General features: G+C 41.4%; 1 protein-coding gene and 1 pseudogene across 2 annotated transcripts; both read left to right on the top strand.

Annotated features, from left to right (window-relative positions):
* The first annotated feature begins 51,803 nt into the window (after window positions 1-51,803).
* prdm2b (PR domain containing 2, with ZNF domain b) lies at window positions 51,804-141,776 on the top strand. Of its 2 annotated transcripts, XM_078239035.1 has the most exons (8): window positions 51,804-51,826; window positions 53,094-53,211; window positions 53,710-53,813; window positions 89,658-89,810; window positions 102,907-103,033; window positions 124,801-124,911; window positions 133,043-136,980; window positions 140,411-141,776. In XM_078239035.1, the coding sequence occupies exons 1-8, from the start codon at window positions 51,818-51,820 to the stop codon at window positions 140,435-140,437; spliced, it is 4,587 nt and encodes a 1,528-aa protein (XP_078095161.1). In that variant the 5' UTR covers window positions 51,804-51,817; the 3' UTR covers window positions 140,438-141,776. The 2 variants fall into 2 exon arrangements, with proteins under 2 accessions (XP_078095161.1, XP_078095160.1); XM_078239034.1 differs by lacking the exons at window positions 51,804-51,826; window positions 53,094-53,211; window positions 53,710-53,813; window positions 89,658-89,810 and having other exon boundaries at window positions 102,745-103,033; window positions 140,459-141,770.
* On the top strand, window positions 121,610-121,922 carry LOC144509971 (large ribosomal subunit protein eL38 pseudogene; annotated as a pseudogene).
* Window positions 141,777-144,179: the final 2,403 nt, after the last annotated feature.

Here is a 144,179-nt window from a genome sequence, read left to right as displayed (position 1 = left end):
CATAACACCCTTGAGTATGACAACACAAGGCATACGTTGCGATATATTTTGACTTAAACAACTTTCACGGGTGCAAAGCTACTTGGTTCTGAAACAGTACATGCTATTGTATGGGAAAATTTTACAATTTGTCCAGGATCGCTGTTCCTGATCAGTCTGTAGTAAGTTTGGGTGTAAAGACCTCCAGTGGAGAAGATGTGGTTCAGTTGTAATGCCTCTTGATGTCAAAGCATGCTGTTGCTGGAGTAAAGTGCCTAGCCATACATAGACATAAGACAAAGACTATATGCCTATAGGGGATTAAAACAAAAAATTGCAAAACAGTACATTAACCATGCAGAGCATCACAGCCAATGTTCAATGTGATTTTATTTTTCTTTACAAAGGATTAGCTGTTCTAATTGCTATAGTTTTACTGGAAATTAATTAAATAGAAGTAGCCAAATACATTTTTGCAATTGCGTAGAAATAGAAGGATGCTCCTGGAGCAGTGCTTCAGTTGAAAATTAAACCATTACCAAGAATTACATGTTCTCATTCTCATTATTTGTTGACTTGCTGTATTTGCAAGTGTGGTACTCCTGAAGAGTAGCTGAGTCTATTTGTGCTAGTTTAATCTAGTGGTCACCTCTGAAGGCTTGAGATTTCCCATGTCTCGTAGGCACCACCCGACCTGCTAATCGTTGCATACCTAATATCCACATTTCCTCTGACTTCCACTAGCATAACCTTTAAAAGTTCTAGGTTTCGTTTAGAAATCACCTGCATGGCCTCATTCCACTCTACTCTACTTCTGTCATCTTCTCCAGCTTTATATACAGCATCCAACCGCCATTCTTCCAACCTGAATCTACTGTATGTGTCTGGCTGTGCACTTCCCCTTTTTGCTGCACTATCAATGACTAACCATTGTGCCCTGTTGTGTGAAAAGTCCTTAGTCAAAGGATGATTTAAAATTCACCTGTTCAACCATGCTTTCAGTCAAATTATGTAACTTTTTTCTTCCACTTCTTCAAATCTCCAGTATGTGAATATATCATAAAGACAAAAGAAACAAGAACAGGAAAAGGCCATACAATACAACCCCTTGATCTTTCTCTGCCATTCAATAAGATCATGGCTAATCTGATCGTGACCCTTGGCTCCACTTTCCTGCCTGTTGCCCATAACCATTCACTCCCATCTATTTCAAAAAGGCTTGAATATTGTAGGAAATAGAGGGAAAGTGTTACAGAAACAAACTGACAGAAAGGGAAACCAAAAAGTAGGAGAGTGAAGATTGAGGTAGAGAGATGGACTTTTTTTTCACATACTTGCGGTTACATAGTGAGATTGATTTGGGGACTTGTGGTGGGCGCAAGCCTGAGTTTGAGAACCATTCAACCAAAAAATGAGAGCTGGCTTCAGCGAAGTATGACTCTTGAGAGCTAACCTACAATCATTTTGCTGTTGTCGCCTATCTACCAATGTTAATTTCACTTGTCTGAGCTGAAGGATGTTGGTATAATTCAAAGATGCAATATCAACTCAAGAATTGAATTTACTGATGCTCCCCTTGACTGGTCTTGATAAACAATCTAAATAAATTCTAACACATCCGTCCTGCCCCTACTCCTACTTGGGGTCAGCAGCTACAAACCAATTTGTCCAATGATGATATCCACATTTACTATTATAGTTTATTTTAGTAACAGTATTAAAAGTTTAAAACATACCTAAATGGAATTAGTTTTAAATTAAGTACTGATATTTTCTTTGTTTGCTAACAGCCTCCACAAGAAATGGTTCTTAAGATTTGTGGTTAATTGGTTCAAATTTCTACCATAAACTTCTGCTTTTGTTTTTAATTTTTAAATCAAAACGTTTGCCCATAGCAAAGAAAAAACTGCAAATGTGGGAAATTCACAGTCGATTTCTTGGCATCTAAAGGAGGTCGATAGGGTGGGGACCATTCATCGGAACAATTCTGATTTTAAAAAGTCCCCACACACTTTTGTGTTGACTTTTAGATGCCCATTGGCTGTATTTTTTTGTCCTAACTGCTGATGATGAAGACAGCAGTATTGAGCAGAAATTAAGCAGTACAGGTCTTGGCAGACTCTGGAAACAGTTTATTCCTTGATTAACTTTACTAAGCCTTGCCTATATTTCCTACTTGAAAAAAATACTTTCGTCAGCAACAATATTTTTTTTAATGTTCACCACTTCTCCCCTGAACTCCTGGTGAGCTATGAATGGCACAGGTGCTGACAGACCTTTGCTATCTCATCCTTCTGCAAGGCTACATAGTGAATATTTGTCAGCCGCTTGAATCATCAGGGTTTCGTAATTGAGTAAGCTTGACCTTGACCTCCCCAACTTCCACAAAGGTGCACTTTGAAGCAGGGGTCATGGAACTGTTCTGATGAAGGGTCACAGACCTGAAACATTAACTCTGTTTCTCTCTCCATAAATGCTGCCAGACTTAGCGAGTATTTCCAGCATTTTCTGTCTTTACTTCAGATTTTCAGCATCTGGAAACATTACTATTATACCAACTGGTGCTCAGACTCAGCATTTTTTTGTTTATTTGAATCCAGTTATCAAGAGCTTTTTCTGTTATTTGGATTGGATTTACTCCTTGTATGTATTACAAGGGTACAGTATTTCTGTCCTCCATTGTATGTGCCCAAAGTTGAAAATTAATTTTCAGTCCTTGCATTTAGTAGTTTACAGTATCACTTTCTAATGTGCAGCATTTAAAAACATAATGTGTGCATATACTGGTATGGGTCTATGAGGAGGAGAAAGTACAGCCATTATACTATGCAATGGTGCTGAGATTCAACTGAATCATACGTTTTAATATCTTATTTTTGGCAAGTAATTTAAAACATCACTTGTACGCATGGTAAAAATGTAATGAAATAACTTCTTGTATCCATACAGTAATCAGTTTTTTGGTACTGCTCCAATGAAGAACTTGTTGTCCTTGGATCTAAAAGAAGTTGGTGCTACAGTGTGAAGCCTTGTTATTATCTGTAAATATTGCAAATAACATAATGTCTGGTATGTGTTTAATCTAAGCCCGTTGGCTAAGAAGGGGAATAAAGGCATTCAGTTTGATCTGCTTGAACACTGTGAACAAAAATTTGTCTTTATATAGTGAAGTGTTTCATGCCACTTCACAGGAGCATTCTCAGTCAAAATACAAAGTTTTAGCACTTAAAGCCAAATTTTTTAAACTCGTTTGCTGATGGAGGGAATGTGGAGGTCTTGTGCCACAGTAGTAGTGTCCCTGTCTCTAGGCAGAAACTCTTTTCAAGTCCCACTTCTGGACTTGATGTCCATAAGTTCATAAGATACAGGAGCAGAATTAGGCCATTTGGTCCATCGAGTCTGCTCCGCCATGGAAGGGGCACTCATAATGTAGTTAAATCCTTCCAATACATCTGAAAGCCGTAAGAGCAGGAGAATTTCCTGGTCAGCCATGCTGCAGAAGGCAGTGGCATATCACTGCAGTACTTTGCTAAGCTTAATCATGGGCCAATCCAATTGGAGTGTGTGGTTGCCAATGTCCTCTTAGGGTACTGTACCAAGAGAAGGAGAATTGGAAGGAACAATCGTTCTTGTGGTATTGGAATCAGTTATGGAGAATAGAAATCTGTAGTGATGGCCTATATCAAAGCAGAACTGTGATCACTATTCTGGCAGGGAGATTATCTGCAATTATGGAGAGGTTTAAAAATGGAAAGGTGGGAAAAATAGAGTGGAAACAGGTAGCTTGCAAGGTAATCTTTGTATATATAGAAGATAGGTTGTAGAAATGTTTTTAAAATTAAACAAGATTCAATAGGAGAAAATAGTTTAAAAGCAATCTACGTTGGAAAGCAAAATGATGAGAACATACCATACTGAATGAATCCAAAATATATTCATGCACAGGACAATTAAATATTTAGGGGAGATGGTGGCATAGTGGTAATATCACTGAACTTGAAGAGGCCCAGAGACCACCTGGCATTGACCAAGACACTGGAAACTGCACCCAACCCTGTTGACTTAACAAAATCCTCTTCACTAACATCGGGGGCTTATGCTAAGATTGCTGTCCCATAGACAAGTCAAGCAACAGCCTGGCATCATCCCCGAATCGTAATGTACAAGGTTCCAGATACCGCCATCGCCGTTCCCGTGTCTGTGCCTGTTCCACCAGCAGGATAGACTGACCAAAGCTGGCGGCATAGTGGTATCTGTTGTCAGGCAGTTGCCCTGGAATTTCTCAACATTGATTCCAGGCCCCATGAAGTCTCATGGCATCCGGCCAAATATGGACAGAGAAACCTCCTGCTGATTGCCACTGCCACCCCTGTCCCCTCAGCTAATGAATCAGTACTTCTCCATATTGAACATCAATTGCAAGAAATATTGAGGTGGACAATTTGTGGAGAGCAAGCTTCACAAACATCTCTATCTTCCATGATGGGTTGGCTGAACATTGCAAAAGGTAAGGCTAAAGCATTTGATACCATTATCAGTCAGAAGCACTGTGTGGGTGGTCCATCTTGGCCTTCTCCAGAGTGCCCAGCATCAGAGATGTCAGTCTTCAGCCAATTCAGTTCACCCAACTTGATACCATTGGATATCCACTGGACACTGCAAAGGCTATGGGCACTGGCTACATTCCAGCAATAGTACTATTGGAGTTCTGGTGCTCCAGAACTAGCCGTGCCCTTAACCAAGCTGCTCCAGCGCAGCTATGGCACTGGCATCTACCCAGCAATGTGGAAAATTGGATCTAAGTCTACTGTCAATGATTAGTAAAGTGATGGAAGATGTTGTTGATGGTGCTATCATGTGGCACTTGCTCAGCAATAACCTGCTCACTGGTGCTTTTTGTAGGTTCTGCACTCAGCTCCTTACTTGATTATAGCCTTGGTCCAAACATGGGCACAAGAGCTGAACTCAAGATGAGGGGAGAGTGACTACACATGAAACCTAGGCAGCATGGCTGGGTGTGGCATCAAGGAGTACTAGCAAAACCGGAGTTAATGGGAATCGGGGAGAAAACTCTGCATTGGTTGGAATCATACCTAGTGCAAAGAATTGTGGTTGTTGGAGGCCATTCATCTCAGCATCAGTATATTACTGCAGGAGTCATCTCCGTTCCAGGACTTCACTGCTGAGCTTCCTCAGGGTAGTGTCCTAGGCCCAACTATCTTCAGCTGCTTCATCAATGACCTTCCCTCCATCATAAGGTCACAAGTGGAGATGATTGCACAAATGTTCAGCACTATTCGTGATCCCTCAGATACTGAAGCTATCCAAAGTCCATATGCTACAAGACCTGGGCAACATTCAGTCTTGGGCTGATAAGTCATGGAGTCATAGAGGTTTACAGCATGGAAACAGGCCCTTCGGCCCATCTTGTCCATGCCACCCTTTTTTTAAACCCCTAAGCTAGTCCCAGTTGCCCGCATTTGGCCCATATCCCTCCATACCCCTCTTACCCATGTAACTGTCTAAACGCTTTTTAAAAGACAAAATTGTACCCGCCTCTACTACTACCTCTGGCAGCTTGTTCTAGACACTCCCCACCCTGTGTGTGAAAAAATTGCCCCTCTGGACCCTTTTGCATCTCTCCCCACTCACCTTAAACCTATGCCCTCTAGTTTTAGACTCCCCTACCTTTGGGAAAAGATATTGACTGTCTAGCTGATCTATGATCTATCTGGAACAAGGTAGATGAACTTGGGGCGTGGATTGGTACTTGGGACTACGATGTTGTGGCCATTACGGAGACGTGGGTAGAACAAGGACAGGAATGGTTGTTGGACGTTTCGGGGTATAGATGTTTCAGTAAGTGTAGGGAAGCTGGTAAAAGAGGTGGAGGAGTAGCATTGTTAATCAAGAATAGTTTAACGGCTGCGGAAAGGCACTTCGAGGGGGATCTGCACACTGAGGTAATATGGGCTGAGGTTAGAAATAGGAAAGGAGCGGTCACGTTGTTATGAGTTTACTATAGGCCCCCAAATAGTAATAGAGATGTGGAGGAAGAAATTGCTAAGCAGATTATAGATATGTGTGGGGTACATTGGGGAAACTATGCAGACGCTGCGACAACGGATGAATGAACACCGCTCGACAATCACCAGGCAAGACTGTTCTCTTCCTGTTGGGGAGCACTTCAGCGGTCACGGGCATTCGGCCTCTGATATTCGGGTAAGTGTTCTCCAAGGCGGCCTTCGCGACACACGACGGCGCAGAGTCGCTGAGCAGAAACTGATAGCCAAGTTCCGCACACACAAGGACGGCCTCAACCGGGATATTGGGTTCATGTCCCACTAATTGTAACCCCCACAGAGTTTCACTGGCTGTCTTGTCTGGAGACAATACACATCTTTTTAGCCTGTCTTGATGCTCTCTCCACTCATGCTGTTTTGTTTCTTAAAGACTTGATTAGTTGTAAGTATTCGCATTCCAACCATTATTCATGTAAATTGAGTTTGTGTCTTTATATGCTCTGTTTGTGAACAGAATTCCCACTCACCTGAAGAAGGGGCTTGCAGCTCCGAAAGCTTGTGTGGCTTTTGCTACCAAATAAACCTGTTGGACTTTAACCTGGTGATGTTAAACTTCTTAATGTGTGGGGGTCACAGGGTAGTTGTCATGGGGACTTTAACTTTCCAAACATTGATTGGAACCTTTGTAGGTCAAATAGTTCGGATGGGGCAGTTTTTGGCAGTGTGTGCAAGAGGGTTTCCTGACACAATATGTGGATAGGCCGACAAGAGGTGAGGCCACATTGGATTTGGTACTGGGAAATGAACCGGGCCAAGTGTTAGATTTGGTTGTGGGAGAGCACTTTGGAGATAGTGACCACAATTCGTTGTCTTTTGTTATTGCAATGGAGAGGGATAGGGCCGTACGGCAGGGCAATGTTTACAATTGGGGGAGAGGTAATTGTGATGCGATTAGGCAAGAATTAGGGGGCATAAGGTTGGATCTCATGGGATAAAGGGGGAGGTGGCTAGATGGGTGGAGAACTGGCTTGGTCACAGAAGACAGAGGGTGGTAGTGGAAGGGTCTTTTTCTGGCTGGAGGCCTGTGACTAGTGTTCCGCAGGGCTCTGTATTGGGACCTCTGCTGTTTGTGATTTATATAAATGATCTGGAAGAAGGTGTAACTGGGGTGATCAGTAAGTTTGCGGACGACACAAAATTGGCAGGACTTGCAGATAGTGAGGAGCATTGTCAGAAGCTACAGAAGGAGATAGATAGGCTGGAAATTTGGGCAAAGAAATGGCAGATGGAGTTCAATCCTGATAAATGCGAAGTGATGCATTTTGGTAGAAATAATGTAGGGAGGAGCTATACGATAAATGGCAGAACCATAAAGGGTGTAGATACGCAGAGGGACCTGGGTGTGCAAGTCCACAGATCCTTGAAAGTGACGTCACAGGTGGAGAAGGCGGTGAAGAAGGCATATGGCATGCTTGCCTTTATAGGACGGGGCATAGAGTATAAAAGTTGGGGTCTGATGTTGCAGATGTATAGAACGTTGGTTCGGCCGCATTTGGAATACTGCGTCCAGTTCTGGTCGCCACACTACCAGAAGGACGTGGAGGCTTTGGAGAGAGTACAGAGGAGGTTTACCAGGATGTTGCCTGGTATGGAGGGGCTTAGTTATGAGGAGAGATTGGGTAAACTGGGGTTGTTCTCCCTGGAAAGACGGAGGATGAGGGGAGACTTAATAGAGGTGTATAAAATTATGAAAGGCATAGATAGGGTGAACGGTGGGAAGCTTTTCCCCAGGTCGGTGGTGACGTTCACGAGGGGTCATAGGTTCAAGGTGAAGGGGGGGAGGTTTAACACAGATATCAGACGGACATATTTTACACAGAGGGTGGTGGGGGCCTGGAATGCGCTGCCAGGCAAGGTGGTGGAGGCGGACACACTGGGAACATTTAAGACTTATCTCGACAGCCATATGAACGGAGTGGGAATAGAGGGATACAAAAGAATGGTCTAGTTTGGACCAGGGAGCGGCGCGGGCTTGGAGGGCCGAAGGGCCTGTTCCTGTGCTGTATTGTTCTTTGTTCTTTGTTCTTTGTTTGTTCTTTGTCGGCTTATGATGAAAGTAAGGAGGTGTGGGATAGAGGGAAAGTTGGCCGATTGGATAGGTAACTGGCTATCTGATCGAAGACAGAGGGTGGTGGTGGATGGAAAATTTTCGGATTGGAGGCAGGTTGCTAGCGGAGTGCCACAGGGATCAGTGCTTGGTCCTCTGCTCTTTGTGATTTTTTATTAAAGACTTGGAGGGGGGGGGCTGAAGGGTGGATCAGTAAATTTGCTGATGACACCAAGATTGGTGGAGTAGTGGATGAGGTGGAGGGGTGTTGTAGGCTGCAAAGAGACATAGATAGGATGCAAAGCTGGGCTGAAAAATGGCAAATGGAGTTTAACCCTGATAAATGTGAGGTGATTCATTTTGGTAGGACTAATTTAAATGTGGATTACAGGGTCAAAGGTAGGGTTCTGAAGACTGTGGAGGAACAGAGAGGTCTTGGGGTCCATATCCACAGATCTCTAAAGGTTGCCACTCAAGTGGATAGAGCTATGAAGAAGGCCTATAGTGTGTTAGCTTTTATTAACAGGGGGTTTGAGTTTAAGAGCCGTGGGGTTATGCTGCAACTGTACAGGACCTTGGTGAGACCACATTTGGAATATTGTGTGCAGTTCTGGTCACCTCACTATAAGAAGGGTGTGGAAGCGCTGGAAAGAGTGCAGAGGAGATTTACCAGGATGCTGCCTGGTTTGGAGGGTAGGTTTTATGAGGAAAGGTTGAGGGAGCTAGGGCTGTTCTCTCTGGAGCGGAGGAGGTTGAGGGGAGACTTAATAGAGGTTTATAAAATGATGAAGGGGATAGATAGAGTGAACGTTCAAAGACTCTTTCCTCGGGTGGATGGAGCTATTACAAGGGGGTATAACTATAGGGTTCGTGGTGGGAGATATAGGAAGGATTTCAGAGGTAGGTTCTTTACGCAGAGAGTGGTTGGGGTGTGGAATGGACTGCCTGCCGTGATAGTGGAGTCAGACACTTTAGGAACATTTAAGCGGTTATTGGATAGGCACATGGAGCACACCAGGATGATAGGGAGCGGGATAGCTTGATCTTGGTTTCAGATAAAGCGCGGCACAACATCGTGGGCCGAAGGGCCTGTGCTGTACTGTTCTATGTTTTATGTCCCTCATTATTTTATAGACCTCTATAAGATCACCCCTCAGCCTCCTACGCACCAGAGAAAAAAGTCCCAGTCTATCAAGCCTCTCCTTATAACTCAAACCATCAAGTCCCAGTAGCATCCTAGTAAATCTCTTCTGCAGTCTTTCTAGTTTAAAATCCTTTCTAGTTTAAAATCCTTTCTAGCTTAAAATCCTTTCTAGTTTAAAATCCTTTCTAGCTTAAAATCCTTTCTAGTTTAAAATCCTTTCTAGTTTAAAATCCTTTCTAGTTTAAAATCCTTTCTAGTTTAAAATCCTTTCTAGTTTAAAATCCTTTCTAGTTTAAAATCCTTTCTAGTTTAAAATCCTTTCTAGTTTAATATCCTTTCTAGTTTAATATCCTTTCTAGTTTAATATCCTTTCTATAATAGGGTGACCAGAACTGTACATAGTATTCCAAGTGTGGCCTTACCAATGTCTTGTACAACTTCAACAAGATGTCCCAACTCCTGTATTTAATGTTCTGACCAATGACCAAAGTGACAGGTAATATTTGCATCATATGAGTGCCAAGTAATGAATATCTCCAACATGAGAGTCTAACCATCACTCCTTGACATTTTGTGGTATTACAATTGCTGAACCTCCCATTATCAACATCCTGTGGTTACCATTACCAGCCAAATAAATACTATGGTTAAAAGAGCAGGTCAGAGACTCCACTTCCCAATGCCTGTCCACAATCTACAAAGCAGAAGTTGGGAGTATGATGGAATATCCTCCACTTGCCTGCTTGAGTGCATTCGAGAATTTTGACATGCAAGACAAAGTAGCCTGTTTGATTCAACCTTCAACATTCACTCGCTCCACCACTAACGCAGAGTAGCAGCAGTGCATACCATCTGCAAAATGCACTGCAGAAACTCAGAGGCTCCTTTGACATCACTTCCCAAACCAACAATTACTACCACTTAAAAGGGCAAGGACAGCAAATGTATGGGAACACCCCATCTGTAAGTTCCCCTCCAAGCCACACATTGTAAACTAAAGAGTTGGCACACAAGTTGATACAAAAATAGGTGGAATTGTGAGTGTTGAGAAGGAAGTAAAGAGGTCATTGGGCAATTTGAGCAAGTACGTGACAGATGGAGTTTAACGTGGATAAATGTGAAGTTACCCACTGCAGTTGGAAAAAGGACAGTATTATTTAAATGATAAATGAAATTGAAAAATGTTGATGTACAAAGGGACCTGGGTGGTGTAGTACGCCAGTCATTGAAAGGAGGCATGCAGGTGCAGCAAGCAGTTAAAAAGGCAAGAGAATTTGAGCACCGAAACAAAGATGTCATACTGCAGCTGTACAGGACCTTGGTGAAACCACATTTGTATTGTGTGCAGTTTTGGTCTCCTTAGTTAAGAAAGGATGTACTTGCCGTGGGTGGGGTGTAGCAAAGGTTCATCAGACTGATTCCTGGGATGGCAGGATTATTGCATGAGGAGAGATTGGATTGGGTCTTGTGTTCACTGAAGTTTAGAAGAATAAGAGGGGATCTTACTGAAACGTAGGGCTGGGTAGACGCAATATAGGGATAATGTTCCCCTTGGATGGTAGTCTAGAACAAGGTCACAGTGTCAGGATATGGGGTATGCAATTTAGGACTGAGATTAGGAGGAACTTCTTCATGTGAAAATGTGGAATTCTCTACTACAGAAGGCTATGGAGGAAAGTCACTGAATATATTTAAGAAAGAAATAGGTTGATTTCTAGACACACAGGCATCAAGACAGTGAGAGTATGCTATTAGATAGCAGATCAGCCATGATCACATTGAATGGCAGAGCAGACTTGATGGGCCAAATGGCCTACTCCTATTTTCTATGTTTCTATGATAGCTACTGAGCATGTGAGTAAGGTGCGATGTCACAATGATATCATTCACTGAGAGGAGATGAGTGTGAAGCAATTCCGAGTTGCTCCAGTTGTGTTTTGGTCTCATTTTACCTTTGTAAATAGTTAGCATGTAAATGTTTTTGAACAAAAGACTTGCCTTCAACAAGATCTCTTCTAAAGTAAGAAGCCAATGAATACTGAGATAAACCCAGAATGACACATGCACCATCCTGACTTGGGACTATATTGGTGTTCCTTCATTTGTTGGTGAGTCAAAATCTTGGAGCTCCCTTTTGTTTTAATTCTTTCATAGGACATGGGCGTCACTGGCTAGATGTTTTATGGCCCATCCCCAATTGCTTATAAGAAGATGGTGATGAGCTGCCTTCTTGAAACATCGCAGTCCATGTGGTGTAGGTTCACCCATGGTGTTGTAAGGCAGGGGGTTCAAGGATGATGTCACAGTGAAGAAGCAGTGATGTAGTTCCAGGTCAGGATGGTGTGTGGCTTGGAGAATTTGTAGGTGTTTCCATGCACCTGCTGCCCTTGTCCTTCAAGATGGTAGAGGTCAGGGATTTGTTTAAGCTTTAAGTTTATTAGTGCCACAAGTAGGCTTCTATTAACACTTCAATGAAGTTACTGTGAAAATCCCTGAGTTGCCACAGTGTTCGGGGACACTGATGGAGAATTTAGCATGGCCAATGCACTTAACAGCACGTCTTTCAGACTGTAAGAGGAAGCCAGAGGACCCAAAGGAAACCCACGTAGACATGGGGAGAACATGCAGACTCTGCACAGACAGTGACCCAAGCTGGGAATCGAACCTGGGTCCCTGGTTCTGTAATGCAGCAGTGCTAACTATTGTGCCACCATGCTGCCTAGGTTTGGAGGGTGCTGTTGAAGGAGTCTTGGTAAATTCCTGCAATGTATCTTGTACGCATTAAAGCAGTGGTGGAGTGAGTGAATCTTGAAGGTGGTGACAGTGCTATTAGTATATCTGCACAGCATGGATTGCAACAGTTCCAGAAGATAGCTCACTATCACACTGTTGAGGGCAGTTGATGTGCAGTAAATGCTGACTGAGCCAGCCCCGCACACACCCAGTGAATGAATTGTAGAACTAGTGATTAAATTAGAAAATAATTACTGTAGTAATACTAAAATGAGTCAGGATTGGCAATTTAAATATCACGTCAAAAACATTCTGGAGAGAGAGGGAAGAAGAAAGCAGGAGTGACAACGGTATTAATAAGTGATATCATCGTAATCATAGAGTGCATGAACTTAAAAAAGAAGTTATCCAAAAAGCAAACCTTTTTGGATTGAGTTGAAGAACAGGATGGAATTGAAATTACTCATTTCCGGAACAGTTATGATGTTATGGATGAAGTTTGTATGCAAATTCCAGGAATATGTTAATAATGGTATCAATTGTGTAGGAGATTTTAATTATTGAAAAATAGGTTGTGGTAAGTGGTTTGAAAAAGAAAAATCCTTTGCGGTGTGTTCAGTGCTCTCTCTCCCCCTCAGTCGATATATTTCAACTAAAACAGGGGAGAAATAACCTGAAGTTAGTCCTGGAATGAAATGGAGTAAACAGGCTACATAAAGTCGAAGAATAATATGCACAAATATAACTAACAAAGAACGAAGAAAATTACAGCACAGGAACAGGCCCTTCAGCCCTCCAAGCCTGCACCGACCATGCTGCCCGACTGATCTAAAACCCCCTACACTTCCGGGGACCATACCCCTCTATTCCCATCTCATTCATGTACTTGTCAAGGCACCCCTTAAAAGTCACTACCGTATCCGCTTCCACTACCTCCCCCGGCAACGCGTTCCAGGCACCCACCATTCTCCGTGTAAAAAAACTGCCTCGTACATCTCTTCTAAAACTTGCCCCTCGCACCTTAAACCTATGCCCCCTAGTAATTGACTCTTCCACCCTGGGAAAAAGCTTCTGACTATCCACTCTGTCCATGCCTCTCATAATCTTGTAGACTTCTATCAGGTCTCCCCTCCGTTGCTCCAGTGAGAACAAACCAAGTTTCTGCAATCTCTCCTCATAGCTAATGCCCTCCATACCAGGCAACATCCTGGTAAATCTTTTCTGTATCCTCTCCAAAGCCCCCACATCCTTCTGGTAGTGTGAGGACCAGACTTGAACACTATATTCCAAGTGCGGCCTAACTAAGATTCTATAAAGCGTCAATATGACTTGCCAATTTTTTAACTCAATACCCCGGCCAATGAAGGAAAGCATGCCGTATGCCTTCTTGACTACCTTCTCCACCTGCATTGCCACTTTCAGTGACCTGTGTACCTGTACACCCAGACCCCTTTGCCTATCAATACTCCTAAGGGTTCGGCCATTTACTGTATATTTCCTATCTGTATTAGACCTTCCAAAATGCATTACCTCACATTTGTCCGGATTAAGCTCCATCTGCCATCTCTCCGCCCAAGTCTCCAACTGATCCATATCCTGCTGTATCCTCTGATGGTCCTCGTGCTATCCGCAAATCCACCAACCTTTGTGTCGTCCGCAAACTTACTAATCAATCCAGTTACATTTTCCTCCAAATCATTTACACAACAAAGGTCCCAGCACTGATCCCTGAGGAACACCACTTGTCACAGCCCTCCATTCAGAAATGCACCCTTCCACTGCTACCCTCTGTCTTCTTTGACCGAGCCAGTTTTGTATCCACCTTGCCAGCTCACCTCTGATCCCATGCGACTTCACCTTCTGCACCAGATATCTGTGGGAGGATAAGTTTAGTATAAGAATGTGAAAAGAAAAATTGAGGTCAGATGTACTTGACTGAAAGGAAAAAAATGGCATAAACTTTGATGGGCTCTATTTTACCATTTTGATTCTAAGTGCTGGGCGGACTAAAAACTGGGAGTGTTTTAGATCTGACTTTTAGACCCGTTCTCAGGCGCCCCCATACGCACTCAGCCCGCAGAAATATCAGCGTTTCCGAATCGTGCTGCACAAGCCTGCGGGTGGGGCTTAATGTGCCGGAAATGCTGCAGCTCCTATCGGCGCCTCTAACTGCACATGCGCAGAAAAAAAATGATAGAATGCTGCTCCCCTGCCACATCGCTCCCGGGCCGGATAATGCCTCCCCTTGGCCCCCACAGACATCACCCCACACCCACAACATTATTGACCCCCTTATCCCCCTCCCCCCCGCCACCCAGACTGATCGCAGGCCCCTACCCCTTCCTTCCCCGCATTGATCTCAGGCAGCATGGCAGCAGACCCCTCTTCTCTCCACCCCCCCCCCCCCCCCCCCGACCTCCGGCAACATGGCAGCAGAACCCCCCACTTATCTTAGGCAGAGTGTTTGTGGACCACCCCCCCCCTCCCCCAACTGATCTCAGGCAGAGTGGCAGCAGGACCCCCCCCGCCCCCACACACCCCAACCGATCTCAAGCAGAGAGCCGTCGGACGCTCAGCACCTATCTCCTCACTAACTGGAGCACCCGAATCAGACTTTGTAGAGCATGTTTGCTTCGCTCTGATTCTGGATGGGCGAGCGTGGTGGTAAAGGGGGAATTGCCGGTAAAGTTGGGCGCGCTGCCTATTAAGTCAATTTAAATACAGGCAAATGCATTTAAATGGTCGTTGCCTGTTTCGGACGCGGTCCTGATTATGGCCATTTTCAGGCCTTGGTAAAGGGGGAACCAGCGCGGAGGCGGACACGGATCGCACTACTCTCCTCATGCCCGACTTTACCAAGTTTTCGCGCCCGCAAACGGGCGCAACACAATGGTAAAATTGGGCCCGATGTGTCCTGTTATGACAACCACGAAGGTCATGGGGGATCATCAATATATATAACCGTGGGCTTCATGGAGTCGGTGATTGAGCAGAGGCTTGCCCAATGAGAAGCAGCCAGCAGGGATTTTTAAGCCTGTAACTTTACCTGTGGATCTCGAGGTGAAGGCTACATGACTTTAAACCGCGGGAGCAGCCTTTTCCTTTGGTTCACAATAAAGGCTGTTGGTGATGGGAAATTAGTGTTTGGCTGAATTACTACATGCCGAATGCCCTTTTTTCTCTTATGACACTAAATTGAAGAGTAGGAAACCTTTGGCAAATAGCATTGATCAAAAATGAGAAATATTTACACGAACACATGGAATAGGAGCAGAAGGTAGGCCATTTGCCCCCTTGAACTTGCTCTGCCATTCAATAAGATCATGACTGATCAGGCAGCACAGTGGCAGGGTGGTTAACATTCAGCACATTCATGAGGTTACTCCTATTGAGAAAAGCACTGACGCAGACTGTCGCAGTCTGATTCTGTAAAGTGTTAGAGTAATTAAACGTTCGAAGGGACCAGAAGTAGTTATGGTACTTAGTACCTTTAACAGAGAAAATAAATGCAAGTTGCTGTTGTCACCTATTAAATGCATAATCAAACTTTGTTGAAGCTGCGTTTAAACTATTGCTGCCCCACAGCGGCAGTGATCTAGGTTTGATTCCCGGCTTGGGTCACTGTGTGGAGTCTGTACATTCTCCCCATGTCCCCGTGAGTTTTCTCCCACAGCCTGCTGGTTAGGCGCATTGGCCATGCTAAATTCCCCCTCAGTTTATCCGAATAGGTGCCGGAGTGTGGGGGACTAGAGGATTTTCACAGTAACTTCATTGCAGTGTTAATGTAAGCCTACTTATGACTAATTAAATAAATATTTTTTTTGTGTTTAGAATTCTACCTTCCCATCTTTCCCTGATAACCAGGCAAGGGACTCGATCTACTTCTGCCTTAAAAATATTTAATGATCCCGCTTTTACTGCCTTCTGTTTCAAAGTTCTAAAGTCACACAACACTCGAGGAAAAGTTTCTCCCCACTTCTGTCCGAAAAGGACGACCCCTAATTTTTATAATGGGCCCATCTAGTTCTGGACTTACCCACAAGCGGAAACATCCTTTCCATGTCCATCTTGTAAGAACATTCAGGATCTTTTATTCTGTGATCAAGTTGCTCCTTACTCTTCTAAACTCCAGTGAAAATGAGCTCAGTCCAACTTTTCCCAATACAACAACTTGCTCATTCCAGTAATGAATCTAGTAAACCACTTCCAATCCATTAATATCCTTGCTTAAATGAGGAGACCAAAGCTGCACCAGTATTCAAGACGTGTCTCACAAATGCCTTGTATAACTAAAGCATAACATCCTTTTATGTTCAATTCCTCTTGTATTAAAGGATAGCTTTCCATTAGTTGCCTTAATTACTTGCTGTACCTACATATTAACTTCTCGTGACTCATGCACCTCAATGCAGGAAATGGGTAATGTTAAAATCAAATTATTCACAGTGAGGAGAAGGCAGAGTATTAGAGGAAAATAAAATCAAATTTGTAACTAGACAGCATTTTGTAATCACAGAGCAGATGATCAAAATGAAAGCTATGGCAAATATAAAGATTATATTTGGCAATAAGGCAACATAAAAAAAATGAACAAAAGGTTGTAATTAACAACTGTGGTCACTTGGGGGGGCGGGGGGGGGGAATATGGTTAGTCTCCCTATTAACACAAGGGAGGGCTACAAAGATATGGAGGGTGAGAGAATATCATGGGTATTATTTGAAAATTATGTCTCAATTTTCAAAAAGGAAGATGATATTGCTATTATGAACCTGTCAGAAATGGGTGTAGAACTGTAACTGGAGATTATTTTTCCAAAGAGAAATTATTCAAACAGTTATTAAAATTTAAGCTAGACAAAATAGCGGAACCTGAAGATTTACATCCGGACCTTGAGGGAATCTAAGGAGAAAGCAACAAATCCTCGGACTATAATTTTCCAAATTATACCAAAGGACTGGAAGATGACAAATTATATGACACCTTTCAGAAAGGATGTTTGAACTAACTAAGAAATCATGGGTTAATTACCCTTATTTCAATTCTTGCTTAATAAAAGTACATGAAATTTTTAAATTATGAAATTATGAGCACTTTTATTTGGAATTGAGTATATCTGAGCTAAATTGACAAGATTAATGTTGGACCTTAGGACTGCAGTTGAAGAATTGTGTGCAGTTGTGGACACCTCATTACATTTAAGTTATATAAGCAATGGAAAAGATGTACTGTAGGCTTAAGACCTCACAGACTACAGTTTTAAAGGGAGACTTGAGAATTTAGGACGAAGGGTTATGGTAGGGTAAATAGTGACATTGTTTTCATTGTTGGCAAGATTGTAATGAACTTAAATTTGTTTTAGAAAAAAAAATCTTTGTACAGAGGGTCATTACAATATGGAATTCTTTGCCACTTGGGCAGCACGGTGGCACAGTGGTTAGCACTGCTGCCTCACAGCACCAGGGACCTGGATTTGATTCCCGGCTTGGGTCTCTCTGTGTGGAGTCTGCACGTTCTCCCCGTCTGCATGGGTTTCCTCTGGGTGCTCTGGTTTCCTCCCACAGTTAGATGTGCTGGTTAGATGCATTGGCCATGTTAAAATTCTGCCTCTGTGTACCCGAACAGGCGCCAATGTGGCGACCAGGGGATTTTTACAGTAACTTCACTGCAGCGTTATTGTAAGCCTACTTGTGACAATAAATAAACTTTCTTTAAAAAAAAGGTTGTTGAAGCAGATTCTTAAGAGAATTCAGTATAGCTTGAGAAGGGAAAAAAGAATGTAGAAAGCAAACTGGATTCAGCACATTCACGAGGTTACTCCTGTAGAGAAAAGCACTGACGCAGACTGTCGCAGTCTGATTTTGTGAAATATTAGAATAATTGAATGTTCGAAGGGACCAGAAGTAGTTATGGTACTTAGTACCTTTAACAGAGAAAATAAATGCAAGTTGCTGTTGTCACCTATTAAATGCATAATCAATCTTTGTTGAAGCTGTGTTTAAACTATTGACCAATTCCATCTCCAATGTGTGGAATAGGCATCCCGGTGGCCCATGTAAAGAATACAGCTTATTAGTGTGGTACATGTTCAATCGAGGTATTCAAGAGGGTGTTAGATGATTACTTGAGTAGAAACAATGTGCCAGCGTATGGGGAAAAGGCAGGAGAGTGGCATTGCGTCATAATGCTCATTTGGAGAGCTAGTGCAGTCACATTGGGCCAAATGGCCACCACCTGCGCCGTAACAATTCTGTGATTTTCTGATGTTCGTGGCCCCATTTAATCAAGACGTACATGCAAAGAAATAACACTCGTGTTGCAGTTATTCCAGGGACCTAAAGTTCATAATTCAACCTTTTCAGAAGTATGTCCCAATAAGCCATTCAAGGGTCACATTCAAACAGGATAGGTAGATGGTTGATGGAGAAAAAACCTTCAGAGTGGAACTATGCAGGTGTCCTGCTCGATGTTTTCGTGTGGTTTCATGATGAAATCATGGGATGCTATTAATACATAAACTGTTATCAGTGCATTATCTAATTCAGTGGATGGAGAGGAAGATGATTGTTGTGAAGGGATGATTCTGAAACTATAAGCCCCAAATCTGCTCCTGAATGGGATCCTTACAATGATATCATAGCCAGAGTAATTTGGAATGAATTTGGTTAACTGTTGGTGTTGGATGCTGGAGGTAATGTATTCGGTGATTTTTGCTGCAAAGATGTATTTCTTTATGTTTTAGTATGTAACTTTCAGTTTTGGGAATTAAAGTTCTAATTTTAGATAAATGGGGCCATTTGATTGTGAAACTGATCAGCAACTCTGATGTAAATACAACTCAAAGAAGCCTGTATTTATTGCATTTAAAAAATAGATTGTGATGGTGAAAATGCATGGACAATGAATGATCTATCTCTAAGCTTGTAATGGAGCCTGGGAATCTGGAAGAGTCATAAAACTCAATTATCAATATAAATTATTCATGTGCATAGCCAAATCAAAGAGTTGTGTTGAAGATAAAATTATTAATTTGCATTTCTGTTTGAATCATCCCAATGTATGTCACCTTGCCAAAGAAATAATGATTCAGGGTGAAGACTTGATCGGAAGGTTATTTTGTTTAATTTATCAGTGTTTACTGATGGAGGTTGATAGTTTAGTTTTAGAGTTCATGAAGTAGTTGGAAGATTTGCGCTAGCTTGGAGCTAGTGGAAAAAATTTAGTGACAGTGAAAATGTCACTGAACTAGAAATCCAGGAGCATAGATTCAAATCCCACCACAGCAGCTGGTGGAAGTTCAGTTCAATTAATAAAATCTGGAATTAAAAACTAGCTCAGTCATTGTGACCATGAGACAGTTGACTATTGTCGTAAAAATTCAACTGGTTCGCTAATGTCCTTTATGGAAGGAAATCTGCCATCCTTATGTGGTCTGGTCTAAATATGACTCCAGTAATATGGTTGACTCTTAATTTTTCTCTGAAATGGCCGAGCAAGCCATTAACTTCGAGGGCAATTAGGGGTAAGTAACAAATGCTGGCCTTGTCAGTGACACCCACATCTGGTGAAACAATAGATGTTATAAAAGTCAGTTTGAATAGTCAACTTGGAAAGAGGTATACAAAAGCTGTAGGAGCAAACTGGGGCAAAAGAAAAGTCTTGGCGAATTTTCCATTCCATCCCACCGCTGGATTTTCCAGTCCCACCATAAGGCAGCCCCCTGCACGATTTCTCTGGCTGTGGCTTTTTATGATGTGGAGATGCCGGCGTTGGACTGGGGTAAACACAGTAAGAAATCTCACTACACCAGGTTAAAGTCCAACAGGTTTATTTGGTAGCACAAGCCACGGGCTTTCGGAGCGCCGCTGCTTCATGAGGTGAGTGGGATTTCAGTTCACAAACAGGGCATATAAAGAGACAAACTCAATTTACAAAATGACGGTTGGAATGCTAGTCTTTACAGGTAATCAAGTCTTAAAGGTACAGACAATGTGAGTGGAGAGAGGGTTAAGCACAGGTTAAAGAGATGTGTATTGTCTCCAGACAGGACAGTTAGTGAGATTTTGCAAGCCCAGGCAAATCGTGGGGGTTACAGATAGTGTGACATGAACCCAAGATTCCGGTTGAGGTCTTGGAGAAGCCGAGTCGCTGAGCAGAGACTGATAGCCAAGTTCCGCACACATGAGGACGGCTTCAACTGGGATCTTGGGTTCATGTCACACTATCTGTAACCCCCACGACTTGCCTGGGCTTGCAAAATCTCACTAACTGTCCTGTCTGGAGACAATACACATCTCTTTAACCGGTGCTTAACCCTCTCTCCACTCACATTGTCTGTACCTTTTAAGACTTGATTACCTGTAAAGACTCGCATTCGAACCGTTATTTTGTAAATTGAGTTTGTGTCTTTATATGCCCTGTTTGTGAACTGAAATCTCACTCACCTGATGAAGGAGCAGTGCTCCGAAAGCTAGTGGCTTATGCAACCAAATAAACCTGTTGGACTTTAACCTGGTGTTGTGAGACTTCTTACTGTGGCTTTTTATGCCATGATCTATGGTAGATATTCTCTCGATGTGGAGATGCTGGCGTTGGACTGGGGTGAACACAGTAAGAGTTTTAACAACACCAGGTTAAAGTCCAACAGGTTTATTTGTTAGCAAACACCATTAGCTTTCGGAGCGCTGCTCCTTCATCAGATGGAGTGGAAATCGGCTCTCAAACAGGGCACAGAGACACAGAAATCAAGTTACAGAATACTGATTAGAATGCGAATCCCTACAGCCAGCCAGATCTTAAAGATACATTGTCTGTATCTTTAAGATCTGGCTGGTTGTAGGGATTCGCATTCTAATCAGTATTCTGTAACTTGATTTCTGTGTCTCTGTGCCCTGTTTGAGAGCACATTTCCACTCCATCTGACGAAGGAGCAGCGCTCTGAAAGCTAATGGTGTTTGCTACCAAATAAACCTGTTGGACTTTAACCTGGTGTTGTTAAAACTCTTACTAAGATATTCTCTCCACAGGCAATTACTAACTTGTTTGTTTCTAGAATTTTCTGTATTTTATTCTCCACTGGTATTGTAGCAGGCTCAGTGAGACTCATGCGGCAGGAGCTAGCTATTGGTGCTACTTCAGTGGCGATTTTAAATCCTGATTATTTGCAGAGCAGATGCAATATTTTTGCCTGTTCCTATGAAAGTTCAGAGCTAACCATTTGTCTATTTGGTTTCTCGTTGCAATAAAATGAAATGTTATAATTGTCTGTTACCTTGACAGTGGGCTATTGATGAAATTGTTTGTTATGTAATGTTTCACCTGAGAATTCTCTACCATTTCTGTACTTTAAAGAGAACATTTATTGATGCCTTTTGCTGCTGCTTCAAAAGATAAAAGAATTGAGCACCTTCACGCTTAACTTTAACTGCTGAGTATTCATGTGTGTGTTCCTCAATGAGTCCTTGGAGGGATTTGTGACCAATCTGGATCTTGGTGATCAAACAGTAGACTTCATGAAGGAAAGATCCCCTGGCAGCACATAATCTGAACCATATACACTGGAAAGGCACAGTTTGATAGCTGGTCTGTGCTGAGTTAATTTTTAAAAATTGTTTTTGAATAATGGGCAGCACTGATTAGGCTGCATTTATTGCCTATCTGCAATAATAGCAATAGTTTGCACTGCAATCTGACTTGCTAAGACATTTTAAGGGGCTTTAAGAATTAATTGTCTTGTATGGTCAAGCGGCACATGGAGGACAAACAAGGTGAAGGAGACATGTTCCCTGTCTTGAAAGACATGAGTGAATTGTTTGTTTTTTAGACAATCCACAGTCCTTTTTTTTTTGATGCTGGCCCACAAAAAAAACACGTTTATTGATTTAATTGCTTAAATTGCCTTTATAAGATTTAAACAACCAGCATCAGGGATGAGTGTTATACTTTAGAGTGACACTGAGATCTGTGTGCAAACGTTGCAATTATAGCTGATTTCAGGGAGTAATGTATGGGTCGGTCTAATGAAGCCCATGAATAACCTTGCCAGATTCTGTTTGGACCTGCTGCCAGTTTTAATAAAAACAACTGGTGTTCCTGGCTGCTGGTCTTAATGAATTCAGTAAGTTTACTGAGGTTACACGAACAACTTATTAAAATCAGCATAAAAACATTATCAGGAGTAAGAATTATCTTTTTGCATAATACCTACAACAGGATAAGCACTGTTGAAGACTGAATTGGAAAGCTCCCTGAAACTACTCTGCAAGCTCAAATTTCAATCAAGTCAGTACGTTATATTCCAGCCAGGTGCCTTTAACAATCTTGCATCCTGCATATTTTCTACAAATATAATTTCATTTTGTAGATGAGCTTCAAGTACTTTTGAAATTGAAATGAAAAAATTGACTAGAGGTTTAAGCATTTGCCAATTTAGCTCACTGTAGTTTGATAAAGGTCAGCAAGTGGGAGTCCTAGCATCTTCAGCAATAAATGGGTACACTTCCAGTCGGTGTACACTGCACTCTTTCATTTTGTTCAGTTTCTGTAAGTGGCACAACATCGTTCTGACATGGTGAAAATGGCACATTTTGTGCAACTTGTTATACCAAGGTATTGTTATATCAAAGTGTACTGTTGGTTACTGCATTCAAAAATTTTAGAATATATTCACACTACAACTGCAGAGTAATATAGGAACAACAGGAGGCCTGACCTGAATATTTCCAGCATTTTCTGTTTTCTCCCCCCCCAAATCATGCACCATGCCCCCTCCAAGTCATTCTACATTTCTTGAGGGGTGGTGTCAAGAAAGCTTTCCAGAATGACTTCAAAGTAATTTTTCTTAGCACTAATGGTGCAATTGATGTTACAGCAGTCGGAATCTTAATTTGTAATCAAACATGACACTGGACTGGAGCAAAGTATGAGACTTCTATACTTTGCTTTAGTCCGTTCTAGTAATCCCTGATTTATGCTGTACAGAATTCACATCAGCCTGAAGTTGAAACCATGCGAACCTTAATTCATTAAGGATGCATTTATACACTTTAATGTATTTAAGTGCCTCTGCTAAACAGGGGAGTTCTGGTTCCCCTGAAAGGGTCCAGATTCTCACAGAAAAAGAATCGTAACTATGACATGGAACCATTTACAGACATGGAGAACTTTCAAATTTTCCATATAGCCACTCCACCTGTCACTAAATTATCTTTGGAACCCGCTATATTCAAAATGTATCAGAGATTTATTTTTCCTGCAATAATTTGTTTGCATTGACCCACTTCCCTCTCCAATTATACAAATACAAAGCACGGAATGTGTTTCCTTTCAAGAAAAAGCTCTTGCGAACCAGCACCTTCCTTTACCATCTCTCACCACTCCATCTAACTTGGGTTAATTTGCAACCTCTGGGCATCCCATCTAAGGTACAAAATTTGAAAGGTTTGCATCTCTTCTGGATGAAAAGAGCACTTTGGCTGAGAACAATCTGAATTTTACTGCAACACAGGATAGATATTGGATCTTTCTGGAATTGCCAAAACTGGCTGAGAACAAATGAATTGTTCCAAGCTACTTCAGAAATTATGCATTTTAGCAGAAGGTCAAGGAGAACTTTGTTCCAGTAGACATATGATGGGCCTTTCTTTTATATACTAAAATTTATGGTCTCTCAGATTCTTTATTTTGCTTTGGAGTTCTTCTATCACTACTTAGTCAATTAGTTTTAGCAGGGAATTGTTTACGTCACAGAGCATAATATCTGCACATTTTTCCAATTCTATCTCTATCTCTCCCTCTCATTTCCCAATGCCGGCCATCTCCAGCTCTGATTTGTGCTGTCTCCTGGTCGAATCAGTTCCTAAAAATCCTTATTGTTTTTCTTTACTTTTATTATTTTAACGACTAAAATGTCAACCACAATGTAAGCAGCGTACATTAACTCGGGGTCCCTGTGTCTGATTAATTTGTATCATGGAACCTTGGCGCCACATATAAAACTAAAATCCTGATTTCTGTATACCTCAGGTTGCTGATAATAATAGATCTTGGTATTTGTTCACGTTTGGGATATGATGGAACTGCTCTTTCCTTGGCCTCAACACCCTGCCAAATACAAATCCAGAAAAATAGCAAATAAGGAATCTTAAGTGCCAGTTGGACTGAAGGTTTGACGGGCCAAGCATAACATTAAAGCTGCAGGTTGGACATTCATGCATTAATAGTTTAAATTTTGACCCATTTGTGATTTAGGCACTGTTGCCCAATATAGTAAATAATACTGTGTGGAGGGAGGTAGTTATTTTGCTTGTTGCATTTATCAAAAATGATATTAAAAATACTCAACAAAAGTTTCATTATGCAAAGATGGCAATGAAAGGGTTAAACTGTCTGCATTGTAACAAAGGAGGTGGTTAAACTTCCTGTGCAGCCTGATGAGCTGGGCAGACGGAGAAACAGAATGGTTTTGTATACGGAATAGGATGGCACCGTACTGTGTGTTCTTAGGTACAAAATAACAGGATTGCCTACGATATATTTTCTACAAAATGTTGTGTGTCTCCCAACTAATTACAGGTACTTAAGCTTGCTATGTTTCTGTCATTGCAAACTGCATTGTCTGTCTTTATGTGGCATAAAGCTGAGGCTTCATAGAAAGATTTGCACTTTGCTCGAGGCTTGGCATTGCCTGTGCTAAGTAGGACAGGATGCCTGCTCAGGATGAATATTTGCTGTCAGCTTTGTTTCTAAACTCTTAACTTGTACTCTGTGCAAATCACTGTCAAATGATTTTTACACAAATTGTTCAGTGGCTTTGTGTGTTTGTCCAGTGAGAAGCTGAGCTACACAAAACCAAAATGCCCCTGTTTATGGTGTTAGCTTGCCTCAGCCTGAACAGTGCTATTGACCTCAGTATCTTTGGGTTAAGGGAGGAAAAATAATCATGGTTGTCACTCCTAATTGCCATCTAGTCTCTCCTGCTGGGGATGAGGACAGGATAAGCTCAGCAAGGTGATAGCCTTTCAAATAGTTTGGCAATGCTCACTGTCACAGCCTATATATGAACATGACAGTTTTGCACAGTTCACTTTGTGCTTGTGGAATGGAGTCTATTGAACCGTACCCAAACAAAGGGAACACTGAAATTTTTTTAAATGAGCTGGATGTGTTTTGGTGATTCAATGGCGAAATTCAAAGAAGTTTCATGCCGTCTTTCATTTGGAAGTTTAATTGTTTTAATATAAGAATTATTTTAAGCCCCATGTTGATGAAACAGAGGTCATTTTTGAATTTGATGTCCGTTCTGTAGTAAACATAGATCATAGTATTATATAACAACATAAAATTAATTTAAAATATACATCATCCTGTGATTACAGCAAGAAGCTTTATCTTTCCCAAGAAGCTTTATCTTTCCCAAGAATCCAGTTTGTGATGCATAGAACCAGACCATTTTGGGGAGGGGCTGTCTTATTTCACTGGGACTGCGTGTTCACATGTTGTTCTTCTAGTACCTGGTATTTGATTATGTTGAGTAATACTGTACTGGTGCTTTAATTTGTGTTTTATAGTGCAGTGAAAAAATATAGTATATATCTATTTTGCAGGGTTAGCCATAGTTTCTTCCACAGTAAGGTATACTTTGACTAGTAGTTTGGTTTAGGTCCAATATGGAAATTGAGGCCATGTTTTTGGCTTTTAAAATTAATCAGCTAAATATATTTTAGATTGGTGTATGAATCTCCTACTTGAATACTCAATCATCTATATTTACTTCCAGTCATTTTACCGTCCTCTGCTGAAAGCTGAAGAATAATTCCATGGGTACCAGCTACCTTTCCTTGCCTCCTCTCAACAATGAACCACTCCTCTTTGTGCATCCTGGCAATGAGTATTGAACTTTGGGAACATTGTAGACAGGCCTGATCCTGTCACCAATGTTTAAAAATATGTAATATGGATATTGTGAGCAAGGCCAGCATTTGTTGCCCATCATTAATTGCCATTGAGAAGGTGCTGAGCTGCCACCTTAAACCACTGCAGTCCGTCTGATATAGGTGTACCCACGGTGCTGTTAAGTAGCCAACAGCCATGAAGGAATGGTGATATTTCAATGGAAGAAAGAACTGACCTCCAGAGGTGAGGTTAGAGTAACTGCCCTTGACATCAAGGCAGCATTTGTCTGCGTATGGTATCAAGGAGACTTGGCAAAACTCCAGTCAATGGGAATCGCATGGGAAAACGTTCCGCTGGTTGGAGTCATATCTAGCGTAAAAGAAGGTGGTGGTTCTTGTTGGTGGTCAATCATTTCAGTTCCAAGACATCACGTGTGGAAGTTCCTTAGTGCAGTATTCTGTGTCCAACAATCATCAACTGCTTCATCAATGACCTTCCTTCCATCATAAGGTCAGAAATGGGGATGTTCACTGTTGACTGCACAATGCTCAGCACCATTCCTGACTCCTCAGCTACTGAAGCAGCCCATATTCAAATACAGCAAGGCACGTACAATATCAAGGCTTGGGCTGAGAAGCGGCAAGCAACATTCGCACCACTCCAATACCAGGCAATGACCATCTCCAAAAAGAGAGAATCTAACTACTGTCCCATGACATTCAGTAGCATTATTGCCTTGTTCTAAATGTGCGCACAAAGGAGATGAGATTGGACTGTCCATGATATTAAGGCAGCATTTGACTGAGTGTGGCATCAAGAAGCCCTAACAAAATTGAAGTCAGTTGGAATCGGGGAGAAAACTCTGCACTTGTTGAAGCTGTACTGAGTGCAAAGGATTGTGGTTGTTGGAGGCCACTCATCCCATTCATAGAAACCCTACAGTGCAGAAGGAGGCCATTCGGCCCATCGAGTCTGCACCGACCACAATCCCACCCAGGCCCTACCCCCACATATTTACCCGCTAATCCCTCTAACGTACACATCCCAGGACTCTAAGGGGCAATTTTTAACCTGGCCAATCAACCTAACCCGCACATCTTTGGATTGTGGGAGGAAACCGGAGCACCCGGAGGAAACCCACGCAGACACGAGGAGAATGTGCAAACTCCCATCATCAGTAAATTACTGCAGGAGCTCTTCAGAGTAATGTCCATGGCTCAATCATGTTTGCTGCTTCATCAAGGACCTCCCAATTAAAAGGGCAGAAGTGGGCATGTTTGAAAACATTTACTGTGTTCAGTACCACTCACAGCTCCTCGGATCTGAAGCAGTCCGTGCCCAAATGCAGCAAGATCTGAACAGCATTCAGGCTTGGATGATGATTGGCAACTAACAGTCATGCACACAAGTGCCAGGCAATGACCATCTCCAATAGGAGAGAATCTAACCATCTCCTTTTTCCATTACCATTGTTGAATTTCCTGCTGTCAACATCCTGGAGATTATCGTGTGGCTACCAGAGCAGAGGCTGCGAATTCTGTGGCAATAACTCTCCTCCAGTCTGCCCACTATCTCTGCAAGTCAGGAGCATAATGGAATTTCTTGGATGAGTCAGCTCCAGCAACACCATCCCAGGCAAAGCACCTCATCTGATTGGCACCCCAACTACCAGCTTAAATATTTACACCCTCCATCAGAGCCGATGCACTTCAGCAACTCACCAAGGCTCCTTCAACAGCACCTTCTAAATTCCCATCCTCTACCACTTAGGACAAAGGCAGCAGATACATGGGAACACCACCACCTCCAAGCTTGGAACTATATTGCTGTTCCTTCATTTGTCGCTGGGTCAAAATCCTAGAACTTCCTTAAAAACCTACACCAGATGAACTGCAGCTCACTGTTCAAGGGCATTAAGAATGAGCAACAATAGTTGGCTTTGTCAGTGATGGTCACATCCCATGAAATTATTTTTTTTAAAAAACAAAATTGGGGAAGCAGTTGGGTGGTTTATCTTTGAACAGTGCAGACGCAATGGGTTGAAAAGCTTTTGAGTGCTGTATACCTCTATGACTGTCTGACAAAGTCAAGTAGGTTTTTCCTTGCTGGTTCTTGTTCCCTCACCACCTGCCATAGGCCTTGATGTGCAGGTATTTTCTTCAGGACTTGGCCAGCTAAGTCAATAGTGGTGTTATTAATCCACCGTTGTTGATGGGCACTGAAGAGTTTCCATCTGTTGTGTGCCCTTGCTACCCTCAATGCCACATTCAAGTTTTGTTCAACATGGGCCAGTACTGATTCATCAGCTGAGAGGACAAGAGATGGTGATCAGCAGCAGATTTCCTTGTGCGTGTTTGTCCTGATAGTATGGGACTTGAAGTCGATGTTTAGAACTCCGAGTTGCTACCTTCCGACAATGTACCACTATGCCATTTCTGGTGTTTTTTGAAAATAACCTTACGGGATCTGGGTATCACTGCCTGGGGCAGCATTACTGTCCATCTCTAATTGCCCTTGAAGGTGGTGGTGAGCTGGTTTCTTGAACCACTGCAGTGCCTGAGGTATAAGCGCACTCGTTGTGCTGTTAGGGAGGGAATTCCAGTTTTATGACCCACCAACAGTAAACGAACAGCAATATATTTCCAAGTCAGGATGGTGAATGATGGGAGTGAAACCTCCAGGTGGTAGTGTTCCCAGACATCTGCTGCTCTTGTCCTTCTAGACGGTGTGGGTGTGGGTTTGGAAGGTGCTGCCTAAAGAACCTTGATGAATTTGTGCAGTGCATCTTATACACAGCTGCCACTGTTCATTGGTGGTGGAGGGATTGAATGTTATGAAAGGGATGGCAATCAAGCAGCTACTTTGTCCTGGGTGGTGTCAAGCTGCTTGAATTAGAGCTGCGCTCATCCAGGCAAGTGGAGAATATTCCATTACACTCATGACTTGTGCCTTGTAGATGGACAGGCTTTGGGAGTCGGGAGGTGAGTTACTTACAGCAGGATTCATAGCCTTTGACCTGCTCTGGTAGCCACAATATTTATATGGCTAGACCAGTTCAACTTCTGGTCAATGGTAACCCTTGTGCTGTTGATAGTGAAGGGTTCAGTAATGGTAATGTTATGGGGAAATAGTTAGATTCTCTTTTGTTGGAGATGGTCATTGTCTGGCACTTGTGGGTGCAGATGTTACTTGCCACTTGACAGCCCAAGCCTGGATATTGTCCAGGTCTTGCTGCATTTGGACATGAACTGTATCTGAGCAGCTGCAAATAGTGCTGAATATTGTGTAGTTATCTGCAAATGTCCCCACTTATGACCTTATAATAGAAGGGAGGTCATTGATGTGGTAGCTGAAGGTGGTTGGGCCTAGAACTCTGCCCTTAGGAGATCCTGCAGTGATGTCCTGGAGCTGAGATGATTTACTTCCAATCACCACAACCATCTTTCTTTGTGCCAGGTATGACTCCAACCAGCGGAAAGTTTTCCCACTGATTCCCATTGACTTCAGTTTTGTCAGGGCTCCTCGATGTCATACTCGGTTAAATACTGCCTTGATGTCAAGGGCAGTCACTCTTACCTCCCCTCTGGCATTCATCTCTTTTGTCCATGTTTGAACCAAGGCTGTAATGAGGTTAGGAGCTGAGTGACCTTGGCAGTACCCAAACTGAGCGTCTGTGAGCAGTTATTGCTGAGTAAGTGCCTGTTGGCACTGTTGATAACCCCTTCCATCACTTTGCTGATGATTGAGAGTAGACTGATGGGGTGGTGATTGGCCGGGCTTGATTTGTCTTGTTTCTGGTGTACAGGACACACCTGGGCAATGTTTCACAGGTCGGGTAGATGCCAGTGTTGTAACTGTACTAGAACAGCTTGGCTAGGGTTGCGGCAAGTTCTGGAGCGCAAGTCTGTTGCCGAAAATTGTCAGGGCCCATAGTCTTTGCAGTATCCAGTGCCTTCAGCTGTTTCTTGATATCACCCCAGTGGGACAGGACATACCCAAGCATAGTGGTGGACGAATCTGGGACATTGGTTGGAAGATATTCTGGGTTTCCCAGTTTTGGCACATGACCCACCCTTCCCACCCCCAACCACCACCAGTTTCCCATTCAAAATATTGAGGACTTTCAGGGTTGATTGGACTAGTTGTGGCTTTGTAGTTTCCAGTGCTTAGGATTAGATTTTGATTTGATTTATTATTGTCACATGTATTAGTATACAGTGAAAAGTATTGTTTCTTGCGCGCTATACAGGCAAAGCACACCGTTCATAGAGAAGGAAACGAGAGAGTGCAGAATGTACCATTACAGTTATAGCTAGGGTGTAGAGAAAGATCAGCTTAATGCAAGGTAGGTCCATTCAAAAGTCTGATGGCAGCAGGGAAGAAGCTGTTCTTGTGTCGGTTGGTACGTGACCTTAGACTTTTGTATCTTTTTCCCATCGGAAGATGGTGGAAGAGAGAATGTCCGGGGTGCCTGGGGTCCTTAATTATGCTGGCTGCTTTGTCCACACTTCCCGCTGCCTCGACAGAGTCAATGGATGGGAGGCTTGGGTTGGTTCTGGGTGATTTTATTCTTAGCCTTTTTTGTAGTTGTCTCATACAACCGAATGACATGATAGACCATTTTAGAGGGCAGTTAAGAATCAACTCAGACTCAGAAAGGACAGCGATTTCCTCCTCAAAAGGACATATTTGAACCAGCTAGAATTTTATGACAATTCATAGTTTCATGATCACTATCGCTGATGCCAGCTTTTTATTCAAAACTTATTTAGTTAGCTGAATTCTCCAGCTGCATGGTGGAATTGTGAACTCCTTTCTCTGGATCATTGGGCCAGTAACATAACCATTTTGCCACCATAGCTAACAAATCCACAGCTGTGTTAAACCTTTCGAGGAAGGTTTAATGGATAGTAGTCAGGAGTGGAGCTTTATACCTGATTTCAACTTTGGCAGAACCCAGGAGCTTTGATTCCACATATTGATGTACAGCAGTTAGCCCAACTTTTTCAGTTAAATATGTTTTTAAAATGCTACACCTTCCCCCCCCCCCCCCCCCAACCCCACAGAAAAAGTGGGCTTGGGGTGTCAATTTCAAAATAAATCTATGACATGATGGTTTTCATCAAAAGATTGTCGTTCTAAGGGAGATTGTTAAATTTTTTAAAATTCTTATCTTGAGCTGTGTTGTTCAAGTAGGACAGGTAAATTAGTCCTCTGATCCTGTTACTTGGGTGGTGTTTTGCCAAAGATAATTACCTGGGAGTGGATAATATTTTGCTCCATCCCTGTTATATTTGTCAGCTATATTTATGATCCGTTAGAGTATATGTACCTTGACTGAATCCCCCTTTTCATAAAACAATCAGCTGAAGGCAATAAAAATGGGAAAATGCTATAGTCGACAGCACCTCTATTCAAGGATTAAAGATATTGCGTGTAATGTAGCACTATGTAATTGACCAGAGCGTTCCTGGTTTGACTCCTGGACTGTGCTGAGTTGGCTGATTTTTACTTGGGGAAGTAGTTGGTATGGTACAGTTGCCCTCACTGCTTCTGAGGGGGAAAATTGGCTCTATTCCCTGTTTTTGTTCGTTTTCTAAAGACCTATTTTGGAATGAGTGCGACTGATTAGATGCTTTTTAGAGAATGGAAGCAGGTCATTCTGCCCAAACAGTCCACGTTATTTACCCTCCACTTGAGCAAATAGTCAAATCATGTTTATTCATCCCATTCCCATATCCCTTTGTCTTTTGTTCTTTAAATAATCAATCCAATCACATCATAAATGTTGATTTTAGTCCGTCTCAACAACTAACCCTGGGTTGTAACTTTCGCTGCCTCTCAATTGTTTTACGCTCTAAGTTTCATGTATTTTAATTGTATCGATAGGCCTCCAATCTAGACTCCACAACTCAAAACAGTCAGTTTCTGCCTACTGTATCCTGTACTTCTGTAATTTTAAACATTTCTATCATATTGCCCCACAATCTGCATTGTTCTTAAACAAAAATACTTAATTTTTTGTGTCATCCTCCATATTTATAGTTCAATTTCTGGATTGATTGCGAAAAGGATTGGGTTTGATTGTGATGACCCTGTGAACAAATTGCTGTGGGCCCTCTGCCTAGATTGACATTACAAATGTCGCAAGCCTATTACTGTAGCATAGCTGCTCCTGTGGATCTCTACCTCAGCACTCGCAAAATCTTCAGGGAAAAGTATAGGGAGTCGGAGTAAAGTACAACAGTCCATAAATATATCAACAATATTTCCAACAAAGCATTTTGCTGGAGGAAGGCCATCACCAATGTTTTGCCACCCCCCCCCCAACCCCCCCCAAGTTCCTGGAATATATGATCTCCAGTCTGTGTAGACTTTTTAGCTGGTTAACATTGTAATAGTGTCTTGGCTGTGCTAAACTTAAAACAGCTAAAACAAAAGACATTTGCATGATTTAATGCTTACTTTAAAGCTGTTCACTTTTTCATCTTCCTTTTCTGTCACTCATGTGGGAGCAGTTCAGTAAATCCAGGCATATGCCTTGGCCAATGCCAAATGCAGATTACAGTAGCCCAGAGCATCATCTAAATTTAGTTTGGGCATAAATGTGAAACACAGCTTGTGATTTCAGACTTGTCCCAAATGGGTAACAGGGTCACATGAGCCTTCAGGGGATGGTCATTCCTGCTTGCCCTTTTGCATATTGCCCTGGGCACAAGGAAGGGTCCTATGCTAAGGATTATGAACCATAGCCAATGGTTGACAGACAAACCACCCTCTTGAAAGAATAAAAAATCCTTTTCTTCCTTGTCTTAAATGGGAGACCCCTTATTTTTGAACTGTGCCCTAGTTCTAAACTTTCCTCATGAGGAGAAACATTCTCTCAGCATCTACTCATCAATCCCACTCAGAATATGTTTCAATAAATCACCTCTCATTCTTCTGAAATCCAGTGAGTATTGGAGCAATCTGCTCAATGTTCAGCCTAGTGAATCTTCTTAAGTAGATACACCAAAACTGTGCACAGTGCTCTTGGTGCAATTGCACCAACACTGTTGACAATTGTAGCAAAAGTTATCTGCCTTTATACTCCATTCCTCTTGCAATAAAGGCCAACATTCCATTTGCCTTCCTAATTATTTATTAGAATTACTCTAGAACCTCAGGGGAAAACAGCTGTTTACAGGTGGAAGGATCCTCTGGGAATAAGACTTGTCTTTTAAGCACACATGAAAAAGGCAATGAGAAACCACCTTCTGTTTTATTTTCCTTCGTTCTATTGCTCATGGAAATTGAAACTGATAGGCTCCACGAGCAACTGAAGAGGAAAGTGCCAGCCATGAAGTGTGTAGAAAAGAGCGGAGGACCATTGCCTAGGCGGATCGCTACTACAGCTAAAGTTAGCAGTTAGCAGTTTGCAGATGACAACCCTTATGCTTGGATAGATCTGTGTGAACTTCAATTTACTCGAGCTCTACTGCAGAGACATTTTTTTACCAGAGTTAACTCTGCTGGAAAGGAAGATGTGAAAGTAAATTTCACAACAGATTTCAAAGGAACTCCAACCCAAGCTTCAGCTTTAATTTCCTCCAATTTCTTTCCTTTTCTATTGAAGTTTCTGACTCTTGCTGGAGTATATTTCTACAAATTTGCAATTCTCTGATACCCATCTTAATATGTAAATCTGGCGATTAAGTTCTATGCTTCCCTTTTCCATCCCAAATCCTCAAATCTAGGGGGAAATGGAGATAGAAGCTCCACTGTGTCCCTGTTGTTTTCAGCTTGCCATATTCATCAAGGAAACTGCTCATCTATACGTGGTGGGTGAATGGCAGCTACGTGTAAATAATGGAAACATAACCTCTGATGTGTTAAGACTTTCGTGACCAGAACTCCAAAAGCACTTCAAAGCAGTGAAGTGTACTTGAATTGTAGTCACTGTTATGTCGTAGGGAAACCTGTAAGCCAGTTTGCACATTGCAAAGTTTCACAAGTGAGATTAATGACAGTAAAATATGTTTTTTAATGATGTTGGTCATGGATGAAATATTGGTCTGAACACAGAACTTCCTCAATTTTCAAATAATGTCATGGACCATCTATTTAAATCCACCTGGTTGTCAACTATAGTTGGGGCATATTCCTGAAGGTTTGATCATGTGTGATCTTGTGATACTTGGTGACTTGCTGTTTCCAAATGTTATCGCATTTACCTTGTGCAAAGGTTGGACCTCCTGTAGTTGAAAATCTTTACTCTCCGTGAGCATACAAAAAATGTTTTGATTCATTCACGGGGGGAGATTTTATGAATATATGACAATGATGGACAGGAAAGTGTATCTGACCTTTCCAATACAACTGTGATGCATTGTGTATTACACTATCATACACTTCCTACCAAAGATCCCTTTTAAATTTTCTTTGTGCATGACATGTTTATTTCACCATGCTCTATGCCTAAATCTTTTGTGTGGCTGGTATCTTAAAGTAAATAGCTTTTGAGCAGTCTAGGTAGTATCTTCACAATTGCTGCATGCTTAGAGGGAACACCTGAAATCCATGTAATCGCCTGAGAGGCTAAAACTGAGGTAATAAAAGCCCAGGCTATTTAGAAAATTCTTGAAGGCATTCACACCTGGTGCAAGAGACTATCCTGATTCCACCAGGGTGAGATGGAATTCCAGGTGAATTTATTTTGCTTCCATCCCCACCTCCTTTTGTCAACAACAGTAGCAACAACAAAAACGTTCGTTCAAACAGCATTGTAAGATAGCAACAATTTCCTATGCTCTTGCACTTGAGTCCTCTGAAGGAGTTGAGTTTTCTTCTTCTAAATATGGTTTTCTCTGTTGTACCACTTTCAGCTTCCATTTATATTTGTGTCTTTTTTTGTGTTGCTGTACGTCATGGGCTGAAAAGTAAATTGTTTACTTATTTAAAGTTTGTATTTAACCATGAGTGGTATGGTGTTAGCCGACAGGATGAGAATTTTGCTGTGAAGCAATCTTGTTTTTTAAAAACATCCATATATAGAGTGACTTTTTCACTATTGCATCATCACAACCTAACCGGCCTATTCATTAATATTAATAGAAACTTTTCTAATGCTTTAAGTTTTTAAAAATAAGTTTTGATGAATGCTGATGCATGGATTTAGCAGTAAGGCAGAGGCATGACTAAAAATGACTCTCATCATTTATAAACTGTATATTCTGAATTAGAAATCTGTGGAGTGTGCAATCGTGGTGTATTGAAGGGTTACTGGAATAGGCTTTTTTTGTCATTAATAGTGGATTTGTTTGTAGTGTTTTTGTAAGCTGGCTCTAGCCTGCTGTTTGCTGGATAGTCAGGGGGAAGGGTGAGCACCTGCTGGCTTCTGGATAGAGTTCTGAGTTGCCTGTGGTTTTCCCGTCTGTGACATATGGCAGTTTGTTTCCCTTGTGTCTAAAAGACAATGACATTGACTTGAATGGAAAGCAGCAGTGGGATGAATTAACCCCTCCCGTGAAAACGATCAGACTTTGTTCTTGGCATAGTAATTCCCAAAAAAATCAAATAATTTGTTTTGTGGTCTTTCATTTTGGGTATGAATTTATATAATGTTGTGAAGATTTCATATTTTGTCTTAATTTCATTAAAATTTCATTTTTTATATTGTTGAGACATGTTTATGGGGCAATTGATCAGCTCCAGCTCCCTCTAATTGGAAGGGCATGTACAGGACTGAGCCAGTATGTTTCTTGCTCTTTCCCATTTATACCCTTCCAGGATGGTGCAGAAGTTCCCCATGTCCAAAATTGGCAAACACTAACCTGTACCTTCTCATTCAATGTAAACTATCTGGAGGTCAATCCAAAGTTGTGTTCTTGAATAGTTCTCAAAATATATTATCTAAAGTGGATTGATTATGCTGGTGTATATTTTCTCTTTAATTGAAACTGGATAAACTGCTTGATTTCTTTTTTTTTAAACTTAGTTTATTCTTGAAAATTACTTTGACTTCCTATTCAGTTTAAATTAAAATATACTAATGATGCTAGCACACTGTCTTATGGTATAACTGTCAGATTTTCAGGCAGGCTTACCCCTGCATCAGCTGTTACGACATGTTCCTTGGCCCATCTCTCTCCTTACATCAAATGGCCTACGCCAGCACTATGGATATAACAAAGCTGTGGTGTCAATGTAGTCCGTATTCATGCATTCGCAGTACTCAAACTCTCAGTGCCAGTGGATGGAACATTTGCATGTGGAACATATGCAACGTGTTTTTGTTTTCACATCACTATATAAACACAGGAGTGGCACATGGGCATCAGGCTTCTAACCTTGACTGGACATCACTTGTTGCTTAACTGTTGTGTATTTGATAGGCTGTATAAAAACTTTTCTTTAGTCCAAAGCCATTAAGACCATCCACTCAGTGAATATTGAAAAGGGTCAGTGTTGTGAGATGTCTTTTCTTACTCTGATTGTCTTTGTATGATTATACACACCAATAATCTTCTGATTTTTGCTGTCTTAGTCCACTTATATAGTAGTCATTTCATTGAGATATTAAGGCTTGTGGTTCTGTGCCCTGTTTGAGAGCAGATTTCCACTCCATCTGATGAAGGAGCAGCGCTCCGAAAGCTAATGGTATTTGCTACCAAATAAACCTGTTGGACTTTAACCTGGTGTTGTTAAAACTCTTACTGTGTTCACCCCAATCCAACGCCGGCGTCTCCACATCATGGCCACCAAGGGACCATAGCCAAGCATTAGCCAGTTTCTTCAGGGGAAAGATGCTCCTTTACACTTGACAAGCAAGGCAAAGTGTTTGAAGTTCTTAATTCAATTAAATTATGATTCTTAATTCAGCTAAATTGTATCTTGGTAGGAAAGAAAAATCTCTGCTTATTTTCAAATTTACTAAATTTTTTTGTGGTAAGAACAAAATTATGGAAATTCATTTGCAGCTTAGAAGCATCTGAATGTGAACAATCAGGAAAATATTCTTCTCACTGCTGCATTATTCCATTCTGGAAAGAGAACATGGTTTTTTGACTCCATTTAGTTTGAAGAAATATAATCTAGAATGCAGGGCTGTTGGTTTGATTTGTTTGAAATGAGCAAGGATCAATCAGCAACCAGGGAGTTAAATTATATTTTCTATGTGAAGAGTGAGAGGTCAGGCTGCTTTAGAAATGAAGTCTGAAGAAGAGCCACTTGTTTTCTGAGAGTCTCTTGAGCAGATGTACTCTGGGACAGCCCCCAAGCGTACAGTATTTTTAATTGACATTTAGTGCAGCTGTAGAGATTCAGTCTTTAAAAAGTTTCCATTTGAAATCTGTGTTTACAGAATATTACAGTAAGCAGTACCATTGTTTGGGGAGGGGGGAGAAGTAATTGGTCATTGTAATTTGGGAATAAAATGTGATTGTTGCTTATGGCTTTGAGGACAGTCTATTCCATTGTCAATGACACCTGTTTTAAAAAAATAGCAAGTAGTATAAAATGGCTGGCTGAGTGTACTGTTCACAGGTGTTCAACTGAATGTATATTGAATTCCCAGATATTCTCTCATGTAAAGGAAGTTCATTTTCTATGCTTATCTAATGGTTTGTTGAAAAAAAAAATTTGGTGTGGGTCATATCCAAGGAATAATAGGCTCACTTAAAGTACTACTCGTTGAATTGAAGCTAGGATCAGGATAAATGGTCTCCACTTGAGTGCCTGTAAGCTGAACACTATTCTATCCTTCTGAGCATGCTGCCAGAAGAAGGAAGGGACACTCGGGTTTCTTGTGCCTCCAATAGATTTTTCTTGGAACCCATGTTTTAATGATGTTGAAGGTGCAAATCTGTTATCTTTTACATAATGTTCAGTCAGTGGTAAGAGCCTGCATTCCTGCCTTTGACTGTAAAACGCCGGATCTTCTGTGGACCAGCAATGATCATAGGATTGACACTGAGCTTGAAAGCTCCCCCAACTCTGCTGCTGCGCATTTCTATTGGGTCTTTCCAAACCTTCGTTTCACAGAAATGTGCAGCAACCATCTGAGAATTCTGTTGAAGCAGAGTAAAATTGTGGGAATACAGGTCTTGCCCCTTTTTATAGCCCTGGCATGGTGGCAGAGTGGTTAGCACTGGTGCCTCACAGTGCCAGGGAGCTGGGTTCGATTCCTGGCCTGGGTCACTGTCTGTGAAGTTTGCACATTCTCCCTGTGTCTACATGGGTTTCCTCCGAGTGCTCCAGTTTCCTCCCACAGTCCAAAGATGTGCAGATTAGGTGCATTGGCCATGCTAAATTCTCCCTCTGTGTACCCAAACAGGCCCCGGACTGTGCGACTAGAGGATTTTCACAGTAACTTCATTACAGTATGAATGTAAGCCTACTTGTGACTCATAAATAAACTTTACGTTTCTTTAGTTGCAAGTTTAAAGATCTAATTTGAATGCTCGTGAATGGGTGAGTGAATGGGTAGGTCAGTAAATTGGTTAGTTGCTTGGGAGGGGAGGGGGGAGGGGAGGGGAAAGTTATGTAGTAATCTAGGTGTGACACGAGGTTTTAATCTGTCTAACACTTCCTGGGTAACTACCCAGGTAAGTATTGCAGAACTGTTCTAGCTCAGAGTTGGAGACATTTGCCAAGGGTCATGGGGAACAGGGGAATTGCTCATTGGAAGTTTAAACTTTCTGGGTAATTCACAAGTACGTCTACACACAGGGTCTTGACATGCTTCTTCAGTTGTATGTCTGGTCTCCGACTTTCCAGAAACTGGAAGATTTGGCCCATTATTATATTTTTAAGTTTTTAAAAGTTGCAGCTTAGGTTTGGATAATGCACACAATAATTTCATGGTCCAGAGCTGGCAGGTTGAGGATGTATTGGTGCCCAAGTTTTCCCAGTTTGCTTCCAGGGTGCTGGTGGCCAGATGAATAGGCACAGAGAAAAAGTGTCTGCACTTCTTTTCTCTGTAAGAAGTCTAACAACACCAGGTTAAAGTCCAACAGGTTTATTTGGTAGCAAACGCCACTAGCTTTCGGAGCGTGCTGCTCCTTCGTCAGGTGGAGTGGGAGATCTGCTCACAAACAGGGCATACAGAGATACAAACTCAATTTACAGAATAATGATTGGAATGCGAGTCTTTACAGCTAATCAAGTCTTAAAGGTACAGACATTGTGAGTGGAGAGAGCATTAAGCACAGGTTAAAGAGATGTGTATTGTCTCCAGACAGGACAGCCAGTGAGACTTTGCAAGTCCAGGCACTCTTACTTTGGACTCATGGTGAACAATCACTGAAACAACTATATGATGACATCAACAAGTTCCATCCCACCATCAGACTCACCATGGACTACTCTCCGGAATCGGTTGCATTCTTGGACACACGCATCTCCATTAAGGATGGTCACCTCAGCACCTCACTGTACCGCAAGCTCACGGATAACCTCACGGTGCTCCACTTCTCCAGCTTCCACCCTAAACACGTTAAAGAAGCCATCCCCTACGGACAAGCCCTCCGCATGCACAGGATCTGCTCGGATGAGGAGGATCGCAACAGACACCTCCAGACGCTGAAAGATGCCCTCATAAGAACAGGATATGGCGCTCGACTCATCGATCGACAGTTCCGACGCGCCACAGCGAAAAACCGCACCGATCTCCTCAGAAGACAAACACGGGACACGGTGGACAGAGTACCCTTCGTCGTCCAGTACTTCCCCGGAGCGGAGAAGCTATGACATCTCCTCCGGAGCCTTCAACATGTCATTGATGAAGACGAACATCTCGCCAGGGCCATCCCCACACCCCCACTTCGTGCCTTCAAACAACCGCACAATCGCAAACAGACCATTGTCTTCAGCAAACTACCCAGCCTTCAGGAGAACAGTGACCACGACACCACACAACCCTGTCACAGCAACCTCTGCAAGATGTGTCGGATCATCAACACGGATGCCATCATCTCACGTGAGAACACCATCCACCAGGTACATGGTACATACTCTTGCAACTCGGCCAACGTTTTCTACCTGATACGCTGCAGGAAAGGATGTCCCGGGGCATGGTACATTGGGGAAACCATGCAGACACTACGACAATGGATGAATGAACACCGCTCGACAATCACCAGGCAAGACTGTTCTCTTCCTGTTGGGGAGCACTTCAGCGGTCCCGGGCATTCGGCCTCTGATCTTCGGGTAAGTGTTCTCCAAGGCAGCCTTCACGACGCACGACAGCGCAGAGTCACTGAGCAGAAACTGATGGCCAAGTTCCGCACACATGAGGACGGCCTCAACCGGGATCTTGGGTTCATGTCACACTATCTGTAACCCCCACAACTTGCCTGGATGTGCAAACTCTCACTTGCTGTCCTGTCTGGAGACAATACACATCTCTTTAACCTGTGCTTAATGCTCTCTCCACTCACATTGTCTGTACCTTTAAGACTTGATTAGCTGTAAAGACTCGCATTCCAATCATTATGCTGTAAATTGAGTTTGTGTCTCTGTATGCCCTGTTTGTGAGCAGATCTCCCACTCACCTGACGAAGGAGCAGCACACTCCGAAAGCTAGTGGCATTCGCTACCAAATAAACCTGTTGGACTTTAACCTGGCGTTGTTAGACTTCTTACTGTGTTTACCCCAGTCCAACGCCGGCATCTCCACATCATGACTTCTTTTCTCTTCCAGGGTTAACACTTTCTATAAGCCAGTTATACAACAAGAATTCACTTTTATATTGGATTATTAATGTAGGAAAAAATCCAAGGGTAATTCACAGGATAATATGAGATAAAATCGACACCAAGTCACAGCATGAAATTTTGGGAGAGATAATCTGAATCATTGCCTAAAAGGCAAATTTTACGGAGATCAAAGAGGTTTAGAGAGGGAAATACCAGAGTTTAGGGCCCAGGCAGGTTTAAAGTTTATTTATTAGTGTCACAAGTAGGCTTACATTAACACTGCAATGAAGTTACTGTGAAAATCCCCTTGTTGCCACACCCTGGCGCCTGTTCGGGTGCACTGAGGGAGAATTTAGCGTGGCCAATGCACCTAACCAGCACGTCTTTTCGGACTGTGGGAAGAAACCAGAGCATCCGGAGGAAACCCCACGCAAACGCGGGGAGAAGGCGCAGACTTCGCACAGACAGTGACCCAAGCCGGGAATTGAAGCCAGGTCCCTAGCACTGTGAGGCAGCAGCTAACCACTGTGCCACCGTGCTGTCCACCCCAGGTGAAGCACAGGTTGTACAAAAGGCCAAAATTAGAAGAGCACAGTGATCCTGGAAGGCTGCGGACGGAAGGATGTTGCAGAGGTAAGAAGGAGTGAGGCCATAAAGGGTTTAAAAACCAAGATGAGAATTTTAATATTGAAACGTTGTGGGACTGGGAGCCAATATATGTCTCTGATGGGTGAATGAGACTTGGTGTGAGTTCGTATACAAATACCAGCATTTTGGATAAGTTCAACTCTTACGGTAATTGAAGATAGGATGTTAGTCAGGAGAGTGTTGAAACAGTAAAAGGTACAAAGGAATGGATGAAGACTTTGCTGTAGCTGAGTTGATGCAAGAGTTAATATAGAGCAATGTCAAATCGAATAAAAGTCAGTTAAGTATTTTCGTTTAGTATTGAGTATCAAAAATATAAATTAAGCATGTTTTCTTAAAAACAAAATATGTGCTATTTTGGGTCTCTCCCTTTCTCAGCTTTTTGTCAGTTGTATATTTTCCCACAGTCACTAGCATTGGATTAACGTCTTGGTGAATTAGATAGTGTACTGGAATGCAAATGGCTTTTCACCACCATTGGCATCATTGTACTCGCTAATGTGAAGGAGGGTGTTTTTTTTGATTGTCCTGTTTTTTCCCCATAATTGAATAATTCCTTAGCCACCTTTTGGGATGTACTTGAGAGATCTTTACTTGCTATTCTTTCTTTGTTGAATGTTTGTAACTTCCCATAAGTGCATATTCTTCAACAGAGCTTACTGGATAGTGATCAAAAATAAGAATCCATGTGCACATGTATTTTTCCCAATTTGCTGTTCTCCCCTAGGTTAGAAGCCTGGAATGTTTCAATTCTGAAACAGCACAGACCAGGAATTGAAGATGGAACCTTATGGTTTGTATGGCTCAATTGTAAATGGGGCCTTTATTTGGGTGCTAATAGCCCTCTTACTCCTTTCTGAGCAGTCATTCTTTCCATGTGAACCTGAGATGTTGGCAGGCTATTCAACTGTGTCTGTGGAAAGGATTGAGGGTACAGCTAAGCCCCACTTATAGCCAGGCTGATATTCACTGGCTAACTGTTCAAATCAAATGTTGGACATTCAGACCTTTTCTGATTTGTCTAGCTGAGTGCTACATTGAGTGGTGCTCTACTTACCATGCCATTGAGGGGAGCCTCTACCTTGGTCTTTTAAATGGTTAACATCAGTGGCCAACATCTGTCTGTTGGCCTCTTCACCTCTTTTATTCTTTCATCTTTTGAAGGTCATTGCAAGCCTCGTGCTATGAGGCAGCATTTTCAAATAACTGCTGCACTTCAGGTAAAACTTGTGAAGTTTGGAGGCAGCCTATTAAAATGATAGGAAGATACTTGTACTTTTGAAGTCAAATGTTGACATTTGATAGTATTTTACTTGTGCTTTTAAATCATGATGCATCACGTTTTTGCATTCTCCATGTACTCTGCATTGTCAGTTCATTAAAACCACTGTGTACGTAAAATAGTTTATAGGAACTGCATATGGGGCACAGAAAAAACAAATCATTCGTTTTTTAAATTAAACTATCTGTTTAAAATAAAAGCTTGGCCTTTTTTGGGGAAATTATATTTTGCGTTTAAATTGGTAGCAGTGCAATTTTGTAATATAAAAGCTTGGTCAAAGTAACTAGTAGCCATCCTGGTGAGTTTTTATAACTATGTTCTAAGTAGTTTTTTTGTCAAGTATATCAAAGTAATATATATCCTGTAATTTGAGCAGGCTTGCCAATGCCTCGGACTGATTTGTGGAGCTCAGTGGGTCACAATGACTAGTTAGCTCAGTAATCAACCTCGCATGTGCATTCAAGTAGAATTCAATCTGAACTGTTATTTTCTTTGGAGAAACCTTCGCCTTGCAATTGTAATTTGCAAACAACAGATGTGCCCCATCTTTTACTAGATCTAACTCCTGTCCACTCCAGTGTCTGCTTAACTAATTCTCTCAAATCTCCATTTATGTAGCACTGTTCTGGATATGTCTGCTCCTGCAATAGGGAAGTATTTTTCAGAGCCACATGCGATTGTTTTCCTGTCACCTTATTTTACATTTTTCTACAAGGAGTCAGAAAACATTAGCATAAGATTTTTGTATGTAATGGGTGTAGTGGCCTAAAGGATATTAACTGGTGGGAAAACTAGTTCTAAATACTCACATTCAGAAAATCTGAAAACTTCCAAACTAACTACCATTTTTTAATACCTGATAGAGCACAGGGAAAGAACAATCGAAAGCAGCAAGTATTGAATCATGTTTCATTTCAAAATTGCAAAAAGGAAATCTTTTTTTCTTTGTTAGTTTACAGGTTTCCATTCTCCTGTAATATACTGCTAAAGGTATTGAATACAATTTGCTATCGAAAACTCCTTCAAATATTCCACAGTGAGTTGTGGAAGCAAACAGAAATCCTGGATGTTAGCACATAATCTAACTGATACTACAGCTCACCATTGAAGGAGTGAAATATGCTGAGACTCTGTATGAGTGTTCAGATGGACAGTGTAGACTCCATAGCACTTTGGAATTAGCATGTGCAGTGTCCTGACCAACATTGCTCCCTCAACCAATATTACCTAAAATTGATTAACAAGTCATCATCTTGTTGCTGGTTGTGAGATCTTGCTGTGTGCAAAATAACTAATGATTATTGACATTCAGTGCACTTCAAAGGCATTTATTAAATACATGTGCAGTCAGGTTTCTAAGAGATATGGTTATATAAATAGAAAACTTTCAGTGATTGCCAGATGCATGGATTTTATTTTGTGTAAAGTGAGTCGTGGCTTTAGGCACTGAAAAATGGATTGCTCTTAAAAGAAAACTAGTAGAGACTAAACAAGAGGGGTTCTCCAAAATGATTTGTATTAATGGTCTGCCAACAACAGTTTCCCCCATAGACCTTATGCAATGTCTAGGTTATATGTCACATTTTGTCTTATAACCCCCCTGTGGAGTGCCTTGGAACATTTTATTATGTTAAAGGCACTATACAAATGCAAATTGTGCCAGCTCACCTGCTTGAAGTAGCTCGAATGTTGTTATAACACCGTTAGCAAGGTCTATATTGCTGCACCAGGCATTCGCAGCTGGTAAAAACCAGTGCATCCACCTGAACCAGCTCCTCCTACAACTGCATGTCGCCACATTATGTGCAGCTTTATATCACTGTTAGTGGCTGTACTTCCACCTTCAACTGAGATAAAGCTGATTAACTATGACTCTGACAGTGTGCCACTTTTGCCAAAGGTGAAGATGCAGAAAATGAGCAGCTCCAATAGGGATGCACTTGGACAATAAAATGTTGAATGTGGAGGTCATTTTCTGCTTATGTGCTGCTTTCTTGGCATCAAGTGTAAAATAGAGGAGTTTTGAAGCTCATTTTCACAGACTCTGCATCAAGGAAGTGAATCATAGATACAATATGGTACAACAACAAAGTATGACATATAACTGGAGAGAGAAAGTGTTTTACTGAATTTGACCTAGGTAAAGCACTGGTCTATCCCAGAACTCAGTGTTCTGCTTTCAAGTACTAATTTTTGCTCAGTCATTGGAGAAGAGAGTATCTGACTATTCTTGCAGACTTTCGTACCTCTTTCAAATGGTAGGGGGTCAATGCATTCTGTCCCCATACAGACGCAAGTCTCTGATTAGTCCCCATAGGTTAACAAAGGTTAAAAGCCATGATAAAGGATTGACTTTAATAAGTAGGAAAAGGAAATTGTTGTATCAAGGCAGATTTGCAACTCGTGCTGCTCTGTGACGTTACTAGCAGGCCATCTGGAAATCAGTTTAACAGCATCAGGAATCCCAGGGGGTTAGTTATGGCATCAGACAACATAAAAGTGTTACAAGGCAAGGTTAATTATTGTAGTAATGGGAATGTAAGTCCGGGTACTGTTTCTTATCTGAACCTTGAAGTTTGGACCCAGCATCAAAGGCAGCTGGTTGTCTTAGGTCCTGGAGCTGGAGTATGCATCTGTTGTACCAACAGTACAAATGATAACTCGGATGATGCTCACACCAGAATGCAGAGGGGAAGACATTCAAGTTGCCAACATTGAAACAGTTCCCCTGCCTACATTCTGTGTAACTGGCCCAAATTTAATCTCTACAAGCCTTCATCCCAGAAGTGTTAGCTGTGACTTGGTAGCACTCCTGCCTCTAAGTCAGAAGGTCTGGCAGCATATGTGGAGAGAGAAACAAAGTTAATGTTTCAGAAGCCATATGATTCTGAAAAAGTCATATGGACTCGAAACATTAAGTCTGTTTCTCTCTCCTCAGATGCTGCCCGACCTGCTGAGTCTTTCCAGCATTTTGTTTTTATTTCAGATTTCCCGCATCTGCTGCATTTTGCTCCTATTATCTGAGTTAGATGGTATGGATTCAAGTTCCAGAGATTTTGAGCACAGAATCTAGGCTAACTCTTCAGTGCAATAAACAAAGGCCCTGTCTGCATGCTCAGACTGACACTATTTTAACAGAAAAGCAGGGCAATTCTCCTGGTGTTCTGAACAATATTTGTCTTTCAATATACATAACTAAAATCGATTATCTTTATCGCATTGTTGTTTGTGGGAGTCTGCTGCCAGCAAATTGCCTGCCGTTACTCTTGGGTTGTAACTCTTGCAAAGTAAAAAAGTACTCTATTGACCGCTAATGGGATGTCCTGAGGTCATGGAAGGCATTATGTAAAGGAAAGTATTTTTCCTTACCAATGCAAACCTAGCGAAAGAATGGTTTCTGTAATTAAAATCTTGGAAATACTCCACACGTCAGGCAGCAAGTCTGGAGGGAGAAATGGTTAGCATTTCGGGTAGGAATTGTCAGAACTGGAAAAGGTTAGAGATGCGATAGGTTTCAAGTGAGTAGCGGCATGAAAGGAGGTGGAGAGGAGGAAAGAACAAGGAGAAGTTCTTTAATAGAATGAAAGGCGAGAGAGATTAATGACAAAAGTATGATGGTGCAAGAAAAAGAGGATGATAATGGAATATGTAAAGTTACAAAAGATGAGTCCAGAGGAGATGTAAATGGCAAAAGCAACAGCTACCAACATTAACAACAACTGCTATTTGACAAAAAAAGCAAAAGCAGCAGTTATGATCTGACATTGTTGAACCCTGATGCCTCTAAATTGCCTGATTGAATTGAAGATGAGATGCTGTTGTTCCTTTGCTTTCACTTGAAACAGTGTTAAGAGACTAAAGGCAGTGATGTCAAGGCTTGTCATTTCAATTCCCAGTGGAATTCCTACTGCAGATTTCCAGATCCACAGTACTTTGCTCGTTTTGAAATCTGTTAAAGGCAGGAAAGGGGTTAATTTTAATAGCCCTGCCTTTTTCTTCTCACCACCTGTCTTTAAACAGAAAGGTATTTAGATTTGTGACCTCCTTTTATAAGTGGTGGTGTGCTTCCCAGCCCCTCACTTTTGGTGTGATCCACTTTTCTATTTATAATCCCGTAGCAAACTCGAGATGGGATGAATTCAGAGGGTCAGTTTATTTGTACTTACTTGAAAATGCCAGGTGGGGAACCCTCGTGTATTTGGACAGTAAAAGAGGTATGGATAAAGAAGGATTTAGTGGGCAAAGACCCACAGCAGCTAGAATTATTGTTTCACATGTGTTCAGAATCAAATTCCAGGAGGTATTCCTTCACAGAGTTTGGCAGGGTGAAAGCTGATGCAGCATAATTCACTTTTCCAGTAAAGTTGACTTTTATAATGAGATAAGCACACAGAGATGAATCAGTTAGGACATCTAATAGAAACAGTGTAGAATGGGCCAGTTATTCCGCCTGGGCAAAGCCCTTTTACTGTGCTGCTGCTGGTTAGGTGAAAAGATTGCGAACTAACATTTATCAGTACCACCAGGCAATATTACTGGTTCCACCAGCTAGGGGTTTGTGCATGACTCCCACCTCTCCACTCTGGCTTTGACAACGGGGCCTCTGAAATTGTTTGATGCTCCAGCCATTAAATCCTGAAAAGGAGGTTGCAGGGTTATTTGTATTAGCAGGTGAGACAACACCAGTTAGCCAGGCCTGGCTTATGAAATGCAGATGGCTTTTGAATAGTTCCCTTTGAATTGGGTCTCTGCAACCCATATGGGTTGTTAGTGTCTCTTTAGAGATAACAGCAAGTTTCTGCAGTACTGCCATATTAGCTTCTGTTGTTCGAGGGTCACAGACAGACCTAGCTTCAGCCATTTTTAAAGGGTCTTTTGTCCAGTTTTTAATTATAGAAATTAGTCATGAGGACATATATATTCTATAAAAATCTCGATTGTGAGGTCTTTGCACTGTGACAAATGTCTCACTTAAAATGGTTATACATCAGTATTTCAGACGTTTAATCCACCAAGCCTCCATAGATTTTACGTGCAAAAGCGCCACTCCAGCTTGTGAAAAACATTTAATGTAGGATGATACTTTCGACAACAGCATCAACTAAACTTTTATTTATGTAGTAGCTTTAACATAAAATGTCCCAAGGTGTTTCATAGGAATGTTATAAGGTAATATTTGACACTGAACCATGTAACCAGGTGAGTCCCACTAAGCTGGACCTAGGTGAAGAGGCATTGGCGAAGGAATGGTGTTCTCAACTGTGTCAAAAGGCCAGACAGGTCAAGGAAGACCTTTAGAAGTAGGAATTTATTATTTGCACTTAACACATGTGGTCACCGGGATTTCGGCTTGTCGTCTTCAGTTGGATCAGCCCCATGTTTTTAACTGTATGTTTCAATTCCATCACTCTCCAGGTAAGTACTGAATTTGAACCCAATTATGGCATCCACTTCAATGACCTTCCTTGATAATGCGCATTCTCTAATTATATGCCAAGTACAATACTAAGAAGTTTTTAAAAGACACAAAAAATCATTGATTTGTATTTTGATGCTGTTTAGCAATATCATCCATCATTTATCCAAACACAACAGTTATTCTATAATATAAATTCTAGTTATGTTACTTGATTTTGAAGGGCATCTTAATTCAAGAATGATGAATTCTGAATTAATTGACCAAAGCTTAAAAGTCCATATAGTGTAGCTACACCTGCAGTGATGTTTGGGTGGGAGTTCAAGGATTTTAACCTAACAACATTGAAGGAACCATGACATAGTTCCAAATCAGGATGGTGTGTTCCTTGGAGAGCTTGCAGGTGGTGGTGTTCTCCTGCAACTGATGCTCTTATCCTTCTAGATAGTAGAGGTGCAGATTTGGAAAGTGTTGTTGAAGGAAGCTTCACAGGCTGCTACTGTGCATCTTGTATGTGGTGGACACCTGCTATCACTGTAGATGGGTGCCAATCACGGTGGACATTGCTGTCACTATTGATCAATAGTGGTGGATGGGCAGCTGTTGTCTTGGATGGTAGAGTTTCTTCACTGTTGTTGGAGCTGCAGATTGTACAGGCCTTGGTAGTCAGGAAGGGAGTTGCTTGCTGCAGAGTTCCCAGCCCTTGATCTGCTTTTATACCGCAATTTTTAAATGACTGGTCCGGTTAAATTTCTGGTCAATGATAACCCCAAGGATGTGGATGATAAAGAAATTTGGCAATTGCTATATGGCATTGAATGTAAGTCTTACTGGAGATAGTTATTGCCAGGCACTTGTGTGAAACAAATGTTACTCACCACTTAAGCAGAGGTAATAGTGTAATAGTTGCCACTTAATTTAGACAGAAACAATAATGTAGTAATAAATATCACTGGATGAGTAATCCAGAGGCCCAGGCTAACATAGGTTCACATTCCACCATGGCCATTGGTGGAATTTAAATTCAATTAATGAAAATCTGGAATTAAAAGCAGCCTTAGTAATGGTGACCATTAAACCATTGTCGATTGTTGTAAAAACCTACCTGCTTTACTAATGTCCTTTAGAAGGAAATCCACCATCCTTATCTGGTCTGGCCTCCATGTGAATCCAGAACCACAACAATGTGGTTGATTCTTAACTGCCCACTGAAATGGCCTTGCAAGTCACTCTTCTATCAAACTGCTATGAAGTCTAAAAGGAATTAAACTCTTTGGACCATCCAGCATTGACATGGGAGCAAAAACGACCACGACAAACCCAACCCTGTCGATCCTACAAAGTACTCTCCACTAACACCTGGGAACTTGTGCCAAAATTCAAAAATGGATAAGGAATGTTCAAAAGTCAAAAATGGGTAAGGAAACCTGTTGCTGATTACCACCTACCATCTTTCCCTAAGCTGATGTATCAGTACTTCACTATGTTGAACACACTTGCAGGAAGCATTGAGAGTGTCAAGGGCACGGAATGTACTCTGGGTGGAGGACCTCAATCACCAAGAATGGTTTGGTAACACAACTACTCCTGACCAAGCTGCCTGAATCGTAAAAGTCATGGCTGATGGGCTGAGTCTGTGGCAGGTGGTGAGGAAACAACTGGAAACGAGAGGAAACAACTGACTTGACCTTATCTTCAACAATCTATCTGTGGTAAATTTCTCTGTCCATGACCGTATTAGTAGAAATGACCACTGCACAGCCATTGTGGAGTTGAATTCCTGTCTTCACATTGAGGATATCCACTATTGTGTTGAATGTCACTACCACCATATTAAGTTGGGTAGATTTTGACAGATGTTGCAACTCAAAATTGGGTAACTCAAAATTGGCCCATCAGCAGCAACAGAATTGTATTTAACCACAATCTGTAACCTCATGGCCTGGCATATCCATCACTTTACTATTACCATCATGCCAGGATATTAACCCCAGTTCAATGAAGAATGCAGGGGGGCATGCCAAGAGCAGCACCAGGCATCCTTAAAAATATGTCAACCTGGTGAAGCTACAACATAGGACTGCTTGCATAGCAAGCAGCTGAAGCAACATGTAAACACAGTTAAGCAATTCTGCAACCATCGGATCAGATCGAAGCTCTGCAATCCTGCCACATTCAGTCGTGAATGGTGGTGGACAATTAATACTCTGGAAGAGATGGCTCCGCAAATTTCCACATATTGAATGATGGCATAGTTCAGCACATCAGTGCAAAATAGAAGGCTGAAGTATTTGCAACCATCTTCAGCCATTCATGCTGAGTGGGTGATCCATCTTGGCCTCCTCCTGAGATCCCCAACATCTCAGTAACCATTCTTCAACCAATTTGATTCACTCCACTTGATATCAAAAAATGGCTGATGGCACTGTATATTACAAAAGTTATGGGCCCTGACGATATTCTGATGCCAGCATTGAAGACTTGTGCTCCAGTACTAGCCACATCACTGGTCAAGACGCACCAACCTGACTTGGAACTCTTATCATCTTTCCTTCACTGTCACCGAGTCAAAATCCTGGCATTCCCTTCCTGACAACTGTGGGTGAACCTACCATATGGACCGTAGGGATTCAAGAAGGCAGTTGCCATCACCCTGATGAGGCCAGTTAGAAATAGGCAATAAGTGTTGGCCTAGCCAGTAATGCTTATATCCTATGAAGGAATGTAAAAAAAGCCCAAGCTGGGATGTTATCCAGGAACTGCTGCATATGGACATGGACGGCTTCTGTGTCTGAGGAGTTGTGATTGGGACAGAATATTCTATGTGGGTGGGTTTGACCATGTAACCATGCAATGCTCCAGTCAGTTGGACTATGCCACAAACCTGCCTCTTGTGGAAAACTGTGCACAGATTAACACCCTCGATTGCAGGTTCATCAGGTAGTGATCCAGACGCAACATCCTCAAGACCCTGTTGCAAAAAGAAATGGTGGACTCTGTCGGATGGCTCCCTGAGCAGACAGTCATTTCGCCAGAACTTTCAAACAAACACCAAGTAGCTTATTTGGTGGTGGGAAGGGCCCACCTGTTCCCTGCTACCTGCATATCCAGAGTCTCACTGCTTCCACATGCTACCTTTTAAGGTAGTTGCAATGGGGAAGAGGTTGTCACCCAACTCCTTCTGGAATGTGTCTTTGCCAGGCAGGTTTGGAAAGGGATGCAGTGATTTTTGTTCAGGTTCATCCTGAACAGCTCCATAATACGAGACTGTGTGACCTAGGGATTGTTCCCAAGGGCATGCACCAAATAAACATAAATATGTTCTTTTGTACATCCAAAATGGCTGGTTCCCCAGTGGAAAGAACTGTCAACGACAGTGTTGTAGATGAGCACATTCCCTCTGAGGGATATATAAGGTTTAAGGCAGCCGCTGAAAGGCTCGGTGGGGTAAAGGCCACTGTCTTAAGTAAAGCTTTCCTACCATAAGATACCAAGGGGCTACATGGCGTGTGAAACTCATCAGATTGTATATTTGACATGGAATGATTATACTAAGTATGACCTGTAAATATAAGTGTAGTGAGACATCGGAGTGTCTTCTACTGTATTGAAAGAAATGAATCTATTTTCCACTTTCAATAACAGTTCAAATATTTAGCATTACATAATGTATTTTTACAAATTTTATGAAGTATATTTTTGGAAAGAAAAGTTTTGTTCTGGAATGGAAGAGACCCAAGCTTGTGATTATATATAATATTCAATTTCTTGTGCCAATTACCATTGCAAAAAAGTACTTCAAGAATTGTAGTATTGCTTCTTTATAGCATGCTTCCACTCTTTGTTTTTCAGTGATGTGAGCCAATGACTGATCGATCAGAAGAGAATACCTATTAACAAGAGAAGCTGCAGTTCGCAATGGAGGAAGTGAGTTTAAATGCAATTCAAATCCTTTCATTGTACAGTGGATTCTGTAATATTATTTATTATCTTTCGTATGCTGCTGAGAGGGAACAAACTTAAGTGTCTCAGACAAAGAATAAGTCGGGGAGGGGGAAGTTGGTTGTGATGGCTGTATTTCTCTTTTCTCCCTGACTACAAACTCTTGTTTTAAATTCTTTATTTTTATGGCTTAGAAATGTATTGGATGACCATGATGATTGCTTTTATCTCTTGTGTGATTTAACACTTCCTGATGTATCTGATCAGCTGGGTACAATCCACAAAGTGTTTCCCAACCATGGTATCAGTAGTTCACCCTGCCAGACACCCATTCTAGAAGAAATCCCAGATTTCAGCCCAGTTGTTTGAGATGGGGTCGTACTCATGTTTCCAATTATCTTCAGGAATGCTGTAAGCATTATCTCCCTCCTTGGCAACAGAGAAGATAATTTCTAATGAATTCATACTCCATCTTCCTCCTATTTTCAATGTTTTTCTTAAAAACAAAGCAGAATACTGTGGATGCTGGAAATCCAAAGTATAAACAGAAAATGCTTGAAATAAACAGGTCAGGCAGCATCTACGAAGAAAAAAATAGGGTTAGTGTTTCAAGTCGATGGCCTTTCGTCAATCCAAATGGCATTAATTGTATGTAATGATAAATGTCAGGGAGCTGTTTCGCTGCACAATATTTGTAGCTAAATCTCATCATGTCTTCACAGACACATTACCAACAAGGTTTTTGGGTTAATGACTAAAAGTTTCTGGTCTCCAAAGATTGAAGTAATATGCAGGGATGTACTGATGGCTGAACTGAGATTAACTAACTCGATCTCAACTACAGTTCGAGACTAGAACATTTCTAACTTGCTCGGCTCACTTATCCATGGATAATGCTGCTCCATTGAGCCACGTAATTCCCCATTTGAGATATGATAACATCCACAAGATGGCCTGTCTCCTTGTGGATGTTAAACAGTCAATGGTACTATCTAAAGATGAATGAGGGTTTGTCCTGCCCAACACCACTGGTTGAGTTCATTGACTGCAGCTCAGAGTAATCACATTGTATTCAAAGAACATTTTCCAATAAGGTGCTACATGATCCAAGCTTTTTGTCCAATGCATTACCTAATCTTTTGCAAATAGTGCATTGTGAATCTCAGGTTCCAAAATCCTTGCTTTTATTTGCAAATAGATTTATAATAGCCAATCTCATAAAATCATCTTTGTTATAACTCTTACTTTGCAGAGTGTTCAATTCTCTGCACCTAAAATTGAGATGTTATCTGATGTGCCTCAACGCGTGTTGAAGGGACTTCCTCAAGAGGTGACTTTACAAACGTCAGCGGTTGATGAAAAACGCTTAGGTGAGTATTTGTGGACAGTTTCTTAAGCTTAAAGGTGACCAACTATTGAAAGTTATATTTTATCTCTTTTGAGAAGTGTGCAGTTTGTGTGCAGATTATTTGGACTTTGGTCTTTTGTCATTTTCTTTGGTCCAGCTTTGGACAGGAACAGAGTTCAGGTCAGCATTCCATCTGTATGTGAAGTGCATGATATTCAAATTGACAACAGAAAAAATATCTTAACTGTTCACACTGCAAACCCCCCCGCCACCCCACTCCTTTCCATCCACATCAAATCCAAGCTGATTTGCAAAGCCATTTACAAATGTTACATCGGACTTGACAAGTGACCAGCAGTCCTGTGTGATGTAATTAATAAAAATGCTACGTGGAAAGCTCCATGCACACTTGCTGTCTAATACCGCAAAAACAGTATGTACTTTTTCAGCTGAAGTATGAACACTTGACGTTTCAATGTTAATTCTTGGCCACTTAGCTTCTTAAAACTTTGTTTTTCAGGTGTGTGGGCCACAAGATCCATTCAGAAAGGCAGAAAATATGGTCCATTCTCTGGAGAAAAGAAGAAAAAATCCCAGGTCAAGAACAATGTGTATATGTGGGAGGTAAGGTCTGTCTGGATTCCAGGTGGTTAGTGAGTTATTTAAAAGACATAACTAGTTCTGTGAACAAATGCTTTAATATAAATATCCTTTTAACGCATTCAGAAAGTGAATGTACATTAAATGTCTGATTACTAAAAAATACTTTTATTGCTGAAATAACAATGTTTAACTTTAGAATTACAAGCTTCAACCTTCACTTTATTCCTTCTCTTCCTTGCTGTCATCTGCGTTTGAAAATTGATACACCACCTCCTTTTTTAAAAAAGCACAAAGGCTTTCGGGCTTTTTTCTGGTTTTGTGAAAATGCGACTTTATTTGAAAAATACTAACTTGCTCTTCTATAAGTCACTAGAGATTAATCTGTCATAAATTGCTTCATTCTCATTTGGCTATCTGTGTATCTGATGAGCAGGAACATAGAAATCACAAAATATTTACAACACAAAAGGAGGCCGAAGATGAGCTACCCAAACTAAACCCATCTTTTCAGCCTAAGTCCATAACCCTGCAGGTCATAGCTCTTCAGGGTGAAAACCATGTACTTTTTAAATGTGATGAGAACTTCTGACATGTTTCCTGACATTCTCTCTAATCCTTCTACCAATTAATTTAAATCTGTGCTCTGGTTTTAGCCTGCTTTGCTAAAGTAAATAGGTCATCTCTTTTAACCCGATCTCGGCCCTTCATAATTTTATACATCTCAATTAAATCAACCCTCAGCCTCCTCTGTTTCTAGGAAAGCAATCCCAATCTTTCCTCATAGCTGAAATTTTCCAGTCTTGGCAACATCCTCATAAATCTCTATACACTCACAAATGCAATCATATCTTTACTATAACGTGGTGACCAGAACCCTATGAAGTACCCAAGCTAGCTAACCTAACAAGTGTTACATACCTTTCTAACATAACCTCCCTTGTTTGGATCTCTGTAGAGACCGATAACAATTTGAGGAGCAATTTGAACTTTTGAGTAGTTAGCTGAAAGGATGGCACGTCAAGATTTTGTCTTGTAAAAGAACCTTTACTATCAATGACTAAAGATAAAACACTATTAATTTAATTAAGCGCTATTAATTTTTCCGGCAACTTGTACTTTAAACTACGAAACAGTGTCAGCCTTTCTACTTTAATGACAACTAAAAACCGTAACTCCTCACAAATCTGGTCTTCAAACTGAGTTCAAGCTCTCACCTGCCTTCCATGTGGTGAACAATAGAGTCAGCATGTTCTCTGCTTAAGGTGCTGGTCAGACCAACATCTCTCTCTCTCTTTTTAACCCTCCAACTTTTGGCTGCAATTTACACCAGACCAAAATCTGCAACTGCCTCGTGTGATGTCTCTGGGTTTTCCCTGGGTTCAGAGAGATGCTTGAAACTAGCTTTCCCTACCCTCCTCCCCATGGCAGTGGGAATCACACAAGCCTTGAATCCAAATAGAAATGTTAATCAGCTGTCTCCGATCACCACTGTTTTTAGCTTAGTAACAAAGGGACAGTTTCCACCTCAACTCTTCACAATCTGATACCAATAACAACTTTCAAGTTTTTGGAGTCTTGGTTGTCTTATTGGTGACAACCACTGTTCCTAAATTCACGGTATGCAAATATCTAACTCCTCCCTTTCAATAACACAACGTAACACTCTCGTTGATCGAACAATTAAATCATACAGATTTATTGTCAGACAGACACTAGCCTAAAGTCCTTTCATTTAATTTGCATGTCAAGATACAGTCGCAGACTATGATAATCTTATAAACCAAATGATTATATTCTGTGCCTCAGCTAATGAAGGAAAGCATGCCATCTGCCCTCTTAACTACCTTATCACCTGTCCTGCTACCTTTAAAAACATACGCTCCAAGATTTCTCTGCACCTTTGCACTCATCAGTATCCTTCCATTTGCTGGGTACTCTCTTGTCTCCCAAAGTTTTGATGTTTTACAAAATGAAACTCTGCTTGCTTTTTGCACTGCATTTCATGTTTAAATTATAGTTGCTATTTGACCTTCTGGAACAATGCATATGCTCATTGTGCTATATCAGAGAAGAGATGAGTTTTTGTCTGAAGTCTTAACTGAGTTGATCCTGATGGTTATCTATCTGTATCATTTTCAACATGCTGCATGTTTAGTGAAAGTACAAAACCTAAATTAAACATTTGCATGAACTTTGCGATTCTATTTACAGTACATTTGATACAACATTAAAGTAATCTACCATTTTATTTAAACAAATTGAGGCAGATGCCTGGAAGTTTTTCTTTGTATATCAATGTGTTTTTAATAATGCTGGATTATTTGTGACTGTTGATGAAAAGGAAATACTTAGGGATAAAGGTGATGTGGTAATATCAGGAGGGCAAAAGGGGGACACTGGATTGTTTTGGCAGATCAAGCAAAAGAGAATCCAAAGAGCTTCTACAAATACATAAATAAATGGCAAAAGAGTAACAAGGGAGAAAATCTTCTATGTGCGGATCCACAAGAAATGGGTGAGATCCTAAATGAATATTTCTTATTGGTATTCACAGTTGAGGAAGGCATGGATGTTAGGGAACTCGGGGAAATAAATAGTGATGTCTTGAGTGTACATATAACAGAGAAGGAGGTGCTGGAAGTCTTAAAGCGCATCAAGGTAGATAAATCCTTGGGACCTGATGAAGTGTATCCCAGGACATTGTGGGTCCCCAGCAGAGATATTTGAATCATCGATAGTCACAGGTGAGGTGCCTGAAGATTAGAGGGTGGCAAATGTGCCTTTATTTAAGAAGGGCTGCAGGGAAAAGCCTGGGAACTACAGACCAGTGAGCCTTTCATCTATATTGGGTAAGTTGTTAGAAGGTATTTTGAGAGACAGGATCTACAGGCATTTAGAGACGCAAGGACTGATTAGGGACCAAAAGAGAAAATGCTGGAACATCTCAGCAGGTCTGGCAACATCTGTAAGGAGAGAAAAGAGCTGACGTTTCAAGTCCAGACGACCCTTTGTCAAAGCTTTGGGTACTGGGATTTCGTATTTCCTTCGCTCTACTCAAGTCATTGACTGTGGGTGGACTATTGTTCCATTGAACCTGGCAGCTCTTGTCATTTTACCAAAGTGGCTGTTCTTCATCTATGGGATGAGATGGTGAGTGTCAGGAGAATATTCCAGTGGGGTCACAACTGATCCTGTTTTTGCTCGACATTCGAAATTCATACCTTGTAGAGACCACTGAATATTGATCACTAAAGGATTGGATATACAGCATTGGTAAAATTTACACTCTCCCTCGGTATTTTAATATTTGTTTGTTTCCCCTCAGTACATTAAAATTTGTTTTTTTGTAATTGGTTAGGGCTGATATCCCTGGTTGGCATTACCGGAGGTTTCACCATGTGATGTTTAATCCTGTAATTTATGCAAATGTTAATTTTACTTTCCAACAATTGAGTCCCCTGTAGTTGAGTATGTTTGCTCATGATTTCAATCCAGCAACTGTTGGGTGAGGTCTTCTGAAAAACCAGGAGGCTACCTATGAGTAGGGGAGAAGGAAAGCATATGGCCTGTTGTAGAGGGGAAATCGAAGATGTAGAAGTGATTTACTGAGGTATGACAAACTTTATATCCACCAATAACTCACGGAAATTGCGTTGATATTGTTAACATTCTGATTTTCCTTCGTTACCAACAGAAATAGTATAACTGAAAGCCTAAATGCATTTGGTGGTAATAAGTTTAATTCCCCAGTTTCCTACCTGCAGCTAGTAGTAATCCTAAAACCAACCCTTGCTCCATCCCATATAATCTTGGAACAAAAATCAGAATCCCCCTGCTCTGCAAAAGGTGCAGGCTTTTCAGTCAATGCCACTTGTGGCGACACATCTCTGCTGTGACACTCAGTGACATCTTGTGGGGTTACTGCAGAAAATTTACGACATATAAATCTACATATAAATCTACAGGTGCTAGCTGCAGCAACTGAGCGATTCATTTCCTATTCTGGGAAACTCCTGAGCAATCTGGAACGGTTGTGTAATCTGAAATTGAACCAGATTTTTCAGATCATTACTTCTCATCCATTCAAACTTTTTGCTGCAGCAAGCACTTTGAATGTGTTTAGCAACAGTACGTTTGAGGATTAACGCTACCCCCCAGTCCCAAATCTGTTATTTGGTTCACTGGTCTTGGTCTAGTGAACCAGTATTCATTGCCAGCTCTAACATGGGAGTATTCAAACACGGAGTTGACTTAAATGGGAGAAAAAAATACAGATGGTGTGAAAGTAATTTATCATCAGTCACCTTATATTATGTCAAGAATATTTTTAAATATTTCTGCAGTTCATTTGAAGCTAAAGCTGAGAATATAGATCTCTAACTGGCAAGGCTTGGATGGATCCTTTTTTTAAAAAATAAAACATTCTTCCCAGTTTGATTTCTGGCTTGTAATGTAATCGGCCTCAGTGCCCTGCGTTATGGTAGTTTTCTGCCACTGATTGCTATCTAGGGACCTCTGCTGGGAAGTGTGTATGTGTCATTGTCAGCTGAGCTTGGTTAAGGTACCCCTCTCCCACAAGAGTTGAATAATCTTCAGGTGCTCATTGTGCAGGCTGACTACATGAAGACTGACCAAAGTACGGGACAACATTCTGAACTATACTTCAGGAGGGGTGGGAATAAAATTGGCAGAGAAACGAAGGGAGAGAAAACAATTTATTGTTCATAAAAGATATAGATCAGAAGAGCAAATCTCATAGTGAAGCGTTTAAACCTCTCGGTGGTATCTCGTACAAATTTTCCTTTCTCACTCCCCTGCTCTGTATAGCACCCATGATTAACCACCTCACTTCATTCCTGTGACCATATCATTTGAGAGGTCTGTGCTCTTGCATATGAGGGATTGTGGGGTTGAGAGTGAAAATGAGAGGATCTACCTCACTTGAAACAGTGGTTTTCTCCATACTACTGAGTTTTAGGATGGTGGCGCAGTGCACCAGTAAACTGTTCACTGACTTTTCGTTGAAGGGAACTCTCTGAATGAAGTGTCCTTTCCACAACTGACAGCTAATTAAGTGCAGTTAACTGCACCTTCATTTTCTGAGATTGCTACTTGGGACAATGTAAGCTTTCCTCGCATTGCTTCCAATTGAGCTGGTCTGGGATGCAAGGGAATTCTTCATTGGTATTATGGAATGGCCCCAAAAGAAATGCCAATATTGTTATAACTTATAAAGATTGGAGGAGTGTTTTAAATAAGACTTGCTTTATTTTCTCCCAATCTATTTTTGTAAAAAGCTATCTAAAATAAATTTGTTCTGCAGTATCCATGTTGCTACAGTTTTAAATTTAATATTCAATATTGTGTAGGAAGTAACTGATACATGTACACTTGATTAAATAAAGCCAAAAATTAAATATTGATCCGTTATTGGAAAATAAAACTTTAAGTAGTTATTATGCATTTAGCGATGTCACAATGAAAATCACAATTATTAAGGTTATTATATGGTTATCATTCAGTTTTACATCTTGTTAACAAATCTATTGCAGTGTCTCAGAGACATGCATTTACTTTGGGTGTAAACAGATCACGAGAACTCTCGGACCACCACGTTTTGCAGTTCCATATAGATCTCAAGTAAATTATTAAATTACATTGCAGTAATGTTTACCAAGTATCCTGTGTACACACAATTAAAACCATCAAGCCATAGTAAGAGATATTAAACCATCAAGCCATAGTAAGAGATATTAAACCATCTGAAAGGGTTTCATGCAGATTTTACTTGGGAAGCAGGTAAATTCATTGATTTACCTGTGGAAATATTGTCAAGGTAAAGGATCAAAGTAGGGTTTGATCCTTTTGATCCAAGAGGATTAATTAATTGTTGATACTTTTTTGTCAGCCGCCAGGTCAAGAAGAGAAACTAAACCAGGTACTTTATACTCAAAAGGGAACATGTGAAAGCTCAAACTCAGTTTCTCAAGAATAAATCTATAATGGGAATTAAGCAAATGTATAAATGTTTTTTTACTAGATTGCCGTATGTCTCAAATGATTAAACATGAATGGGGCAAACCCAGATCACGATATTGTGCAAGGTTCATGTTGGAGGGCACCACCAAGATTAAAAAGAACACAGGAGAAAATGAGATTAATCAAAAAGTAGCAGTTTAGGTGATGCCAAACTTTACACCAATGTAACATTGCACTTAACGGGCATCATACATTTGGGAAAAATCATCTGGTTTAGATTTGGCTCAATGTAGTTGGGATAAGAATGTGAGATTCACTCTATACGTGGAAAAGAAAAGAGTTTACTGGCCATTGGTCTTTTTAGAAGTTTCAACCCACCTCTTTCTCTCTTCCAATGTTTCCCTCCAACACACACATCTGGATTCTGGAAGAGATTCTGCATCACAGATTGTGCATTTTGGTGTGGTGATCCACATGCAATGGCTTGTACAAAGGAAGAAGTTGTATGTACTGGTGCACGGGACCCTGAGTGGTTAAAAATAAATAGCACTTTGCCTGCCTGTTTCTCTTTTTCTCTCTTGAGCGCTCTTGTGCACATTCGCTCATGTGACAAATGCCTTTAAATAGGGGAGTCTTTTTTCTCGTTATATGCATGCTTTGGGAGTTGTGGGGAGCTTTAAACCCATTGGGTTAAGTTCTATTTCATGCCTGATTAATTTTATTTCAAAATATCTAACTAGTTGGCAAAGAGAGGTCCAGTTTCCTATTTGCTGTTGGAACGTATTTGTTGTATTAGTTGTTCAAGTGCTGTGGAAGTCTGCTATTGGACAGCTCTTATTGAAAAAGGGTTGTTACCTGTGAGTATGAACAATAAATAACAACATTTGTAAAGGTGAAAATGGGATTCTGAACTAGTTGCACAACACAACGCAAAATTATCTTTCTGTTTTGAAAAGTAGAAACCAAATTGACTTGGTAATCTTGTCACTTAGAGCTCCAAAATGGAGTCAAATTGACATTCTTTCAAAATTGCTCTGCGGATATGAGGTAGATGAGTTGTGGGTGATATTTTTCTTTCCTTGGTAACGCAGTTTCCCACCATGCCAAATTCTCAGTATTTTTACAGCACTTTTTTAAAAAAAAAATTCTTTTGTGTCCCATCTTAATTTCCTTGCCAGTTTCCCCTTTCCTCTTCTTTAGAAATCAACAATGTCACTGGATTACAGTAATTATATTATACTATCACTTATTTGAGTGGCCTTGACTGTCATGGTGGGAAGCTATTTACTTGTGGAGAGCATCATGGCCAAACCTCATCCATCCTTGCTTGGTGTCCATACTTCAGCGGGAGTTGCTGCATAGTGATCAGGAACAGCAATACTAGCTGATTTGTTCATACCCATCATTCGCAGCCTGGATGCTGATGTCTCTTTAGCCATCCCAACTATGTCAACTAACTCAACATAGATGAGGAATAGAGCATTTCTAATCTATTGCTCAACAATTAATTGGATTGACTTATCAAGTACTTTGTTAATTAGCTTCCAAGGGACAAGAAAGGATTTAAAAATCCAAGCAGTCTGGATATCAGCATTTAATTGAAACATTTGACGTTTCATGTGGAGAATGTACAACACCTAGGAAATTCCAGACAATTAAACTGTTGTATTGTGCTTCATCCCTCTTCGGTATGGGGTGCCCAGAGCATGTATCATCTGTCATTTTAAATTCTGTCATTAATGTTTTCAAAACCCAATATGCAGTGCTGTTGAAGTTTAACTTGAGTGAGAATTGGAAATAATCTTGGACAGGTGCTATTCTCTGGAAATCTTATCAGTCTGAAAGAGGGTTCCTTCTGCTTCGGAGGGGGGGAGAGAGAGAGAAAGAAATCTACCAAAGATGCTTTAACAGCTTTAAAGGAGATGGCCAAGAATACTTGGTAATTAAAAAGTTAAACAGAAAATGCACAAAAGATCCACCAGCATCTGAAAGGGTAAAACCAGGTTAAAGTTTCAGGCGGAAGTCCTTCAATCAGAATGTTCTGCAATATATTCTCTGCTATTTTTCCCCCATTTATGGAATTTTCAATTGCCAAGCATAAAAAGGAAACACGAAAGGTTAGTGGTTTTATTACTTGTGGTTTGTCTTTATTCCATGAACAATGTAGCAGAAGTATTCTTGTGACTGATGTAGAGCCCTGGTTTTATACGCTGGTTTGAAATGAATTGACTTCTAATTTTAAATTAATTTTAAAAAATCTCTAAAGAGGTGATTTTAAATTAGATAATTTTTGATATTGTTGTAGTGCTTTGTAACTGCGTAACTAAGTGCCAGAACATTTGATATTGTAAAAGCCCATCATTTTCCTGATCTTTGCAGAGTTAACTACTCTCAGCTGGGTGGCAGTAAAATCAACCTTCCTAAGCCTGGGCTAAAGATGGAAAATCAGCTCCTGATCACCATCCAATGATCCCTGTAGAAAAATGAAGATAAGACCAGACTTGACTGTGCTTCATATCAGTGACAAATGACCAACTAACACTTTTTTTGTTTTGATTGACACAGAATAGTCACCAGATTAGGTACTGCAGGGTGACCATTACTTGACCATTGCCCACAGAATCATTCAGCAGCAAAAGTCAGCAGTTTAGGGAGAGATTGGATAAATCCCCATGCATTATTAGTTTGCTCTTTTCCTTTCACACTCACTGTTTCACATTCTCTGTGATACACTGGGTGATCAGAAGTCTTGCGATTTCGTAGCTTTTTGTGTGTGTCAGATTATAATCAGTCAATTAATTTACTTTGTGGCTAAGGGTTGGCTTCTGAATTTTCACAGAAATATCATCGCCTTGGAGTAGAAGAGAAATTTGGTTGGAATTTATTAATGTTTTTCATGCAGTGATAAAATCCAGCACTGTTAATGGAATAATATCTTTCAATGCATTACCACTAACTCTCTCGCGCTCCATTAACTTCACCCTTTTTTGAGTTGCCTTTCTTCTATATTTATTTCTGCAAGTGATCTTTGTACATTAACATGTCACAATATTTTATACCAGCATCTTCCTCATTCTGCACAAACTGATATTACCTCATTCTTTATTGTTCCTTTTGGACTTTAATACTCATTCCATAGAAAATTACATTATTCCTATCCACCAAAAAAAAAAGCTGAAATGCACATCTTTCGTCACCAAGTTCAAAGTCTATCTCAGTGTAGAGATTGGGCACGAGTTGCCAGCATTTCATGTATCTTCAAGATCTACTGTCAAGTCAGTGATAACGTATTAGAGGCAAAGTTATAATATAATGACAGTGCAGTAAGTACTACGTGAGCTACCAGATCTCTCTAAACAGAGCTTCCTTGGGAATAGTTCTGATGGCAAAGTATTGTCAGTGGTAAGATAGAGTGAAGGAAAATCCAAAGAGCTTCTATAGGTATGTTAGGAGCAAAAGGGTAGTGAGGGATAAAATTGGTCCTCTTGAAGACCAGAGTGGTACACTGTGTATGGAACCAAAAGAGATGGGGGAGATACTAAATGGTTTTTTTGCATCCGTATTTACTGAGGAAACGGGCATGGAGTCTACGGAAATAGGGCAAACTGGTAGGGAGGCCATGGAACCTTTACAGATTAAAGGGGAGGAGGTGCTCGCTGTCTTGAGGCAAATCAGAGTGGATAAATCCCCAGGACCGGACAGGGTATTCCCACGGACCTTGAGGGAAACTAGTGTTGAACTTGCAGGGGCCCTGGCAGACGTATTTAAAATGTCAGTATTCACGGGGGAGGTGCCGGATGATTGGAGGGTGGCTCATGTTGTTCCGTTGTTTAAAAAAGGTTCCAAAAGAAATCCGGGAAATTATCGGCCAGTAAGTTTGACGTCGGTGGTGGGCAAGTTATTGGAAGGTGTGATAAGGGATAGGATCTACAAATATTTGGATAGACAGGGACTTATTAGGGAGAGTCAACATGGCTTTGTGCGTGATAGGTCATGTTTGACCAATCTATTAGAGTTTTTCGCGGAGGTTACCAGGAAAGTGGATGAAGGGAAGGCGGTGGATGTTGTCTACCTGGATTTCAGCAAGGCCTTTGACAAGGTCCCTCATGGGAGGTTAGTTAGGAAGGTTCAGTCACTGGGTATACATGGGGAGGTAGTAAATTGGATAAGACACTGGCTCAATGGAAGAAGCCAGAGAGTGGTTGTGGAGGATTGCTTCTCTGAGTGGAGGCCTGTGACTAGTGGTGTGCCGCAGAGATCGGTGTTGGGTCCATTGTTGTTTGTCATCTATATCAATGATCTGGATGATAATGTGGTAAATTGGATCAGCAAGTTTGCTGATGATACAAAGATTGGAGGTGTAGTGGACAGTGAGGAAGGTTTTCAAAGCTTGCAGAGGGATTTGGACCAACTAGAAAAATGGGCTGAAAAATGGCAAATGGAATTTAACGCAGACAAGTGTGAGATATTGCACTTTGGAAGGACAAACCAAAGAAGAACGTACAGGGTAAATGGTAGGACTCTGAAGAGTGCAGTTGAACAGAGGGATCTGGGAATACAGGTACAGAGTTCCCTAAAAGTGACGTCACAGGTGGATAGGGTCGTAAAGAGTGCCTTTGGTACATTGGCCTTTATAAATCCGAGTATCGAGTATAAAAGTTGGAGTGTTATGGTAAGGTTATATAAGGCATTGGTGAGGCCGAATTTGGAGTATTGTGTACAGTTTTGGTCACCTAGTTACAGGAAGGATGTAAATAAGATTGAAAGAGTGCAGAGAAGGTTCACAAGGATGTTGCCGGGACTTGAGAAGCTGAGTTACAGAGAGAGATTGAATAGGTTGGGACTTTATTCCCTGGAGCGTAGAAGATTGAGGGGAGATTTGATAGAGGTGTATAAGATTTTGATGGGTATAGATAGAGTGAATGCAAGCAGGCTTTTTCCGCTGAGGCTAGGGGAGAAAAAAACCAGAGGGCATGGGTTAAGGGTGAAAGGAGAAAAGTTTAAAGGGAATATTAGGGGGGGCTTCTTCACGCAGAGAGTGGTGGGAGTGTGTAATGAGCTGCCGGATAAAGTGGTAAATGCGGGGTCACTTTTAACATTTAAGAAAAACTTGGACGGGTTCATGGATGAGAGGGGTGTGGAGGGATATGGTCCAAGTGCAGGTCAGTGGGACTAGGCATAAAATGGTTCGGCATAGACAAGAAGGGCCAAAAGGCCTGTTTCTGAGCTGTAATTTTCTATGGTTCTATGGTTCTATAAATGTCAGCAGCTCTCAGAACTTTCACTGGGTCTCCTACTATGGTCCTGATCTCTCAGCCTTTTCATATGGACCAGTAAAGTATTTTGTCATCACTGATTTCTATAGAACTCCCCCAACATCAGGAAAAACCCCTGCCAGATCGATTGCTGCATTAGTTACCTCTGACTACATACACTCCCTGGTGCCTCATTGTTGCTAAATCTACCTCACTTTATGATAAATGGGAGGAATTGTTGATTGGACATAAAGTCTGTTACAGTAGTATCCTAGGGTGGAATTTTAGGGAGCGAGAAAATGGGAGAGTTTCAGACTTGATTTTTGGGAAAACTTGAAAATGCAATCTTATGGCACTTAGTTCAAAAAAAGTACCAGAATGCGATTCTCGCCAGCCGGTGGGAGTGGAGGGTTGCATAGAGCCGAAGACCATCACCGATTGCCCCCCATGCACAGTTCCCTTGCCAAATCTCCCCCGCCCCCCCCACCCACTCTGGCAGAGTTCTACTATCCTGCCACCCCAGCGGAGTTTCTCTCCCACCGCTGCAGAGCCCTACACTTGTCTATCCCCCTGGCCCCCCCCACCCCCGCCCCAAAGTCATGGCTTGGCCCCCTTGGCACTGCCTTGCCACAGCAACGGTGCCCGGAGGGCAGTGACAGGGTGCCCTGTGGACACTGTAAGGGTGCCATGCTGACACTGCCTTGTGGACATTTCTCAGCCCTTTCCCCGATCACCTGGGGCCTTCAATGTCCTCTTATTCCGCCGGCGAGGCCATCATGGTTTGTTCCTGTTGGTGGGGACCATTCGTGATTCTTTTTGGGGAGAACCTCGGCTGATCAGGTGGTACAGATAAGTGAGCCCGGACAATAGCATCTGGGACTCGTTAAGTCATTAATATTCAAATCGACTTCATGCCCTTTCTGGGCACAAAGCCAATTTCGCTGGCAAAACAGTGCTGGTAAGATCGGGGGGAGGTGAAAAACTAGGCACGAACCTGATTTTTTTGGCCTCCTGCCCGATCTTACCACCTCGCCTTGCTGATTGCGCCCCTAGTCTTTCAGAACATCTCCAAAGCATCCATTTGAACTAACATGCAGTTTCAAGAGGCGGTAACTTTAGTGTTGAAGAAAATAAAATTGGCAAGATAGTACTTGACTGGTGTGTTGCACAGAAGTGGATTATAATTAGGAATTACGGAAAACTGGTCCATAACTCGTTTTAGTTGTAGTTACATTTTAAATTGAACTCCTACTTCACATGCCATGCTTCCTACCTTCCCCTCTGGATTAACAATTTTATCAGTCTCTTAGAAATGAGTGATTTGCTGTTAAATGGCATAATGAATATGTTCTATCTTTTTGTTTTCAAACATTCATGTTCAGATATGTAGTTCCTTTTTTAAAAGAATGAAGTTTGCTTTTAATTCTAGTCATTTGCTTCACTTTTCATCATCCAAGGTGAGCATATTGGATTCCTCTAGTACAGGTTTTGATCTCTGGGAATCTTGTTAAACTAGAAGTAAAGTACAGTCCGTGGAGTTTCTTTCATATAAAGCATTAATTCCTTGGGCCCTTTCTCATAAATTGAAAACAACATGTGGTGATTGTGCTTCAGAGAATGACAATTGCAACCCCAGAAGCAGGTATCTTTAACCTCATTCAGGACTGTGAACTACTTAGCGGACAAGGTGTTTATTTACAGAATTTACTGAAAACTTGCTTTCAAATCCCTGCACTACTGATGAGTTGCCTCTAAATGTCTACAGTGTATTTGTGATATAAATGGCACCAAGGACATCGATTGAGTACAGTTGCGTAACCATAGCAGTTTGTCATTGTTGTGCACAAGTGTTGCACAACAAGCTCTCCATGGTAATAAAACCAAAAGAGAAAATGCTGGAAAATCTCAACAGGTCTGGCAGCATCTATAAGGAGAGAAAAGAGCTGACGTTTCAAGTCCAGATGACTCTTTGTATAGTGACCATTACTAACTAGTCGAAGTGTTAAAGAATAGGCTGCAATATTAAAGAATCTGATAGCATTGGACTTGTATAAAATATTGGGTGTGAAAAGGATGTCTCCTCTTGTGGAAGAAAGTAGAATTGGGGATCACTATTTCAAAATAAGGGATTGCCCATTGAAGACAGAGATGAGGATAATTTTTTTCTCTCAGGGTAGTGAGTCTTTGGAATGCTCTTCCTAAAAAGGAGTGGAAGCAGAGTCTTTGCCTTAAAAATATTCAGAGCTAGACAGATTCTTAGATGATTCTTAGGCCAATGCACCTAACCAGCGCGTCTTTCAGACTATGGAAGGAAATTGGAGCACCTGGAGGAAACCCACGCAAACACTGAGAGAATGTGCAGACTTGCACACTGGGAGATGGTGGAGACTCCGCACCCAAGCCAGGAATTGAACCTGGGACCCTGGCACTGTGAGGCAGCAGTGCTAACCACTGTGCCACCGTGCCGCTAGTTTATAAGAAATAGAAATGCTGTTCAAATTTTGTAGATGCCTTTCTGAAGTTCTATATGGTTGATTTTTCTGAAGCAACTTGGGGAAGGGTCACCGGATTCCATTTTTATTGGGCCATTCTTTTATTTGTCGGCATTCAAAAAATATATGAATAGTTGACTAGTTTTCTAATTTGAATAGTCCACAACGAGCTCTCTATAGTGACCATTTCTAACTAGTCGAAGTGTTAAAGAATAGGCTGCAGTATTAAAGAATCTGATAGCATTGGACTTGTATAAAATATTGGTACTACTACAGTGGAGATCACACAATCCAATAGTTTTTAATGTTGTATGATGCACTTGATTTTATCACCATGAATTCCCCTTATTACTGCCACAGCTAATAGTGCATCTACAGTAGTGATACAGAACAAAATACTGTTTCTCAGCAATAGTTCAGGTTTGAAGAACTGAATCTACAACATGGAACTATCTACCAACAATTGAAGTTGACATACCACTATTACAGATCTCTGAAATTCTAATGCAAAAAGTTTAAAAATGTAGTAATGATGAAACTTCACATGAGCGCAATTACATCTCATTACAATCCAGGTGAAATGGTATTCTGCTCTATTGTGTGCTCCCCATTTAAATTGCCTGCAATAAAGTAAGATAGTATTCAGTTATACAGAACTGTACAGTTGCGTCACCACAGCAGTTTGTCATTGTTGTGCACAAGTGTTGCAAAATCCTGGTTGCACTGGGTGCCAGTGGCAACCTCTTTCACTTTTAGCTCAACCGTTTTCAAATTTGTTGAGAAGTGTACTTTTGCAGATCTTAACTAGAATTTGCTTCAAGTTGTTCCAGATGTATCATACAGCAAGGATTGTTCACTTCACATGATGTTTTCCTCGTGTGTATATATTATTGATAGAGGCCTTTTGGCATTCTAGAATCTGACCTCTATATATAATATATATATATTAGTTTCAAATATGTTTTTTTCGCTGCTTTGTGTTTTAGTTCTAGTAGTTTCTGACCAAAAATGCCATTGAAGTGAAATACAGTGTTAAATGTATTATTTTGTAAATACCCTTCTCTTACCCTGAGGCTATGATGATCAGAGGAATATTGGGCTCAATGTTTGATCTCTTTGGGCTGGGTACACGAGCTGTTGTCAAAGGGAAAAATGTGTACTATGTTTAAAGATTAGTAAAAGCTCATTAATTAGGTAAAATCAATTTAAATAAGCACTTGTCAAATCTGTGTCATACAAAGTCTTTTATCTATATGTATTCCAATTAATTTAATAGGTATCAAGAACATTGAAATGAGTATTTGCTTTAAATGTATATTTTAATTTCATGGATCTACATGTTCATAATTGGTTCTGAAGTAGATTTAAAATTGCTAATGGCAAACCTATCATTTAAAAAACCCTTTATGAAGATTGCAAAGAAATATCCTCCTTTAGATTCCATATTTGCCTCATCTTGAGAATAAATTCCACACGTGTAATATTGAGCAATATAGACCTGAAGACCCAAATTCACTTGCAAAGTTGGTCGGTCTCATCTGGGTTGTTTGGGAAAATAATCAACCAGGTTTCTTATTCCTGATTTCCTTCCAGTGACTCATGCTGGATTGTGTGTGAATGCAAATGTCAGCTGAGGGCAGAAATGGGCTTACCTTTGATGCTACTGTAGTAGATTAGTCTGCTGACAAATATGTGTGTGTGTGCGTGCGTGCGTGTGTGCGCGCGTGTTACTTGAACAAGGTGTCAAATGGCATGAAGCTATTTTGGTAAGAAACAATGCTTTCAGAAGAGAGGACACAGCCAGAAGTTTGCAAAGCAATCAGCACTCAAAATTTCTTTCTTGGATCTGGAAAACCATTTCAGAAAGTCTGCAGAATTAAAACCAGAAAATACAACAACTTTAATTGCAAGCATTTGAAATACAAAGGGACAAGACTGAGGGAAGTACAGCTAATAGAAAGAGAAACATTCGCTATTCTACTTTAGTCTACGTTTGATTTATTGTCTGCCCCGTTTATGGGTAGAACTCTTGTGCTATCGACTGCAAAAACAAAAAACCCTGTCAACATCTTCAAGGAAATATGCTAAGAAGTTTTAATACTGGGTGTTCAAGTCGTTAATTTTTCTGACAGGGGTAGAAATTGAGCTTTTAGTTTTACTGTGGAGGTGTTACTCTTTACACAGCCAGGATTTTGGAGTGACCTATTCCCCAGAAATAGAAAAGATTGTTGTGCAAAACTGCCACCATCTACTAAGGAAGTAATGGAATGAAAATAAATGAGAGTCTTTGAATATAGAATTCTGGTCTACATATTATAAAAAGGATAAAGAGGCACTGAAAAAGGGGCAACAAAGATTTTCAAAGTTGATAAAACTGAGAGATCATGCTGAACAGGAGAGGAGGAACAGGCTGGATTTCTTTCCTTTAGAGAGGATAAAACTTGAGGTGTGTGTGTCTTTAAAAATTTAAAGGTGTTTGATAGGGCAAGTCTAAAACTGGGGCTGTAAAAACAAGATAGAATTCAGCAACTTTTTAATCGAAAAACTGAATGCAATATGGAACTTGCTACCAAAGGTGTCGTATAGGTAAATAACTTGAATGTATTGAAAAATAAGCTTGATGAGCAGTTGAGGGAGAAAGGAATAGAATGATATGCTGGTAGCGTTAGATGAAGGATGGGAGCAAACTTGCGGAGCTTAAGCGGCAGCATAGTCCAGCTGGGCTGAATAGCCAGTTTCTGTGCAATAAATTTGTTGTAATTTTGAAGGTGACGTCACAGGTGGAGAAGGTGGTGAAGAAGGCATATGGCATGCTTGCCTTTATAGGACGGGGCATAGAGTATAAAAGTTGGGGTCTGATGTTGCAGATGTATAGAACGTTGGTTCGGCCCCATTTGGAATACTGCGTCCAGTTCTGGTCGCCACACTACCAGAAGGACGTGGAGGCTTTGGAGAGAGTACAGAGGAGGTTTACCAGGGTGTTGCCTGGTATGGAGGGGCTTAGTTATGAGGAGAGATTGGGTAAACTGGGGTTGTTCTCCCTGGAAAGACGGAGGATGAGGGGAGACTTAATAGAGGTGTATAAAATTATGAAAGGCATAGATAGGGTGAACGGTGGGAAGCTTTTCCCCAGGTCGGTGGTGACGTTCACGAGGGGTCATAGGTTCAAGGTGAAGGGGGGGAGGTTTAACACAGATATCAGAAGGACATATTTTACACAGAGGGTGGTGGGGGCCTGGAATGCGCTGCCAGGCAAGGTGGTGGAGGCGGACACACTGGGAACGTTTAAGACTTATCTCGACAGCCACATGAATGGAGTGGGAATGGAGGGATAGAAAAGAATGGTCTAGTTTGGACCAGGGAGCGGCACGGGCTTGGAGGGCCGAAGGGCCTGTTCCTGTGCTGTATTGTTCTTTGTTCTTTGCAAAACTAGAAGAGAATACTTGACGTGACCAAGTATTTTCATTCTTATATATGTGGGGCAGATCACCATTCTTCATGCTTCTGTGACTTGGTTCAGTATTTTGTGATGCTATGGACAGAATTTTAACAGGCAAGAGGAGGCTGGTTCAGGTGTGCGTGTGAGCGCATGCGTGTAGGGGAAAGAGTTAAATCTCTTAAAAGTGGCATCAAGTTGAGATTGTGACATCTTCCTGCCCACTTCTGGGTTTCGCCCAAGTGTGGGACTCCCTTGGATCTGTCAGGCAAGTAACTGTCATATGCAAATAGGCAATCAACTGCTGTTTAACTGACCATTCTGACTTTTAACGACCAATGCATCGTTTCCTGAGCTGTCAGCAAGTCACCAGGGCCAACCAAGCAAGTGCATAGCAGGCTATGCTCCATCAGTGAAACTGTCAGTTGAGGAAGGCTTTGAACAGTGAAACTGAAGAGCTCTAACCGTGCCCAGGTCAAAGGCTGATACTCGCACACTTCTGAATGTGCTGTCACTGCATGACAGATTGCCAATTTCTTGGAAGTCAGTTCATTTGCCTTGCACTTCACTCACCACCTTGCACTTCCCTGCTATCAGCTGTCACCACGACATGCTTCACTGAGGAAGAAGAGGATTAGCAGCAGGAGCAATACCAACAGCAGCACCAGTTGCCTTCTCCTCAGCCACATGACATTCCACAGGGCAGAGGGAAATAACCAGGGATTCCGCTCCAAGGAAGTGCGACACCCTCTTCCCAACACAGGGTTCACAGGCAGAGAATCAGCTCACTCTGCATGTCTGTCTCAGTGCCTCTGGAGTTTCAGACTTTCATAGAAGCTGACAACTGCAGCTTCCTTGAACAAGACTTCCTTCCAAGTGGAGCAGGTGGGCATGCGTTGCCAATGGCCATCAAGGTGGCTGTCATCTCTGGAATCAATATATAGTTTAGGCTTTCTGACTCATACCAGGATCCCTTTATTAGAATTTCTTCCGTTGACAGATTGCGCCCCTCCTCTCTGGTTGGGAAACTCAAAAGTCGGATCTCACTGCAGCAAGACTGCAAGCTTGCATGTTTAATTCAGCATGAAAATAACTGGACAATCTCGTGCTCACTTTCTGTCATGTGATGATAATGAAGAATCCTTAAAAAAATACAGGGGTGAAGATAGTCAACATCACCAGCACAAAATGGATTTCTGGCAAATCAGCAGCCAATTTTTCACATTGCCAGTTTTTACTTTTCCATCGACTTGGAAAATATTGCCAAGATTTTAAATTTCAAATCAACTAAAAGTAACGATTGTTCTGTGAGCTACTGTGGAAAGAAGATCGAGCATGATGAAAAAATCTGCTTTCGCCTCAAACTTGTTTTGCGCTGTTGGCTTGGACCAATTTCATTCCCAAAATGTTGTTGAACTAGTTCCTATGACGGGTACTTCAAAACATATAATCTTCAATGTTTTGAAATGCAAATTCAAAAAAAAGTCACCCTGCGAGATCCCGGGATATGATGCTACTTGTCACTGCTTGTGTGTAGAAAGAACGCTGACATAGACTAGTCAGTCTAGGGCCAAATGACCTCTTTGAGTTGTAATTTCTGTTTACACCAAATGCTTTTGTACTCCTCTGTCTCCAGTCTGAAACTTTCTCAGCATACTTACAATCACTGGGACTAGATTATGATTTTCTAAAACAAAATGTGCAAATAAGTCTGCTTGGGATGAAGACTTCTGTAAATGGACATATAAAACACAGGAAGCACATGGAATGTAATTCTTTTATAAGAGTGTTGAGCTGAAGGATTTTTGTATTTTCTTTTGGTTTAAAGGGCACCTGTCTTTCCTCTTGTACCACCTGTCTATAAATAGAAGGTATTTTAAATTGTTCTTTTTGGAATAAGCGGTGATTTATACTCGTAACCCCACAGCAAATTCAATTTAGAATTGCGATTAGGTTATTGCACTACTTCAAAGAAACTGCAAAAATATGTCTGCAATTTCCCACTCTGTATCATATAGAAAAGGGAGGGATAGAGAAAAGGAGGTTACATAGTATACAAGGACCACAGAAAATTAATATTGGTTCATATGAGTTCCAGAGTCATGAATCAATGTTTCAATGAGGAATTATTTTGTAAAGGTCAGCTGGCTGAAGACCAGTGGTATACGATAGGCTTATCTAGGGTGTTGGCTTCTCGCAGAGACTGAATCAGTTCAGTAGGTATTAATACAAAACCTTTTCACCAGAGTCAGATTAGATGGAGACCAACCTAGCCACAGAATTTCTTTTAGAACCATAGAATCCTTACAGTGCAGACGGAGGTGATTTGGCCCATTGAGTCTGAACCGACTCACTGAAGAACATCTTACCCAGGCCCAACCCTACCCTATCTCTGTAACCCCGTGCATTTACCATGGCTAATCCACCTAACCTACACATACTTGGACTAGTCTGACCCCTGGTTTGCATAGCTATATTAAATCAGAAACGTTTACTGTACTTGGCACTTTATAGGTGAGGAGTAAGTGTGTGACATATTAATATCTTTAGAAAATTTTGTGTAATTAAATTAGTATTTCTAGAATAGGACACTATGGAAAGATTGATCATTCTTTAATGAATAACAAATGTAATTGCATGCCCAGATTTTCTGCTCCAAATTAACCCAAATGCTGCTGCAGTCTTGAGTAATGATTAGAATAGAATATGGGTGTTCCTTCATTCTCTATGTAAAAATGTTGCATTCAGAATGCAAATCATATAAATTAGATTTCCCATTTTTAAAGTTAAACCTGCTTAACTACCAAATTTGTTCCAAACGCATCTGAGTTGTGAATGTAGCCCAGTGTGTATCACACAAACCAACCTCCCATCCATTGACTCTGTCTACACTTCCCGCTGCCTCAGAAAAGCAGCCAGCATAACCAAGGACCCCACACACCCCAAACATACTCTTTCACCTTCTTCCGTCGGGAAAAAGATACAAAAGTCTGAGAACACATACCAACCAACTCGAGAACAACTTCTTCCTTGCTGCCATCAGACTTTTGAATGGGCCTATTATATATTAAGTTGATCTTTCTCTTCGCCCTATCTGTAACTGCAACACTATATTCTGCACCCTTTCCTTTCCTTCTCCCCTATGTACTCTGAGTAGTATGTTTTTGCCTGTATAGCACACAAGAAACAATACTTCTCACTGTATTCCAATACATGTGACAGTAATAAATCAAATCTACATTTAAAGCACTAATCCTTGTTGAGACCAAACCCAACACCAGCTTTGGAACTGCGAGGATTCATAACCAAGTCCCATACAGGTTTGTGCATTACAGATGACAACCAGCATGCATCCCGTGGTGAGGAAAGGTTGGTATCAGCATGACAGTGGATCTGCGTTGATGAATAACATGGGCCAAGAGCAGGTTCATTGTCAGGAATTGCAGCACAGGAGTGCCTAGTATAGGATTGATGAGGAAAGGTGTAATTTAATCAACTCAAAAATTGATGATCAAGAATTTTTGAAGGCACAGATTAATCAAGGACAGTTGGCAGATTTGTTAAGGGAAGGTTTTGTCTGACTAACAATTGGATTTTTTTTCAGAAAATAACAAGGAGGGTCACTAAAGGTAATGTAATCTACAAGGATTTTAGAAAGACTTTTGACAAAGTCCCACATGGCAGACTGATCAGAAAAGTTAAAGCTCATGGGATCCAAGGGGAGGTGGCAAGTTGGATCCAAAACTAGCTTAGGGGCAGGAAGCTCAGGGTAATCTTTGCAGGTGTTTTTATCTGGAAGGTTGTTCATTGGAGCTCCACAGGGCTTAGAACCATATTTCTTGCTTTCTGTGATGTATATCAATAAAATTCAACATGGGAGCATGGTTAAAGTTTGCAGCTGTTACAGAAATTGGCCATGTGATTTTTAGTGAGGGAGAAAGCTGTAGACTTTAGGACAATATCAAGAACTAGTCAGTGGGAAGAAAAGTGGCAAATAGAATTCATCACAGTAAGAAGTCTCACAACAGATTAAAATCCAACAGGTTTATTTGATAGCCTGTTGGACTTTGACCTGGTGTTGTGAGATTTCTTACTGTGCCTACCCCAAGTCCAACGCTGGCATCTTCACATCAGAATTCATCACAGAAAAGTATGACCGTAATGTATTTGGGGAGGTCAAACAAAGCAAGGGAATGAATACACAATTAATGGCTGGATACAGAAGAGTGTAGAAGAGCAAAGGAACCTAAGAATACATGTTTGTAGATCCTCAAAGTAGTAGAGCAAGTAGATGAGGTAATTAAGAAGGCATATGGGATACTTTTCTTTATTAGCCAGACAGAGAATAAAAGAGCCAGGGAAGTTATGCTGCATAAAACACTAGTTAGCCACAGCTAGAGTAGTTCATACAGTTCCAGATACTGTATTACAAGAAGGATGTCATACACTAGAGCGTGTACAGAGGAGATTTCTGAGGATGTTGCCAGGAGAATGTTGACTATGAGGAAAGGTTGAACAGGCTGAGGGGGTGTTTTCTTTGGAACAAAGGAAGCTGATGGGAGATTTATTTGAATTGTATAAAATTGAGGACTCTAGAGTGGGTAGGAAGGCACAGTTTCCCTTAGATCAATAATCAGGAGGTGTAGTTTTAAAGTAGTTGGTGGGAGTTGAGGGGATATCATTTTTCAGGGAGGTGATGAGGGTCTGGAACTCACTATCTGTAAGATTGAGACAGAAACCTTAATTGCATTTTAAAATTATTTGGATAAGCACTTGAAATGCTGTAATCTACAAGGCTATGGACCAAGAGGCAGAAAATGGGATTAGGTTAGATAGCTTCATGTTGGCTGGCAGGGATACAATGAGTCAAATATCCTCTTTGTGCTGTACATTTCCATAATGTATTAAAAAATCTGAACATTTGTGTTCATATTACCGTACTCCCTTTCCCTCCATTCTTTCCATGACCATGTAATGTGTCCCACCTGCTCCCGAGGAGCTCCCACTTTGACCTCTCACTTTGACCAGGCGGGGATGTCAAAATTTCCCATTGGCAAGATGAATGGAGTGTAAGCAGAAACTTTTTCCAGCAGCAGTAATTGCTAGTCAAGCATTCAGCAGTCCTTAGGCTGAAGAATTCTTCACTTACACCAGTCTCAGCTGATCCAGGAAACAATGACACCCCCTATGTCTCATTCTAACTTATCCATGGTATTATTAAGGCATGAAGCCAAGAAATTCAGGACTGCAGTGTCACTGAGCCTAATTTGCATATTGTAATTAGCTGGCAGACTACTCACATTTTCTCAGACAGCTAGTGCAGGTAACTATAGTGATTGCCATGTACAGTTCCTCTCAATTCACCTTTTTGATTCTTTATTTTGTCCCAATAGCACATCTTTTTGCTTTGCGCCATCATCCCGTTTGAAAGGCAATAGTGATTAAATAACAGCCGGTCTTATTGAAGGAAGTTTATACTTGAAACGCGTGCAATACAGTAAAGGTTATTCAATTGATTCCTGTGATGATGGGTTTGTCCTTTGAACAGAGATTGAGCAGAACGGCCCTGTATTCCCTGGAATATGGAGGAACAAGAAGTGGCTTCATCAAAAAGTATAAAATTCACAGGCAAATTGACATGGTAGATGGTGAGAGGCTGTAGCATGTAGGCTAAGGGATGGCTATTTGGGATGAGGAGGTATTTCTTCACTTTGAGAAAATGAAAAGTTAAGAACTGGAACCAGGAATAAGCCATACAGCCTTTCGTACCTGCTGCACCATTCAGTAAGCACAGTAAGAAGTCTCACAACACCAGGTTAAAGTCCAACAGGTTTATTTGGTAGCAAATACCATAAGCTTTCGGAGCACTGCTCCTTCGTCAGATGGAGTGGATACCCACTCCATCTGACGAAGGAGCAGTGCTCCGAAAGCTTATGGTATGTGCTACCAAATAAACCTGTTGGACTTTAACCTGGTGTTGTGAGACTTCTTACTGTGCTTACCCCAGTCCAACGCCGGCACCTCCCCACCATTCAGTAAGACCATGACTAATCTTGACTTCATGTGTCCAAGCCCCATTTCTATCTTCTCCCATATCCCTAATTCCCATTGAATCCTAGCATTTACTTGCCTATCTCAGACTTAAATAGTATACAGTCAACTACTGAGCATCCACAGCTCTCTGGAGAAGAGAATTCAAAAGTTTTCTAAGCTTCTCAATGAAGCAATTCCTCCTCATCGCAGTCTTAAGTGATTGACCTCCTACCCTGAGCCTGTGCCCATAGTTCAAGAATCTCCAACCAATGGAAACTGTTATGATATCTCTTTAAGAGAATATACAAAGGAGTAAGTAACCAGGATGTAAAACAGCCGTGTGACCAGCAATTAGTGGTGTGTATGAATTGTAGCTGTGTTGGCCTTGTGATTAATAGTTGCTGAAGTAGTGTATCTCTAAATAAACTGAGCTTACATTAGTTTGCCATTTTTGGTGTTGAGATTGGTGGGTTTGTGTAAGACAGGCATAGAAATACAACAGAATCAACCTCTTAGCATATACTCTGTTTAAGCCCCCTCAGAATCATAAATTTCAGTGAGTTGATATCGAAGATCAGCCTTAATCTGATTGAATGGTGTAGCAGACTCGAGGGTTCATATGGCCTACTCCTGCTCCTATTATGTTCTCAGTGGGGCTCCTGAGCCACACCAGGCAATGCTTAACACAGTTGAACGCCAGGGTGCAAACCACATTGTGGATTATACTTATTAAACATAATGTGCCAAATGCTGTTTTTCCATTTCACTTTTATACCTTGATCTTGGCGTTCCAGGTGGAGGAGAATTTTTTTTATGGTTGTTAAGCATTAATGACAGTTTTTTCCTACATTCATTTTTTCTAAATAAATGTGTTCAAAATTTTCAGGTTTACAATTTTGCTAGAAATAGCAATCATGGGAACTGCTGCTATTTAATGCCACAAGAAACTAATTTACCCCACTTCCTCCTCTCCCCACCCTTCCAAATGAAATCACTTGCATAAGCACTTCAAACTTCAGTTCCGTTGTGATGCACAAGAATCTCTCTGCATTATAACTTTTAATTTTTGGAAATGTTACAACGCTGTCTGAATGCTGCGATCTGATAATATTAATAGATTTTATTTTTATTACTAGATTTCCCTTGGTATTCCTCATGATTACTGTTGTATTGTATCCAGCAGTATTACTAGAAACTCCCAACGTATCTGCATAGGGGGCAGCCTTAGGCTTTGGAGTGCTGGGAAAAGAGCGGAGGGAGGACTTGACAAATTCATTGGCCCCAGGTTTGGAAGCAGTTAGGAAAAGGGATATTTTGTAAATGATGGGGCAGTTCCTGGAGTCTGGGCAAATTGGAACGCCCAGATCTTGGTTGCATTTGGGGTAGCACTGAAAATGTAGTTTAGTGATTTGTGAGCACTGAGTGATGTGGAGATGCCGCCGTTGGACTGGGGTAAGCACAGTAAGAAGTCTCACAACACCAGGTTAAAGTCCAACAGGTTTATTTGGTAGCACAAGCCACAAGCTTTCAGAGCGCTGCTCCTTCATCAGGTGAGTGGGAGTTCTGTTCACAAACAGGACATATAAAGGCACAAACTCAATTTACAAAATAATGGTTGGAATGCGAGTCTTTACAGGTGATCAAATCTTAAAGGTACAGACAATATGAGTGGAGAGAGCACTGAATGAGTCAGAGAGGTCTCTTCTGTTGAATCTGGGGACCCTCTTTCTCAGTGCTTTTGTATTCATTCGTGGGATATGAATGGCCTGCATTTATTACCCATCTTTAATAGCCTTGAGGGCAATAAATGTTGCCTTTACCAGCAGCACTTGTATACCAAGAACAGATAAAGGTCTGAGGAAGAGGGTTTTGAGGTCCAACAGATCTGGAAATGGGGCAGGAGGTGGGTTTAGATTTAGAGCATTTAGGACTGATTCTGGCTTGCTAGGGTGTGACAGTGTTGGAGAGAAGGGTTTAGTGTCTGTATAAAGAGCAGGAGAATTGGGGTCCAAACTCCCATTAATCAAAGAAAATTACAGCACAAGAACAGGCCCTTCGGCCCTCCAAGCCTGCACCGACCATGCTGCCCGACTGAACTAAAACCCCCTACGCTTCCGGGGACCATATCCCTCCATTCCCATCCTTTTCATGTATTTGTCAAGACGCCCCTTAAAAGTCACTATCGTATCTGCTTACACTACCTCCCCTGGCAGCGAGTTCCAGGCACTCACCACTCTGTGTCAAAAAAAAACCCTGCCTCGTACATCTCTTTTAAACCTTGCCCCTTGCACCTTAAACCTATGCCCTCTAGCAATTGACTCTTCCACCTTGGGGGAAAAACTTCTGACTATCCACTCTGTCCATGCCCCTCATAATCTTGTAGACTTCTATCAGGTCGCCCCTCAACCTCCGTCGTTCCAGTGAGAACAAGCCAAGTTTCTGCAATCTCTCCTCATAGCTAATGCCTTCCATACCAGGCAACATCTTGGTACATCTTTTCTGTACCCTCTCCAAAGCCTCCACATCCTTCTGGTAGTGTGGCGACCAGAATTGAACACTATATTCCAATGCAGCCTAACTAAAGTTCTATAAAGCTGCAACATGACTTGCCAATTTTTAAACTCAATGCCCCGGCCGATGAAGGCAAGCATGCCGTATGTCTTCTTGACTACCTTCTCCACCTGCGTTGCCACTTTCAGTGAACTGTGTACCTGTACATCCAGATCCCTCTATCAATACTCTTTAAAGGTTCTGCCATTTACTGTATATTTCCTATCTGTATTAGACCTTCCAAAATGCATTACCTCACATGTGTCCGGATTAAACTCCATCTGCCATCTCTCCGCCCAAGTCTCCAAACGATCTGTATCCTCTGATGGTCCTCATGCTATCCGCAAATCCACCAACCTTTGTGTCGTCTGCAAACTTACTAATCAAACCAGTTACATTTTCCTCCAAATCATTTATATATATTAGAAACAGCAAAGGTCCCAGCACTGATCCCTGAGGAACGCCACTTGTCACAGCCCTCCTTTCAGAAACGCACCCTTCCACTGCTACCCTCTGTCGTCTTTGTCCGAGCCAGTTTTGTATCCACCTTGCCAGCTTCACCTCTGATCCCATGGAGCTTCATCTTCTGAACCAGTCTGCCATGAGGGACCTTGTCAAAGGCCTTACTGAAGTCCATGTAGACAATACCCACTGCCCTACCCTCATCAATCATCTTCATCACTTCCTCGAAAAACCCGATCAAGTTAATAAGACACGACCTCCCCTTCACAAAACCATGTTGCCTCTCTAATCCTTTTTGAACAACCAAGAGTCACCCTTGTTTAGTGCAAAAGCATTTTCCCCCCCCCAAACCTTTTCGGCAGCCTCAGGTATCTGCTACCACTTTCCCAGTTGTCAGGAGCTCAGTATCGTTAGGTAATACGCTGGTTAGCATGTTTGTGTTAAAATTAATTTGTGCAGTTTTACTGCAATTTATCTGTTTAAAAGTTTTAAAATTAGATTAATGCTCTTATTAATCCATTAAAAAGTATTAAAAAATCACAAAGGAATTTTACATATTAACTGGTGTGTGATTTGAAGAAATATATCTCCTAAGTGACCTCTATTAAATTAATTTTAATTAGCTTGTACTATATCTTGCTGAATTAATTTTTTTTGTGCGGGTGAGAAAGAAAGTAGAATTTTCCTATTCTGTGTAGTTACTAATTGAAGCCTCTACTCAGATTATTTTTGTTTCTGTAAAAATTCTTTTAATATTGTAATGGTGAACTTGAGTGCATCTATTTTCTTTTAATTTACCCATTTCTCTGAGATTGCTAACTCATATGATCAGTGGATGTCAACAATCCTCCAGCATGTTGACCTATTCCACATGTTCAGGTTCTCCTGGCAAAAAAGCGAAGGATATCCCAACCAAATCTGGTCCTATCCTTATCGGATTATCACAAGTAAATTTTCCTGCAGGGATCACTGGCTGACGATAACAATATGAATATTTCCTTTTTCTTTTTCCTACCACTATCGCATCCCTGCATGCTCCTCCCTCCTCCTGCCCCAAATGCACCAATTTCTTAAAAGCAATTCATTTTTCATTCATGGCATCACTGGCTAGTCATGATGTGGAGATGCCGGCGTTGGACTGGGGTAAGCACAGTAAGAAGTCTCACAACACCAGGTTAAAGTCCAACAGGTTTATTTGGTAGCAAATACCATAAGCTTTCGGAGCAATGCTCCTTCGTCAGATGGAGTGGTCTCTGTTCTCAAACAGGGCACAGACACAGAAATCAAATTACAGAATACTGATTAGAATGCAAATCTCTACAGCCAGCCAGGTCTTAAATGCACAGACAATGTCTGTGCATTGTCTGTGCATTTAAGACCTGGCTGGCTGTAGAGATTTGCATTCTAATCAGTATTCTGTAATTTGATTTCTGTGTCTGTGCCCTGTTTGAGAACAGAGACCACTCCATCTGACGAAGGAGCATTGCTCCGAAAGCTTATGGTATTTGCTACCAAATAAACCTGTTGGACTTTAACCTGGTGTTGTGAGACTTCTTACTGTGATCACTGGCTAGGCCAGCATTTATTGCCCATCCCTGGTTGCCCTTGAACCGAGTGACTTGTTAGGCCGTTTCAGAGGACAGTTGAGAGTCAGCCACATTGCTGTGTCACATGTAGGCCAGACCAGGTAAGGATGGCTAATTTCCTTTAAAGAACATTAGAGAACCAGATGGGTTTTTTTCAATCGACAATGGTTTCATGGTCATCAGTAGATTCTTAATTCCAGATATTTTTATTGAATTCACATTCCACCATCTGCCATGGTGGGATTCGACTCCAGGTCCCCAGAATATTAGCTGAGTGGCTGGATTAATAATCTAGCGATAATACCACTACACCATAGCCACCCCTGTGCAAAATATTGCAGATATTCTGAAATAAAAACAGAAAATACTGAACCTCGGCAGGTCTGGAAGCATCTGTGGAAAAATAAACTTGAGTTAACATTTCAAGTCCATATGGCTCTTCAGAACTGAGAAGGGATATAGAAATGTGATGGATTATATAATTAGAGAGGGGGTGGAGAAAGTGGAGCAGAATAGAAGTACAGAGATAGGTGGGAGCCAAGGAGAGATTGACAAAGATGTCTCTGTTGCATCTGTTTCAATGATGCCACCTGCAAAAACAGCACTTCTGACATATCTTTCATTTTCCTTAACAGAGGTTCCTCTTCAGTGGTTGTCAAAGCACTCAACTGTGTCCAGACCACTTCCTGTACCTCTGCCCTCACCTCTTCCCCTTCTCACAGAACCATGATGGGGTCACCCCTGTCTTCGCATTCAAAGGCTCATCCTCTGCCATTTCCACCAATTCCATGATGTCAACACGAAACACATCTTCTCCTCGCCAGTCCGCAGGGATCACTCCCTCCATGATACCCTGGTCCACTCCTCCATCACTCCCAACCCTTCATTCCCTTCCTACGGCACCTTGCCATGCAATCGCTGAAGGTGCGACACCTGCCTCTTCACTTCCTCCCTCCTCACTGTCCAAGGCCCCAACCAGGTGAAACGGTATTTCACTTGCAATTCCTTCAGTTTGGTCTACTGTAGTCACTGCTCCCAATACAGTCTCCTCCACGTCAGGGAGACTAAATGCAGTCTGGGTGATTGCTTTGCAGGACACCTTCACTCAGTTCGTAAGCATGACCCCAATCTTCCTGTTGCTTGCCATTTGAACTCATCATCTTGCTCTCATGCTTACATGTCCAACCTTGGCCTGCTGCAATGTTCCAGTGAAACCCAATGCAAACTGATCTTCCAATTAGATACGTGAGTCGTCTGGACTCAGCATTGAGTTTGACAACTCTCAAAAGTGAACTTTCTCCATCTTGACCACTTTTAATATTTGTCCCAACACATAACCTCTCCCGAGGGCCATCTGTCACTTTGCTGTCTCTGAGCACTGACTTTGTTTTTCTATTAAGACATTCTGCTATTTTACCATTATGCCATTGTCAACACCTTCTTTAGTCTTTAATGCTGCTATTAACATTCCCTTTGTCATGCGTCCAATGCCTTTTTGGGTCCGACCTTCTATTCTGCTCCACTTTCTAAACTCCACTCCTCTCTCTCTGTTCCATGCCCCCCCCCCCCCCCCCTCAACTATATAATCCATCATATTTCTAACCCTCTTCAGCTCTGAAGAAAAGTCATATGAACTCAACCTTCCACAGATGCTGCCAGACCTCCAGAATTTTTAGGTTTTATTGCACCAAGTACTTAACTTGGGCATGCTAAGGCAAATGGTTGTGTCCTTACCTTGGCTGAGATTAGCTAATTTGAACTGCACTATCGACTATAGTCGATAGGGCGATAGGGCTACCCTATCGCCCTACCGTGCCGCCCTATCGACTATAGTCGATAGGGCGGCACGGTAGCACAGTGGTTAGCACTGCTGCTTCACAGCTCCAGGGTCCCGGGTTCGATTCCCGGCTCGGGTCACTGTCTGTGTGGAGTTTGCACATTCTCCTCGTGTCTGCGTGGGTTTCCTCCGGGTGCTCCGGTTTCCTCCCACAGTCCAAAGATGTGCGGGTTAGGTTGATTGGCCAGGTTAAAAATTGCCCCTTAGAGTCCTGAGATGCGTAGGTTAGAGGGATTAGCGGGTAAATGTGTGGGGGTAGGGCCTGGGTGGGATTGTGGTCGGTGCAGACTCGATGGGCCGAATGGGCCTCCTTCTGCACTGTAGGGATTCTATGACTATACCTGGAATTGTCCTGGTTTACATACCTTGTACTTCACAGGGCAGGATTTTTATCCAAGTGAATAATATGGACAGTAAGTGGTTGGATTTGTTTTTCTTTTTCTATACTGACTGTCCACAATGTGTCGGCTTGAAAAGCAACAAGATGAAGTTGTCACACTTGTGACTGGCACAGTGACCTTTTTCATTGTCACTGTCTTATTCTAACCCTTATGGCTGTCCTTTAAGCTGCTCGGTTAAATGCATCCTTAGTTCATCCTGGTTTTAAGAACATAAGAAATAGGAGCAGGAGTAGGCCATCTGGCCCTTCGAGGCTGCCCCGCCATTCAACAAGATCATGGCTGATCTGAAGCGAATCAGTTCCACTTACCCGCCTGCTCCCCATATCCCCTAATTCCCTTATCGATCAGAAAACTATCTACCCGTGATTTAAACATATTCAACGAGGAAGCCTCCACCACTTCGATGGGCAGAGAATTCCAGAGATTCACTACCCTTTGAGAGAAGAAGTTCCCCCTCAACTCTGTTCTGAACCGGCCCCCCCTTATTTTGAGGCTGTGCCCTCTAGTTCTGGTTTCCCTTCTAAGTGGAAAGAATCTCTCCACCTCTACCCTATCCAGCCCCTTCATTATCTTATATGTCTCTATAAGATCACCCCTCATCCTTCTAAACTCCAACGAGTACAGACCCAATCTGTTTAATCTCTCCTCATAAGCTACACCCCTCATCTCCGGTATCAACCTGGTGAACCTTCTCTGCACTCCCTCCAAGGCCAATCTATCCTTTCGCAAATAAGGGGACCAAAACTGCACACAGTACTCCAGTTGCGGCCTCACCAGTGCCTTGTACAGTTGCAGCAAGACCTCCCTGTTTTTATATTCTATCCCCCTCGCGATAAAGGCCAACATTCCATTCGCCTTCTTGATCACCTGCTGCACCTGCAGACTGAGTTTTTGCGATTCGTGCACAAGGACCCCCAGGTCCCTCTGCACAGCCGCACAATGTAATTTTTCTCCATTTAAATAATATTCCAATTTACTATTATTTCTTCCAAAGTGGATAACCTCACATTTGCTAACGTTATATTCCATCTGCCAGATCCTCGCCCACTCGCTCAGCCTATCCAAATCTCTCTGCAGACTTTCCGCGTCCTCCACGCAATTCGCTTTCCCACTCACCTTCGTGTCATCAGCAAACTTGAATACCCTAGATTCAGTCCCCATCACCAGATCATCTATGTAAATGGTAAACAATTGAGGCCCCAGCACCGATCCCTGCGGCATGCCACTGGTCACCAATTGCCAACCAGAAAAGCACCCATTTATCCCAACTCTCTGCTTCCTGTTAGATAGCCAATCCCCAATCCACGCCAACACCTTACCCCTAACTCCGTGTACCCCAATCTTCTGCAGCAACCTTTTGTGAGGCACCTTATCGAACGCCTTCTGGAAATCTAAAAACACCACATCCACCGGTTTCCCTCTGTCAACCGCACTAGTGACATCTTCATAAAAGTCCAGTAGATTCGTCAAACACGACTTTCCCTTCATGAATCCATGCTGCGTCTGCTTGATCGAACCATTCTTATTCAGGTGCTCTGTTATTTCCTCTTTAATAATGGACTCTAGCATCTTCCCAACTACGGACGTTAAGCTAAACGGCCTGTAGTTACCCGCCTTTTGTCTACTTCCTTTTTTAAACAGCGGCGTAACAGTAGCTGTTTTCCAGTCAGCCAGCACTACCCCAGAGTCCAGCGAATTTTGATAAATTACTACTAACGTATCTGCTATTACCTCAGCCATTTCTTTCAGTACCCTGGGATGCATTCCATCCGGGCCCGGGGACTTGTCTACCTTCAGTCCTATTAGTCTACCAAGCACCACCTCCTTAGTAACAGTAATTGTATTAAGGACCTCCCCTCCCACCAACTCTCGATCTCTAATATTCGGCAAACTATTTGTGTCTTCCACCGTGAAGACCGACACAAAGAACTTATTTAAAGTCTCAGCCATTTCCTCGTTTTCCACTATTAAATCCCCCCTCTCATCTTCCAAGGGTCCAACATTCACTCTAGCCACTCTATTCCTTTTTATATACTTGTAAAAACTTTTACTATCATTTTTTATATTTTGAGCTAGTTTAGTTTCATAATCTATCTTTCCTTTCTTAATCGCTTTCTTAGTCGTTCTTTGTTTTTCTTTAAAGCTTTCCCAATCCACTAATTCTCCACTATTTTTGGCCACTCTGTACGCATCTGATTTTATTTTAATACTCTCCTTTATTTCCTTCGTTATCCACGTCCGGTTATCCTTTTTCTTACAGTCCTCCTTTATCACCGGAATATATTTTTGCTGAGTACTTTAAAAAATCTCCTTAAAAATCCTCCACTGTTCCTCAGCTGTCCTACCTACCAGTCTGCTCGCCCAGTCTACATTAGCCAATTCCACCCTCATCCTATCGTACTCCCCTCTGTTCAAGCAGAGGACACTGGTTTGGGACCCTACTTTCTCACCCTCCATCTGTATCAGAAATTCCATCATATTATGATCACTCATCCCAAGAGGATCCTTCACAAGAAGATCCTTAATCCTACCTGTCTCATTGCATAGAACCAGATCCAAGATAGCTCGCTCTCTCGTAGGTTCTGTAACATACTGTTCAATGAAACAATCCCGACAGCATTCCAAGAACTCTTCCTCAAGCCCTCCACGTCCAATTTGAGTCGACCAATCAATATGTAGGTTAAAATCCCCCATGATTATTGCCGTTCCACTTTTGCACGCATCCATTATTTGCTTGTTTATAGCCCTCCCCACCTCTAAGTTATTATTTGGGGGCCTATAGACCACGCCTACCAGTGTCTTTCTCCCCCTACTATTCCTTATCTCCACCCACAACGATTCCACGTTTTGCTCCTTAGAGCCTATGTCGTCTCTCACTACCGTCCTGATATTATCCTTTATTAACAAAGCTACCCCACCTCCTTTTTCTACCTGTCTATCCTTCCTAAATGCCTGATAACCCTGTATATTCAGTTCCCAGTCCCGGTCACCCTGCAACCACGTTTCTGTGATGGACACTAGATCATATTCATTTGTATGGATTTGTGCCATCAACTCATTTACTTTGTTTCGAATGCTTCGTGCATTCAGGCAAAGTGTCTTTATGCCAGCCTTTATCTGGACCCGGTTTCTTGAAGCGCTACTAACATCTCCCAAGCCCTCTCCTCCTTTAGCTAGTTGTTTATTCACTATACTCCTGGCATTAGAGTAGACACCTCTCAATCCTATGGTCTGACCTCTCCCCTTCTCTGTTCCCAGTCCACCTGCCCTCTTGCACTGCCTATAACCCTTCTCTGTTTGCGAGCTACCTTCCTCACTCTCAGTCACGTCGCTTTGATCCCCTCCCCCCAACCTATCTAGTTTAAACTCTCCCCAGTAGCCTTAGCCAACCTTCCTGCCAGGATATTGGTCCCCCTGGGATTCAAGTGCCACCCGTTTTTAGTATACAGGTCACACCTGCCCCTAAAGAGGTCCCAATGGTCCAGGAACCTGAATCCCTGCCCCCTGCACCATTCCCTCAGCCACACATTCATCCTCCACCTCACTCCATTCCTTTCCTCACCTTCCCATGGCACAGGCAGCAATCCCGAGATTACTACCTTTGCTTTCCTCCTTCTCAGCTGTCTCCCTAATTCCCTATACTCTCTTTTCATGTTCCCTTCCCCCTTCTTACCCACATCAGCGGTACCAATATGTACCGCTACCTCCGGCTCCTCTCCCTCCCACCTAAGGATTTCTGGGACTCGCCCAGCGACATCCTGGATCCCAGCCCCAGGGAGGCAGACCACCATGCGAGACTCTCGCCTGTCCGTCCCCCTGACTGTCGAGTCCCCGATTAATACCGCCTTCCTCCTCCTTTCCTTAGCCCTCTGAGTTACAGGGCCGGACTCCACCCTGGAGACACGGCCACTGCTGCTTCCCCCAGATGGGCTGTCCCCCCCAACAGTAGTCAGACAGGAGTACTTGTTATGTAGGGGCACTTCCACCGGGGTGCTCTCAATCACCCGTGTTTTACCCTTCCTGGCTGTCACCCACTTGGCCTCCTCCCGTGGCCCTGGTGTGACCACCTGATGATAGCTCTTGTCTATCACCTCCTCATTCTCCCTCACCTGCCTAAGATCGTCAAGCTGCAGTTCCAGCTCCCTAACACAGGCCCTCAGGAACCGCAGCTCGACACACCCCTCACAGATGTGGATGTCCGGGAGGCCAGGTGCCTCCAGGACCTCCCACATACTGCACTGCGAGCACCACACTGGCTTTACACTCATATTTCACCCTTTCTTCCGAGGTACACAGAGAAAAGTAAATTATAAATAAAAAAAAATAAGAAACTCACCCCTGCTCGCCCTTTCTGCCTAAGCCCGATGAGCCAAAGCCCCTCAGTTCTCACTCAGCTCCCTCTCACTCCGCTGCCCTCTCCCAACGCTGCCCGTTGGATAGTGGGGCCTGCCTTTTAAACCTCCCGTGCACTAAAAAGAACTCAAAAGACCCTTCCCAGTAAATCCCGCGGCCACTGCCGGTTTCGCGCCAAAATTTAAAAATAATTAAATAAATAAATAACACCCGCGAAAAAGTACTTTAAATTAAATCTTACCCCAAAAATCCTGTCACCAGTCACACCTCTGCCTTTCTCCAAAGCAACTAATTAAAAATAAAAATGAAAGCTATGCTGATAACCTGTTATGTAGAAATTGCATGTTCACAGCAGGAGAAAACAGAATCATTTTACAAATTTGAGGTTAAAAATGAGATGATGGTACACAGATCTCCAGGGGAGTGATTTCCTTTCATCAAAGTATAGTGACTGACCACTAGCACTTAAACGTAGTCAATTCAGATATTCGAGAAAACTTTTCTGATCTTTTCACCCACCACTTATACCCTCCAGTATGCTTTTGACTTTCTCTATTTTTTCTCTCTAATTGAGGTTTGAGTCTATATAGTTAGACAGTTGTACCATTAGCTAGGTACTTAATGCCTCTTCAGATATGCCTCGTCAGATATGCCTCATTACTGATGTGACCCCAGCGTCCATGTCTTGCAGACATCTGTAATTCAGGGATGCGTAGCCTACTTGTTTGTGCATTAGTGATTAAGTGCTAATCTAGTAGTAACCCCTTGTAAAGTGCACACTGAGTGGGATCTGGTTTAGCTTTATGGTTCACTTACTACATATTCTTGTATTAAGTTTGGTCACTTGGGCACAATTAGTAGATGAATGCTGTAATGTTGCTATGCAGGAAGACTTTCTCACTGTCCCAAACTGGCATGGAACTGATGACGCCTACTTGCAGGATCGCCATAAATCTTTCCCTGAATTGTGCCACATTAAAAGTTTTCTGCAGCTTCTGTACACTATGGATTGAATGCATCATCCTCCAATTTCTTTTCACTTTTCTCCCTTTCCACACTAAGAATCAGCACATCCGGGAGAGAAGATGCACAAAGCTAGTGAGGTTCTACATTAGTTGTCAGTCCATCTTTTGCAGGGAAGTGGGAGTTTTATCTAAATTATCTTACACTTGAAATGATTTAGTGTATTACAGTGATGGCCCAAATACTTGGGAGAAGATAGGTCCAACTTGACTTTTTTTGCTCTGTGCGTAAGGGACAGAATGAAGAGAATAAATAGTAAATATACAGTTGTAACAAGCAGCACATATGGAGCTTAGCAGTTTGCCAAATAAAGTAAAGCTTTCCATTTTTCTTTCCAATATTTCCTACCCCACTCCCCAAAAAATACAAAACAAATGTTTTGTTGTTGATTACTAAACATTGGTGATGAGGACTGGCTCAGTACTTACCACTAACTAAGGTCAACTCTCTCCTTTCAGGTTTACTTCCCCCAATTCGGGTGGATGTGTATTGATGCCACAGATCCAAGCAAAGGCAACTGGTTGCGGTACGTGAACTGGGCTCGCTCCTCCGATGAGCAGAACCTCTTCCCTCTGGAGATCAACAGGGCTATCTACTACAAAGTCTTCAAGGTAGTCGTATCCCTGTGATGTGAAGATTAGTACAAATTCTCATAAAGTTGCACTCTGGCCACACACATTCACGCATAAAAGCAAATATTAGGTTTTCTAGTAAGCTTCCCTTGCTCAAACTCTGGAACAAAAAACTTTAAGGCTGCTTTGATCTCATTTCATCTCTTTCTCTCCCAATATATTCCACGATGCCCATCTGTCGTCTTCCTCTTTCCTTTTCCCTCTCCCCACCTAAACATAAAGTTCAAATCATTTACAGTTCTTTAACAGTACGGCAAAAAAGCTGTAACACTTTTTTTCTCCATTTCTTTTCAGTCTTTCATCTGAGTTTTTAAAATGCAACTGGAAAGAAACTAAGGATCATTAAACTTAATCATATTTAATTTTGTTTTTCTGGAACCTTTTGAGTCACCAACTCTTGGACATATTCCTGAAGGTTTCATCACGTGACCGTCTAATTTTAAATGTCCCACTCAATCGGAGTGTTTTTATTTCCGATCTCCAAAACTTTATAAACTTACATTCAAAGAATTTATAAATAATACAACTTTTTTAATACCCTTCTTGGGTTGCATGCAGCAATGTTCAGGAGATTAATCTTATTTCCGGGGCTCAGGTGCAATCCAGCGGGTTGGCAGTCTGGTACCTTCCCAAGAAGGTTGAAAGCAATGGCTGCTGTTTTAACCTTGAAACTCATGTACCGTTTATAGTGAACCCTTTAGCAGTACAGCAAGTCCCAAAAACATTATCTACAGCATCCAGTCAGATCAGAAAGCAAATGTCAGTGACTTCTCAATAAAGTTTTTTAAACTATTTGTTTTCTGAAGTTTTTATTTATGCATACAATTATCATCTTTATGTTTACACCCAGGTAAAATAGATTTGGTGTCATCAATTTGTGTGTATTGTTGGTGGCCAAAAACCTTTTCTTGGTCTCTATCTTCATGTACTTGTTATTGTGATACTTCTTTTGCATAAATCTGCTTTGTAGGACTTTGTTGCAACCACCCATAAGGTGAGTGTTGTATGCCATTAACCCTGAACTCTGTTCACACCAAGAAGTTGGCGTAGCCTCTGAGAATCCAGTTCAGGAGATGTACCATGTTGCAAGTACAGTTTGGTGTCCGCATAATGATGAACATTTGCAGCATATCTTTAAAGATTCATGCTTTAGATTTTTCTTGTTTTTAAATGGACAGAAACTCCCCAAAGGCCAAGTAGATAAAGGCACTGAGTGAAGTAAATTAGGAATTACAGTCTCAACTTCAAGCAGTTACTTGAGAAGAATTTTCTGTCTACCAAAAAATGAAAGATAAAACATTACACATTAGAAACCTGATAAAACCACACGGCAGGTCATTTAGCAACTGAAAGAATAAGATAGGTTCATGGTTATGCTGAGCAATCTGCTATGTTCCAAATGCTAATCTGAGCAAGGAGTTTCAAAGGTTTCACCTGAACTTGTCTTTTTTCTGTTTAAAGCCTGGTATGTGTTTCAGAAAAATCTCTAGTAGTAACTGCCTTCACTTTTGCTGTACGTGCACAGATTTTCGAGGTTGCAGCATTACTTTACAGATGTACAGTATTCCTGAGTTAGCTAATCTGAAGTAGGATGACATAGGGGCACTATTATAACATGGGCCATTGAGGTCAAATGCAGCTTAGTTCTTCTGAATAATTTTCACATTATATGGATTACTGTTTTGATCATTATTTCATACTATCTGCAGGCTAATCTGCAGCACCGCAACATTAAAAAAGCTAGGGAAACTGGATGGTTTAACTGGAATACACATCAACAAATGCTGTGCAGTAATATTCCCACTAGTGGTGCTCTTTGGTTCAGATGATTGTATCCCATAGGATATTCTTCACAAACTATTACTTGCTGATGTGTATCATCTATGTAATGCACAGATCACAGAATTATAGTCTTAACCCTCCCACTGGCACAATTCTTGTCTGAATACAAAGGATTGAACATAATCTGTCCTGGAGATCCTTTGTGGTTATTACAGTTTGCACAGCCATTCTACCCTGTGCAACTCCTAAAACACTCAGCATTTGATGAATATCATTTAGTACCAACTTCAAGCAGTTGTTTGGGAGGATTTTTCTGCCTAGAAAAAGGTAAACTGCTAGACAATGTTGTGACTATGCAGCAGGTCATTTAGCATCTGAAAGAATAAGATAGGTTAATGGTTATGCTGAGCAATCTGCTATGTTCCAAATGCTGATCTGAGCAAGTAGTTTCAAAGGTTTCACCTGAATAATAAAGCTGTCTTTTTTCTGTTTTAAGTGCTTAATGAGCCTGCTATGTATTTCAAAAAAAAACTCCAGTAGTAACTCTGCCTTCCCTGTTACAAATGATTTTCGTGCTTGTGGCATTACTTTACAGATGTACAATATTTCTGTGAGGGCAGTGCCAATTGCTTCTACTCTTCCCACTTTGACTCCCTCCAAACTGGTTTGCAAGAAGCTCTCTGTCCAAAGCTGGTTTCTATGTCTTCTCTGCCATATTCATCCGTCAATGTTGGCACCTCTTAGCAATCTTCCAGCTGAAGTAAATGATATAAAAAGGAAGCAAAATTTAGTGCGAACCCCAACAATGATCAATTTTTCATATTTCAGTAGTTAATCTCCTGTGGTGTTACAGCTGGGAAGAATTGTCACCTTTTGTTGCAGAAATCCTTCCTCCTCTGATCCTTAGTCATCATCTCCCTTTTTGTTTGTTATCTATCCTATCAATTTATATGCACACTGACTTTCCCTCATTCGCGTGTTCTGGCTCTTTCACAAGTCCTTTCTTGCTTTTACTCTGGTCCTTTTATTCAATTTTTATTACTTGAAGTTGCAGCTTTCTGCCTCAATGTATCAGAATAGTTGTGTTTATTTCAAAAGCTACGTTTCTAATTTTCTTCTGCTCCCAACCAAATGTCTTAACTGAAACAAAAAACATTAATTAGCTTGAAACGTTTAACCTCACAGGAATGCTATGCAAATGTGTTTCACATACTCCATTAGACTTAGACACAAGGATAAACCCCACAGGTATGTGGTGTCCTGGTTATTGCATGTATTAAATTCATGTAAAGGTCGAAATCTATAAGGTGTGTTGTGATGCTCATTAGGCCTAAAATCCTCCTCTTCAGTCACACTCGTACTTTGCTTCATATCTGCTGTGTGAACAGTTGTTTCTTTTTTTGAGTATTCTAGATTAGATGATTTGGTTTTTATAAAGATTAACAAAGATATGTGTCAAGAAAGATCTTTAGTACCTAGTTTTAATGTTGCAGTTTAATGAAACCAAATGTTGCTTGCCCCAAAAGATGTAAAACATATATGATGATGGCTACATGTACCATATTTTACAGTAAATGTTAGGTGCTGCAAATCAACAAATCTGTTTGATTTAATGACATTTTAATTTATCTTCATCTTGTTAAAGGAACCATCTTCCCATTTGAGCTGGTGGCGTTTAACTTTGTATAAATTGCTTTTTTGGAGTTCATTTAATTCTTCAGTTTGAATTGCTCCTTCCCTTCCTCATTGATAGAACTCCAAACGCCAGTACTTCACCCTGAGTTACACAACTCAGAATGCTGTTTCTGGACCAGCCCAACTTTGGAAAGATAAATGTTGTACAAAGCAAAATACTATGCATACTGAAAATGTGAAATAACTGCAAATGCTGGAGATATTAGGTAGGTCTGGCAGCATCTGTGGAGAGATGAAACAGAGTTGATGTTTCATGGTAGTAAGCTTTCAAGACTAGAAACTTCTTTTCCAGATGTGATGAAAGTAATTGAACTGAAACGCTAGCCTTTGTTTCTCCATTGATGCTGCCAGAACTGTGGACTATTTTCTGTTTTTATTCATTATACTTGTTCATTTTTTAATGGTTCGAATGAAGCAGGTTGAATGCAAGGACTATTGTCAGGTAGACAAATGAATACAAAGTACCACAAACATCTTAATGAATAAGTAATTCTGTTTACATGGTTTTGCATGATGCAGGTCGCTTGCTGATATTCTCTCAGAAATTGTAATTGATAAAGTAGTTATTGGTAGGAGATATCTTCATTAGAAAACAGTTTGATTGTCTACAATGAGCTGTTGCTCTTAACTATCAGGATTGATGTATGGAATATGAAGTAATGTTTTGCCTAATAGCATTTTACAGGGGGTGGGGGGCAGTGCTGGTAAATGTTTCACTGACATGCTGTAGAATCTTTGAGTTGATGATTTGGAAATGTATTGTGTGATGCAGCACTGAAGTATACATACTAAAAAATTCCTAAGTTTTGATCATTGCCCTTTCCTAAGTTAGGCTATGGTGTGCCAGTACTGATATTGGCATCATTAGCCTCAGGCAAGATACAAGATCAGCTGGGGATTTCTTCTGATAATGATCCTTACTGGATCTATAGAATCCACAAAATTGAATTAGTACTGTAACTGATAACAGGAATTTTAAACACAAAAAGTGCCAACAGCCCACCATTATCGTACTGAAATTATCATTATTCGTTTATGAAGTTAGGTAGAAATGTCATCTATCTATTTACCCAAAATCCGGTCTAGTGTCTTCTTTGAATTTTGGTGCTAATGTACCTGCTCTAATTGACATCAGCAAACTTGCCCCGGGCTTGGAAAAAGTTTGTAAAACAGATACTGCTGGCAACTTTACAAGATTGAGAGAGAAGATCATTCAAATCTCTTGATGCAGCCATCTAGAAAGATGCCTCCACCAATTTATTTGGAAGTTCATTCTAAGTGCTAACCATTCCATATTCTACAACACTCCGAATTCCAGAGGTGAGAGTGATTGCCCTTGATTTCAAGACAGCATTTGACAGTGTGTTGCATCAAGGAATCCGAGCAAAACTGAAGTCAATGGGTATCTGGGGAAAGCCTCTGCTGGTTGGTGTCATACCTGGCACAAAGGAAGATGGTTGTGGTGGTTGGCGGTCGGAATTTAAATCAACTCTGTTCCAGGACATCACTACCCGAGGGTAGTGTGCTAGGCCCAATTATCTTCAGCTGTTTATTCAATGACCTTCCTTAAGGTCAGAAGTAAGAATGTTTGCTGATGATTTCACAACGTTCAGCATCATTCGTGATGACTCAGATACTGAAGCAGTCCATGTAAATGCAGCAAGACCTGGACAATATCCAGGCTTGGGCTGACGAGTAACATTCGTGCCACACAAATGCCAGGTAATGACCATCTCCAACAAGAGAGAATCTAACCATCACTCCTTGACATTCAATGCCATTACCATCGCTGAATCCTCCATTATCAACAACCAGAAACTAAACTGGACTGGCCATGAAAATATTGTGGCTACAAGAGCAAGTCAGAGGCTTGGACTCCTGCACTGAGTAAATCGCCACCTGACTCCTCAAGGCCTGTCCACCATTTACAAGGCGAGGCAGAGTATGAGGGAATGAACTCCACTTGCCTGAATGAGTAGAATTCCAACAACACAAACTTGGCAGTATCCAAGACAAAGCAGCCCATTTGATTGGCACTCCTTCCACAAACATTCATTCGCTCTAACATCGACGAACAGTGGCAGCAGCGTGTACCATCTGTAAGATGACTGCAAGAACTCGTCAAAGTGCCTTAGGCAGCAACTTGCAAATCCAATTGACCCGAAACATCAGCTCTTTTCTTTCCTTACAGATGCTGCCAGACCTGCTGAGGTTTTCCAGCATTTTCTCTTTTGGCTTGCAAATCCACAATTGCTATAATCCAGAAGGATGAGAACAGCAAACACATGGGAACACCAGCACCTAGAAGTTTCTCTCCAAGTCACGCACCATCCTGGCTTGCTGTTCCTTCTCTGTGGGGTCAAAATTCTGGAACTCCCTCCCTAACAGCACTGTGGGTGAACCTACACCACATGAACTGAAGTGGTTCAAGATGGCAGCTCACCGTCATCGTGGACAATTGGGGATGGGCAATAAATGCTGGCCTATCCAGTGACACTCATGTCTGGAAATTATTTTTTTAATATAAAGAAGAATTTACCTTTTACTAGTTTGAACCTGTGTCCCCTTTCACACTCATGGTATAATTTAACTGTTAACTTTTCCAGCACTGTAACTATCCACCTAACCTACACCTCATTGGAAAACTAAGAAATTTAGCATGGCCAATCCACCTAACCTGCACATCTTTGGACTGTGGGAGGAAATGGAGCACCCAGAGGAAACCCACACAGACATTGGGAGAATGTGCAAATTCCACACAGGCAGTCAGTCACCCAAGACTGGAATCAAACCCAGGTCGCTGGCGCTGTCTGACAGCAGTGCTAAGCACTGGGCTGCCTTGACTACCTTGTATGCCTCAAAGAACATGTCTTGGATGCCTCATTTCCAGGTAGAAACACTCGGATTTCTTCCGCCTTTCTCAAAACTCAGATCATTGACACTAAAGATGATCAGCTTTGTGGCTCTTCTCTGCATTTGCTAGTGATCAGAACTGATCGCAATACTCAAATGTGCAGTTTTACCAGAGCAGCAAATTGTTATCATACCCTGCTTTGACCTGTATTTTCCTGTTTTTGCTTATAGCTTGCTGATTTGCTGCTGTGCATTGGGCATTTTTAGCATCAAGTCTACTCCTAGTTCTTCCTCAGTTCAGCTGTCTGTAGTACACATACCATCGAACACTTTTGCCCTAAGTGCAAAAAATGTTTTTGTCACTTTGATGCCCACTTTTACATATTTCTTCCAATTCTTTCTGGCTTCTGGGCCACTCTTCCAATTTCATTGCACTTTTCAGTTTGATATCAAGTACAAATTTGACCACTTGAGTTTCTGGATTCGGATGATTTGTGTAAATTAGAATCAGTTGTCATCTCAATGATAAGTCTGAAATGAGCCTTCCCCAGTCTGACACAACTCCAGTAGGCAGTACTTGTTTCCTATCTTTGCCAGTTTCATAACTACTGTGGAGTTTATCCTTGTATTGAGCATTGTTGCCAAGTCATTACTATTGTAGGCACATTTCATGCACATTGCACATTGGTACCAATGACATAGGTAAGAGAAGGGACGGGGATTTAAAGCAGGAATTTCTGGAGCTGGGCTGGAAGCTGAGAGCCAAGACGAAACGTGGTCATCTCTGGTACGTTGCCGGTACCACGTGATAGCGAGTTGAGGAACAGGGAGAGAGTGCAGTTAAATATGTGGTTGCAGGGATGGTGTAGGAGGGAGGGTTTCAGATATGTGGATAATTGGAACACGTTCTGGGGAAGGTGGGACCTGTACAAACAGGACGGGGTGCACCTGAACCAGAGGGGCACCAATATCCTCGGAGGGAAATTTGTTACGGCTCTTCAGGGGGGTTTAAACTAATTTGTCAGGGGAGTGGGAAAGGGAGTTGTAGTCCAGAAGTCAGTGAGGGTGGTGAGGTATTGGGGAAGGTATCAGGGTCAAGGGTGGGTACTGGTAGACAGGAAGGTGGGTTGAAGTGTGTCTACTTCAATGCAAGGAGCATCCGGAACAAGGTAGATGAACTTGGGGCGTGGATTGGTACTTGGGACTACGATGTTGTGGCCATTACGGAGACGTGGGTAGAACAAGGACAGGAATGGTTGTTGGATGTTCCGGGGTATAGATGTTTCACTAAGTGTAGGGAAGCTGGTAAAAGAGGTGGAGGAGTGGCATTGTTAATCAAGGATAGTTTAACGGCTGCGGAAAGGCACTTCGTGGGGGATCTGCACACTGAGGTAATATGGGCTGCAGTTAGAAATAGGAAAGGAGCGGTCACGTTGCTAGGAGTTTACTATAGGCCCCCAAATAGTAATAGAGATGTGGAGGAAGAAATTGCTAAGCAGATTATGGATATGTGTGGGGGTCACAGGGTAGTTGTCATGGGGGACTTTAACTTTCCAAATATTGATTGGAACCTTTGTAGGTCAAATAGTTTGGATGGGGCAGTTTTTGTGCAGTGTGTGCGGGAGGGTTTCCTGACACACTATGTGGATGGGCCGACTAGAGGTGAGGCCACATTGGATTTGGTACTGGGAAATGAACCGGGCCAAGTGTTAGATTTGGTTGTGGGAGAGCAATTTGGAGATAGTGACCACAATTCGGTGTCTTTTGTTATTGCAATGGAGAGGGATAGGGCCGTACGGCAGGGCAAGGTTTACAATTGGGGGAGGGGTAATTATGATGCGATTAGGCAAGAATTAGGGGGCATAAGTTGGGAACAGAAACTGTCAGGGAAAGGAACTAATGAAAAGTGGAACTTTTTCAAGGAACAAATACTGGATGTCCTTGATAGGTATGTTCCTGTCAGGCAGGGAGGAAATGGCCGAGTGAGGGAACCATGGTTCACAAAAGAGGTGGAATGTCTTGTGAAAAGGAAGAGGGAAGCTTATGTAGGGATGAGGAAACAAGGTTCAGATGGCTCGATTGAGGGTTACAAGTTAGCAAGGAATGAGCTGAAAAAGGGGCTTAGGAGAGCTAGGAGGGGACATGAGAAGTCCTTGGCGGGTCGGATCAAGGAAAACCCCAAGGCTTTTTACTCTTATGTGAGGAATAAAAGAATGACCAGGGTGAGGTTAGGGCCGGTCAAGGACAGTAGTGGGAACTTGTGTATGGAGTCAGTAGAGATAGGCGAGGTGATGAATGAATACTTTTCTTCAGTGTTCACCAAGGAGAGGGGCCATGTTTTTGAGAAAGAGAAGGTGTTACAGGCTAATAGGCTGGAGGAAATAGATGTTCGGAGGGAGGATGTCTTGGCAGTTTTGAATAAACTGAAGGTCGATAAGTCCCCTGGGCCTGATGAAATGTATCCTAGGATTCTGTGGGAGGCAAGGGATGAGATTGCAGAGCCTTTGGCGTTGATCTTTGGGTCCTCGCTGTCCACGGGGATGGTGCCAGAGGACTGGAGAATGGCGAATGTTGTTCCTCTGTTTAAGAAAGGGAATAGAAATGACCCTGGTAATTATAGACCGGTTAGTCTTACTTCGGTGGTTGATAAATTGATGGAAAGGGTCCTTAGGGATGGGATTTACGACCATTTAGAAAGATGCGGATTAATCCGAGATAGTCAGCACGGATTCGTGAAGGGCAAGTCGTGCCTCACAAATTTGATAGAATTTTTTGAGGAGGTAACTAAGTGTGTTGATGAAGGTAGGGCAGTTGATGTCATATACATGGATTTTAGTAAGGCGTTTGATAAGGTCCCCCATGGTCGGCTTATGATGAAAGTGAGGAGGTGTGGGATAGAGGGAAAGTTGGCCGATTGGATAGGTAACTGGCTGTCTGACCGAAGACAGAGGGTGGTGGTCGATGGAAAATTTTCGGATTGGAGGCAGGTTGCTAGCGGTGTGCCGCAGGGATCAGTGCTTGGTCCTCTGCTCTTTGTGATTTTTATTAATGACTTAGAGGAGGGGGCTGAAGAGTGGATCAGTAAATTTGCTGATGACACCAAGATTGGTGGAGTAGTGGATGAGGTGGAGGGCTGTTGTAGGCTGCAAAGAGACATAGATAGGATGCAAAGCTGGGCTGAAAAATGGCAAATGGAGTTTAACCCTGATAAATGTGAGGTGATTCATTTTGGTAGGACAAATTTAAATGTGGATTACAGGGTCAAAGGTAGGGTTCTGAAGACTGTGGAGGAACAGAGAGATCTTGGGGTCCATATCCACAGATCTCTAAAGGTTGCCAGTCAAGTGGATAGAGCTGTGAAGAAGGCCTATAGTGTGTTAGCTTTTATTAACAGGGGGTTGGAGTTTAAGAGCCGTGGGGTTATGCTGCAACTGTACAGGACCTTGGTGAGACCACATTTGGAATATTGTGTGCAGTTCTGGTCACCTCACTATAAGAAGGATGTGGAAGCGCTGGAAAGAGTGCAGAGGAGATTTACCAGGATGCTGCCTGGTTTGGAGGGTAGGTCATATGAGGAAAGGTTGAGGGAGCTAGGGCTGTTCTCTCTGGAGCGGAGGAGGCTGAGGGGAGACTTAATAGAGGTGTATAAAATGATGAAGGGGATAGATAGAGTGAACGTTCAAAGACTATTTCCTCGGGTGGATGGAGCTATTACAAGGGGGCATAACTATAGGGTTCGTGGTGGGAGATACAGGGCGGATATCAGAGGTAGGTTCTTTACGCAGAGAGTGGTTGGGGTGTGGAATGGACTGCCTGCAGTGATGGTGGAGTCAGACACTTTAGGAACATTTAAGCGGTTATTGGATAGGCACATGGAGCACACCAGGATGATAGGGAGTGGGATAGCTTGATCTTGGTTTCAGATAAAGCTCGGCACAACATCGTGGGCCGAAAGGCCTGTTCTGTGCTGTACTGTTCTATGTTCTATGTATTTCATCTCCCTAATGCCACCCTACAGAACACTAGTGACTGGTCTCCAAAAGGATCCAAATCCATCTAACTATTTTTTGCGCGTGTCTTGCCAACCAGTTCTCAATCCAGCTTGACTGTTCCAACCATTGTATTGAAATGTTTAACATCACAATAAGTGCCAATGGTTGCATTGTCTATTAATTCTGAGGGGTTTAATCATAAAGTGCATAACTTTTAAATTCCATTGTACATGTACCTTGTTTTTTTTGTATTGTCACTGCTCATAATCTCCCTTTATAATTAGAAAAGTAAATTATCATGATTGGCACGTTTGTTTTTAAAAAATACTCCTAGTGCTAAAAAGGTGAAATGTTGCTTTACATTGTGAAATAAAAAGGATGTGGATGGAATACCTTTTTAAGTGAAAAAAGAAAATGCTGGAAATGTCCAGCAGATCTTGCAGTATCTGTGGAGAGAGAAACAAAATTAACATTCCAGGTCAGTGGCCTTTCATAAGAACATAAGAAATAGGAGCAGGAGTAGGCCATCTAGCCCCTCGAGCCTGCCCCGCCATTCAATAAGATCATGGCTGATCTGAAGTGGATCAGTTCCTTTCATCAGAACTCAAAACATTTAACAGTATTAAAGCAGCTCAGAAGTCGGGACTGTCTCGAAGGCAATTAGGGATGTGCATTGAATGTTGGCTGTGTCAGTGAAAGCCCACATTCAATGAAAGAACTAATAAAAACAGAACAAAAGGGCCTGTGATATGGTGGAAGACAGGTGAGATTGTGACAATGGGGACAATGGTGCAAGGCAAAAGAGTGTGGTGTTGGGACAAGTTAAGAAACAAAAGATGCGTTTAGAGATGTTAATGGCAAAATGCAGAATTATTACAACCAACTGTAATCCAAATTTTTTTTAAAATGAGCATAGGGTGTATGCTGAAATTGTTGAAACCTGTGTTGAGTCAGAAGTCTGTAAAGTGCGGAGTAAAAAGATGAGTTCCTCGAGCTTTTATTGAGCCCAAGGTCAGAGTAGAAAACTGAATGGAGGTACTTCACAATGTTGGCCACCCGGTCTGCATTTGGCCTCTCTGATATAGAGAAGACAACATTGTGAATAGCAAATACAGCACATTCTATTGAAAGCAAGTAATTCAGTTTCAGCTAAAAGAAATATAAGGAGCTTTGTAAAGTGAGAAGTAAGATGAAAGGGCATGCATGGGAAGATGCTACAAGAACAGGAGAGAAGATGTTGGGGCTGACTTGGTGTGAACTAGGTATGACAGAGGGGAAGGAGTCTTCAGAATGCTAAAAGGGGTGGGGAGAGAGAAATATATTTGGTGTGTGGCATCACTTGGGAGTGGCGTGAGATGAAGCATTACATCTGAAGGCTGGTGGGGTGGATCTCTACTATGGTTCTGGGGGTGTGGGGAGTGTAATGGATATAGGTTAATAGGTTCTCCCAGAAACGGAGACAGAGGAATCAAGAAAAGAGTCAAAGTTGGCCTATGTGACGATGAGGGAAGAGTGAAAATTGTCAATTTAAACCGTCTGTGCTAAATTCATATGAAACATATCTAATATTTACCTGATATGTAATTGATGTTTTTGTGCCCTGGTGTAAGACCCTTCAATGCTTTTTACCAGGTGATGTGAACGGGTGCACAGTGGCACTATTATATAATATATTGTCCACAACACAGTGAGTCTATCCATTAGATTATGAAGCTGCACAGAAGTTTCAAATTCAAAATCCTGTCGGTGTTAAATTACTTAATCTCAGGGTAATGGTGGCACCATGACAATTGACGTCATCAGCCCTGGGTTTGCTCTTATGAAGGCTATTGACCCCAATGGTTTCCACTGTTAAGACTAACACACATTATGGTTACCTGAGAGACACATTGGAAGGTGGCCAGTGCCTGAGACTGCAGCCTACCAAGCCAAGGAAGTGAGAAAATAAATAACCTTGCAGAAGTAATCGCTGCAGTGCAAGCAGTCAACACAAAAACATTTTTAGCCAACATGGCTTCTCTTAAAAACATTTTAAATTCTGGCATACAATTTTAACATTGGGAAATAAATACTGGCCATGTAATTTATAGTAAGAAGTCTAACAACACCAGGTTAAAGTCCAACAGGTTTATTTGGTAGCAAAAGCCACAAGCTTTCGGAACAGGCTGTCCCTTCGTCAGATGGGTGGGAATTCTGAGAACTCCCACCCACCTGACGAAGGGACAGCCTGTTCTGAAAGCTAGTGGCTTTTGCTACCAAATACACCTGTTGGACTTTAACCTGGTGTTGTTAGACTTCTTACTGTGTTTACCCCAGTCCAATGCGGGCATCTCCACATCATGTAATTTATAATCATAGTGAGACAGATTGTAGGCCTATTTTGAAGGTGCGGAGCTCTTTATTTTGAGAGATGTGTCAAAGCACAATAAATTGTCTTAATCTGACGGTAATATAGCCCTCCAACCACCAGAGGTTGCAGTATTCTGCTGAACCTTCAATATCATTCTACACCCTCTTGTGCTAATGCAGTGGTTTTGTTAAGAAACCACTTCCCAGTTGTATTGAGATTAGCTTTGGTTCAAAGAGTGCTTCCTGTTGGAGTGTAATCATATCACAGTCACGGAATAGTTTTGTAGTCGAGCGTAGTCTTTAAGCTCTCCAGGCCCCAGAGCCTACTTCGAGGATCCTTGACTGCCTATTTTTTTTTACAAGCCTGGCACTGATTGGTGCAATTTTCTTTATCCTGTCTGCAGCCCATCCAGCCAGGGGAAGAACTGTTGGTGTGGTACAATGGGGAAGACAACCCAGACATTGCAGCTGCTCTAGAGGAAGAGAGAAGTAATAATCTGAACAAGAGGAGCTCTCCAAGAGGCAGGAAAGGTAAGGGAAGCTTCATAGTTCTTTTGGGTTGGTGACTGGGTGGGGCAAGTGCAGTACAAAATGTACCTCCTACTTACTTTCCAGAGTGATCTAGGGAGGGGGGAGAAAGAAGGGATATTTTTTGAGTTTTGAAAGTACTGCAGGACTGGATGAAGTGAGCTCAGTTAAACTGCAGTTGTGCTTTAGGAGTGGCACTGGAACGTCAGCTGGAGAAATGCGACTGCATGACCTTCCCAGGCTTCAGACTCCGGCACTGTTGTAGAAGAACATTGAAATGCAGAAATACTGCTCTAGTCATTTCTCATTTAAAGCTCCACTGTTTCTCTTTCGTTTTTTTTGTTCAACAAAATTTTAGACTTGGCTTCTAAAACTGAAAGCTCACTTTTTTTAACACTTTGGGGATTTGGAAACTGATGAGAGGCTTGTGATTGTGACTTTTAGAAATGTTTACTCAGACAAAGATGGTTCTTTTTGCTATTGGGAGACAGTGTTGGAAGTGTAGAAGCAGATTGAAGTGTGTTAGTGAATTGTGTTATGTAAGCAGTTTCTAATTTCAGAGGCCTACAAAATGGATGCAGCTGCTTAATAATTCACTGAATAAGTTGATTGTTCCCAGCATTTTACACCAATCTAAATGTTGCTTTGTCTCTTATCTCAGAATCTTGAAACACAATAGAAAAATAACATCACGGGCTGTATCTAAAATCTTAAAAAGCCCAACCATTCTGAATAAATTGATTTTATTTCTCTTCCCTTCAGTACAATAATATTTCCTCACCTTTCCAGTCAACAAAATACTTCAGAAATATTTTTCTTCAGAGAATGGCTGCAAAGTAAAGGGACACAGCAAGAGTTTTTGTTTTAGATTCAGCTTATTTGACTTCAAACAATAAAACTCTGAAATTTTTCTTTCAAACTGGAGAACAATAGTTGTTTGATTTGGATGTGCGGGGAGAGAACAGAAAATATAATCTAAGTCAATCAGAGTGCAAAAGAATGACGACTCTTGGGTTAATTTTGAATTTATTAAGGCTGATGGTGGAAAATTTGCAGTTAGCTGGAACGAAACTTTTACCCCTTTAAAATTGTGTCTCTATATTGAGTATTTAAGAATAGTGCAGCCCCGTTGGGCTGTTTCGAACAAAAATAAAGATCATCATTGCTGCGTTATTATTTTTAAAAATGCAAAAACAGTAAGTTACTGATCCAGGTCCTCCTCAGGGTCCATAAGCAATTATTGCAAGAGAGATTTTTTTGAAGTACTGTGGTCAGCAACACATATGGGAAAGAAACTGCTTGTGCAAAACAAATCAAATAAAACTTAATGAAAATATGGACATTGATAAATTTTAGAACTTGTCCCTCATCAGGAAGTAGGAATTCTATAAAGAAAAATGACTGCAGCAAGAATCTTACTCCCAAATGTTGCGAATCCTGATAAACACACAACTAGTTTGCCAAGGAATGTTGTGCTTGGATCTGCTTTTTGTAGCTGACCTGTGTAATATATCAAAGCCATTTTAGTCACCCATGGAGACTGCAGTAAACTAAAACTGTTTTATGAAGCAGCATTCTTTGTTGTACTAGCTCATTGTTATTTGTTGGATCCTGGAAACTTGTTTGGTACGCTGGAAATTTGTACAATAAATTTTTTTTGGTAGGTTGGAATTCTAGATCAGAATTCTTGGGTTCTCACTCTTTATGACAAATGCATATGTGTGGACAGTGAGCAAGGTCCCTCGTTGATATTTTTTTTCCATCCCTAATCTAGGGACACCAAGGCCAGTTGTGCCTCTTGTTGTCCCAGTTGAGATCGTTGAACTTGGCTTACGATCAGCATGATCTTTTTACTCCTCCCAAATTTTATAACTGCATCAATTGTCTCCCATTGTGATTTTACTGTTAAAAGGTCAAAGATTCAGATTTTCTGTTAAAATAATAACACTGCCACAAATTATTGAATTAAACCTGTCGTGAATAGAACATGCCACAATTGGTTGTTTTATGAAAATAAGCTGTTAGCAAATCAAACTTCACTCTCATCCCCAGTATTAGAGAGATTGCATAGTAATATACTTTTATATATCATATTTTTGCAATAATACAAAGGCTCATTAATATAGTTTATCATGCCTCTCAGCTAGATCGCGAGACACTTGAGATACAGTTGATTATTTTGAATTTTAGTGACTTATTTTAGGTAAATATGGCAGCCATTTTTGCACTGAGCGAAATAGTATGAACAGTGAAGTGATCAACTAGTTGCTGTTTGTGGTGATGGTGACTGAAGGAAGATTGTTGGTCAGGATGATAGGAGAATTTTCTACATTTACAGTTACATGTAATGCCTAAGGATCTTTATCATAGATCGGAATAGATAGCAAACTCGTAGCTTAACATCCCATTTAAAGGACAGCATCTCTGACAATACAGCACTTGACTGATGTGCCAATCTTTTATTGTGTATTCATGTTAATTCCTTAATTGGGCCTGGAAGCTGCAAAATCAAATGACTCCAAAGTAGAGGCAAATTGGCAGCATGATTCCTTTTTCCCATATAACCAAATTGCTCAGATTTAAGTTCTGCATTACTGAGGGTGCATCCAAAGCTATGAATAATGGTAGTAACTGGTTTGAGCAAGGAATAGAATAATGCTTAAGTGAGGGAACTTTCATTGATGTAGCATTTTTCAAATTCTTGATGTCCAAAAGACTTGCAATCTTTATAAATCACTTCTGAAGTGCAATTGCTTTTGTTATTTGGGGAAAACAGTTTACATGGAGCAAGGTGCCACAGCAGCAATAAGATAATTGGTGCTATTGAGAGATAAATATTGGCCAAATAACAACTGAAGTCCTCTGCCTCTCTTTGAGTAGTGTAATGGGATCATTTACATCCAGCTGTGATTACAGATAGGGCCTTGGTTTATATTATCCAACCACCTCCACAACTCCCTTTAGCACTGCACTGAACTGACAGTCTAGATTATATGCTCAAATCCCGGGGTGTGGCTGGACTCCACAATCCTCTGATATGTTAAAATACATAGTTGTACAAAACAGGTCATTCTTCTGAACTAACCTATCAACATGTACCCACCACAGGAGTGGACTTGTGTGTCCTACAGTTGAGCTTAGGTTGACACTTCAGAGAGCTTGCAGAAGAGGAGGAGTGAAAGTTGAGGGGTTTGGAGAGAAAGGAACAAATGTAGATTATTGGTGGGAAGTAAATAGATTATCAGTAGCGGTATGTTTTCTGAATGATACCAGGGAGCTCCTTGGAGTTGGGGAAGTTATTGAATTTCATATTAGTGTTCTCAAATTTTGGGAAGTTATTGAATTTTATATTTGTGTTCTCAAATTTTAGACGATTTCTCTGCGTTGTAAGAGTTTCAGCAAATTCAGTTAAGTAAATCCTTGATGTTACATTCCCTCCCATTGTCTGAAAGACGTGCTGGTTAGGTGCATTGGCCATGTTAAATTCTCCCCCAGGGGCGGCATGATGGCACAGTGGTTAGCACTGCTGCCTCATAGCGCCAGTGACCCGGGTTTAGTTCCAGCCTCGGGTCACTATCTCTGGGGAATTTGCACATTCTCCCCCGTGTCTGTGTGGGTTTCCTTGTTTCCTCCCACATTCCAAAGATGTGCAGGTTAGGTTGATTGGTCGTGCTAAATTGGCCCTAGTGTTAGGGGCATTAGCAGGGCAAATTAGCAGGGGTGCCGGGAATAGGACCTGAGTGGGATTGTGGTCTGTGCAGACTCGATGGGCCGAATGGCCGCCTCCTGCATTGTAGGGATTCTATGTTGTACCCGAACAGGCGCTGGAGTGTGGTGATCAGGGGATTTTCACAGTAACTTCATTGCAGTATTAATGTAAACCTACTTGTGACACTGATAAATAAACTTTAAACTTTACATTCACATTCATTCTCTTTCCCCTCCACCCCAGATTAAACCGAACGTTTTATGTGACAAATGGGAATTCCCTTTTCAAAATTTTAACTCAAACATATTCACTGCTTGAGAGGAAGAGCAAAGCAGCATTAGGGGAAGGGCCAGTTCTGCAGCTAGTTTTCCACCGTATTAGAAGGATATTAAATCTCCTTATGGAATATATCTTTTTGCATTTTTGCATAATTAGGGCACTATTTAAAGCATCAAGTAGATTTTCTGACTGAGTAATTTATGTATATGCAGAAGGGGGCATGCACATACGTGTGTGTGTATAGATGAGATATTAACTGTCTTGAAGCTGGCTTCCTTTTACTAAGATTGGTTTTAACAGTCTAGATAAGTGTCATCTTCGTAATAAGTATATTCATTCCAACCTTGTTGTACTTGCTAATCTCGACTACTGCCTTGTGCTGTGCATAGAGTCTTGCAGTACAGAGGAGGCTAGACCATCCCTCACGAGCCGTCCAATTAATTCCACTCCCCTCCTCTCTTCCGTTGACTCTAAAAGCTTTTCCTCTTCAAGTATTTGTATTCAGTTTCATTTTGAAAGCTACTATTGAATCTACTTGCACAACTCTTTCTGGCAACGCATTCTAAATCATCATCATTTGCTGCGTTAAACAAAAAACAATCTCCCTACTGCTGCTTTTGCTGTTACTGCTGAGTTGGGGTGGAGAAGTTGGTAGGAGTTTGGATTTTTACTTCCACAAAATAGTCCAAACAGAACCAAGGACACTATTGCTAACTAGTCATTGGGTCCCTTAAAAAGCATGTTAGCCTTGCCATTGGGATGAGGAGTAACACGAGTCTGCTCAGTCAAGTAATGGTTAATGTATTGAGTTACAGAAGGTTACTTTACTAATGTTAAACTAATGTTTTGGCAGATTCCTCAAGGTTGCAAGTCCTATGATTTATATGCCCACTGGCTGATTAAGATTGGTGGGGTAGAAAAATGAGTCAGATGCTATTTAGTAATTGAACACTCTTGTATAAATCTAAGATGTACTAGAACAGAATTTTTAATTGAAAGTCATCTTATTCTTAACGCACAAGTCCGCCTAAACCTGTTGTGATTGGTAACTGGATAGCTGCAACCTGCTTCACATTTGCTATATCTCAAATGGTTTGATATGTTCATGTTGCTGTGAGAAATTCATCGTTGTCTGATAGAAATATTAGGATGTTTTCTAGAATTTTATGTTCTCCTTTTCTCCAAAAACATCACTCTTCGATTCAGTTATCATGAGGGAAGTTTGGTCGTTGCACCCTAATGACTGATGTCCTTAGTGCCTTATTCTGAGGCAGATACAGTCAGTTGACTATCGGATTTGCTCATCTTTCCTTTCCCCAGGGCAGTGTGAAAGCTGATGAAACCAAAGTATGTTGTGCATTGCCCAAAAAGTTCATTTTTTTGTAAAGTTGTGGATTTTCAAGCATGGTTGAAGGAAGCTTTGTTGGGGGAGAAACCTTTAAAATCTGTGCCTTGTTTTGGGAGGAGGATTGTTGAATGGAATGTTGTTTCAATTGCAAATCTTCACCGTGCAGAATGAGCACAAAGGATATTTGAACAGTGAACTATTTTAAATAATCACTTGAATTTCTTCTTTTAACTCTGATCTGTCCAGTAAAACAAATTACACCTAATTGTTAGCCAATATAACATTTTAAGTCGGCAGCGTATTTTTAAAAACTAGTTTAAGATGGAACAATAATCGTACAGGAGTAATTTCATTAGAGGATATAGACTTAAACCATGTAGATACAGCTAGGCTAGCCTAGACAATTAGTGTGTGGTTATATTGACTTGATTTGTCAAAGTTAAGATGATTGTCTTGAAATCACTCCAGATATTGGTTACCTTTTGCAAAATGTTTATATATTTGCAGATCATCTTTGGTGCTTAGTTATTTTAATGCACTGACAGCCAACTTCCATCTGCCACTCTCCGTAAACTTGAGCTCATCCAGAACTCTGCCCGTATCCTAACTCTCACCAAGTCGTGCTCACTATTGTCCCTGTTTTTGCTGACCTATATTTGGCTCCCAGTCCATCAAATCTCATTTTAGCATAGCAACAGATGCCCATTGAAACTGTCAGTATGCTTTTACCACGGTGTGGGCGAAGGTAGATTTGTCCCTGTGATTTCAATGTAATAATTTGGTGTCAACTGTGTCATTTGAGGAGATGTCTGCAAGGTAGAGGTCAAATCTTGTAAGTACTGGGCGAGGAGCTTAAAATTATGATGTGTGTGTGTGTGTTTTCGCTCTCATGTTCCAATTTATGTCACAAATGTGTTGTAGTAATAGATGAAAATGAAGTGTAAATTTCCACTTGGATAACTGCTTAAAATTATTTTTATTTTAAAAATAAATACTTGACTAGAAATAAAGCCAGCTGTACAATTTTCTTCAAATTCTTTGAAGGGTGGGGAGAAGGATTTATGGGTGAATATGGCTTGTCACATATGATTTATAACTAGAGGAAAAAATTGCTAGCATTTGTACACAAGCAAAATCCCTGCTTCCCTTATCTACTTTCTTCAGCTTCCAGTTTAAACATTTTGTTCTCTGGTGGTATTTGTTGATGCGCAGTTATTGTCCATTCTTTGTTTCTCTGAGAAAGCAGTGATGGGCTTTCTTGAAGTGCTGCAATCCTTATGTTGCTGGTGCTTCCACAGTGTTGATGGGTAAAGGTTTTCCCAAAGGTAGGGGAGTCTAAAATTAGAGGGCATCGGTTTAAGGTGAGAGGGGAAAAAGATACAAAAGGGTCCAGAGGGGCAATTGCTTCACTGAGAGGGTGGTGAGTGCCTGAAATGAGCTGCCAGAGGAAGTAGGAGAGGCAGGTACAATTTTGTCTTTTAAAAAGCACTTACAGTTCCATGGATAAGGTGGATATAGAGGGATGTGGGCAATTGGGACAAACTTAGCGGTGAAAACTGGGCAGTGTGGACAAATGGGGCCAAAGGGCCTGTTTCCAATGCTATAAACTTCTATGGCTCTCTTTGAAATGCAGAAAAGTTATATAACTCTTGAGAGTAGTTAGGAGTTGTGTGGCTAGAATCATAGAGGGGTTTCAAATTGATAACCTGCGCTCCTCAGCATACCCAGCTTATAGCAAAGATCGTAAAATGTCAGAAAATATATGTTTACATATATTATTTCAGCGGAATCATATGCTTTACTCTCCACCAAGGCGTGCACATGCATAAATTTAGATTGTTAAAGAAGGTGTTGGAATGAAATAAAGATTTGTATAAGTGGAATTTTGTGATTCGTAGGTTTTGCAAATTGAAACCAAACCAAAAAAAAGACGGGGGAAGTGCTTTGTTATTTGGCCAAAACTGCTCACTGTATCAGTAATTTTATTAAATGTAAATGAAAAACATCGGTGTGAAGCTGCCATTGCAAAGGTTTGCACATGAGTACACAAGTAAGTTTAAAAGCAATAACTACCGGCTCGCATTTGAACAGCTGAAGGCTTGGAGCCTGTTTTGCACAATATTACAACAAACTGTTTGAGGTTGTTATTGAAAATGCGTTTTTTTTAAAAGAGGAAGTCAGGTAAAACTCTTTACTCCCTGCTTGCATGTGATTCCTCAGCCGGGGTAACCTTGTTTGTTCCACTTAGACATAGAGAAAATGTTTCCACTTGAGGGCAATCCACATCTAGGGGCCATAAGTATAAAATAGTAACTAATAAATAAAATAGGGATTTCAGGGGGAACTTTGTTACTCATTGGTGAGAATATGCAACACACTACCAGATCAAGTGGTTGAGGTGATTAGCATAGATACATTTATGCAGAAAGTAAAGTATATAAGGAAAATGAGATGAAATAAGGAGGTGTGGGTGGAGTGTGTAAACACTGTCATAAACCTGTTGGACCAAAGGGCCTGCTTCTGTTCTGTAAAACTCAAGTAATTGATGTGGTGGTGGCATCTGGACACTTAACATCAATAGCAACTTGGTTTATGCAGCATTTTAATATATTTTTTAAAAGTCCCAAAGTACTCTACCAGATGCTGAGACAAAACTGATATTAGGAGGGATTATTAAAAGGTTGATCCAAGTAAAGAAATGGAGTTGAATGTGGGCCTTAAAGGCGGAGAGAAGGAATGTGCAGGGGGAATTCTGAACCCTGGACCTACGGGTATGTCCATCATTGTGGGTGAAAGGTGGGAGGAAGCACAAGAGGTTAGCAGGACACAGCGATGAAGGCCAATATTACGAATTTGCCGATAGGTTGTTTTTGTGCTGGAGAATTTTCACTGTCGGAAGCTCAGCTCAGGGTCGAATAGAACGCCAAGATAGCAAAGTCCCTTTCAACTTGACAGTTGGAAAGAGGGCCAGAATCAGCAGTGAGGATGGTTTGTTTTTAATTTCTTTCACGGGATGTGGGCGTCATTGGCCTGGCAAGCATTTATTGCCCATCCCTAACTGTCCTTGAGAAGATTATGATGAGCTGACATCTTGAACTGTCGGAGTCCACATTGTGAAGGTAGACTCATAGTGTTGTGAGGAAGGGAGTTTGTAAGGCAGTGTTTGAAGACAATCATACCAACTGAAGTTAAGCACTTACAGGTGCAGGATGTTAATTGGATGGTTACCTGAGCGCATATAAAGAGTCATTCGTTGAGTGGAGTCAGAGATATACCTGTAATGTTACACTGTGAATATATCTATATCAATTAAAGGCTAACTTTGGATTCTCCTGTCACTAAATGGCTTTCTGGGATATAACAATACCTTCAGTCTTCCCACTGTTTAACTGGAGGAATTTGTGGCTCATTAGAGACCAGGTTTTAGGCAGTGGTCTGACAACACAGATGGTAGATGGATGGAGAAGTAAAAACATAGAAACCCTACAGTACAGAAAGAGGCCATTAGGCCCATCGAGTCTGCACCGACCACAAACCCACCAAGGCCCTACCCCCATATCCCTACATATTTACCCACTAATCCCTCTAACCTACGCATCTCAGGACACTAAGGGCAATTTTTTTAGCATGGCCAATCAACCTAACCCGCACATCTTTGGACTGTGGGAGGAAACCGGAGCACCCAGAGGAAACCCACGCAGACACGAGGAGAATGTGCAAACTCCACATAGACAGTGATAAAGCTGGGTTTTATCAGTATACATGTGAAAACTGATCCCATCTCTGTGGATGATGTCTTCAAAGGGCCATTTATAGATGGGGAGGAGGCCCAGGTCAAATCCTCAAGGGACTCGAGATAACACGATGGGAGAAGAATCCTTGGCTGAAGATGCTTTAGCTATAATTGGATAGTTTCAGAATGGTGCCAAAAGAGGGCAATCCCATTGATCTGGACAATGGAGTAAACAAGATGTTGCTTCAGTAGATGCTGGAAATGCTCAGCAGATTGGGCAGAAACATGGTTAACTTTTCAGATTGGTGACCTCTAATGGCGATTTAAGAAATTTTAAACAATTGTGAAACCATCAGAAAAGGAAAGAGAGTTAGCAACATCGGATTCTTCAGACGCTAAAGAAGCCATGTGGACTCTGTTAATGCTAACGCTGTTTCTCTCTCCACAGATGCCCCCAGACCTGTTGAATTTTTCTAGCATTTTCTATTTTTATTTCCAATTTCCAACATCCACAGCATTTTGTTTTTATTATCCCCCTTTCTATTTGTGTCAGTGTATGACCTAGGAAAAGATGCACTAACCTTGCATAAAAAGTATTTTGAGTTGACACTTGTATGATACTAGTACTTTGATTCCAATCATTCCCATCAGCAGTGACAGACCTGTAAACAATACTTCACCCAGATGTTGTGTAGCTCAGAATGATCGCTATGGCCACAACCCAAAATGGGAAGAAGATCATCTATAATTGTACTCCTGGGTGTTGTGAGCTTAATTGGATGGAATACAGAAATTACTTGTATTTATTGTTACACCTTACTAAAGTCCTAGTTGTAATCCTGTAAATTGTTATACAAATCGTTCATAGAATGCCCCTCCAGTGAATTAATACTCATTTTAAAGGATTAGTGAAATCACATGTCATAGTCATAGAGGTTTACGGCATGGAAACAGGCCCTTCGGCCCAACTTGTCCATGCCGCCCTTTTTTTTTAAACCCCTAAGCTAATCCCAATTGCCCGCATTTGGCCCATATCCCTCTATACCCATCGTACCCATGTAACTATCTAAATGCTTTTTAAAAGATAAAATTGTACCCATATCTACTACCTCTGGCAGCTTGTTCCAGACACTCATCACCCTCTGTGAAAAAATTGCCCCTCTGGACACTTTTGTATCTCTCACCGTAAACCTATGCCCTCTAGTTTTAGACTCCCCTACCTTTGGGAAAAGATATTGACTATCTACTTTGTCTATGCCCCTCATTATTGTATAGACCTCCAGAAGGTTACCCCACAGCCTCCTATGCTCCAGAGAAAAAAGTCCCAGTCTATTCAGCCGCTCCTTATAACTCAATCCATCAAGTCCCGGTAGCATCCTAGTAAATCTTTTCTGCACTCTTTCTAGTTTAATAATATCCTTTCTATAATAGGGTGACCAGAATTGCACACAGTATTCCAAGTGTGGCCTTACCAATGTCTTGTACAATTTCAACAAAACGTCCCAACTCCTGTATTCAATGTTCTGACCGATGAAACCAAGCATGCCAAATGCCGCCTTCACCACTCTGTCCACCTGTGACTCCACTTTCAAGGAGCTATGAACATGTACCCCTAGGTCTCTTTGTTCTGTAACTCTCCCCAACGCCCTACCATTAACTGAGTAAGTCCTGCCCTGGTTCAATCTACCAAAATGCATCACCTCGCATTTGTCTAAATTAAACTCCATCTGCCATTCATCAACTAACTGGCCCAATTGATCAAGATCCTGCTGCAATTGGAGATAACCCTCCTCACTGTCCACCATGCCACCAATCTTGGTGTCATCTGCAAACTTGCTAACCATACTCTCTATATTCTCATCCAAATCATTAATATAAATTACAAATAACAGTGGGCCCAGCACTGATCCCTGAGGCACACTGCTGGTCACAGGCCTCCAGTTTGAAAAACAACTCTCTACAACCACCCTCTGGCTTCTGTCAAGAAGTGGAGATGCCGGCGTTGGACTGCGGTAAACACAGTAAGAGTTTTAACAACACCAGGTTAAAGTCCAACAGGTTTATTTGGTAGCAAATGCCATTAGCTTTCGGAGCGCTGCTCCTTCGTCAGATGGAGTGGAAATCTGCTCACAAATAAGGCATACAGAGACACAAACTCAAGTTACAGAATACTGATTAGAATGCGAATCTTTACAGCTAATCAAGTCTTAAAGATGCAGACAATGTGAGTGGAGAGAGCGATGTGGAGATGCCGGCGTTGGACTGGGGTAAACACAGTAAGAAGTTTAACAACACCAGGTTAAAGTCCAACAGGTTTATTTGGTAGCAAAAGCTACCAAAAGCCAAATATTTAGAGCTCCGAAAGCTTGTGTGGCTTTTGCTACCGAATAAACCTGTTGGACTTTAACCTGGTGTTGTTAAACTTCTTACAGTGGAGAGAGCATCAGGCACAGTTTAAAGAAATGTATATTGTCTCCAGACAGGACAGCATGAGGACGACCTCAACCGGGATCTTGGGTTCATGTCACACTATCGGTAACCCCCACAACTTGCCTGGACCTGCAGAATCTCGCTGGCTGTCCTGTCTGTGAAATTAAGTCCAATGCTGCAAGTAGTTTCTTACTACTGTAAAGCCCAAGGCCTGGGCAATAATTTAATTCTGTCCAGGTGAAATATAATGTTCTCTGCTCCCCTAATCCTCTTTCCTTTGGATTCCTTTCAACTTTACTGAATTTTGTACATTGTAATAAATGGCCCTTCACAGTTTGTATGTTAACGTCATGGTCTAGAATTGGCTGACATTAGGTTCCTAGTCACAGGCTCCTTATTCTTGAACTCTGAACTAATTTGTTAGGTTCCTGTGTTGTGGAGGATTGAAAAAGATGATAATTACATATAGGAGGTTTCTTTCTTTTTAAGTACCGACTAGCACGTAGTTTCTACGTTGCAAGCCTTCACAAACCATCTTCCAGGATCAAAGTTGGCGTCAATAACCTTTTGACAAAACTGTTCTGACGAAAGGTCGTCAGTATGAAACATTAACTCTTTCGCTACAGATACTGTTAGACCTGTTGACTATTTCCAGAGTTTCTGTTTGCCATTTCAGATTTTCAGCATTCATCATATTTTGATTTGTGAATCTGAAATGATGGCAACTTCAGTAGCCCATCATCTAGAGAGACATTGTGAGCTGGAATGTTGGCTAATTGTTAATGTGCATATTGAATTTTGCCGACACCCACAGCTGTGATCCTAAAGAGAGTTAAACTCTCCCAATTGTTGTCTGGCGTAAGAGCAGCTAGCTGAAGGTTTCATACTGCACCTAACAATTTTTACCCACCAGACCGTGGAGGAGGGTGTTAAATTTTCAATTTTGAAGTAGCCTTTAAAATTAACCCCCCTCAGTACATTTTCAAGTATTGATGTTTGTGAAAGAGATTCAGACTCCAAAAAATGAGGGAGGTAAAGGATAAAGCAATTGTAAGAAGAAACCATGTCGTCCTCTGGCCTTGTGTCACCTGATGAAGGAGCCTGAGACTCCGAAAGCTGCTGCTGCCAAATAAACCTGTTGGATTTTAACCTGGTGTTGTGAGACTTCTTACTTGTGGGAAAACGCATAGCTTACTAGTTAAGGTGGACGGCTGGTTCGTGATGCAGAGTGACACCAACAGCATGGGTTCCTGCTGAGGTTACTCATGTCTTCTCAACCTCGCCTGAGGTATGGTGATCCTCAGGTTAATTCACCACCAGTCAATTCTCCCCCTCAAAGAGGAGAGCAGCCTGTGGTCATCAGGGACGATGGCAACTTTACTTTAAATGAGAAACTTACTTATACATCTATCTAAAGTTATCCATTGGTTGATAGCTATAAAGGTGCTTAGTTATAAGGAAGGAAAACTTGTATAGTGTCTCTATTATTAAGATTCTGTCTTTTGAGAGCATTACAAAATATTTTCTAAAGTTTGACCTGCCATTGCTAAACTTTCAGCCAGAGAGTGGTGAATCTGTGGAACTCTTTGCTGCAGGAGGCTGTGGAGGTCGGGCCATTGAGTGTCTTTAAGGCAGAGGTAGATAGGTTCTTGAATAATAAAGGGATCGGGGTTATGCGGAAAAGGCAGGAGAAAGGAGATGAGAAAAATATCAGCCATAATTGAATGGCGGAGCAGACTCGATGGGCTGAGTGGCCTAATTCTGCTCCTATGTCTTATGGTCATGGACAGTTTTCTATTTAATGGGCTACAATCACAGCTTACTTTTATGTAACATCTTTAATGTAGTGAAACATCCCAAGGCACTTCACAGGAGTGTTATTAAACAAAATTTGACACCAAGCCATGTGAGGTATTAGAACAGCTAACCAAAATCTTAGCCACAGAAATAGGTTTTAAGGAGCGTCTTAAAGGTGGGAAGAATTGCTGAACATAGAGCCTTGAAAGTGGAAGCTCCCTCCTGATTTGGAAATATATTGCCATTCCTTCACTGTTTCTGCATCTAAGCCCAGGAGCTCCCTCCCTAACAGCACTGTAGGGTATCTACGCTGCATGGACTGCAGCAATTCAAGAAAGCAGGTCACCACTACCTTCTCAAGAACAATTAGGGATGGGTAATAAATGCTGGCCTACACAGCGAAGCCTTCACCCTGTGCATGAATGAGAGAAAATGCTGGAGGCATGTTCACCAATGGTGGAGTGATTTACAAAATTGAGGTTTGCCTGAATGTATCACAAATTAAATTGCGTATGTGCCAGTTTAATACCTCACTCAAATGTTTCTGTTGAACAGCAATCTGCCTGTAGTCTGCTGTTTTTTTTTAAACTTTCACCTTCATAAGATGTGGCAAGCACCTCGGCCATGTTTATTGCCCATCATTATTTGCCACATAAGCTGGTGGTCCTTTTCTTGAACAACTGATTGATTTGGAACTGATTAGTTTGACAAACCAATTCAGTGGACATTAAGGATTAATCACGTAGTATGTGATTGAAATCATATGTAGATGAGGCTGGTTATGTGTGGCAGATTTCCTTTTGGGACAAATATGAATGAGCCAGTTGAGTTTTTACAGCGGCTAGTCACAAATTACCATATTTCTGAATTTGATTCCATGATGTGCCGTGACGGGATTTGTACTTGCATGTCTTGAGTTGCTAGTGTAGTATTTACTGTACTATGCTAACTTACCCTTTCCTCAAGGAGTTTTTTTGTATGCTGCCAAATAAAAATATCTTAAGCCAATTTTAAAGTCAACAGGTTGGAAGGATTGTGCTTGAGAGCACAGATTATAGGGTGCGCCCTTTGTCTATAATTATCAAGCTGTTTCTTAGTAACCTACAGGTTGTTGCATTATTAGGTCTATTGTTTACCGAAACTTGTGCATTCCTGTTTTTTTCAGCTTAATGACATTTAAAAAATCATCATAATTTGCAATTAAGTAAAATACCATTTCTGTGTGAGACTGCAGAGGAATCGAAAGTTGTTCCTGTCTGCAAGGGTCCTCTGTGAACTGATGTTGGGAATTCGGCCCATAGCAAAAATGACCCCAAATTTGTAATCTCACTGGCAAGAGATTAGGGCAGAATACATTGAACTTTAGTCTGTACCAAACTGAAAATTACATTGGTGGGTTTAGCTCATGTGGCAATTCAATTATGCATGCACTTCTCCACTTGTAACCTAATTGCTCTCCATGGCCAAGAAAAGTCGTGCAACTTGTTGATACTGTTATACTGCTGTATAAGGAAGGTGTGAACTTGTTAAATCTTTTTTGGAGGACTGGCTCTATTAATAAAATTGTTCATTAATTGGGACACAGTTAAAAAATAATTTCACTTTCACATTTTTCAATGTTCAAATATGATTCATAAATTTTTAACTTTTTGGCTAAGATCAAGCCCAAGATCAGGTGCAAAAACCTCTTGCCGGCTTGGATCTTGTTTGTCTCTCTTGTGGGGGACAATAAATTGGATTCAGTTTGAATTTGCATTGGCTTTGGAGCAAGCAAGGCAAAAGATTTGGGCTTGCCCAGTCCACTCTGCACATTGGCTTTGTAACTTGTAAGAATGTAGTAAAAAATAATAAAAGATTTGACCATTTGATTGTTTATCGCAGTTTTAGGCATCCCCCTCTTCGAAAAAGACGCTTGTTGCTAGTATTCCCTTTTTACAAGCAGCTGTACTTTGTGTGTAACCCTAAACAATGAACGATGTTTGTTGCAGTTCGATGCTGTCCTACCCAGCATGCAAATTTTTCAACAGTGATGGTGGCTGGAAGTGGTAACTGCTGCCAGCCCAACATTTCGAGGCAATGTGTAATATTAGGGCTAACTCAGCACAGTCCGCGGTTCAAACATGGGGCCTTCTCGTCAGTGTGGCTCAGTCCTATAATGTTTACTCATTGACAGAGAGGTTTCACTAAATTCCTATTTTTAGTGATTGAATGATGATTGTTCTGTGCTTTTTGTTCCATTAGATGAAAAATGATTGGAAATAAATTAACTATAAATGAATTGTTGCATGACATAGGATTACATAGATTATCAATAGGTGTATGCTGATGAAATTAGCGCACTCCAGGACTTCTGGGTGACCAGTCCTGCCATGCCTATGTCTGAGACAGAGAATCCTACAGTGCAGAAGGAGGCCATTCGGCCCATCGGGTCCGCACCGACCACAATCCCACCCAGGTCCTATCCCCATAACCCCATGCATTCACCCTAGCTAATCCCCCTGACACTAAGGGGCAATTTAGTATGGTTAATCCACCTGACCCGCAAGTCTTTGGACTTAGCATGACATCTTTATTCACATCCCTTTCCAATGAAGGCCAACACACCAGTTGCCTTCCTAATTGCTTGCTGTATCTGCATGTTTGCTTTTAGTGACTCATGAACAAAGATACCCAAGTCCCTTTGGATATCAACAATTCCTAACATCTCACCACTTCAGAAATACACTTTGTTTTTTCTACCACTTATGCTGTATTCCATCTACATATTCTTGCCCATTAACTTTGCCTAAGGTGGAAATGTCGAGCCTGTTCTCCTGCCCAGCATATGTTGGTCCAGGTCTTAGTACTGTGGGGAAGTGTGTTGAAGATGCAGGCTTGATAGAATTTCAATTCAGTGTGCTGTTCCATACGCTCTTAACTCAGCTTGGATATAACAGCTGCAGCCTTTGCATTGCATGCGTTGGTCTCAGCATCGAGTAACGGATTGCTGGTGATTGTAGAGCCTGGATATGTGAAGCTATCAACAACCTCTTGCGTCACATTGTCAGTACTGACTGATGGCAGTATCAACCTTTGTTTTCCTGATGCTGATGGTCAAATCAAAGTCATGAGAGAGTCTGTCCATTTGCCGCTGAAGGTGTTCCTCAGTATGGGCTGTTAGTGTACTTGTGCGCATTACCTTCACCTTGGATCTCAGGCGAGCAAGGCTAAACAGCTTCCATCAGTTCTGATATGCAAGAATTTTGGCAGTATTAGGATGTCAGCCACATCTTTCATTAATAAATTTATTGGGTTGTCTAACACAATTAGTATCTCAGTAATTTTCACACCAGCTCATGAGAGAGTTATAAAATGCCAAACCTGCCAGTGAAACCTTTCACAAGAGGAAGCTGAGCCAGAAGATGCTCAAACAATGTCTGTTTTATGTTCTTTTGTGGCCATAAGAAGCAGAGCGCTCTTCCAGGCCTCATCAGGAAGCTTTGGGCTTCCCTGTGTACAATTCCCAAGCAACAGCTGCAAGTTGACGAAATTCCCAGCCGGATAGTGATTTTTGGTTACGGCCACTTTCAAGCCTCAGGAATCCAATGGAAATTCACCCCAGAGTGTAGAAACTGTAATGCTTCCTTATCTGTAACTATTCATAACTTTATGCAGATGTATACATAACCATAACTCAGCTTTACCTTACCTAGTGACCATTCTTCACAAGAGTCTAAACAATAATTGTTAGTCAACTGTTGTTAATAGGATGGGAGCTGATCTAATCTTGTCAGTATTTGATGTTCACACACACACTTCAACAAGATCTCTGAATAGCGATCTTTGGAACCCCAGCTGTAATGTTTTTCTCCTGCTAGTGATACATTTGCACCACAACCATTGATTGTGCATTTGCCCAATTGATATTAACTAATGAAGCAGTGACCTGTGAGCTGTCAAGTCCCAAGTGGTTAAAGTAGTGCATTTTCCATTTACTGAACTAATGAGTAGTTGTAGTTTGTCTTGGATATTTGAGGTTACATATTTGCCCTCCCTAATTTACTTCGTGTTGATTGCTGCAGCAGCCATTTTATCCATAACCTTTTTGAGTTCTCAGTCATGCAGACCTATACCTGTATGACTGCCCACAGGTAGAGAAATCTTATAAATATTAGACATTGCAGCAGGACCTTACCAGTCATCCTCTGTGATCACTTTGTAAATATTATCTGTTGAATTGGCCTTTTCAGACAGAAGTGGAGCATTTTGTGAAAGTGTCTCTGATAGTAGATCTACTAATATACAGCTTGTAAAATTGCACAATGTAACTCGCACAGTTAAATGCAGTTAGACACTGCTGGGGCAGTACAAGGTACAGGGGTAATTTCATGAAGTGACATTGTGGGAAAGTGGCAATTCTGCAGATGACCTGACTGCCCTATGCAAACTGAGCAATTTCATCCAGTTACTGTGAGGAATTGGGTTCTGTTTTTGTTACCCGTCCAAACTTAAATGGGGTAATTCTTTCATCATTTTAGGAAGGTTTCCTTCCTAAAATAGTCTTCAAAGTGACTAAAAATATTTAATAAAATTTCACCAGATTTGAAGCAACTTGTGAAACCTTCACTGTGGTTGCATTTTTTTCAGTAATGTGAAATGTTCCCATTTCCTAGTTATTTCCCATCACTGAAAGTTGTAGCTGATGAGGCTCAATAGTGTTACATATTTTTTAAAAAGAGATATGTCTGCATCAACAATAGAACAATTACTGAAGGATTCACTACAGTGCAGTCACTTTAGTGAATTGATACGATTGCACGCCGAGGTTTTAACAAACACACTTCAGCTAATGCAATTACTTTGTGAGACTTGTGACTTACCTGTAACCACCAGCTTGTCATCTTGCTATTAAGCTCTCCAGAAACATTTCATGTTTGGAAGAAGAGAAACTATAATTCCCCTTTTGTATGTTTTTCTCAAGTGGTCACAGGAACAACTTGAATTTATCTAGCACCTTTGAAATCTTAACTTCCCAAAGGTGCTTCACAGGAACATTTTTAAACAAAATTTGACACTAAGCCAATTAGATGGTATTATGGCATGTGACCAAAAGCTTGGTCAAAGAACTAAATGTTGAGGCTATTTCAAAAAGCCACAATTACATGCAAGTGAAATGTTCTTGACTTTTTATATTATTAACAGTATTCCCAATCATTGTCCTGGTGAACATTTTATTTGCCATTTTGAGGAAAATCAGTGCTCATTTATCAGGATTGAGACAAGCTGAAGTTGCTGATGTTCTTTCTCGCTGAGCTCCTGAGGCTCAGAGCGCGGTTTGGTCTCCCCGCCGCTGAACTCAACGCAACCATGCCTCTGATGATTGCAGAAATCAAAGACCTTTTGTTAACAGCAAGAAGAAAGGGTGCAAAATCTGTCAAAATTAAGAAGAACAAGGACAATGTAAAATTCAAAGTGCGGTGCAGCAGGTACCCATACACACTAGTTATCACAGATAAAGAAAAGGCTGAAAAACTGAAACAGTCCCTGCCTCCCGGTCTGGCTGTGAAGGAGCTGAAATCTCTAATGTTATTTGCATTTTATTGAATAAAAGAAATACAGAAGAAAAAAGATTAGTTCATGCTGTCCTGCAGATTCATGCTTTTTTCTGCATTTTTTACCCTGTTCTCTGTGTAACTGCTGTTTGTAGAATGTACTTGATTGGAACAGCTTCCATACATGTTTCCTCAAAATAGTGTAAGCAGTATACATTTGCCATCCTCTTGTGGTTGAACCTACTGTGCAGACTGCCTGAGGAGGTAGATGCTGTCCTTGTATTCATGGGGAAATTGGCAAAAGAAGTGAGAGTAAGTGGTGGAGAGTTTTAATTTGTTTTAAATCAATAATTAGATTCAGTAGTTTCATTCAATCTTTTGCATTCCTGTTCCTATTAAGTGACCATTTCAGGTGCTAACTTCCAGCTATTTTTGTGCCTGCTGTCATGCTCCATTATATTATGAACTTTCTGACAATGCATTAAAATTTTGAACAACTATTAAAATGACTGCTGCAAACACTTGACTTTTGGCAAGGTCAGCTCTAGACAGTCCTGAAACTCTCAAGCTAATATCAATTAGATATAGACATTCACAACCATCCAGAAAATTCTCTCATTCCTTTGAAAGAACTACAACATTCCTGCAGACTCATCTTTTGGTTCACCATGGACAAAAGACACATTGAAATTCAATAGGTTAGACAAATGTGAATGGGTCCCCAATTAACCTCCCATTGTTTTATAATGGTATCTCATTCAAACACAGGCTGGGTAAATTTCGAAGTGTCCATTGACAAATTTAGGATTTTTATCAACTTGACCATCCACCTTATTTGGGAAAGGACTTTGGATTTACAACAGGTCACATGGATGATTCAGCCATGTTTGTTGCATGTTTTTAAAACAGCAAGAATCAATTCTGCAGAGACAGGAAGCCATCAAGCCAGCTGCAGTAAATTAAGCAACCAAGATCATAAACAGAAATACCTTGAAAATGGGAGAAGGACTCATCAACCTATTCCAATTTCAGGCTTGTCTGCAAACCAGCCTCCTGGAAATTCAGCTACAATAAGTCTTGCAGCTTATTGAGAAACCTCTGCTTGCAACTTCACTTCAACTAAAAGCATTAACTCATTTAGGAAACTGCAGGCCTGCCACAAATGAGAGACTGGGGCAATTATGCCCTGTAATTGCATTGCTTATTTCTTCATTTGTAACTAATTTTGTGAGAAATAGTTTGCGTGATGTGAGTGAGACCTTGTTAAACCTCCGCAGCAAGTGTGGGATAATAAATAACATTTTAAAACTGCCAAAAAAAAGTTTGCTGCTGGAATTATTTAACTGGTGACCATAACTCTGGAAGGTAAGAAAATACACACACCTCACTTACAAAGCACGTTGACCATGTTTTTGACTGGCCGTGGTTTTTAAAGGAAAACTGAAAATTGTTTATGGTGATGTTTTTATGTATTACTTTCAAATGACCATGGTCAGTGGTTCCACAATGGAGTGTTGCTTAGATAGCTGAAAGGGTAATGGTGTAGTGCAAAACGTATTAGATATAAGGTCTTTGCTCCAATTCCTATTTTTGCTGTGCGAGTTAAAATGCGTGTTAAGTGAGCATAAGATCAGACGAGACCGTCAAGTCAAATATTCTGTTAAGAGCGTTGTATTAGGTTCAAATAACGATTGACTACTTGGGCAAGGTATCATCTGCCCTAATGCAGAAATGAGTCATTGTGTTGAGAGAAAATTGCACTACAAGAAGTAATGGAGGTGATTTGGTAGAGGTGAAATTGGTTGACCACGATTGGTGAAATACTGACCCCAATTTCTTTAAACCCATGAATATTTCAGCATTTTAGGAGCGAAAGGTTTTTACATCTATAACAAGTCTTTGGTTTTATTGTCAGTGTAATGGGACAGTTCATATTGTTTTCACAAGTCTGTTCTGCGAGTATATTGTTTTAGAATTGAGGTAGGGAACAGATTCACTCAGTAGCATAAAAGACTCTTCACAAAGCTTCAGTTTGAATGCTGCTCAAGTAAAGCCGCTCAATTTGTGGCACTGCTGTACTGGCAGGTATTTAACACTAATTCCATTCATCATTTTGCAAGCGAGTCGCATTAAAACCGTTTTGCGATGTAATTCTTAAAATTAGTATCCAGAAGATCTGAGTCATTTTGACTCTAAAAATAGCTGTGGCTGAATTCTACATAGTGCATTTTTAGCCACTTTTGCCACAGTGAATTCTCTGGCATCAAAATGCAGGAGCTGAAAATAACATAGGAACTGGAGTAAGTATTTAGCTCATTAGGCCTGTTTTGCTGCCATTTGGTGAGGGCAGCGCTGATCTATGACCCAATTCCATATGGGGCCTTTTGCCTGTGCCCCTTGATACATTTGGTGGGCAACTATCTGTCAACCACAGATTTAAAATTTAGGTTGAAAAACATTTACAATATCTAACATCAATTGTCAATTGTGGAAGAATTGCAAACTCCTACTACCCTTTGTGTGTAAAAGTGTTTCCTAATTTCACTTTTCAAACATCAGCCTCTAGTTTTTAGCTGATGCCCCCAGTCCTAGATCCCCCAACCAATGGAAATAGTCAAAACAATAATATTTGGTTAAATCCGATTCCAAAGTTGAAAACACTGTAAACGTAACTGGCTAGCTGCAGAAAGATGGCTTAATGCTTCGATTGAGTAGGGTCTTGGTCAAAATTTGAAGGGGTGGAGGGGCCTATAGGACTGATCGAAACAAGGAGAACAAAAGGTAGAAGTCAAGGGCTTTGTTTGTTTTTAATCTCTGGACAACTCCTCCCCTTTCTTTCCCCTTCTCTGTGCTCACCAATATCTGATTCACAGCAACTTAATTTCCAAAGGATGAAAATCTTTATACTTGACGATTTTTTTCATTTTACGATCGTGCTTCTAGGAAGGAAGAAAGTTCGACGACAGAAATTTCTAAGTGAAGAAGGATTCAAACAAAGAAAGACCAAAGCTGCTTCTGATATTGTGGCAATACTGGACAGAGAAAACACAGGGGGTAAGTGAAATGATGTAGAGATGTTTTTCTTTTTCTCTCTTTCTCCACACACCCCGCTGAAAATCTTGCTGCATTGCACAAGCACCATTACCCACCTGGTAGCATGCCCGATTGGCCATTCTTCATGCAAGAGTTGAGTGAGTGTGGGCAGATTTTTTGACCATAGCAGATATCAGTGCTGACCCCAATTCATACTTCATTCAGCATCCTCGTGTACGCTTTCCAGCAGGAGATATAGTAAACAGTGAGGACGATAGTAATAGATTTATGGTGGCCATAGACATCCACAAGATGAAATTTAACATGACAGCGTGAAGTGATACGTAGGATGACTGAGGAGAGGCCATACAAACTAAATAGTACAATTTTAAAGTGGGCGCAGGAACCTGGAGACCTGGGGGTGCATAGTTCTGGGTTCCATACATAAGGAGGAACATCATCAGGGTCTTGGAGAGAATATGGAAAGGATTTATTAGAATTGTACCAAGGATAAAGTTTTCATAGAATCCCTACAGCGCAGAAGGAAGCCATTCAGTCCATCGAGCCTGCACTGACAACAATCCTTATCCCCTGCTAGTCCCCCTGACACTAAGGGGCAATTTACCATGGCCAATCAACCTAACCTGCATATTTTTGGACTGTGGGAGGAAACCAGAGCACCCAGAGGAAACTCACGCAGATATGGTGAGAATGTGCAGACTCCACACAGGCAGTCACCCAAGGCTGGAATTGAACCCAGGTCCCTGGCACTGTGAGGCAGCAGTGCTAACCACTGTGCCGCAGAAAGACTAAAAATGTGGAAAGACTAGAAAAGTTGAAGTTTTTAGAGGAAAGCGTTTGAAGAGATTGATAGAGGTATTCAAAGTCAAGAATGGTTTTGATGAGTTAATAAGGAGGAACAGTTTTTCAGTAAAGGAGGGTCGATAACCACATGATTGGCAGAAGAACCAGAGGCGGCACAAGAAACAATTTGTTTCACACTCCATTGTTATGATCTGGAATGTGCTGCTTGAAAGGGAAGTGGAAGCAAATTGCTGACTTTCAAAAGAAATTTGGATAAATACTTGAAGGGAAATAAATTGTACGTCTCTGGGGAAAGAAAACGGGATTAGGATTAACTAGATAGCTCCTTTAAATAACTGGCACAGGCACAATGGGCCAAATGACGGCCTCCTGAACTGAATCATTTTATGATTGTGATCTTTTGGTGGGGGGCAGTTTTCAGATTGGGGTGCCCTTTAAAAATGGTACCCCAATCTCTGAATCCTGACTTTGCCAGTGTGTTTAGGCCCCTCCCCTTCCCCGAGTATGATCCTCGCCAGCTCTTTGGAATTGCACAGAGTGCTTTAACTCAAGTAAGAAAATGCGTCTCTGAAACCCATGAATTTCACACAGCTTTTGGTGATTGGATGCAGGAACCTGGACTGATTTTTTTTTTTTCATTATTTTTCCCTGATGGCAAAGAATACAGAAAATTATAGGAGAACATGGGCAGAGTAACTGTTGGTAAACAGGCAACAGCTGTAATTCAATAAAGAGAAATGTGAAAGGAGCATAGCAGGCTTCATTCTATGATCATCTTGCTGGTGCCAGTACAGAGCGAGACTGCGGATAGTTGGGAACCTGTCTCGGGGGCAGGGAATTCAGATGGTGTTCGTAAAGCAGAAGTGGAAATGAATAGGGTTGGGAAGCCTTTTCTGACCAGGGCCAGTGTGATCTCCTGGACTCGTTTCGATCGCCACAGGGGGTCGGAGAGGAATTTCCCAGATTTTCTTTTCCCCATATTGGCCCTGGGGTTTTCACTCTGGGTTTTCGCCTCTCCCTGGAGATCACATGGTCTGGAATGGGGGGGTGGGGGTGAGTTAATAGGTTGTGATGAACAAAGCATCGTAGCTGTGAGGGACAGCTCGGTGGATAGGATATTAGGATGTAGATAGGCTGGAAAATTGGGCGGGGATCCTGGATTCAGGATTCAATCCTGGACCGGGGAGCGGCGCGGGCTTGGAGGGCCGAAGGGCCTGTTCCTGTGCTGTATTGTTCTTTGTTCTTTGAAATATATTTTAAGAAAAATGGGTAGACAAAGAAACTATGGGTGCAATTCTCCCAAATCGCTTGGAATAGGCAAGGAAAAACTGTGTGAAACTCGCCAGCTTCACAGGTGCCTTTTCTTGCCTGAGTTAACAGCACTTTAGTCCTGGCGAGGATCACATAGCTAGCTGGGGGGGTACAGGGCTTAAATATGCCGGGAGAGATTGGGGCATTCCCTTTAAAAGGCATCCCAATCTGAAACTAAGAGAGAAAATGCTGGAAAATCTCAGCAGGTCTGGCAGCATCTGTAAGGAGAGAAAAGAGCTGACATTTTGAGTCCAGATGACCCTTTGTCAAAGCTTTGGCAAAAGCTTTGTCAAACCAGCCTCCCATCCATTGACTCCACCGACACTTGCTTGGCAAAGCAGCCAGCATAATTAAGGACCCCATGCACCCCAGACATTCTTTCTTCCACCTTCTTCCGTCGGGAAAAAGATACAAAAGTCTGAGGTCAAATACCAGCTGACTCAAGAACAGCTTCTTCCCTGCTGCTGTCAGACTTTTGAATGGACCTACCTCGCATTAAGTTGATCTTTCTCTACACCCTAGCTATGACTGTAATACTACATTCTGCACTCTCTTGTTTCCTCAATGAACGGTATGTTTTGTCTGTATAGCGTGCAAGAAACAATACTTTTCACTGTATGCTAATACACGTGACAATAATAAATCAAATCAAATCCTTACAGATGCTGCCAGACCTGCTGAGATTTTCCAGCATTTTCTCTCTTGGTTTCAGATTCCAGCGTCCGCAGTAATTTGCTTTTATCCCAATCTGAAAGTTGCGCTCAAGTCCCACTCCCCACCCCACCACCACACACAAGAGAAACCACCCCACCGACAAGCCCATTAATTATAATAACATTTATTTAATTCAGTGGAAATCGGGTTCATGTCCCTGTGGACTTGATTACATCACTGCTGGCAATGGGGAGCAGGGAACATCTGAAATCGAGATCTCACCAGTGGAAGCCCTGTTTTTGGCCGCTCACGTGATTGAATGGCCATTATGGGATTTGTGCCCATGACTAATGGGCCCGCTAGATCAAACCCTACATCTTAGAGAGTGAAAGAATGACGATATCTTGGGGTACAAATGCACAGAACCTTGAGTGGGGTGCAAACAGAAGAACCATAAAAAGGCAAGTAGAACTTTTTTTTATGTAGATGCGTTGAGTATAAAAGCAAGAGGTTGATTTTTGAATTTGTTGGATTCATTATTTAGACTTTAGCTGGAGTATTGCATGAAGTAGTGGCCTCAGTTTGGAGCTCTGGAAAAAGGGTACAGCAAAGAGTGACTGACGTGTTGGGTGGCAGACAATTAGAGATTTTCAGTCATAAATGGGTTGTAGTAAATGGTGAAAAATCTCCTTTCTGGCTGGTGAATTGGCGTGGAGATGCCGGCGTTGGACTGGGGTAAACACAGTAAGGAGTTGTTAGACTCCTGGTGTTGTTAGACTCCTTACTGGTGAATTGGCAACAAGCTCAGAGACTGGATAACACTGGAAGATCATTAAGAAAAATAATCAGTGAAGGTTATTAGAATATGGATTGTTTTCCTGCAAGTAGCTTGTGGAAGCAGATACTATAAGATTCAAAATGGAATTGGATAAGTATTTATATTATATGGGGTTTTTAAAAAAGGAGAAATGGGATTAAAATAGACTTCCTTGCCACTGACACGTATTTCAATGATTGCAAAGTGATTTTGATTCCCGAGATGAAAAATTGAAAGGCTGCTTTTTAGCAGGTGTTAAATTTTAGAGCAGCGCAAAGGTGACCTTTGACCCTTTTGTTAAGATTGTTAACTTATTTGGATTGCTTATTGGTTCTATCGGGCAAAGGTAAACTCTTGTTAGATTAACTCCTTTTACGGGTTGTTTGTATCTGAAAAGTAGTTTCATTTTACTCATACCGGGCAGTATTAATTGTCGCTTCCTTCACAGTATTTTCGCTGCAATTGTTGGAGAATAGATTGAGTAATACTAGTCGTGAGTTTTGAGAACAGGCGTGACTATTAGGATCAGTTACATTTTAGAGAAACAGTATTACAATAGTAGTGGTTGAGAACAAGTCGTACTTCACTGTTTATTATCTTCTACCCAATTTTATTTGGCAAGCATTGTGCAATGACAAAAGGCAAGATTTTTAACTTCCTCCCTTGCTCTACTGAAAGCACTAGGCCTTAACTGGGGTATGGTTCCATTGGTGTCAGCAACAATCCAGTAACTCCCAAATGGCATGTGTAGTCAGTGTCACCAGTCTATTAGATTGTGGAGGACATCGCAGACAAGTTTAATGGAGTCCTTACCCTGTGTCTACACATTTTACTAGCAGTCACTGGAAAGGGAACAGCAGCAAGAGTTGCAGCTAACTTTTTTAATCCTCCATACCCCAGGAATTTGAGTCCAAATGATTTGACTGACATCTGCTAACTTAGTACAGACCCTGGGACCTTTTATCCTATTTCCTTTCTAAGATTGTCGGCATAAGTTGAGGCTATCCTTTTTTACCTTATTGAAGTTTATGCTATCTATAATATAGCTTATACCTTGGTACAGGTTTAAAATATGTTGCAGTATTTATGAATCAAAACGCTGATACTTTGAGCAATCTTTTGGATTGGTTCTAACTTGCAGTAAATTAATTGCTTCATAATGTCCCAATAACTGTTCCGGTGGCACAGTCACTTCCTCATTATACTACCTAAAGTAGTTAGGTAGTCCTGTAATGTTTGAAAGGGAATCGTATTTACCTGAAATGCTGCATAATCCCAGATAGATGTGTTGAAAAACCAGTGGAATTGATCCCAGTAATTCAAAGGGAGGGGGGTGGGGGGGGGGGCTAGCAAGTGAATTGTAGGCTGCTTTATAGGTTTTCTTTTCATCCTGCATATTTTAAGTATATTTGTTACTTTCAACTTGGGTTTTCCATTGCTCAGAATCTGGGTTAGATCTCAAATTGGCCAGAAGATTGAAAGTCACCATGACATTGAGGCATTTCTTCTAGTCCTAACGCACACCACATAAAACCTGACTACATGGGCACCCAGTGTTGTCCCTAGATGAGTTTTAATGTATTGCAAACATATTGCTGGAGAAGAATTGTACACAAGTCAGTGCTCTAATAGTAATGTTTCAAATTGCTCTTACTGCTAGTTTCAGCAACAGTCCTTATGCCCCTTGCACTGTAGTGTTAACTCATTCCAGATACGGAGCCTAGAATGACAAAATATAAAATTGCGTTACAATAATTGCAGCAGCAGAAGCTCTGGGCGATCCCCAATTGAACAGCAATGTACTGAAATAATCATGGCAGCCTTTCAATTGGTGCGTTTGCCTCCACTCTTTATGTTGCTTTCAGTCCGAACATATTTCTGTTCTAATTTTTCCCCCTCTCTCTGCCCACCAGAATTGCTGCCTGATTTCAAAGGCTGAAAGATTATCTCAAAACTGATCCTATTTGCTCATGAGTTCTGGGACGTCACTCGTGGAATACACACATCGTTCCTTTGTTTTCCAATATGTAACGTCTACAAGGCAAAACAAAGCTCAACAGTGTTAACTGATGCTTCAGATGAGCAACCCTGGATTACCTTTGAAGTCCAAAAATAGGCAACGATTAACAGGGCTCCTTTACAGTGGTCATGCTTGGCCTAAAACAATTTGGTTAACCAAGTTAAATATTTTTCATTCAGCAGTCTACAACACCAGATTTTATTTGTGTGCTGTAGTTCTGCAAGAGTCAGCCAAGTCCTGTGGGTATGGAGAGGGGCTAAAACACCGAGAGGAATAAATATGATCATTAAATTCTTCATCGCAGTATCATGATTCCTTGCTGTAATCTCTGATTTACAGTATGAGATGTATTAATTGGGAAAGAACCACCATATCCTAAAACAATGTTCTGCATTCTGAGGTTATCAATCTAAATGAGTATAATTAATTAAATTAATTGCTGTTGTAGATTAAGAAAATTAAAAAGGGCTGAGGAAAGGCCATTTGACCATCAAAGCTCCTCTTATTAATATTCTAACTCACCAGCTCACAATCTAACTCTGTATTGAACAGCCCAAAGCCTGTGATTGTTAGGATTTTTGAATGTTTGGAATAATCTTTATATGAAGAAATTCTCTTTCTCGCATCTGACCTAAATGCGTTTTTCATTAATTACGTATTTGCTGGCACCTAATTATCTGGAGGTTAGCATAGATCAAGAAGGACATTTGGCTGATCTAGTCTGTCCCTCATTCCACAGAAACATTTATTGCCCCTATTATATCCTCTAACTCCTTTTGTGCGTCTGCACAGCCTTGCTTCTACAATCCCCCCCTGGTATTGATCAGCTTTTGTGTGAAGGAGTATTTTCTGATATATTTTCTGAACATGCCTTTTGCTCATTTGTATCCCGTTTCCTTAACTTGATTTTTGAAATGGTGCTCAGGACAGATGAGTTCTCTCTCACACATTCTTTTAGATTGGCATAAGGAAATATTTAATACGAGCTGAAAATTGTGGGAAATTAATTCTCTGTTGATCCAAAAATAAAATTTGATTCATTGTCAGAAAGAAAAACTTGGTCTGTTATGGATAAGTGGGTTTGAACACAGAAGAAACTTGAGACTGTTGGGTTAACTATGAAGATCCAGAAGTGTAGCTGTGGGGTGCTTTAAAGAAAGGAATACAAGCTTTTGCACATTATACTGCGCTCGTTTTTATTTCCTCCCTGCTCACCCTCTCGTGCAATCCATTTTTTTTTTCTCTCTCTCCTCCACTGGGTACATACTACGGACATGTCTAGTGATTAGGATGCATTACTATAATTAAAGTTCACTTGGGGATAGCGCAGAAATTATGCTGCCATAATTTCCTGAAATTATCATGACAGTATTTGCATCAATGGTTTTGTCTCCACCCTGCTGCATTTCTTCAGTCCCAGCATTTTTCTATATGTTTCCACCCTCTTGTTGCTCACATAACTGGTGCCTAATTTTCAAAGGTTCTCTCGAAAGTGACCAGTTGTTTGTAGGACTGGAAAAAGGGTTTCCCAGGGGCTGGTACTAGGAGAACTGCTTTTCTTGATATAATATATATTAATGACCTAGACTTGGGTGCGGAGGGCGCAATTTCAAAATTTACACATGACACAAAACTTGAGAGGAAAAGTACAATTTTAAAGGGAGCACAGGAACAGAGACCTGGGGTACATGTGTGCATATCATTGAAGACAGCAGGGCAGGTTGGAAAAGTGGGAAAAGGGCATTCCAGATCATGGGTTTTATAAATAGAGGGGTAGAATACAAAAGCAACAACATTTAATGAACCTATATAAAACTTGTTGTCGAATTCTAGGCACCGTATTTCAGGAAGGATGTGAAGTCATTAGAGAGGATGCAGAAAAGATTTGCGAGGATGGCTCTAGGGATGAGGAACTTCAGTTTGATGGATAGATTGGAGAAACTGCATTGTTCTCCTTGGAAAAGGTTGAGTGAGATTTGATAGAAGTGTTCAAAATCTTGAGTCTAAACAGAGTATAGATAGAGAGAAAATGTTCTAATTGGAAAATGGTCAAGAACCAGAGGACACCGATGAGGTGATTGGCAAAAGAATGAAAGGCAACATGAGGAAAATTGCTTTTACACAGTGAGTGATAAGTATCTGAAATGCACAACATGAATGCGGTAGAGGCAGAAACAATCAGGGCTATCTAAAAAGGAATTGGATAAACACCTGAAGAGAGAATATTTGTACGGCTATGGAGAAAATGTTGGGGAGGGAGAGCTAGCAGAGTTGCTCTTGCAGAGCTCTGGCTTGGACCAATGGGCCTGTGCCATAGATGCCTGTGATAATGTGAACACTCAAAAGTGAAGAAATCACTCATCAGTTCTCAAATACATTAATTTATCACATTGGCTAGTTTTCTTTGTTTAGTTTTGCCAGAATTCAATGCTAAATGTATATGTAAGGGGGCAGAGAGGGGAATGAATTCATGCTAAAGTGATAATATGAGTCTTGCTTTGTAATAATTTTATTCTTTTAATTAGTTTCAGAGAAGGATGAACCTTGTGGCTTACCAGCCCATTTGCCAGAACAGAGAGTAGTGGTACATCGAATTGTCACACAGAAGGTTCTGCCTCAACTGAAGAATCCACAAATGTCTTTTGAGGCAGACGCGATGCCTGAAGAAAGCAATTCTATTGACAGTCTGCCCAGAAAGAAAATTTCTGTTAAATCCCTAAAGCAGAAATCAAAAGGAGATCAGAATGGAATGGGAGACATTGAAGAAACCCACATGTTTCCCTGTAAAAATTGTGAACGCAGGTTTACCACAAAGCAGGGTCTGGAACGTCACCAGCATATCCACATATCCACAGAAGGATTCACTTTTAAATGCAGGTATTGTGGTAAAGCCTTTGGCACCCACATCAACATGAGGCGCCATGAACGACGCCATGAGGCTGGACCTAAGAAAAAGCCCACCTTGAAAATGCACATAGCTGCACAGCACCAAAAGGATGATTTTGATTTTGATAAAGCAGCAATTGATATCAGTGTTAATTCTTCAACTCGATTAGAAAATCCTATAGCTCTGGAAAATTATAAAAAAACTGATTCTGTGGCAACAGCCCCAAATCTAGAAAGTTCTCTCGTAAAGAGCTGTGAATCAAAAATTCAGCACCCATGCAAACTCTGCAAAAAAACCTTTGGTTCTTACACAAACTTACGTCGACACCAACGCCGTATCCATGAGCGTCACCTCTTGGCTAAGGGCATTAGAATGAGACGTAAGGGCTCTGCAGAGGAGCAGGATTTATCATCCGATCAAATCAGGGTTTCTGCTGGACTTCACATTGCAAGCACAGAAACTGAAGACGAAGAGGATGAGGAGGAGGAAGAGGAGACTGATGATTGTCAAGCATTCATCATGGATGTTTCCAGTAACATCTCTGAAAACTTGAACTTCTATATTGATGGCAAAATTGAGTCAAACAACAGCACCAGCAATTGTGAGGTGATTGAGGTCGACACTGCTTGCACAAATCCATATGGATTGCCTTCAGTGCTGTATCCAGTGACTGATGAGTCTCCTCAGAACCTTAAAATGACAACACAAGTTCCAGTAACACTCTCTCTTCTAAAGGAACCAGTGGACAGTGATTTGAAAGGTCCTAAAAGGAGGAGAACCACCAGTCCTCCTCCATTTCCTAAGACTAAAACTGAGCTAGGTGCTGAAACTGCACCACCAGTTGTCCCCTCATTTTGTGGTCTCTCTCTTCCTGGTCAGGTCACTAACAGTTTAAGTGGACATCAGGAGAAAAATACCTTATCTTCAAAACTTAAGCAGCTTCTTCAGATACAGGAAAATAATTCGTCCAGGCCAGCTTTGTTTCCAGATATCTCAGTTGGTCCTTCAACGTCAACGGCCACGACAATGGGATTTAGCCGATTCAAGAGGAGAACAAGTTCACCGCCAAACTCTCCACAGCATAGTCCAGCATTGAGCAGCACAGGAAAGGACACTGACTTCATACGTATTTGGAGTGAAAGTTTATCTGGACTAAAAGCACCAAAAATTGAAAGTCAGAGTAGTTCACCTGCCTGGAGTCTCTCCAGCCGAGATGAAACACTTAGTCCAATGAGCCTTGAAATGTGCAAAATAACAGCTTCCAAGGAATACGCACCAAGCCGGCCTCCATGCACCCATCAGCCTCTGGATCTATCTAGTGGCATCAAACTGCAGCCTGATATTAAAATGGAACTGGAAAGCCCTGGGGTAGCCATCTTAGACTTGAGTTTGCATAAGAAGTTGTGCAGTGACAATGAAGTCAAAGAGGAAATGGGGGCAGTTGGTACTTCAGCCTCATGCAGCAGTAAAAAGAAGAAACCCACAACCTCTATGTTAGAGAAGGTACTTATGAATGAATACAATGGCACAGATCTAACGATGGTTGATAAACAAGATTCAGACAGCAGTCCTCAGCCATGTCTCGAGGTGGAGGCACCACATGTTCCTGACACGACCCCAACTCTGGTAACAACCCCTGCTCCTTCTCCCCCACCTCCCGTTCTCTCCGTACCTTCACCCCTTCCAGAGTCAGTGACCCAAGTTTTACAGTCAGTTACTCCTGCTTTGTCACCAGTCAGCATAAACATTAAGGAAGAAATTAAAGATGACGGCTATCCAGACACAGATAGCGAACAAGAAACTAACAGCATTCTTCCACCCACAATTGAGCCGGAATCTCCCCAAGACATGCTTATTGAAGACTCTGTTAATGATCAGGAAAGTGCAGAAAATCCTGAGCCTCCAGTACAGGAGGAGAAACCTGAAACAACATTCAGCAAGAGTTTTCAGTGCAACGTCTGTGAAACTCCTTTCCTTTCCATCAAGGATCTTACCCAGCATTTGTTAATTCATGCCGAAGAATGGCCCTTCAAATGTGAGTTTTGTGTGCAGCTTTTCAAAGAGACCAGTGCGCTGTCTGAGCACCGGTCATCTTTGCATGGGGTGGGCAAGATTTTCGTATGCTCGGTCTGCAAGAAAGAGTTTGCGTTTCTTTGCAATTTACAGCATCATCAGCGTGACTTGCATCCTGACCATCAGTGCACACACATAGAGCTGGAAAATGGCATGCTGAGGCCGCAGAATTTCACCGATCCAGACAAAGCCACCAACTGTCCAATCCAGTCTCTAGGAGAAAGTTCTACATTGCCGCCTCAGGAGGAGGAGGAAGATGATGATGACGATTCTAATGACTTAACAGAGGAACTGTATACTACAATAAAGGTAATGGCATCCGGGATAAAGCCGAAAGGCCCCGATGTCCGTATGGGTCTCAATCAACGCTACCCTAGCTTTAAGCCACCTCCATTTCAATATCATAACCGTAATTCTGCCAGTACAGTGCAAACGGCTGTAAATTTTACCACACACAATATCCCTCAGACCTTTAGCACAGCCATCCACTGTACGAAATGCGGCAAGAGCTTTGATAACATGCCAGCACTGCACAAGCATATCCTGGCTTGTGCGTCTGCCAGTGACAAGAAACGCTACACCCCAAAGAAGAATGCAGTCCCGCTGAAAAAGAAAGTGTGGAAGAAAAATGGAGCGATTGCTGCAGAGCCAGTCAGGCAGAACACCATCCGGAGAATGGGGCAACCAAAAAGGCTAAATTTTGAAACTGAGACAAAGCCAAAAGTGACTATGAATAAGATCAAAATGAACGCTCTGAAGAATAAAAAGAACAAATTGGTGCAGAAGGCAATCTCGCAGAAGAACCGATCATCTGCCAAAGAGAAGGCTATATTGAAAAGCAGGAGCTCAGAAAGCCACAATTGTCCTTACTGCGAGAAAGAATTCACTTACCTAGGCAGCCTGAACAAACATGTTACGTACAGTTGCCCCAAGAAACCGGCGTCCCCACCTGCAAAAGGGTCTAGCTCCCAATCTCCTGCAAGCAGTGAGAAGGGAGGTGGCCAACGCAGGAGGACAGCCGACACTGAAATCAAGCTGCAAAGTACACCTGTTCTTTTGGGAAAAAGGAGAGGAAGAATGTTGGGACCCTTGCAAGCTGAGTCTGTTTCTTCAGCACCAAGGTTGCAGCAGCGAATGAGATCAGTACCTCCAGTAAAATCAAAGAGGTCGAGCACGTCGCCTGTTGTTTCCAGAACCACGAGTCCGGTAAGATCAGCGAAAGTGTCACCAGCAGAGGGCAAGAGGCTAAAATCCGATCCCAGGCAACGGTCTTCTGGCTTGAATTCGCCGAGGCTGTATCTCCGAATGAAGAATAAGAAAGTGGTTTGGCAGCGGAAGACAAATGTAATGAAGCAAAAAAGATCAGAAAAGTACATGGGAAAAACGAAGGAAACTCGAGCAGGTGCTGTTACCCGAAGTGGGGCCCCTGCAGCCACTGACAGCAACGATAGCGAGTTGGAAGATGATCAGGAGAACCAGGGATCATCTTCAGAGGATCTCCAGGTAAATCACAAAAGCTCATCTAATCCTCTTAAAACATTGACAAACTATTCAAATCATGTCTGCCCTAACTTCCTTGTTGCAGCAGTTAAGCCATAAGCTTCTTTATAAAGAAAGGAATCTTTAACTTTGATATTTGGAAGAGGGGTCATTTTTCTCCCATCTCTTACCGCTTCCAGACTAATTTGTGGGAGGATTGCACATGAACCGGTTTAAGTAATCAACACAAGGTCACTTCTTCATCTGAAATATGTACCGAGAGGTTCAGCCACGTTGCTTTCGAGAATTTGGAACGTTGGGGTGGGAGAAGTAGAGTCGTGCTAAATTTGGTAAAAGCTGCGAACTTGAGAATTGTGAAAAGAATCTTCAAAAATAATTATCAATTAATTTAGTTATCCCAATGCAAATATTGGAAAAATAAATGCTTCTAAATTTATTTTGCTGAAGTCTGGAGATTGAATGTGCACATGTATTGTACCTACTTCAGCCTCTTCTTAAAACCAGCAGCAATGTCTTCAAACATGTGGTAACCTCTTGGGCAATGCCCGCTTTGATAATTCTTTGTTGTTTTTCTTTGTATATTCTACGTAACAAGGCCCTTAAAAACTAATTGTGGAACAAATTAGTTTGGCTGCAGATGCCATTTTCAGTTGTGAAATTGTGTTCCAAGTGAATAATAATTTTAAATTGACTCGCCATGTTCACTTGCCTGAAAGAAAGTAAACTATTTTGGCACGTTCCCTGTGAATATTGTCAAAAAGTTTTAACGTACTCGGATATACCTTTGGTTATAGCGACTTTTAAAATTTATTTACAGGGCAGATATTAGACAACGTCAAGATAAATATAAATTACAAAATTACAAGGATCAATAGAAAGGATTTTTGGAGAAAATAGAGCAAGAAACTTGGGGAGTAAAAAGGCCCTTTGTCAATAATTTATTAGCAGGAAGCTAGGCAAAACCAGGAAAGGGCTGTTAGATATGGAGCTGAGTTTGAGACAATGGTAGCGAAACTGGATAAATGCTTTGCCTCGATTTTCATTTACGCAGTCCATGAGTGAAGATCACATTGAGAACTACCAAACCAGGCCGATGAAAGTTAGTGGAGGTCATTGTTCAAAATGCTATGGTACTAAAGAAATTACTCGAGCTGAAATGAAACAAATTATTGACATAATGGTTTATACCTCTGGATCCTGAGAGAAGCTGGAGAAGAAATATAAGGCTTTAGCTATAATTTTCCTCACTACTGTGTGACATACTCGTCACACTTTTAAAAAAGATAAAGACCTAGATAACCCAGAAAATTGTTAGTTGCACTGAGTTGAACTGAGAAGTCTGTAGGAAGGAGAGAGATTTTCTAATTGGGGCCCTTCAGCATGGACTAGTGGCGGGTCATATTTGGTCACCTTTATAGAATTCCTTTGAAGAAATGCTGAAGAAGATAAATAAAGCATTCTCGTTTATTGGTATCTCTCAAATGATCTGGAATGGATAGGAACTGGGGGGACAATATCAATATTTAATTATCTAAAGTAAGAGGTTAGTAACTTGTGAAGATTGTGAGAGACTGCAGAAGGACATGCTAGTAGGGTGGACAGATGGAACCGCATCTGCAATCTATGTAGAAAATATTAAGAAAATGTGTTTGGAAGTATAATTGTGGAGAAGAAACCAGTCTTAACTTGCATTATTTTAATTAGAGGAACGAAAGGACTTTGGTACACAGATGCACTGGTAATTAGAGATGTGGGATATACCATTTATAGGCAGTAAATGCCGGCCTTTGGCAATGATGCGTACATCCCATGAACAAAATTTTTAAAAAGGCATAAAGCAGACCCAGAGTTTTCCCCCTTCAGGTATAGGATACAAAAAGCAAGGAAGGTTACCAACATGATAGCTTACACCTCTGGATCCTGAGAGAAGCTGGGGAAGAAGAAAGGCTTTAGCTATAATTTTCTGCACTGAACTTGTGCGAGACTTTAGCTAAGCCACAATTGGGGTGTTTTGGGACACCCTGTTATAAGCAATGTAAAAGTTGGAGCACAGAATCGACACAATGCTGCTGGAGATGAGGGCTTATGATTATGTTGAGACTTGAGAGTTAAGCAATTCTTTTCATTAGTTAATCAAGTTATGGAGAATAGGGCTATGATAAAGTTAATAATGCCTACTGGGACAGTAACAACAGGACACAAGCTCATTATCAGTTATGATTTAAAGGAAAAGTTGGGATAGTGTGAAATTTTTAAAGGGAAAAATGTTTGTTAAAGGAGAGTTCTTCATTATTTTAAAAATAGGTAATTTGAAAAGAAGTGGAATGTTGAAGAGTATGGAGAGAGTGGGTAGCATTAGTCAAGATACTGAACAGCAAAATACTCTAGAATCTAAATCAAGGTCAATTCTGAGGGGTTACCAGGAACCAGAAATCTGAGACTATCTGGTGTCAAGCCCAAAAATGTGTTGCAATCAACTTGACTGGTTTTGCTTTATTTGCATACAGAAGATTCTGAAAAGCATTGTTAGAATATTTCATTTTCCTAACAGCTCAATTCTTGCAATAACATCTGTAAAGAGAGTGTGACTAAGAATTGTAAATGACATCCTTGAACAAAGAACAGTGCAACACAGGAACAGGCCCTCCAAGCCTGTGTCAATCACATCCTATCTAGACCAATCGCTTGTATCCCTCTATTCTCCGTATGTTCATGTGTCTAACCAGATAAGTCTTAAATGTTGCTAACGTATCTGCCTCAACCACCTCCTCACTTGGCAGTGCATTCCAGGCCTCCACCACCCTCTGTGTAAAAACTTCCACCGCACATCTCCACTGAACCTTTCCCTCCTTATCTTGAACTTGTGCCCCCTTGTAATTGTCATTTCTGCCCTGGGAAAAAGCTTCCAACTGTTCACCCTATCTATGGCCCTCATAATTTTATAAACTTCTATCAGGGCGCCCCCCTCAACCTCCATCTTCCCAGGGAGAACAGTCCCAGGTGCAATAGGTACTACATTTTAGGTACTATATTAGTACCGGTATGCCTATGGTTCAGATGTGGGAGTGGGGGAGAGAGAGAATGCCCCTTGAGAAAATAAAGGCTCAGAGAATTTTGTTGCTTGCTTCAAGGTTTGGGAGGCTAAATGACTTGTCAGATGGGTTTGGGAAAGTCTTATTTTCAGTAGATCACCGAGAGCCTCTGGTGGTAGGAAATGAATATAGCGATGTGGCATTCAGTCTAGTTCGAGTAATGTAGTAGAGGATCTGATTTTAAACATGATCCCATCATACAGAATACTAGGCCAGCCAGTGACAAAGTCTTTAAAGATCATCGTGTTTATTGGTATAGTGGAAAATGGTAAAGAGGTTGTTGAGCAGCACAAGTAGTGAAAACTGAAAACAAAGCTGTAATTTTTGCTCTTAATTTTCAGGTTTCTGCAATGAAGATGGTGAGGTAACGCCCTTGTTTCTCTCTTCAGGACTGAGCTGACAATAAAACATTGAGCCTGGACTGCCATTCGGATGGGTCTAAGAAATTGGCCGGACTGGATTGAAAGACACACGAGAAACCTGATGATCTGTCATTTTGCTTCATAGGGATCTTCCAGTGAGCTAATGCAAACATCTGCAAGCAGAAAGCTTAAATGTTTCTACAGTGTGGGTCTAAGCGCCAGGTCCTTCGTGAATGTGCGGCCTGTCTGGGATTATGGGAAATGGCGAGACTCGGAGGGGGGGGGGCAAAAATTGAGAGTATCTGGCATGCACTTTGTGAATTGGGAAGTTTAAAACAAACAGTATCAGGCCATAGGCTGTGCATGGTCACCTAAGCAACAATTGGAAGTATGAGTCTTCATTAAGAAGTATCCTTTGAAATAGCAGGGACAGAACTGACCTGAAATTCAGTCCCGTTGGTTGTTTCTAATGTTTTTGTTTTTGGGGAGGGAGGGAGGGTGGAGTGGGGGCAGAGGGGAGCAGTAGGGGGAGGGGATGGAAGGAAATCCAGTTTGATAACGATTGATTATTTTTGCTGTTGCAGATAAAGGTCTAAAGGGAGAATGTTAGTGCAAGGCAATCTCTGCACCTAATCCTCCCTTGTTCTCATTCCCACCGTATAATTTTTCCGATACCCCTTTGTATAAAGCAGGTGCACCTCAAATAACAGACTGAATGCATTGCACAGGACTGCTACCAAACTGGTCTTCACCAGGTCCCGTGCCCAGAAAGACTGCTGCAGTTCTTTATTTTCCCCCCTGGACTTTAAATAGAGAATTTCTTTCGCTTTAATCACCTCCCCAACCCTTCCCCTCCCCCCCCCCCAGAAAAACTTTATTTTCCTCTTTATCTCTGAGGAAGTCATCTCTTCCTCCCGTGACCCTTTTTCACTTTCTACTGTAATTTTTTGGATGAATTTTAGACTTGAAGTGGGGGGGAGGGTGGGGGTGGGGAGATGCTATTTTTCACACAACCCATTTCTGTTCTTAACTTAAAAGTGATCTACCTCTTTAAAAAAAATAAATTTGTAATCAACTTCTTTTGCGAAGTCCACGCCACTTTAGCTCTCCCACTCTCAAAACCATTCCTGTTTTATGTTTCTTTTTGTGGGGACTTTGTTGAAATAAAAATTGTATGATGTGTTTGTAGTAATTAAATAACATAGGATATATTTAAAATTATTTAAATTGTGTTTTCAGGCGACACTGTCTGATGTATGTGATTCCTTCATTGCATTGTTAATTTTCTTTTGTTTTGGTTTATTTTAATTTGGGCTGTGAGAATAAATGTGTAGAATGTTTCTGTAACCAGATTGTTGTTGCTCTATTGTCTTCATATTTCTTGAGTGCTTCCCCTTTTGCACAAGGGTAGTGCAAATCTGGAAGGCCTCCCAAATGACTAGGGATGGGATATTTTCCAGTTTATCCCACCGCTGAGATCTTCCAGTCCTGCCAGTGGCGGAGGATGCGAACAACAGGAAACCCTGTCTACTGCGGTGGAAGCGGAGGATCCTGCTGGAAAATGGCATCCGCTGCCCCAACCACGCCATGGAGGGTGTGGAAAATCTGCCGTAGATGTTGGGTTAATTGACATGTTCAAGCCTGAGATTAATATTTATTTTGAGCTAGGAATAAAAGGCTCATTCTCTGATTGGTGGGGTATGACACATGGTTTTCCCCAGGGGTCTGTACTGGGACCTGAAGTTTTTCACCATAACTATATTAATGATTCACCTAAGGGAGTAGAGTTGTCTGTTTAAGGTTGCAGATGACACTGCTGGGCATAGTAAGTGTGGATGGAAACAGGAATTGCAAGTGAGACAAGATCAAGTGAGTTGGCAAAGTAATGGCAGATGAAGATCAGTCTGGGAAAGTCTGAGATCGTCAGAAAGAAAAATCTGAATCCTTTCTCAATGGTGACAAACTGGGAGCTGTGGAAGAACAATGATTAGACACTCACACTGGTGCACAAGTACAAAGAGTCATCAAATGGCTAATTGAATGTTGGCCTTTATCTTGAGGGGATTAAATTTTGAAAGTGAGGATGTGATGCTTCAGTTGTACAGAGCTTCATGCCCCATCAGCAGTTCTCCATTCAGTTTTATGCACCACAAGGTGTAAGCGGCCTTGGAATCTTAAAATTTCAACGTAGCCATTTAGAAGTTAAATCAGGAAAGCACTTTCTCCACACACCCAAATGGAAATCTGCAACCGGCTGCTCCAAAAAGTTGCAGTTGCTTCGAGAACTGAAATTTTCAAGTTGAGATCCGTAAGGGGTTAGGAATTGAGACAGGAAAATGCAGTGGAGGCACAGATTCAGCTAAAAGATGGAATAGTTTTAAGAAGCTTGTGTGCTACTCCTATTCCTGTGTTTTCTTGAAGAGCAGATTCAGCTAAAAGATGGAATAGTTTTAAGAAGCTTTAGACTGGCTGGCAACAACAGCTCAAAACTAGTCTTCAGTATTTTACAGTCTAAAGCCAGCAAGCAGAATAAGTGGAATGCCTTGGAAGGATTGTATTGCTCATGGAATGGAAATGAGGGTACCATGAGGCAATACTGGATGACCAGACGTCGGCAAGTGACTCGGGAGAATGAAACATGAGTATAATATTTTTCTAAGACAAACATTAATGTAAGGGACATTTATTTCCTTCTGCTGAAATCTTGGAATCATTTTTATCTTTGACTAATCAAATATTTACAGAAAACTGCCGGAAACTGAAAGACAAACAGAAAAATGCTGGACAATCTCAGCAGGTCTGACAGCATCTGTGGAGAGAGAATAGAGCCAACGTTTCAAGTCTAGGTGACCCTTCGCCATCTCTCGCCATCTCTCCACAGATGTCAGACCTGCTGAGATTTTCCAGCATTTTTCTGTTTTTGTTTCACTAGGCTGATTCTGGGGTGAGGGGATTGTCCCCATTGAGCAGATTAGGTTAATATGTCTGAGAATTTGGAAAAATGAGGTGTTATCTACAAATTCTTAGGTGGCCTCACAGAGTAGATGCTGGGAGGCTGCTCCCTCTGTGGAGGCTTGATCGTTGCCTTAAAGGGTCAGCCTTTTTGAATTGAGATGAGAAATCTCTTCACTAAATAGGTTGTGGATCGTTGGAATTTTCTACACCAGAGAGCTGTGGTTGCTCAGTCATTGAGTATATTCAAGTCAGAAATTGACAGATTATTGGATACTAAGGGGATCAAGGGATTATAGTGACTAAGGTAGTTGAGGTAGTAAATCAGCTATGATCCTTTTGAATGGCAGAGCAGTCTCGGACAGCCTAATGGCCTAATCTTGCTCCCACTTTTTAAATGAAAAATAAATTGGAGGAAGACCAAGAAGAGCAATGTTCAATAATTGAACACTGCACATTAAATTTCTCGAGTCAGCACGCAATCTTAAAAAAGATACAAAACAATATGATCAAAGCATTGAGTTGGCAGGAATTTCAGTAGAAGCTATTTATGATTCAATTGTTGATAGTGCCACAAAGTATTCATGGCAACTGAAGGTTGCAGTGGGTTTGGCTGCCTCACAGCATCAGGGACCCGGATTCGATTCCCGGCTTGAGTCACTGTCTGTGTGGAGTCTGTACATTCTCCCCATCTATGTGGGTTTCCTCCGGGTGCTCTGGTTTCCTCCCACAGTCCGAAAGACATGCTGGTTAGGTGCATTGGCCATGCTAAATTCTCCCTCGGTGTACCCAAACA

The sequence above is a fragment of the Mustelus asterias genome, chromosome 22 (genome assembly GCF_964213995.1).
Source record: "Mustelus asterias chromosome 22, sMusAst1.hap1.1, whole genome shotgun sequence".
In the NCBI taxonomy this organism is placed as follows: Eukaryota; Metazoa; Chordata; class Chondrichthyes; order Carcharhiniformes; family Triakidae; genus Mustelus; species Mustelus asterias.
Note: the sequence above shows the minus strand (reverse complement) of the source record. Positions and strands in the feature narration are given on the sequence as shown.

Coding starts and splice junctions, on each gene's coding strand:
- prdm2b (XM_078239035.1), top strand. Junction 89,811..102,906: donor TCTACTACAAAGTCTTCAAG/GTAGTCGTATCC, acceptor TCCTGTCTGCAG/CCCATCCAGCCAGGGGAAGA. Junction 103,034..124,800: donor CTCTCCAAGAGGCAGGAAAG/GTAAGGGAAGCT, acceptor TCGTGCTTCTAG/GAAGGAAGAAAGTTCGACGA.